This window comes from Triturus cristatus, chromosome 3_1 (assembly GCF_964204655.1).
Source record: "Triturus cristatus chromosome 3_1, aTriCri1.1, whole genome shotgun sequence".
Lineage (NCBI taxonomy): Eukaryota > Metazoa > Chordata > Amphibia > Caudata > Salamandridae > Triturus > Triturus cristatus.
The window spans coordinates 193,454,605-193,598,783 of NC_140583.1; the positions used below are offsets into that span (position 1 = coordinate 193,454,605).

Here is a 144,179-nt window from a genome sequence, read left to right on the forward strand (position 1 = left end):
TTGGGTTCGTTTGCGCAGGACAAGGGAGCTCCTGGATTACGCTGCTGCCCTAGATGAATTAATCCAGCTAAACACCAATAATAGGATTAAGTGGCTGAGCAACTTGAAGCGGTTGGTGGTGCTCCTGGGTTTGAGCGACTCATGGGCAAACCAATCACCTCCGCCCAAGATGGTGATTAAAAAGCTCTACTGGAATCTAGTACAGCAGGAGACACTTTCTAGTAGTTCTGTGGGCTCACTTACTGAGCGCTTCTTGTCCTTTAAGTGGTTATGGTGCTTTGAACCCTTCTTGGATTACATTGAGCAGCCCTTAGATCGATCTCTTTACCTGAAGGTTAGATTTGGGATCCTCCCAGTAAATGATTATACCTCGGGGTGGAAAAATAATATCGGCAAAATGAGCTCATGTCCTGGCTGTGCAGCCCCTACTGAGTCAGTGGCACATTTCTTTTTTGCTTGCCCAGCACATAGGGTTGCTAGGAGGATCTGGCTAAAGCCACTATGTAAGAATATGGGTGTTAGATGCCACGCATCGGCCTTGCGGATACTTACCACCGATACCTCTTCGATTGCCATAGTCTGTGGAGTCGCAAAATTTTTGGGCAACGCTTGGCGCTCCCGCATGAGGTGCTGTAAAACCCATTCTGAACTACTTAGTAGTTCTGAACCACTTGTTAGTTAAGAGTATTTTGTTAGGATGCTCATCATGTTGGCTTGCAACTGTGCTTACCCTTAATGGTCTAATGCCAATTGTGTTTTATCAATCTTTTGTTCTGAATTTTATACTGTATTGTGTTATTAACTGCTCTTTTATGATGAACCTCATCGAATAAAGAATATTTGATATTTGATATTGCATGAGCAAGGTTGCATTGTCCAATCACTTCTGTACTATTGAAGCATTCAAATTATTTGATTCAACTATTGTTACATATGCTTATGGAAAATATCTCACTGCTGTATTCTTTTTTTTAACTTTGCAATAAAGTTTATGTTAAAAAAAGAACCTCCTCTTCTCTTGTAATAGGCGAGAAGCTGAAGCACTGTTTTTCAATTAACCAACCTACTGTGGGGAAACCTTCTCAGCGCCGGGATACCCTCACGGCCGATCGTGCCCTTTATAAATTACACATAACATAACATCTGCCTGTTTCTTCACACTGAGCCTTAGCATGTTTTAATCTGCCTTACATTAAACTGATTCTAATATCTTTTGAAACAAATCACTAACTGCTTTTGTGTGTTTCATTTCACATTAGATTCCATTTTTGTTTTTTATGTTTATTACCTCTTTCATATAAGGAAAGATGATTCCATGAATGTAGGTGGTTTAGAGGAAGTTGATGTTCTGAGTATGTATTATAAGGCACAAAATGCCGCCTGACGTACATATAACACACACACTGTACTATAACACACCTGTAATGACTTCATAAAGGAACTCCGCCTTTGACCTAGGTATTCCACATTGTCACAGAACTCCTTGGTAACTTCGGTCATTTAAATTTTTGGCAGGGAGTATGCTTCTGCCTGTGCTATGTCAGCCATTAAAGGCCCGCCTACTTGTTAGAGACGACCCTTACCTGCTACCTCGGGCTATAACTTGGATAGAGGGCCTTTAACGGTCAATATAGCCATCAACAGTGGGACAGAATGCTAAATTATTTCATATCAAAATATTAGAATGTTGAGACCTTCACTGAAGACAGTTGAGTGGAAGAGAGTCAATATCGGCCGGTGTAGACTTTTTGATCCCACATTCTGTTTGGGTTTCTTCATGTTTAATTTTCAACATTCCCTTTGTGGGTACAGAATTCCCTACAAGCACCCTAGATCTTCTGCCTTGGGCATATAGGTTAAAGTTCATCTTCCTCCGGTATAGACCTATAAAGCAGACTGTAATCCGGTAGTATATAATAGCTTAATTTGATTTTACACAGCAATTAATAAAATAAAAAAATAATATAGAATGCACTTTTTAAAATGTATACATTTCTTTGATCCTTTGAAAAATACCATATTTAGATAATGCTAGTGCATATCCCTGTTTTAGCCACAGGTGAGAAAACTCTAAAAAAAAAAATCGAGATGTTTGAAGGCACAAGAAAATGAAATGGAGAGAAGCGATACAGCAGTTTTTTTTTATTTTTCTGTGATGAACAGGACAGGAGGAAGATCATTACTTTTTCGAAGTGGATCCGTTCGCTCAGTGCTGAACCTTTGTGACAAATGGTGTAACAAATGACGTGATGCGAAGGGGAAGAGTTGCCAAATGACGTGTAGCGAAGGGAAAGAGTTGCAGCATGATTACGGAACAGCCAATGACATTCAGCAGGGCGGCTGGGCTTTACATCCTGCCTGTGGAAACAGAATGGACAAACGTTTGAGCTTAGCCAATCACAGAACATCTCACTACTGAATTTCAAGATGCGACTAGTACTAGAACATCCCCGTTCGCTAACCTTTCCAATGTGAAGTTTGCACATCACTGGTTTGCGAACGAAGACTGTACGTGAGGCCTGCTGTTAATGATTTGCCATTTTTAACAAATGCAATTCGAAATCATTATTTAACAATTATTTAAATATTTTCAGCTACTGATTACTTTAAATATTCCATATTTTTAATTTATTTCCGACAAGTGCAACCCTGCCTTCTTACCGGCTGAATTTTTATTCCATCCATCATCAGACAACTTATGTTTCATACAACATGTTTCCAAGTACCATAAATAACTGGTGATACTATGACTCAATGTACTGATGATCTATGTACTGAGTTTGTAAGGAGGGAAGGCTGATTTTGCCAAACTGAAGACCTGTCAATCTCATCAGAAGTCAGTGGTGAGCATAGAGTGGAGCAGCAGGGGCTCGTAGAAGGGGTGAAACAACAGCGAGGCCTCATTAACATGCAAATGGTCTTTTAAAAACCTGTGAAGCGCTCGGGTGCGGCTGTGTGTCTGCCCGGGAAGCTGTCTCATCCCGGGCTGCCACACACGAGGGGGGGGGGGGGGGGGGGGAGGGGCTGGAGCCCTTCGAGTCCAATGGGTGTTGTGCGCCTGGTGAGCATTAACTCATTGGGCGCTCCTGCCAATCACTAATGAACATGTTAATGTTTGTAAATCCTTCCAGCCCCTTCCCCTATTATTCAGACAAATCGTCTATAATTTTAACATAAAGTCTGCATGTAAATGTGTCTTGCCTCCCAGGAGCCCAATCGGTGTTTTATGGCCCTTAACCCAATGATAAACTTTCTATTGTAGGTAAATGTGAGCCTTTGTATTTTACAGTAAGACGTAAACAATATGGAATCTCCTGAAGAGTAGTTCTTGCTGAAACTGAACAGAATAGAGCATCGTGTTAAACAGTAAGGGGCTGATAGAAAGTTTAAATAGTTATTTAATTACTCTAGAATCACACTCTAAGGCAAAATTAAACATCTTGCATAATGTGTTTTGTATGCCAAATTTCCGTCTGTTTCCAGCCCTTCCCTGGATTCCTATGCCGTCCACAGCTACAGGCCAGTTTGCTGTTTTTTTAAAATTCTTTTCTATCGGCCTATTGAATCCAGTATGCAATTAAATCTATGACCCACATCCTATATTTCTTACCAGAACTTCTTCTTTTACTCCTATAATTCCCGAGCTGCCGAACGCTACATGTCCCGCCTCTTCGAGAGCGCTTCCTGCTCCTGCGCCTGGGCTTCCTACTGGCCTTCCTACTGCCCCCCCTACGGGCCCTTCTGCCGGTCTTTAGGGTGCACATGGCTGTACCGTTTCTGCTTTCAATGATGTTTCTTGGCCCGGGGTAGGGATTGATGCTGCTTGCAGGGTCCACACAGTGCTTATGTGAACTAGTTGCCCTGCTGTGCCTGGTCCAGCTCACGCAGCCGTGACTCAGCTGCTACGCAGATAATCTGCCATTGTGATGTCTCCAGCTGACGAGGGGCTTGGTGACGTATCCTACCCATAAATGGAAATGAAACCTGGCCTGTAATCAGTCACGTGATTTACGACACTAAGACAAGGGCTGCAACGACGGGGCTTTGAGTAGACTTTAAACCGATTCGTCATTTCACAGGTAGAATGTCCATTTCAACAGTAATACATGAAATTTCATTCAAATATTTGTGGCATATCGCTTTGGATATCGATTTAAACATTTCCAGTGAAAACATAAATGTTGCTTTGAACCGAAAAGTGTCAAATTAAATCCAAAAAAAGACACTGCTGAACATCAATACCCAGTTCCCAGATACAACTGGAATCAAGTGAAATTCCATGTGGCGGTTCATCACATGTCCACAAAGGTTCATTCCAAACACCGGGACAAGTCAAACCAATTGAAGCTGAATGCGTTGAAATTATATCAAAGTTAACATTGATTCTAATTTTGTTAATCAGATGGCAGTTCAAGGGAAGGGTTCTGTAGTTATTACTTATTTTGAAGTATTTCCTCTAACCTTGTCAAAGTTCAGTATATTTATTTCATTCAAGGCCAAAAATTAGCACACTTTGTTTTCTGATGTGCATTTTCTGTATTGAAGTTAGCTAAAACATTAAATGAATCAGAGGAAATTAACTGATTCCATTAATTTCTTTATTCATTCCAATCAATATATGGACTCTACTGTTCAATGGCGCAGGAGGAACTTAGACCCTGGAGACCCAAAACAGTAGGAGGCGGCAGATCTGAAAGCGAAGTAATGCAAGGGCAGTGACAGCAGCAGGCCTTTCACGTGGAGCAGGGAAGCCAGTGATAATTGTTGAAAGGATACTTTATTATGGGAAGGTTTTCGTTTACTGTATGTGGGCTTTGGGGGTTGTGTTTGACAATGTAGGGAAAGCCCGGGCTGTAGTCAGAATAGATACAAGATCAAATATCAACTGGTCATTATAGAGATGAGGGTTTCAGGTAAACCCAGAGGTGTGACTCCTCATCAGCACCAGTACTGGATGGAAGGAGTGCTAGTTTCTGGGGATCTCCATCTCCATGGAAGAGGATCACCCACACAGCTGCTGAACGGAATGACAGTCAGTGTGGCAGCATCCAGTGTGGGGTGTGTCCTATTCCTTTCACATTAAACACAATTAAGGGCAAGTTCAATGTAGAAGACTCAAGGCCAGTGGTGGATACTGCACAGAGGCATGAGAGCCAGGGCCACACAAGCCGAGGAGGGAGGACAAGGAGAAAGTTAGCAGAATAGTTTGCTTATGCCCTGCTGCTGAGCCGTTTAGCAGGAATGCAGCAGAGTAGCGAAAGCACACCCATCATGCAAAAAAAGAGCACTTTCAATTTTGAAAGGCACATGCACTATGGGTATGGAGGGGAGAAAGCCACTACATTACTAACACTTTTACCAGACCCCACGAATAACTGTCTCTTTGGCCCAGAGAGATACCTTAAGGAGGTGCCGGGTTTCATGCCCAATGAACTGCTTTGCTTAAAGGCCATGTTTGAAGCGCTAAGGAATGGCTATGTGCAGCGCTATGCTTAAGTGCCATGTTTGAAGCGCTAATGAATTGCCCTGTGCAGCGCTTTGCGTAAATGCTGTGATTGACGATCTCAGGAATTGCCAGGTGCAGCGCTTGGAGCTAATGCCATGTTTGACGTTTTAAGGAACTGCCAAATCTATTTCTAATGAAATGCCTTGATCCTAATGTTGATCTAGATAAAGCTGATTGGTTCTATTCAACCTACTGGTGTGGTGTCAATTATTGCTTGTGTTCCCTGTCTCAGTGGATGTGTGTGCTGTATGGTCACTTTACACGTAAGCCTTTGGGTGCCTACCTGCTCGCGCCACGCTACCCCCATGGGGCCTGGTGACCCCCGGTCCTATATTGTTGGCCAGCAGTGGGATAAGGACCTGTGACTATACAGCACCCTCCAGTGAGACGGTGGGTGCCGCAATTAGATGCCTATTGTGTATTGTATTGCCGCATTAATTGACCCCCACTGTCTAGACTGAGTGTGTGGAGTCCTGGTTAGCCCAACACTGTTACTCACATCCTAGTATTTTTTTTGCCTTGATGTCTGGGTCCCCACCTGTCACAATGGAGTTCCAGTTAGCCGACCTTGAGGGGTATACAGTAAGGCAGCTGAGAGAATTCGGGCCGGGGATGGGGGTGCCTGGGGTGCGGAGAGCCAAAGGACCGGAACTCCGTGCAGCCTTGAGGGCATGGGTAGAGACCCACCCAGAGGGTAGAGGGGATGGGGGACAGGAGGGGCAGGGTGCACCTCAGGAGGAGAGCCCGCAGGAGGAGCTAGACCTGCTCAATGTTGATGTTTCTGAAAACTTGCCACCAGGGAGACGTTGCGGGGCAAGCAGTAGTGCAGGGTCTAGGAGGAGTGCGTCGCCAGAGGAGTATGTGGACAGGAGGGAGGAAAGGCAGTTGAAGTGGGAGCTGGCTAAGCTAGAACACAAAAGGGAAAATAGACGATTAGCGATGGAGGAGAAGAAGCTGGCGCACGAGCTTCAGCTTAAAGAGTTGGAGCTGCGAGCTCTACAGTTGAATGCGTCAGGTAATGATAATGGTGGCAGCGTACCAAATAAATCAATCAATCAATCAATCACGATATTTGTAAAGCGCGCTACTCACCCAGAAGGGTCTCAAGGCGCTGGGGGGGAGGGGTACATTACTGCTCGAACAGCCAGGTCTTGAGCTGCTTCCTGAAGGAGAGATGGTCTTGGGTTAGCCGAAGGTGGATGGGGAGGGAATTCCAAGTCTTGGCTGCCAGGTAGGAGAAGGATCTTCCTCCGGCGGTGGCTCTGCGGATGCGTGGTACGGTGGCGAGGGCGTGGCTGGTCGATCGTAGCTGGCGAGTGGGCGTGTAGAAGGTCATGCGGTCGTTGAGGTACTTGGGGCCCAGGTTGTGGAGGGCCTTGTGTGCATGGGTGAGGAGTCTGAACGCTATTCTCTTGCTGACAGGGAGCCAGTGCAGGTCTCTCAGGTGTCCGGTGATGTGGTTTTGTCGGGGGATGTCCAGAATGAGTCAGGCGGAGGCGTTCTGGATGCGTTGGAGTCTTTTTTGAAGTTTGGCAGTGGTTCCGGCGTAGAGGGTGTTCCCGTAGTCCAGACGGCTGGCAACAAGTGCCTGGGTAACGGTCTTCCTGGTTTCTTTGGGGATCCATCTGAAGATCTTACGGAGCATGCGCAGGGTGTTGAAGCATGATGAGGAGACGGCGTTGACTTGTCTGGTCATCGAGAGGGAGGAGTCCAGGATGAAGCCCAGGTTGCGCGCGTGGTCCGTTGGTTTGGGAGTGGTGCCCAGGGCAGGGGGCCACCAGGAATCGTCCCAGGCGGAGGGGGATGAACCCAGGATGAGGACTTCCGTCTTGTCTGAGTTCAGTTTCAGGCAGCTGTTCTTCATCCACTCGGCGACGTCTTTCATCCCTTCGTGTAGGCTGGCTCTGGCGGTGGCGGGGTCGTTGGTGAGGGAGAGGATCAGTTGGGTGTCGTCGGCGTAGGAGATGATGTTGAGGTTGTGTTGGCGTACGATGGCTGTGAGGGGGCTCATGTAGATGTTGAAGAGGGTTGGGCTGAGTGATGATCCTTGTGGTACGCCGCAGATGACTTCGGTGGCCTCGGATCTGAACGGGGGGAGGCGGGCTCTCTGGGTTCTTCCGGCGAGGAACGAGATGATCCACTCCAGTGCCTTCTCTCGGATTCCGATGTTGCTGAGGCGCTGCACTAGGGTGCGGTGGCAGACCGTGTCGAACGCAGCAGAGAGGTCCAGGAGGATGAGGGCCGCTGTTTCCCCGTTGTCGATCAGGGATCTGATGTCGTCGGTTGCTGCGATCAGGGCGGTCTCGGTGCTGTGGTTGGCCCAGAACCCGGATTGCGAGGGGTCGAGGGATCCGTTCGTCTCGAGGAAGGCGGCGAGCTGTCTGTTGACGGTCTTCTCGATGACTTTGGCAGGAAATGGAAGGAGCGAAATGGGACGGTAGTTCTTGAGGTCAGTGGGGTCCGCCGTTGGTTTCTTCAGGAGGGTGCTAAGCTCGGCGTGCTTCCAGCTCTCCGGGAAGGTGGCGGTGTGGAAGGAGGTGTTGATGATGTCCCGGAGGTGAGGTGCGATGATGGCGTCGGCCTTGTTGAAGACGTGGTGGGGGCAGGGGTCGGTGGGGGATCCGGAGTGGATGGTGTTCATCGTGTGGGTGGTGTCTTCGGTGCTGATCGGGGTCCAGTTGCCGAGGGTGGTGGTGGCGGGCGTTGGTTTGGTGGTAGGGTGCGTGGTCTGTGCGTTGAAGCTGTTGTGTATGTCGGCGATCTTGCGGTAGAAGAACGAGGCGAGTGAGTTGCAGAGGTCTTGCGAGGGAGTGATGTCGTTGTTTCCGGCACTGGGGTTGGAGAACTCTTTAATGATGCTGAAGAGTTCCTTGCTGTCGTGGGTGTTGTTGTCCAGTCGTTCTTTGAGTGCTGTTTTCTTGGTGGCGCGGATCAGCTGATGGTGTTTGCGGGTGGTGTGCTTGAGGGTGGTCCTGTTGTCTGTGGTCTGGTCGAGCCGCCAGGCTTTCTCGAGGGTGCGGCAGTTCTTCTTGGAGTCCTTGAGTTTGTCAGTGAACCAGGGGGTTTTCTTGCTGCCGGGTCTGCTGGGAGGGTTCTTTAGTGGTGCGAGGTCATCGGCGCAGGCGGTCAGCCACTTGGTGAGGTTGCTGGCGGCTTCGTTGGGGTCCGTTGTGCTGGTGGGAGGGTTCTGGCTGAGGGAGGCGGTGAGCTGCTCGGCGGTGATCTTGCTCCAGCTCCGGTGAGGAACCTGTTGCGGGTGGTGGTGGTTCGGGGTTCTTCTGTAGCTGAAGTGGACGCAGCTGTGGTCAGTCCAGTGGAGTCCGGTGGAGTGGCTGAAGGATATGTGCTTGCTGGATGAGAAGACGGGGTCAAGCGCGTGGCCGGCGTAGTGGGTGGGGGTGTTCACCAGTTGCTTTAGTCCGAGGTTGGCGAGGTTGTCCAGAAGGGTGGTGGTGTTTCTGTCATTGTTGTTTTCCAGGTGGAAGTTGAGGTCCCCTAGGAGGATGTAGTCAACGGAGGGAAGGGCGTGCGGGCTGATGGAAGTCTGCGAAGTCTTCGCTGAATTGTGTGCGTGGTCCAGGGGGTCTGTAGATGAGGGTGCCTCCGAGGGTGGTTTTGGGGTCGGTGTGTATCTGGAAGTGGAGGTGTTTGGTGGCGGTGAAGGTTTCGTCGGAGTTGGTCGAGATGCGGATGGTGTTCTTGTGTACGATGGCGATGCCTCCTCCCGTCTGGTTGACGCGGTCCCTCCGGGTGATCTTGTAACCGTCCGGGATGGCTATGGCGATGTCGGGCGCTGAGGAGGCGTTCATCCAGGTTTCAGTGAGGAAGGCGACGTCTGGTACTGTTGCGTCGAGCAGGTTCCAGAGTTCGATGGCGTTCCTGTGGACGGAGCGGGTGTTGAGCAGGATGCACTTGAGGTGGTTGTTGCTGGTGCTCGGCTTGGCGGGTGCGGTGCAGGTCCGGAGGCAGGTGAATTTGCAGGCTTGGCAGGTGAAGGGTCCGTGGGTGCGTCTCGGGGTGGCTCGGTAGCAGGTAGGGTTCCGGCCGGTGTTGAGTGCGATGAGGGTGGCGGCGTCGTAGGTCTGTCGTATTGGCTGGCTTTCTCGGGGGCCAGGGGGTCTGGCGCTGGGCGGCGCGGATGGGCGCAGATGAGCTTGCCTTAGGCGTGCCTTCGGCGCGCCAGCGGCGTGCCCGCTGCGCGCAGCCGCTGCGCGGCCACTGCGCGGCCTCCATATGAGGGGGAGAGGGAGGGAGGAGCAGCTGGGAGGTGGGAGCGGGGCGGCCAATGGGAAACAAGGGGGCGGGGACGCAGCAGCGGGAAAAGAGCAGCGGGGGACACGGAGGCAACGGGACAGAGGAGAGGGGGTCCTAAGGAAAAATAACGGGCTCAGTGGGTACAGAAGGAAAAAGGTGGCAGGGGCAGTGGGCACAAACACAATCAAGGGTACAGCACGGAACAAAGGGCACAGTGGTCACAGAAGGCAAAAGGTGGCAGGGGCACAAACAAAATCAAGGGTACAGCACGGAACAAAGGGCGCAGTGGTCACAGAAGGCAAAAGGTGGCAGGGGCAGTGGGCACAAACAAAATCAAGGGTACAGCACGGAACAAAGGGCAAAGTGGTCACAGAAGGCAAAAGGTGGCAGGGGCACAAACGAAATCAAGGGTACAGCACGGAACAAAGGGCGCAGTGGTCACAGAAGGCAAAAGGTGGCAGGGGCAGTGGGCACAAACAAAATCAAGGGTGCAGCGCGGAAAAACGGGCACAGTGGTCACAGAAGGCAAGGGGGCCCAGGTAGAGAAGCAGCAGTCAGGACACAGTGCTTACGAGCGGCAGCGAGCAGGAGCACACAGGGGACTGCGTGGCGGTGAGGGGTGCGACCTACCTGGTGGCAGGGTCAAAGGTCGCTCTCTCTACCGCTGCGCGGCCTCCATATGAGGGGGAGAGGGAGGGAGGAGCAGCTGGGAGGTGGGAGCGGGGCAGCCATTGGGAAACAAGGGGGCGGGGCCGCAGGGACGCAGCGGCGGGAAAAGAGCAGCGGGGGACACGGAGGCAACGGGACAGAGGAGAGGGGGTCCTAAGGAAAAATAACGGGCTCAGTGGGTACAGAAGGAAAAAGGTGGCAGGGGCAGTGGGTACAAACACAATCAAGGGTACAGCACGGAACAAAGGGCACAGGCTCAACAGGAGCCAAAATTTTATCTACCTAAGGATGTGATTGCCAGTTACACGGTGGGGGATGACATCGCCAAGTGGCTGGAGGCGTATGAGGTGGCCTTGACAGCCCATGGGGTACCTGAAAGCAACTGGGGGTGTGTGGCCTGTATCACTACATACCTCCTTTTGTCAGGGACACACTTTTGTACCTAGCAAAGGCGGATCAGGTCAGGTATGCCCCCATGAAAGAGGCGCTACTTAAAAAGTTTGGCCTCAACCCTGAAAGGTATCGGCAGAAGTTCCGTGGCAGCCATAAGCTGTCCACGCAGAATTGGGTGGATTTTTTTGATTATGCCTGTAAGGCTCTAGATGGTTGGGTGCGTGGCAGCGAGGTGCATGATTACGAGGGCTTGTACGATCTGGTTTTGAGAGCGCACCTCTTGGATAAGTGTTTTCAGGAGCTGCGCCAACATCTGGTCGACCGCAAGTTGACTGATCCCCGTGAGCTTGCGGAGGAGGCGGACATTTGGGTTAGCACCCGGGTGTCTCACAAGGGCCCCGGGGGAGATGGCCCGAAAGGCGGACAGGGTTTCCCCCAGAAGAAAGAGGGGGGAAATAAAAAGGTGGAGTTCTCACGAGGCCCACAAACTAGACAGTTTGGGAAAGGAGTAGGGACCCCACCTCAGTCCAATTCCCCAAAGCCCACTTACCCTGACAAGAGTCAGCAGCCAAGGATTGTGCGGTGCTATGAATGTAGGGAGATTGGACACTACAAGGGCGATCCTAAGTGTCGCAAGAGACCCCCAGCCCCAACGGGCGGAAAGAGCCTCGGGGTGGCTAGTGTAGCACTTGAGGTGGAGCTGCCCCTATATAGGAAAGGGGAGTGGACAGGCCTGACCCTGGTTTCATTCGGGGATAGAGAGATGGTCCCAGTGGTGTCCCTACCCCAGAACACTGCTAAGTACCAGCAGAGGGTGAGAGTTAACGGGGAGGAGGTGGAGGCTCTGAGGGACACAGGTGCCAGCATGACCACCGTAGTGAGGCAGCTGGTGTCCCCTGAGCAGGTGATCCCTGAGGAGTTCCATCCGGTCGTGTTGGCTGACGGCAGTGTGAGTCACTATCCAGTGGCTCAAGTTCCCTTTGAGTGGGGAGGAGTGAAAGGCCTATTGAGAGTTGCGGTGAGCCCTGCCTTGCCTGTGGGGTGCTTACTAGGGAACGATCTAGAGCACACCGACTGGAAAGACGTGGAATTTCGAGCCCACACTAAGATGCTGGGGTTACCAGGATGGACTTGCGTAGTCACAAGGTCCATGGCTGCCCGGCATGGAACTCAACCCGGCCAGGTACCAGAAACAGGTGCCTTACTTTGCAAAACCAGATTGTTTTGAGACAGATAACTTTCTTTCTCCACAATATCTTTTGGGCCATTCCCTGTGGCAGGCACTTGGCCCACCCACACATGCGAGGCACTGTTTTACTTGAGACTTGGGGAAACTCTGGGCCACAGAAAATTTGTGGCTGCCTCCAGATTCCAAGACCATTCCTCACAGAAATGCAAGGAAAATGTGTTTTTATAAGCAAATGTTTGAGCTTGCAGGGGATTCAGAATAAACAAACCTGGCGAGAGCCACGCATGTCCCCCAACCCTGGACTCCCCAGGGTGTCTGGTTTTAAAAAATGTGCTGGTTTGGCAAGTTTCCCTAGTTGCTGCATGAGCTTGGGCCCAAAAACCACAGCTACCCACTTTGCAAAAATAGCATAATTTTTCAGTGAAAAAATGTGATGTGTCTATGTTGTGTTTGGCACCCTTTCGTGTTACAGGCACTTGAGCTACCAACAAAAGTGAGGGACCTTTTTTCTTAAGCGACTTTGGGGAATGCTGGTTATTAGTAAATGTGTGGCTGCGTGAAGGCAGCAGGACATTTTCTCACAGAAATCAAGGACATATTTTCTTTTACGCAAAGTTTGAGTTTTGCAGGAGACTCTGGATAAAAAAAGCCGGATGAGAGCCATGAGTCACCTCACCCTGGACTCCCCTGGCTGTCTACTTTTCAAAAATGAGCTGGTTTGACAGGTTTCCCTGGGTGCCGTCTGAGCTAGAGTTCCAAATCCTGTGCTACCCACATTGGAAAAAAGGATCAGTTTTCAGTGAACATGGGATGAGTCGATGTTGTGTTTTGGGCTGTTCCTGTTGCGGGCATTAGGCCTTCCCACACAAGTGAGGCACCATTAATATAAAGACTTGAGGGAATGCCGGGTGATTGGAGGTCTGTGGCTCCTGCAGATTCCAGAACTTTCTATCCCAGAAATGTGAGGAAAATGTGTATTTTTTAGTCAACGTTTAAGGTTTTCAAGGGATTTTGGGTAAAAAAATGTGAAACCCACACAAGTAAGCCCACCCTGGATACCCCTAGGTGTCTAGTTTTCAAAATATACAAGTTGGCTACACAAGTGAGGTACCATTTTTATTGGAAGACTTGTGGGTACATATAATACTAGAACAATTGTTATTTACTAATGGATTTCAATGTATTTATGCTTCCAAAGTAAGCCAGTGTATAAACAAAATTACATTTAGAAAATTACCCTCTACATCACGGGTACTCATAGTACGGCCCGCGGGCCGCCTGAGGCCCGGCAAGCCTCCCTTGGCGGCCCGCGGACCTTGCAGACATCGTACCCGTGGTTAAAAAAAAATTAAAATAATGAGTGCACCAGCGCAACTCTGTCTCTGCTCTGTGGGGGCCGGGCGGTTCCAGGGATAGTCAGAGTGGAGCTGCGGGGCCTCAGAAGAGGTGAAAAACAACAATTGACAAGCAAATGGTCTTTTAAAGACCTGTGAAGTGCTCGGGTGCGGCTGTTGGTGTGCCCTGGAAGCTGCGTCAGCATGACAGAGGATGACAAAGGGAGGTAGAGGGAGGGAGACAGAGGGAGAGGGAGGGAAGGAAAAGGAGGGAGGGACAAGGAGGGAGGTAGAGGGAGGGAGACGGAGGGAAAGGGAGGGAGGGAAAAGGAGGGAGGAACAGGGAGACAGAGGGAGGGAGCCAAAAGGGGTTGAGACAGAGGGAGAGGGAGACAGAGGGAGGGAGCCAAAGGGAGGGAGACAGAGGGAGGGAGACAGAGGGAGAGAGTGTGACAGAGGGAGGGAAAGGGAGGGGGAGGGAGAGAGAGAGAGGGTGACAGGGAGGGAAAGGGAGGGGGAGGGAGAGAGGGTGACAGAGGGAGGGAAAGGGAGGGGGAGGGAGAGAGAGAGAGGGTGACAGGGAGGGAAAGGGAGGGGGAGGGAGAGAGGGTGACAGAGGGAGGGAAAGGGAGGGGGAGAGAGAGAGAGGGTGACAGAGGGAGGGCAAGGGAGGGGGAGGGGAGAGAGAGAGAGAGAGGGAAAGGGAGGGGGAGGGAAAGGGAGGGAGAGAGAGAGAGAGGGTGACAGAGGGAGGAAAAGGGAGGGGGAGGGGAGAGAGAGAGAGAGAGGGAAAGGGAGCGGGAGGGAAAGGGAGGGAGAGAGAGAGGGTGACAGAGGGAGGGAAAGGGAGGGGGAGGGAGAGGGTGACAGAGGGAGGGAGGGCGGGGGAGGGAGAGAGTGAGAGAGAGAGGGTGACAGGGAGGGAAAGGGAGAGGGAGGGAGAGAGGCTGTCAGAGGGAGGGAAAGGGAGGGGGAGGGAGAGAGAGAGGGTGACAGAGGGAGGGAAAGGGAGGGGGAGGGAGAGAGAGAGAGAGGGTGACAGAGGGAGGGAAAGGGAGGGGGAGGGAGAGAGAGAGGGTGACAGAGGGAGGGAGAGGAGAGGGAGGGAAAGTGAGAGAGAGAGAGGGAGGGAAAGAGAGAGAGAGAGTGTGTATATGTGTGTATATATATATATATATATTCACTGAAAAAACCATACCGCAATCCTCTGCTGATGCTAATACTGTATTTAGACACTTATTTGCCCATGTCTTCTTCCATACATTTTTAGCTATACATATATTACAAATATTTTTTTTTCATAAAGACACATATGTCATCAGCAGAAGATTGCGGTCGCGTGAGTTATAGTTGCCTGCACTAACTATAACGGGGGAATTTCATTGGTTTTTTATCAGTAAAATTTCCGCTAACTATAACATGTGTGAAACCTATGGTTTTTTCAGTGAATTTGCAAGGTTTTTTAAATGCTAATTCCTAACTATAACGTGTGTGAAACCTATGGTTTTTTCAGTGAATTTGTACGGTTTTTTAAATGCTAAGTTACTTTACGCCATTCGTGGCGTGCGCGCCCACTTAACGCAGTTCGTTCGTATATATATCGGGTCTGGAGGCTCAGTGGACGTAGGCGTCCGCTGCAGGGACCTGTGTTCAACCTCGTGGTCAGTTTTTTTGTGGCTCTAGCCCCGCCCCCTCCCCCACTGACCCCGCCCCCACCAGTGCGGCCCTCGGCCACAAACCACACTGTAAATTTGACCCCCGAGAGAAAGTTTGTGAGTACCCATGCTCTACATCATACACTGGTATGGGTACGCACATATTCAGATATGTACAAATATCCACTGCTCCTAAACTCCATATCTGGTCTCTGGTTCAGAAATACATTGATCACTTTGCTATATCACTATATGAATTGATCTATACTTGGTACTCCATGAAAAACCATTGTATGGTGCAGCTCAGTTGTTGGCTCTGCGAACATTTGGTTCTTGGAGACCTTATAAACCCTATGGGCTTGATTCACAAAGGTAAACTGAGACAAAAGTCTACCTTTATGACTTTCAGTATTTACAAAGGGCATTTATAAGAAGTAAAGTTAGATGTCTGGCCCAGTTTAGCTAAAGTTTTGGTCTTAAACTTAAGAGCAAATGTTAAACTGAGATAAAGTCTAACTTTACTACTCATAAAGTTAGACATTGGTCTCAGTATACATTTGTGAATCAGGCCCTATATGTACTCGCAACAAGTTGCGTCTAGTAAATATAATGGCATATTGTAGGATAGTGTCCCTTTTTGCCTGGTGGCTCCCCACTTTTTGCCTAAATGTTGCTGTGCTATGACTGAGTTGCCCTGGGTTCCTGCAAACTAGGTACCCAGGACCTATGCTCTTTTCCTAAACTGTACTATTGCAAAACCCAATCGGCACATGTAAGTCCCATGTAAAAGGTACCACAGGTACCAAGGTCACTGTGACCAGGGAAGACCTCTAAGGCCTGCAGCACTAATTGTGCCACCCATAGCAGCCTATACCTTTACACACAGAAACTGCCATTGCAGGCTGCGTGTTTTGGTGCAGATCAAAATGAAGAGTCAACAAGACACACATCCCTGTGTGCCATGTCTACAGCCACTGCCCTGGCATAGGTAGGCCACCCCTATCGCTTGGTGCACTATACCAGTGGTATGAGCCCTGTAGCCCTACAGTGACTAAGTCCATTCTCAGACATAAGTGCAGTAATGTCATAAAGACTATTTGGGATGGGAGTTTGTCATTACAAACTCCACAGCACCATAATGGCTTTACTGAAACCTGGGAAGGTTGATATCAAACTTCTCAGCACATTAAAACCACACAGATGCCAGTGTGGGATTTAATGTAAAATGCACTCAGAGGGCATCTTAGAGATGTCCCCTGAAAAATGACCTAACTCTAGTGTCTTGGATGAGTAGCTGCTCGTCAGCTGCCACCACCAGACATGTTTCTGGACCACTGGGTCGAGAGTCTGCTGCTCTCGCGGTCCTGAAACAAAGCACAGCCTGGGACGAGGTGCCAAGCCTCCTCACCCAGGATGGGCAGGGGCAGGGTCTACGAAGGTGAAGCTTCAAAGGCATGCCACCTTTGTGAGCTACCCCAGACATTTGCTGCTCCCACTCCTGGCCTCCATTGGTTCTGACCCCCACTTTGGATGGGAGAATTGGCAGGAACACCAAGTTAGGCGGAGAGGTGTGCCCACCTTGCTAACTCAACCCATCAGGTGGGGAGAGGCGAGGTGAAGCACAACTCTCAGTCCCCACCATCTTGCAGATGTGGGGACCCAGCCAACCAGAGTGAGGCTTTTGCCCCCGTCTATTGGAGGGTGGCATAATAGGGGGTGTACCAACCCCAAGGAAGGGACCAATTGGTCCCGACTTATAGCTACCTGTAACACCCCTAAATTTAGTATTTAGGGTCAATCCTCAACCCTGCCTCCTCAGACCAGAGCCGAGAAGAAACCAGAAGAAGTACCAAACCGCCGTGCGGAGAAAGGAAGAGGACACCTACTGACTTGGCCCCGGCCCTTCCCGCCTGTCCCGACCTCAGACTCCTCCAGTAGAACCTCGGTGTGTCCTGCAGCTAGCAGTCCTTAAAACCTCAGAGAACCTGAACTGCCTTCGTGAACCAAAAGACTATGGGCCACATGCATCAAGCAAAATACTGCTTGCAAACTGGCCTATTTACAGAGTCTGCCACTTTGGGAATGGTATTTTGCCATTTGGGATGCATTAACCCAAAAGCAATTCGTGAAATAGGCAATCGCAAATTTAGCAATTACCGATTTTGCGAATGCAGTTAAGGAATCGCAAATTGCGAATCCCTAAATGCGATGCATTATGCATTCACAAATTGCGTATTTGCAATTCGGAATTGCAAATTACCATCAACTTCAAGTTCTTGTATTGGCCATTGGGCCCTACAGTGCTGACCTCAACCCCAGAAGCTTTTGTTTTCCCAAATCCCCACAGTCCCCAAGCCCACGACTGTGCTTAGCCCATTGGGTAACGTGTGGTCCCTGCACTCTGCACCCGGCCGTCTATATGCTGCTGGTGGTATGACTCAAGTGCCCATTTGACTGAATCCTACCCACGGACCCGTGAACCCAGTTCGGTTTACCCAGGACTAAGTGTGTATTGTGAGTAATACTGCAAACCTGCACTGATATTGTAAAACTCATTACTACCTTTTCTCTCTCCTAGGAAATGTAGCAGCCTAGTATCCAGAGATACCTGGCTGTGTAAGAAAAGTAATTCCAACTATTTGCAAGAACAAAGTAATTGCTCTGTAAACAAACCATTGCATTCTACTGCATTTCAACTGTATTCATTGCCATTATTCATGCAAAGTACTACAACTTACCTGCATCAGGCCTGGCTTGGTTCTAGAAAATAAAAGATAACTAAATAAAAAATGCTTTTATACAAACCAATTGTTCGAAGTTCAATCTTTGAGTGTGTGGCATCATTTCTTGCCTGAGTGTGTACAGCAAATGCTTAGCACCACCCGCTGATAAAGCCTTACTGCTCGCCCACACTATGAAAAATAGAGAGTAAGGTATTGTCTACCTTTACCTCTGCCTACACTTTGGGGTTCCACTGGACTCTGTGCACACTATACCTTACTTTGGCACAGTATATACAGAGCCAGCTTCCTACATATATTGATTTTGTATATCGCCTATCGTGATAAAAAGTTACATATGAAAATGTTGTCATAAATGCCAGCTTTTTCCTACTCATTTTCAATATTTCTTTATTTCAACAGTTATTTTCTTTAGGAAAACCTTCAGGGAAGTGGGTGTGTGAGTAGCTGTATTGGTGAGTGAGTGGCTGAGTGAGTGAATGTATGTGGGACTGAGTGGCTGTCTGAGTAGGTGTACAGATAAGTGAGTGTTTGTGTAAGTGGCTGTATCGGTGAATGAGTGGATGTGAGAGTTGCTCTATAGATGAGTGGATGTGTGAGTGGTTGTATGGGCTTTGTTAGTGGATGTATGAGTGGTTGTGTTGGTGTGTGAGTGGATCTGAGGATTATGTCATCAGTGATGTTATTTGAGATGTAATTTGTGATGTTATCAGTGATGTCACTGACCATGTCATGAGTGATATAATATGTGAGCTCAAATGAAGTACATTACAGGGGTAAAATATTGTTAGCTCCAGTGACCATAACAGCCACAAACTATTGATAAGTTACTGGCACATGACCTTGGGTGGTACCTGATTTGAAAATACAGAGCAGTCCATGTGGTACAACTTATTTTTCAGGAATCATGGTCTGATGATTTCAGAGGCAGCAAGCAGCGCGCTTTTCTCAAAATAAATTTTTTGATTTTTTTTCAAATGTGTACGTCTCTTTAAAAAACCAGGGCTGTTTTAAAAAAATGATTTCCATTGTAAAAACATATTCAGAGATGGTGATTGAGCCTCTTGCAGGCGATCACTGCCATTAACAGGAGGCAGTTGCAAAATACAACCTCCCTAATTAATTGTAATTAGGCAGGTAGTTTTATAACCTCTTGTAATTTAAGATGAGACGACTTAGTACATAGGTCGTATCTCAAATAGCATCCCAGTTCACAAACCTGTCAGTGTGAAATTTGCACATCCCTGGTGTGCGAACAAAGATTGCACAATAGGCCTGTAGTTACTAATTTGGCAAATGAAATTCGAAAACATCCTTATTTAAAAAAAACAATTATATAATTTCAATTTCTGTTTACTCAAAATATTCCATATTTTTATTTGCTATTTCTGACAAGTGCAACCCTGCCTTCTTACCGGCTGAAATGTTATTTCATCCATCATCAGATCATACCTTGTGTTTCATATCACATTTTTGCTGTTTCCAAGTACCGTAAATAACTGGTGTTACTATGACTCAGTTTACTGGTGCTCTATGTACTGATTTTGTAAGGAGGGAAGGTCGATTTTTCCAAACTGAAGACCTGTCAATCTCATCAGAAGTCAGTGGTGAACAGTAACTCATTGAGCTCTCCTGCCAATTACTAGTGAACATGTTAATGTTTGTAAATCTTCACAGTCCATTCCCCTATTTCTTAGACAAATCAGCTAGAAATTAACAAAGTCCGTATGTAAATGTATCTTGCCTTCCACGAGCCCAATCGATGTTTTATGACTCTTAACTCAATGATAAACTTTTTCTATTTTGGAGAAATGTGAGCCTTTGTATTTTAGAGTAAGACAATAGGCAATGCCATACTCCAGAAGAGCAGTAGTTCTTGCTGAAACTGAACAGAACGGAGCATCATGGTAAACAGCAAGGGGCTGATTGAAAGAGTTTAAATAGTAATTTAATGACTCTAGATTCACACTCCAGGAGCAAAATAAAGCATTTTAAATAATGTGTTTTGTATGCCAAATCTCGTCTCTTGCCAGTTCTTCACTGGATTCCCAAGCCATCCAGCATCTACAGGGCAGTTTAATGTTTATGCTTTTTGTTGGACAATTTTGAGTCTAGTATGTAATCAATTTTATGACCCACATCTTATATTTCTTACCAAATTTTCTTCTATTCCTCCTATCATACCAGCGCAAATGAAGGCCACATGATCCAGTTCTTCGAGAGCGCTTCCTGTTCCTGGTCCTGGATCTCCTACTGGCCCTTCCGCCGCGCCTTGAGTTGCACATGGTTCTACCTTTTCTCATTTTAATGATGTTTCTTGGCCCGGGGTAAGGATGATGCTTCGAGGATCCACACAGTGCTTATGTGAACTAGTGGCCCTGCTGTGCCTGGTCCAGCTCACACAGCCGTGACTCAGCTGCTATGCAGATAATCTGCCATTGTGATGTCTCCAGCCGATGAGGGGCTTGGTGACGTTTCCTACCCATAAATGGAAATGAATCCTGCCCAGCAACGAGTCAGGTGACCAAGACAAGGACTGCAACAATGGGGCTTTGAGTAGCCTTTAAACAGATTTGTCATTTGAACAGGTAATACATGAAATCTCATTCAAATATCTGTGGCATATTGGTTTGGATGTTGAATTAAACACTCCCAGTGAAAAAATAAGAAATGCTGCTTAGTACCGAAGAGTGTTAAATCAAAAGAAACCGCTGAACATGAATACCCAGTCCCCAGATGCAACTGAAATCTATTGAAATTCTATCTGGCAGTTTCATCACATGTACAACATTTTCATTCTAAACACCGGGACAAGTCAAACCAATTGAAGCTGAATGTTTTGAAATGTATATTAAAGTTACAGTTTATTCTATTATTTAAAAAAGATGGCAGTTCAAGGAAAGGGTTCTGTGGTTAGAATTACTTATTTTAAAGTCTTTCCTCTTACCTTGTCCAAGTTCTTTATCTATATTTCATTCAAGGCCAAAAATGAGCACACTTTGGGGAATATGTACTAGGAAGTGGCGGAGCGTGTCGTTAGCCTTCTTGGCTTAATGACACGCTCCACCACTTCTGAAAAGCAAGGCTGCACCATATTTACAAGAATGTGGTGCAGCCTCACGTTTCCCCCTGCGATGGCGCTAACGCAGGCACCCTTGCACCAGAATGCGCAGGGGACGATTGTTTATGTGTGGGAAGGTGTCCCTTCCTGCACATAAACAATCCTAAAATGCAATTCTGTCACTTTCATGTGTGCTGTTCCATGCAGCACACATGAAAGTGACAAAATGGAATTTTTTCAAAAGGTTTGTTTATGTACAGGAAGGGACACCTTCCTGCATAAACAAACCATGGCATTTTGCTTTTTCCATGTGTGCTGCATAAGGCAGCACACATGGAAAAAACAATAACGAGGACAAATAATGCATTTTTCCTCATTTCGCCAACTTAAGACCAGGGTTTTCCTGGTCTTCCTTTTGGCGCTGCCTCCAATGTACACCACCCTTGTATAAAGGGGACAGCGTCAAATACAATGGGTGTTGTGGTAGAACGCCCACCACAACACCCACTGCACGCCCTTTTCACGCTAACCATAGCATGAAAGGGTCCCTTAAGTACAAGGCAGCGTTAAGCCACGTTAAGTGTCTTGTACATAAGTCACAGCCCCTATCGCCACCACAAAGTCCGTAAAAATTATGTTGTGGTGGCGATAGGATGTTGGACATATGCCCCTTTGTTTATTGATAGATCTCTGATGTGCATTTTCTGTATTGAAGTTGGCCAAAACATTAAATGAATCAGAGGAAATGAAGTGATTCCATTCATTTCTTTATTCATTCAAATCAATATATGGACTGTACTATTCAATGGCGCATGAGGAACTCTGACTCCTTACTTGATCTAGACCCTGGTGACTTCAAACATACACTAGCCAATGACGGTAGATATGAAAGCGAAGTAATGCAAGGGCATTTAAAGCAGGACTTTTACGTTGGTCAGAGAAGCCAGTAAGAATTATTGAAAGGATAATTTATTATAGGAAGGTTTTAGTTTACCGTATGTGTGCTTTGGGGGTTTTGTTTGACAATTTGTGGAAAGCCTGGGCTGTAGTCAGAATAGATACAAGATCAAATATCAGCTGGTCATTTTTCTTTCTAACAAATATATGAGAATTGCAGGTAAACCCAGAGGTGTGACTCTTCATCAGCACTAGTACTGTATGGAAGGAGTGCTATTTTCTGGGGATCTACATCTCCATGGAAGAGGAGTATCTACACAGCTGCTGAACTGAATGACAGTCAGTGTGGCAGCATCCAGTGTGGGGTGTGTCCTATTCCTTTCACATTTAACACAATTAAGGGCAAGTTCAATTTAGAAGACTCAAGGCCAGTGGTGGATACTGCACAGAGGCATGAGAGCCGGGCCACACAAGCCGAAGAGGGAGGAAAAGGAGGAAGTTAGCAGAATGATTTGCTGATGCCCTGCTGCTGAGCAGTCTAGCAGGAATGCAGCAGAGTAGCGGATGGAGGGGAGAAATCCACTGCAATACTAACTCTTTTACCAGAGCTCAGGGTGAAAAACAGCGTGCCCCTATCTCTAGCCGAAACTCAGATTAGCCCCACTCATGCATCTATTATCATTCACTGTGCCTTGCATTGCTTCATAAAATTAGTGGCGAAGATGAGGGAATGGGCAGGACAGTGAGTATGCTGTGGCCATTACTGCCTGTGCCAGGCCCTTTTCATAACAACCTCTTACACAGAGTAGCCTAAGGCTTATCCACTATGATTTGATTGCATATCAGTGTGCTTGTTCTCAGACCTCAGACTGGTTTCTCTTTTGGTCCCTTCCCAGTCGCAGACACTTGGCCCACCCACACAAGTGAGGAACCAGTTTTCTCTGGAGACTTGGAGGAGCGCTGGATCATAGGAATTTTGTTGCTGTCTGCAGATTCCAGGACTTTTCCTCACAGAAACGCAAGGAAAATGTGTTTTTTATAGGCAAAGTTTGAGTTTGCAGGGGATTCTGGATTAACAAACCTAGTGAGAACCACATAAGTCACTCCACCCTAGACTCCCTAGGGTGTCTAGTTTCCAAAATTGAGGTGGTTTGGTAGTTTTTCCCAGGTGCCGGCTGAGCAGGGGAACAAAATCCATAGCTATCCACATTGCAAAATTCACTTATTTTTATACTACAACCTGTGTGATGTCCATCTGTAGTGTTGTCACTGTGTTACTGTATGTGTTCACAAATGCTTAACCCACTGCCTCTGAGATATGCCTGCCTGCTTGTGCCAAGCTACCAAGGAGGTGAGCAGAGGTTATTTTAGGAGAGTACCCCCTTACCCTGACTAGAGGCAAGGGTCCCTATTTGGTCAAGGGTACCTACCTCTGCAAATTAGAGACCCTCGAATATAACACAGCCATAAGAATCACCCCACACTGAACCCCACTGGGTGTCTAGTTTTAAAAAATCTGCTGGTTTTGTAGGTTTCCCTATGTGCCAGCTGGTCTAGGGCCAAAATCTTCTGCTGCCATCATTCAAAAAAGGTGTTTTCAGGGGCAAAATGTGATGTGTCGATGTTGCGTTTTGGGCCGTTTCCTGTCGCAGGCACTAGGCCTACCCACACAAGTAAGACACCCAATATTATAGGAAGACTTGAGGGTGTGCCTGGTGGATAGAAGTCTGTGGCTCAGAGTCCAGAACTTTGTCGCAGTTGAGTTGAAAAATGTGGTGAAATCCACACAACTCAGCCCACTCTGGACACCCCGAGATGTCTAGTTTAAAAAAATGTACAAGTTGGCTAGCATTTCCCTAGGTGCCAGCTTAAAGCTACTCACATTGGAAAGAAACGGTAGTTTTAAGTAGGGGTGGGCGGAATTTGTGTAGTCGCGCTACGCAAAGCACCGCAAAACGGCAAACAATCTCGGCGAGCACGCAGAAATTCCACAAACACGTCGAATTGCTTGTTCGCGATGCTTTTTTCCTGTTCGCGAACGCTGTTTGCGTGCTCAAGGGAAATATCTCGCAAACACGCATTTTGAGAACGTGAACAAGCAAAAAATTCCGTAAAGCCACGGAATGCAGAATTTTGGGCAATGCCGCGTTCTCTGCGGAACGCAAAATTACCAAAATTCTGCGAGCGGAACGGAATTTTCCGCCCAAGCCTAGTTTTAAGTGGAAAAAAATGCTCCATCTATGTTGCATTTTGGATTGTTTCCTTTCACAGGCCCTCGGTCTAATCACACAAGTGATGTACCATCTTTATTAGGAGACTGGGGGAATGCCAGGTAGGTGGAAGTTTGTGGATCCCCTCAGATTCCAGACCTTTCCATCACAGAAATGTGATCAAATGTGTTTTTTTAGTCAAAGTTTGAGATGTACCCTCCCATAGGAATGCATTGGGTTTCCCTGATCAGTTTTCACAGCTGCACGGCAATTAGTGTCAGCTGCAACGCTTAGACCATCAGTTCTTTGGGGGCATTTTTAATGAGATAGGAGTGAGATACACTTCTCTGCCCCAGAGCAATTATGCACTTGCGAGTTCTGCTGCATTGGCAGCCGCCCTGACATTTGGGACATAGGGCATTTGAGCCCTCTTAGAAGGCCAGTTTGCCAGGGGGACGGGGTGAGATTGATAGGGCGCCAGGCCCTGTTGCGATTTATGTGGTGCTAGGAAATGTAATTTTCGCACTATGAATTATGCCTCTAGTATTTAGGTCTAGGAGGTTATTCCCTAATCTAAGAGTTCTGCTATTGAGGTTACTGCATAATGTATTTATGCTTGTGAAGTTATTGTCGAATGCGTTTAGACTTATGAGATGATTGCATAATGTATTTATGCTTGTGAGGTTATTGTCTAATGCGTTTAGACTTATGAGATAATTGCATAATGTGTTTATGCTGGTGAGCATGGGTTATCTTTGGCGTGTAACTCCCTTGCCCTGACTAGAGTGGTGGTTTCTGCCTGGCTTTGGCGCCAGTCTTAGCCAACCAGAAATCCCATTTCTAAAAAGTTTCAAAATCGAGAGCTCCCCACATTGGAAAAAAGTATCTGTTTTCAGAGGAAAATTGCATTGCACCAATGTTGCTATTTTGGCTGTTTCCTGTCACAGCCACCAGGCCTACCTATACAAGTGAAGTAGCATTTTCATTGGAAGACTTGTGGGTTCCTTGAATAGTAGAATATATGTTATATCCAATTGGTTTTTATTGTATTTGTGCTTTTCTAAACTAAAATAGCGTTTAAAAAGTTTACATTTAAACAAATACCCTCTAAATCATACACTAGTAAGGGTACCCACAAATTCAGAGATGTACAAATAATCACTGCTCCTAAATTACATAACTGGTGTCTGCTTCAGAAGTACATAGGTATCCTAGATACCCATTGTAGGAAAGTAGGATCTGCTTTTACTGTTACCCCCACGTTTTGCCTGGTGCTATGCTATTAGTGACTAATCTGACTGGGATCCTGCTAATCAGGACCCTAGTCTCTCTGCTTTCTCCCCTAAATTGTTATGTTCAGTACTTAGGTACATCCCAGAGTGGAGAGTGAGGTACTCTTATCAGCCCCTAGTTTATTGTACTAAGGTACCCATGGCATAGGTACCCCAGAGTTCCCCATGGGCTGAAGCATGTATTAGGCCACACATGGGAAACCATTCAAACTGCAACTACAGGCATGCCATTGCAACCTGTGTAAGCTGGTGCTAGCACCACTTATGAAAGATATAGTTCTCCTATATCAAGGGTCACTGCACGTAAAACCTATAAGTCACCCCTATAGCAGGCCTTTACAATCGTAAGGGCAGGGTGCTTGTTTCTAATTGTGAGGGTGCCCCTGCATGAGCAGGACACCCCTACAGTCTACGGAGTACATTTTCCCGGGTTGTAAGTTAAGCAGTCATATACCATATAGAGGGACACTGCGAAAGTACGCTATGACCATCTCGAAATTTGCAGCAACAAATCCTATCATTTTTGGTATCAAACATGTTGGAATCATACCCCTACACCGGAAACGGTTTGGGAGATATGATTCCAAGCACTGGAATGGGCCTCCATTAGGCTCTCAGTGCTTCTGGCCAGTATTCTAGACCCGGACAGCACAACATGTCTGCTGCCGACAAGAGACACGATTCTGCCCTCCTGCTGCTGAGGCCAAGCTCGTCTGCATGAGGGGCACATTTGGTGCCTCCTGCATAGTCCAGTTCAAACCAGCTCTGGGAGCCGTTGGCCCCCGCTCTGGTGCGAAACAATACAAAGGACATGAGAGTATCCTCCCCCTGCCCAAACCTCCACTAAATCGTCCCAACCCTTTCCTTAAGGTACTTAAGTGCTTACCTGGGTGAAGGTCCCTAGAGTCGTCATGGGACATGATACAATTCAGACACCACTTCAACTTCCACCGTCTGGGCACTCGTGGTTTCGCTGGACTTCATTTGGGCTCGACTTCATCTCCCTTCAAGTCTGCTGCATTGTCTGTGCCTGTGCACCATAGAGGAATCTTCCAAGGCCTGTGGGCATCTGAGACACCTAAAGGATTCTCCCTTGGAGTGAAGGAGTCACTTCCCTGCATCTGCAGGCACCGCAACTAGGCTAACCGGTCTGCTAATCCTGAGCTCCCACGGACTCCAAAAGGCTCCGCAACCCAGGTGGTGGTCCTCAATAGCTCTTGAAGCAAGCCCTGCCCTCTCTCCAAGTTTGAGTCCAATATCCTTCCTGGAGCCGCAGGAATTGAAGCCCTGTGCACCATGTCGACTTGCCATTGTAAAGGCTTGTTGGCTTATTTCCAGCAAGATCTTTAGGCTCCAATTAGCCCCTACGTCAGGTATCTCCAGTGACTAGAATATATTTATCCACACCACACTGTCTGCACTGTGGCCTGCAAATTTGGGTGGCTGTTCAAGGTCCTTTTGCGACTCCAGTGCCTCCTGCCTGTGGGTCCCGTTGAGGGCCATCTTTGTTTCTTTTGGGCTCCCCTGATTGCTCAGGGTCTGCCCTGACTTCCCTCCATGTGGTGAGTCCCCTGGACCTTGCTGGTCCCTACATTGCACCTTCTTTGACATCCACATTGTTTGCAGTTGCCAAGGCTTGTTGGTGCTCCTGACAAGACCGACCCCTCAACTCTCGACATCCGATGTCGTACATCTCGTGCATGGCTCCTGGTCTTCCATGGCATCGCCTGGTGCTCACAGCTGCAGAGTCAAGGTCACCATCAACTGTCCTGCAACTCCCTACATCAGTGGGCATTCCTCTTCCAGGTCTCCGGGTCACTCCTGAGTGACATAGACTCTCTCTGTCCCCTCTGCTTGCAGGGACTCTTCAACTTGAATCCACCTTTTCATTCTCCAGCTGCAGTATTTTCCTGAAGTCCTCTATTGGGTTCAACGGCAGTTTTCGACACTAGTTCACACCTATGCATCGGGTTCCCTGGTGTAGGTAACATGGGTACTAGGATATCCAAGGGTGGGGTGGCTCTCCAACCTTCCGTCTTCCACAGGGTTTCTTCAGGGTCCACTGGGAAGGGTCCTTAATCTTTAAAATTGCAACCGCGACTTACACATTGATTTGTACGGAGAACATGGTTGTGTTCTCACACTGCACACAATATCCGTGGGGGTTCCTAGTCACTCAACTTGGGTGGTCTCTTGGATCCAAAACACTTCTACGTCCTCTGGATATTGTCTTTACACGAGTCATCGTTCTTATACCACTTTCTTAGTGTATGGTTTGGTACCAACCTGGGGTCCACTGTGTATTCTGTGCTATTTACGTGATTTCTACGAAAAGTATTGTGTGCACTGTGCGTATCTCTGGGTTGGAGATATCTGTATGTATTAGTGAGTATTATAAAATAAATACATATTTTTATAAATACATTGTGTGCTTCTTTTTCACTGGTAAAAGAAACTGCTTTACCCTCCTTCTGGACTAAGCCTGAAGTCTGACCTCCACAGCTACCACTTAAAGAACTTTCGAAGGTTGTCCAAGACCTACTAAATCACCATAAGGATTGTCTGGACTGGTGCAGGGTGTCCACTTACATAAGTGTACGTCATATACTAGGTGAGTCTCTCACATCCATTTATTACTTTATTTGGCTATCTCAACTGGTCTATACTCGGTACTCACTGAAAAACCCATTGCATGTCGTAGCTCAGTTGTTGGCTCCGGGTAACTTGGATTTTTGGAGACCCTATAAACCCTACAGACCTAATTCACAAAGGTAAACTGAGACAAAAGTCTATCTTTACGACTTTCTGTATTCACAAAGGGCATTTATAAGTAGTAATGTTAGACATTTGTCTCCGTTCAACTGATGTTTTGGTCACAACTTTAACTGATACCAAAAGTCTAGCCTCAGTTAAACTTAAGACCAAACTAAATGACAAGTTTAACTTTACTGCTCGTTAATGCCCTTTATAAATCGTGAAAGTCGTTAACTTATACTTTCATCTCAGTTGACCTTTGTGCATCAGGCCATATACGTCCCTGCAACCAGATGGGTCTAGTAAGCAAAATGGTATATTGGTTTTGTAAATTGCCCATTGGTACAAAAAGTTACAGGGGAGGAAAGGGAGGAAGTTAGCAGAATGATTTGCTGATGCCCTGCTGCTGAGCAGTCTAGCAGGAATGCAGCAGAGTAGCGGATGGAGGGGAGAAATCCACTGCAATACTAACTCTTTTACCAGAGCTCAGGGTGAAAAACAGCGTGCCCCTATCTCTAGCCGAAACTCAGATTAGCCCCACTCATGCATCTATTATCATTCACTGTGCCTTGCATTGCTTCATAAAATTAGTGGCGAAGATGAGGGCATGGGCAGGACAGTGAGTGTGCTGTGGCCATTACTGCCTGTGCCAGGCCCTTTTCATAACAACCTCTTACACAGAGTAGCCTAAGGCTTATCCACTATGATTTGATTGCATATCAGTGTGCGTGTTCTCAGACCTCAGACTAGTTTCTCTTTTGGTCCCTTCCCAGTCGCAGACACTTGGCCCACCCACACAAGTGAGGAACCAGTTTTCTCTGGAGACCTGGAGGAGCGCTGGATCATAGGAATTTTGTTGCTGTCTGCAGATTCCAGGACTTTTCCTCACAGAAACACAAGGAAAATGTGTTTTTTAGGCAAAGTTTGAGTTTGCAGGGGATTCTGGATTAACAAACCTGGTGAGAACCACATAAGTCACTCCACCCTAGACTCCCTAGGGTGTCTAGTTTCCAAAATTGAGGGGGTTTGGTAGTTTTTCCCAGGTGCCGGCTGAGCAGGGGAACAAAATCCATAGCTATCCACATTGCAAAATTCACTTATTTTTATACTACAACCTGTGTGATGTCCATCTGTAGTGTTGTCACAGTGTTACTGTATGTGTTCACAAATGCTTAACCCACTGCCTCTGAGATATGCCTGCCTGCTTGTGCCAAGCTACCAAGGAGGTGAGCAGAGGTTATTTTAGGAGTGTACCCCCTTACCCTGACTAGAGGCAAGGGTCCCTATTTGGTCAAGGGTACCTACCTCTGCCAATTAGAGACCCTCGAATATAACACAGCCATAAGAATCACCCCACACTGAACCCCACTGGGTGTCTAGTTTTAAAAAATCTGCTGGTTTTGTAGGTTTCCCTATGTGCCAGCTGGTCTAGGGCCAAAATCTTCTGCTGCCATCATTTAAAAAAAGGTGTTTTCAGGGGCAAAATGTGATGTGTCGATGTTGCGTTTTGGGCCGTTTCCTGTCGCAGGCACTAGGCCTACCCACACAAGTAAGACACCCATTATTATAGGAAGACTTGAGGGTGTGCCTGGTGGATAGAAGTCTGTGGCTCAGAGTCCAGAACTTTCTGTCGCAGTTGAGTTGAAAAATTTGGTGAAATCCACACAACTCAGCCCACTCTGGACACCCCGAGATGTCTAGTTTAAAAAAATGTACAAGTTGGCTAGCATTTCCCTAGGTGCCAGCTTAAAGCTACTCACATTGCAAAGAAACGGTAGTTTTAAGTAGGGTTGGGCGGAATTTGTGTAGTCGCGCTACGCAAAACACCGCAAAACGGCAAACAATCTCGGCGAGCACGCAGAAATTCCACAAACACGTCGAATTGCTTGTTCGCGATGCTTTTTTCCTGTTCGCGAACGCTGTTTGCGTGCTCAAGGGAAATATCTCGCAAACACGCATTTTGAGAACGTGAACAAGCAAAACATTCCGTAAAGCCACGGAATGCAGAATTTTGGGCAATGCCGCGTTCTCTGCGGAACGCAAAATTACCAAAATTCTGCGAGCGGAACGGAATTTTCCGCCCAAGCCTAGTTTTAAGTGGAAAAAAATGCTCCATCTATGTTGCATTTTGGATTGTTTCCTTTCACAGGCCCTCGGTCTAATCACACAAGTGATGTACCATCTTTATTAGGAGACTGGGGGAATGCCAGGTAGATGGAAGTTTGTGGATCCCCTCAGATTCCAGACCTTTCCATCACAGAAATGTGATCAAATGTGTTTTTTTAGTCAAAGTTTGAGGTGTACCCTCCCATAGGAATGCATTGGGTTTCCCTGATCAGTTTTCACAGCTGCACAGCAATTAGTGTCAGCTGCAACGCTTAGACCATCAGTTCTTTGGGGGCATTTTTAATGAGATAGGAGTGAGATACACTTCTCTGCCCCAGAGCAATTATGCACTTGCGAGTTCTGCTGCATTGGCAGCCGCCCTGACATTTGGGACATAGGGCATTTGAGCCCTCTTAGAAGGCCAGTTTGCCAGGGGGACGGGGTGAGATTGATAGGGCGCCAGGCCCTGTTGCGATTTATGTGGTGCTAGGAAATGTAATTTTCGCACTATGAATTATGCCTCTAGTATTTAGGTCTAGGAGGTTATTCCCTAATCTAAGAGTTCTGCTATTGAGGTTACTGCATAATGTATTTATGCTTGTGAAGTTATTGTCGAATGCGTTTAGACTTATGAGATGATTGCATAATGTATTTATGCTTGTGAGGTTATTGTCTAATGCGTCTAGGGTCTAGTAAGCAAAATGGTATATTGGTTTTGTAAATTGCCCATTGGTACAAAAAGTTACACAGGAAAATCTTATCACAAATGCCAGCTTTACTATACTCATTTTCAATATTTCTTAATATCATGTTATTTTCCTTAAGAAAACCTTGAGGGATCTACAGATATGACCCCTTGCTGGTTTTGGAATTATGACTGCTTGCCAGAATTCTATAGTTTTTCCGGATCACCAGGGGGTTTCACACTGGTTTCCACCACAAACCGGTAGTAGGTTGAGAGCAAAACATTCAAGGAATAAAAGGCTACCTCTTGAAAAAAGTTCAAAACTGTGCTACTGTTAGATTTGGGGGTCTCTAGATGGCAGAGGTAGGTACCATTGACAAATAGGGACCCTTGCGTCTAGTCAGGGTAAGAGACCGGTCATTGCAACTCTCCTGCAAAAGTGCTTCAGCTGCTTGACATTGTAGCATTCCAGTTTCTACTCTTCCCAATCACAATCAACAGATACTATGGATGCTGCTTTACTCATGGTGGTTAACCTTGGCAGTTCTTGGCAAAAATAGAAAGTCCCAGAAAAAACAATCTACCAAAAGTATGTGGTCGCGTTTTGGTCTGCACTCACTACTAGTGTTCACCAATCACTACATGAGTCACAAAGTCCAAATCCTCACCGCTGACCACCAATGTTAGATTTGGGGTTCTCAAGTTGGCAGAGGTAGCTACCTTTGAGAAATAGGGACCCTTGCGTCTAGACAGGGTAAGGGGGTACACTCCTAATAACCCCAGTTAACCCCCTTGATAGCTTTGCACGAGCAAACAGGCTTATCTCGGAGGCAGTCTGTAAAGCATTTGTGAACACATACAGTAATCAAGTGACAACACTACGGATGGACACCACACAAGTTTTATATACAAAATAAGTATTCTTTATATAGACTTATCACAAGACCACAAACTACAAAAATCCACAAAACTTTACTTAAAATGGTAGAATTAGCTTAGTTCTCTTTAGATGTTAAAATGCGACACATTGAGTTCAATGTACCTTAAATGCGTAACACAATACAACAAAAGTGTTGCAGGGAAGGTGATGCATCGGTTCCTTACACGCAAGAACGGTGATGTGTCGGGTCCCTACTGCTGCGTAGGGGATGCTTCGATTCTTCTCTGCAAGGGGAGTTGATGTGTTGGTTTCTTGCTGCGCTTCCGTGGCGATGCGGCACGCAACGCCGTGATGCGATTAAGATCCGGTGCAAAGAAACAAAGATGGTGTCTTTTCTTGATGCGACACGATGTGGACTGCGACTAGCCCTGCGACACACTTCTCGGTGATGCGGCGGCATCTGCTGCGACGTCGATCCTCTTCTCCGGTGCTGCGAGACGCTTTGGCAACGATGCTAGCCGCGACAGGTCCTGCAACACGCTTACTGGTGATGCGGCGGCATCTGATACACCGTTGATCCTTCTTCCTGGCGATGCGAGTTGCTTCGAAAATGATGCGAGCCGCTACAGGCTCTGCGACACGCTTCTCGGTGATGCGGCGGCGTCTGATGCGACGTCGATCCTCTTCTCCAGCAATGCGAGGCGCTTCGGGGACCCTGCGATGACTCAATGGTTCTTCTTGGCCGCAACAGGCCCTGCGACACGCTTCCTGGAGATGCGGCAGCGTCTGCTGCGACATCGATCCTCTTCTCTGGCGATGTGAGGCACTTTCTCGTTGTGAAGCGACAGCGGCAGTTCGGCGACGCACTTCCAGCTCCTTGCGACACGCAGTCCCTCAGAAAGCCTCACAAAACAGCAGGCACTTCCAAAGAACTCTTGGGGAGCTGGTGGGTGAAGTCTGTTGTCCCTGAGACTTCAGCAGGAGGCAAGCTCTTTTCTCAAGCCCATGGAGATCCTTCACAATTTGCATAACGTACACAAAGTTCCTTTCTCCTCTTTTTGACAATCAGGCAACCACTGCAGGCCAATCCCTCAAGCTTAGGGATAGTCTCTCCTCAGTCTCTCTGGTTCCTCTCCTCAGCAAAGGTTTCTTCTTGTTTCCCAAAGTGATCTAAAGTTCTTGGGTTTGGGTCCCAATATTTATACCCAGTTTCTCTTTGTTTCCTTTGCCTAGTCCAAACCAGTTCTGGTCATTCCTGGAGCACTCTTTTTACATGACTCCTTCTTTCCTTTCACAGTGCAGGGCAGAGACATCAGATGCACCACAGGAGGTGGAGCCAGCATTGTGGAGGAAAGGCACATCCCTATTCAGGTCCCAGGTGCAACTCCTCCCACCCATCTAGATGCAGATCTCTCTATTCAGCCCTGTGCTGACTCACCCTGTCTCTTGGAATACCCCAGCCCCTGTCACTCAAACTCTAGACGAGGAATACACAACCTAGCAGAGGCAGGTTTGGATGGCTAGACAAGAAAATACCTACTTTCTAAAAGTGGTATTTTCAAACACAGAATGTTAAAACCAACTTCACTTAAAGATGTATTTTATCATTCTGAGTTCAGGCATACTAAACTCGAATTTCTATCATGTTTCCTGAGTCAGTTAGGATTATAAGATGTAATAATTAAACTGGCCATTCTGGCCAATGGGGAACAGGTAGCCTTGCAATAGTAAAACATTAAAATGTCTGTAATTCACTATTAGGACATGCCACACACACCAGGGCATGTCCTACCTTATACGTACAATGCACCCTGCCCTTGGGCCTACCATAGGGGTGACTAATATGCAGAAAAGGGAAGATTTAGGGACTGGCAAGTGAGTGCATTTGCCCAGTCAGCATGGCAGTACCAGACTGCACACAGGCTCTGCAATGGCAAGCCTTAAGACACACTTTAACAGGCTGCTTCTGTGGGTGGCAAAACCAGTGCTGCAAGCCCACTAGCAGCATTTGGGTTACCAGCCTTGGGCACTCCTGTTGCACTGTACTAGGGTCTGACAGGTAAACCAAACCAGCCAATCATGGAATCACTAATCCATACATCATTTTACCATAGGGAGCACTTGTACTGTGGCACTGGATAGCAGTGGCACAGTGCCCCAAGCATCTAACACCAGCAAAAACACGAGGCAAAAGCAAAAAATGGAAGGGAGACCCACGCCAAGGTGCCAGGTCTAACACGTGTCCCCTCCAGCTGAAATGTGGGGAGAAATACCCTACCTCCTGGGAGTTCTCATCACTAAGGCGGAAAAATCTGGACCGCCTTCTGATACTCATCCTTCTTGGAGAGACTGGTCATTGCAACTTTGAATCTCCTGCAAAAGTGCTTCAGCTGCTTGACATTGTATCATTCCAGTTTCTCCTCTTCCCAATCACAATCAGATGCTATGGATGCTGCTTTACTCATGGTGGTTAAACTTGGCAGTTTTTGCCAAAAATAGAAAGTCCCAGAAAAAACAATCTACCAAAAGTATGTGGTCGCGTTTTGGTCTGCACTCACTAGTAGTGTTCTCCAATCACTGTACATGAGTCACAAATGCAAGTCCAAATCGTCACCACTAGACTGCAAGGGCCGATTAAGCTGGAAAATATGGAGGTGAACTTTTACCTTGATTTTACCCAAGCGGTCCAAAAGCAGAGACTGAGCTTCCTGGGCGTCAAGCGCCGACTTCGGGACATGAACCTAAAATATGCCATGCTCTTCCCGGCCAAGCTGCGAGTGGAGGTGGATGGTCGCACGCACTTTTTTGATCATCCCGAAGCGGCCGGGGATTGGCTGGACACTCTGTCTGGGGATCGTGGTCGAGCTGGCGGGGGGGGGGGGCGGCGGGAGGAGGCGGCCCACTGGATCGGGACTGAGGGGTTGATATTGGTCCTCACTCTGGACGACTATGATGCCACTTTCGACCAAGCTTCTGTCTTTGTTCTTTCCTCTCCCATGGAGGTTGTGTGGGGTCTAGAAGGGGTACTCTTTCCTCCTCTAGGGGGTCTAGCTAGTTTCATTATATAGGGGCGACAGGCACACTGCAAGTTGGGGGGGCTGTCCGGGCTCATGCAGGGGTGCAGGGAGGGGGGAGTTTTGTTGGGGCGGGTGGGTTGGTGTGGGGTGTTGTTCGTTTACACCACAAGGCAAATGTATCATTGTGTTATCTCTAAAGTGCTCTCTGGGGGACGAGTGATGGCTTCTGTTTATGATGAGGGGTAGGGGACTGAGTTTGTTGTCCTGGAATGTTAATGGACTGGGGGACAGGATAAAACGAGGTGTGGTCCTGCAGTTCTTGAAGCGAATTTCGCCCGATATAGTTTTTCTGCAGGAGACACACCTCATTGGCAACTCCTTTCGTGCTATGAATCGACGGGGCTACCGCCTTGTGGCCCATTCGGGCTTCACGTCTGGTTCAAGGGGTGTGGGCATTATGGTTAAGAACTCGCTCCCGTTGGAGATTGATGAGGTGCTCCATGACGACAGGGGACGTTACACGGTTTTGGTGGGCAGAATGGAGGGCAGAGTGGTCGTTTTTGTGTCAGTATATGTCCCGCCGGGGCTGCAGACGACCACCTTTGCGGACCTGGGGCGCCCCCTCCTTGGCCTTCCGGAGGGGATTCTAGTGGTGGGGGGGGATTTTAATGCTGTGGTTTCCGGAACTGTGGATCGTCACCCCCCTAGGGATCTCCCCCAGGCGTGGTTGTCTGGCCTCTTGGATACCTTGGGGCTGGTGGATTGTTGGCGTTTGAAACATCCCACGCAGCTACAGTACACCTTCCATTCCGGGGCTCATGGTAGTCTCTCACGGCTAGATTATGTCCTGGTTCCGGTGGCTCATGTGGGGAGGGTGAGGGAGGTGCACCATTTGGCACGGGGTATCTCGGACCACTCCCCGCTCTTGTTGCGCTTTGATATTCTTCCGAGGGGAGAGGGTAGGGTGGTGCCGATTAATCCCTGGTACCTGCGTGACCCCACCATTCGCGCGGAGCTGGTTAAATCCCTTAAGCGCTACTTTGACGAGAATGTGGGGTCTGTGTCATCGGCGGTCTCACTGTGGGAGGCGTTCAAGACGGTACTCCGGGGAGAGGCCCTGTCCCTTATTTCCCACTCCCGGAGGCGCGAGCAGGAGGAGGTGACCCGTGTTGAAGCTGAGATAACCGAGTTGGAGGGTGATTTAGAATGTGGGGTGACGGATGATAAATTACATGTTCTCCGACTCAAGCAAGCGGCCTATAAGGCCCTCGTCACGGAGGCGGCCAGGGGCCTCAGTAGAGAGCAACAGGAGAGACTGTATGATGTGGGTGATAAGGCTGGTAAATTGATTGCGTGGCTGGACAAAAAGGAGAGAGCGAGTCCAGTTGTCCCTTTGATTGAGAAACAGAATGGTGTGTGTGTCACTGAACCGGAAGAAATTGTTTCCTGCTTTGCAGACTATTTCCGTGGGGTGTATTCCCCGGTGTCCTCCCGCTCTGAAGAGGATTCCCATGCCCTGCTCAGAGATATCGCGCTGCCTTCCCTTTCGGAGGAGGACAGAGTGTCGTTGGACGCCGCTCCAACTTCTGAAGAAATTGCCCTCGCCATACGCTCGGTCGCTTCCGGCAAGGCCATGGGTCCTAATGGTCTTCCCATCGAGTTGTATAAACTGCGACCGGATACACTGGCGCCACATCTCCGTGCTATGTTCCTTGCGGCCCACTCGACGGGTTCCCTCCCGCTAGACCAGCGTCTGGCTACAATTGTGGTTATCCACAAGGAGGGGAGGCCGCGGGACCGGGTCGCATCCTATCGGCCCATTTCGCTATTGAATGCGGAGCCCAAAATTCTTGCCAAAGTGTTGGCCAATCGGCTGGTCGGCGTAGTGTGTGACTTGATTCACCAGGATCAGTCCGGCTTCATCCCCCATCGCAACACAGCGCTTAACCTGCGGCGTTTGCATGGGGTGCTCGCACGTGTCCCGTTCATACGGGAGCCGGCCATCTTGGCGTCCTTGGACGCCACTATGGCGTTTGACACACTTGAATGGCCATATATTTGGGCGACGCTCGCGAAATTTGGGTTTGGCCCAGGGTTTATCAGTTGGGTTAAATTGTTGTACTCTGGCCCGCTGGCACAGGTGGTTGTGAACGGTAGAGTGTCGGCTCCGTTCGAGCTGGGCAGAGGCACGCGGCAGGGCTGCCCGTTATCGCCGCTCCTTTTCGCGCTCGCCTTGGAGCCCCTGGCGGAGTGGCTGCGGTGGCATCCTTCTATCCGTGGTCTCCGCTGGACCCCCGAGTATGAGGACCGCGTATCCCTATACGCTGATGACATTCTCCTGTACCTGGCTTCCCCACGTAAATCACTGATAGTACTGGTTGATGTACTGCATTCATTTGGCCATAACTCCGGCCTTGTCATCAACTGGGCTAAATCGTGCGTGTATGTTCTCTCCGGGGAGGCTCCTATCCTTCCGCGGGGCTGTCCTATCCAGATCGCCCCGCGGGGATTTAGGTACCTGGGTGTCTTCATTACCCTGGACGCGGAGGCCCGATATAGTCAGAACTTGCTTCCCCCCCTCCAGCGCCTGAAGGAGGATGTCGCGCGTTGGAGGCGCTTGCCGCTCTCGCCGCTCGGCCGGGCGGCATTGTTTAAGATGATGTCGCTGCCGCGTTTCCTGTACGCTCTGCAGAACACAATGGACGTCGTCCCGGCGCGCTACTTCCGCGAAGTGGAGAGTTTGCAACGCCGCCTGTTCTGGGAAGGGAGACCGCGTATCGCCCTGGCGAAACTGACACTCCCGTGGTATGACGGGGGGATTGCCCTCCCGGATATCAAACGGTATTATTGGGCCTCCCAGCTGGCTGCGATTAATCACGGCCTGTACGGGCCCGCTCTAAACCCGGCCTTTGAAATGGATAAGATGTTACTGCCGGGTGGTGATTATAACCGAGCACTTTACTCCAGCTCGCTAGACGCACGTCTGACGGGCCCCACGCGTGTCATGGTACGTGTGTGGCACGCGGCTAATGTAGCGATGGGGTGGAAAGATCGTTTAACCCGGGCGTCGCCACTATACGCATCTGAGCAGTTGGGCACCCTGTGGACCTCGAAGGGCTTCGAGAAGTGGGACATGATAGCCATCAGCAGGGTGGGTGATCTCTGGACTAGGGGGTGATTCAAAACATTCGAGATGCTGCAGACGGAATTCCAGTTGCAGGACAGGGAGTACTTTCGGTATATGCAGATCCGTCATGCGCTATGCTCCGTCTTCCCGGACGTTGCCTCCATCCCGGAGTATTCCCCTCTGGAGGACAGAGTGCTAGATGGACATGTACCGGAAAGCACGATTTCACTAATCTATAAAAAACTTATCAATGACCGCGCGGGATTGCTAACTAGCCTTCATGAGGCATGGGTTGCCGATGGATTGGAGCTGGACGACGAGGACTGGGTCTCTGCGGTGGCCTCCCCGAAAGAGGTGGCCATACCGGCCCGCCTTCGCTTCGTCCAGCTCAAGATACTCCATAGGATCTACGTCACGGGGCCAAGGCTATTGCGTATGGGCTATGCTGTGGACGGGCTGTGTAAGCGTGGGTGTGGTTCTTTGGGGACCTTTCTTCATATTTTGTGGGAATGCCCGGAGGTGGAGCGATTCTGGCGTGGTGTGCATGAGGTCCTGCGGGTGGTTACGCGTGTGTCGCTGCTGCCCGAAGCGAGGAGATGCCTTCTGAATGTGTGGGAACCAACCGACTACTCGGCGCCACAGACGTGGTGGGTGACTCTGGGATATATGGTGGCCAAACGCGACATTGCCCAACTGTGGGGTTCCCAGAGGTCGCCGACTGTCTCGGCCTGGAAGGACAACATGGACTGGTGCATGTTTCGGGAAAAGGTGGTGTATGTTGCGAGAGGTAAGCCTGGGACATGGGTGAAAGTATGGGGCCCCTGGAACGCCTACCGCGGGGGAATCTGTACCCCGCCGTTATTGCCCGATCCGTCTCCGGCCCCGTCCCCTTAGCCGGTTTATCGCCCCGGTACCGGGCACTGAGTCCACCTAGTCCCTGTCCTGACCTTTTCCCCCCCTTGATACTCCTATGGATTGGTAGGGTCCCCCTTCTAGGGGAGCACATGCTGCTGTTTCCGATTGTGGGTTGCCTTGTGGATTTGTTTCCTGTTGTTATTTATATTAAAAAGAAACCGTTATGTGGGGTCCGGATGGTGTGGCTATCAACGCTGCTAACTCCTGTGCATTTCCCTTTGCCGCAGCATGCGCGCTATTGTTTGTATCATATGCTCCTTTTGTTTGCTAGCGGCCGGCCTGAAGGTTGTAGGCCCATCTTTGTATATTTTTTGAATTTTGTAATAAACGGTTTAAAAAATAAATAAATAAATAAATCGTCACCACCAATGTTAGATTTGGGGTCTCTAGTTGGCAGAGGTAGGTACCTTTGACAAATAGGGACCCTTGTGTCTAGTTAGGGTAAGGGGCTACACTCCTAAAATAACCCCTGCTCACCTCCTTGGTAGCTTGGCATGAGCAGACAGGCTTATCGCAGAGGCAGTGTGTAAAGTATTTGTGAACACATACAGTAATCAAGTGACAACACTACAGATGGACACCACACAAGTTTTATATCAAAAATAAGTATTCTTTATATAGACTTATCACAAGACCACAAATGACAAAAATACACAATACTGTACTTAAAATGGTAGAATTAGCTTAGTTCTCTTTAGATGTTAAAATGTGACACTTTGAGTTCAATGTACCTTAAATGCGTAACGCAATACAACGAAAGTGTTGCAGGGAAGGTGATGCATCGATTCCTTACACGCAAGAACGGTGATGTGTCGGGTCCCTACTGCTGCGTAGGGGATGCTTTGATTCTTCTCTGCAAGGGGAGTTGATGTGTTGGTTTCTTGCTGCGCTTCCGTGGCGATGCGGCACGCAACGCCGTGATGCGATGAAGATCCGGTGCAAAGAAACACAGATGGCGTCTTTTCTTGATGCGACACGATGTGGCCCGCGACAGGCCCTGCGACATGCTTCTCAGTGATGTGGCAGCGTCTGCTGCAACGTCAATCCTCTTCTCCGATGGTGCGAGACGCTTCAGCAATGATGTGAGCTGCGACAGGCCCTGCGACATGCTTCCCGGTGATGCAGCAGCGTCTGATGCGACATTGATCCTTCTCCCCGACGATGCAAGTTACTTCGACAACGATACGAGCCGCGACAGGCCCTGCGACACGCTTCCCGGTGATGCGGCGGCATCTGATGCAACATCGATCCTCTTCTCCAGCGATGCGAGGTACTTCAGGGACCCTGCGATGACTCAATGGTTCCTTTTGGCCGTGACAGGCCCTGTGACATGCTTCCCATTGATGGGGCGGCATCTGCTGCGACGTCGATCTTCTTCTCCATCGATGCGAGGCGCTTTCTCGTTGTGAGGCGACAGCGGCAATTCGGGGACACGCTTCTTGCTCATGAGTCGTGCTTCCAGCTCCTTGCGACACGCAGTCCCTCCGAAAGCCTCGCAAAACAGCAGGCACTTCCAAATAACTCTTGGGGAGCTGGTGGGTGAAGTTTGTTGTCTCTGAAACTTTAGCAGGAGGCAAGCTCTTTTCTCAAGCCCTTGGAGATTTCACAAGTTGAATAAAGTACACAAAGTTCCTTTCTCCTCTCTTTGGTAGTCAGGCAACCCCTGCAGGCCAATCCCTCTAGCTTAGTGATAGTCTCTCCTCAGTCTCTCTGGTTCCTCTCCTCAGCAAAGGTTCCTTCTTGTTTCCCAAAGTGATGTAAAGTTCTTGGGTTTGGGCCCCAATATTTATACCCAGTTTCTCTTTGTTCTCTGAAGGCAGAGAGGCTTTTGCCTAGTCCAACCCAGTTCTGGTCAATCCTGGAGCACTCTGTTTATATGACTACTTCTTTCCTTTCACAGTGCAGGGCAGAGACATCACGTATTGTATTTTTAGTGCTATGACGACCGAAGGCCCTGATTTTATATTAAAAACAGAGCTTTGGACTATACAATTTCCCGCTGAAAGGCAATATTTTTCTCCATGTGTTCCCATACCTGGTGTGTCACACAGTTTGGTGCTTACTTTCCCTCCATGTTAAAGAACAGTAGATGTTTCAGCACCCAGCTAATGTGCTGCATAGCTAAATACATATAAGGTTCCAAAGCGAGACCGACTGCATTGCAAATGCTTGTTTGTTGATTCCTTCACTCTTCACCTCAGTGTGATTGGTGGAATTTCAATCCCCTTATTGGTAGTTCATTGTGCAATTCTCAATTTTCTTCGACGAAATAAAGCCAGCATGTATTCCAGCCGGATTAGAAACAATCCTTATTCAACTAAGCATTATTGCTGGTTAAATATGGCATTATTTTATTTGGAGATGTATTAAAGGAAATAAGTGACAGTTGAACTTTATTGTTCTGTAAGATTCAAGCTCCTCAAGTGAAACCTTCTGTTTGGTGCATGAACTAGTATAAAACTAGAGTTTTTAGGTTCACTGGAATTGATACCAATAGTTGCATTTAACATAAGAGAAGTGATTTGACCGCGAATATTGCACCAATCATACTGTACTGTTATGCAACTGGCAATTTAGGACTATGAGCATGTAATGAAATTTCAACTCTGACAACATCTGTGTCATCATCTTCTCTGGAAAGAATCAGAACACAGATAGTGGCCTTTTGCCTGTTCAAGAACAAACATCTGAGTTAGGCAATATTGATGGCTTGCAATTCCATATGAGGAAGAGAAAATTAAACAGTTATTATCAGCAAACATTAAGAACTTTTAGCAATTGTTTGACAACATTTTGTGGGAATAGAACGACTTGAAATACGAGAAGTGAAATCCCTTAGGATGAAGTACATTTGCGAGAGATCTATTTAATGTAAAATTGGACGGGCAATAGCGTGTGTTATCTTCGCATCACCCACATAAAGTAAACCGATTGAAAATTAAAATAAAGATTTATGAATAAAGATTGAAAAAGAGTGAAAAATGATTATTGGCTCCTTACAAATATATGAGGTTTAAATTATACTTTATCAGTCAGACAATTTATTGTCTAAATGGACAGAAGCCTGCGCAGGGCCACTAGCATCTATTAATGCTACATTAGAAGTGAGTAGCTGCATCTTTGTATTGTCTTGCTGCTGCACTTCAATATGTATGCATCCAAGCTTCAATGTCAGCCAATCAACCAATGCTGCTCTACATGCTGTTGCAGCCTCATTCTTGTCATCAACTCCTCCCATACCATCCCGTAGTTTAACATCTTAAATTGCTGTGAAAGATCCATGTCGGCACCCATCGCTAAGAGAAAATTATGAGTAATAGGATGTAAAAAGGCAAAAAAAACCGTTTCCTTCTTTCTCGGAAGCTGCATGAAAAAAAGTCAATAAAAGGAGTTTGTACAATTTACTATTTGCTGTCAATTAATCTGCGATGCACTGCAACTCAAAATTCTGAATTATGCAGTATATGATAAAATCCCACACTGACAACAACTGCTCCATAATCTTCTCTGGCAAGAATCGGAACACAGTGTTTGCATATTTCGATTTCTTTGATGCTGGACTTCAATATGTATGCACCAAACTTTCAATGTCAGCCAGCCAACCAGCAATGTTGAGCTCAGATGGTGCTGCTCTACAAGCTGTTGCAGTCAAATCATGATTCGATGCTTTCTATACCACCTGGAAGTACAAATTCTAAATTTGTGAAAGATCCATGTCAGCAACTAAAAGCACCCAACTTTGGACTTCAATGTATCTCATCATCAGTAGCATATCCAATCATACATGGTCCTGTGTAAGAGACTACTTCGATTGCAGAGATTTACATTTCATTTAATTTGCTGCCCCCTTAGAGTTTGAAGGTTTCCTCTACTACAACAGCCTTCACCATGCCTGGGTCTAGCAGGTGGTGCCATAATACCCAATCATCAGACAGTCTTAACATATATTCTGCCATTAGTTTAAACTGTATTCGCTGAAACCACTAAAAGGAAAAATTAGGTTCTAAAAGATATCAAACTTCACACTATGTGCCCGCTCTCTTCAACAATAAAACATAAAAGGATACACCTCAATAGCTTACACAAATGTTCCGTTTCTTTGAGCAGCACTACCTTGATTTTATTGAAAAAGCATTGGAATGTTACATTTATGTAAAGAAGACGTACATCCTGTTGGATATGAACAGCAGATTGAATTAAATATTCCATTCAAGATGTACGTGTTTGTCTTTCATTTTGAAGCCAGGCGTCAAGGTAACTTAACAATAGAGGACCTTGGCCAGTCTAATAAAGGCCACGAAGGAGCCTGAAATACTTGGAAGATTCATGGGTTAGAGGTCAACTGTTGTTAGTAAGTTGTGTCATCTTTATATAAAACCTAATTTGCTTTCTAAAATGTTGAACACATTATTTTTTTGAATGAATTGCCAACATGTGCTATCAATATTTTAATTCAAGTTTACATTGATGTTATATTTAGGCTCAGATTATACACACCCAAACCATAGAAATTCAGCAGTTATTGTTACCTGAGCTATCTTAAATTTATACCCCTACAATGCACTGTTTTTGACCTAACATACTACATCACTCATGACATGCTCAGTGACATCACTCATGGCATTTCAAATGGCATCACTGATGACATCTCAAATGACATCACTGATGACATCCTGTGCAGAACCACTCACACACCCACTCACAGAACCAACAACTACTCATAGACCCACTCACAGACACCCATACAACCACTCACACATCCACTCACTCCTCCATTGAGCCACTCACATACACTCGATCACCCATGCAGCCACTCTCACAGCCACTCACTTTCCTATACATTTACTGACAAAGCCACTCACTCATCCTCATACATTCACTCACACAGACACTCACCCATACAGCTACTCACACACCCACGTATTCACCCATATTGGTTATTTAGTGTAGGAGTGGCCATGTGAGTGCTTGTATGGTTGTGTGAATGGGTATGCAAGGGCTTCTGTGGGTATGTGAATGGGTGTGTGAGAGGTGGTATAGGTGAATGTGAGGTTCTGTTGCAAGGCTCTATGGCTGAATGAGTGGCTGTGTTTAGTGGCTGTATGGGTGAGTATGGGGGTGAGTAGCTTTATGAGTGAGTAGCTCTGTAAGTGAATGTATGGGTGATTGAGTGGCTGTTTAAGTAGGTGTGTAGGTAAGTGTCTGTGTGAGTGGCAGTATGGGCGAGTGGATGTGTGAGTGGCTCTATGGATGAGTGTGTGTGGTTGTATGGGTTTTGTTAGTGGATGTGTGGGTGGGTCTGTGGATGATGTCATCAGTGATGCCACTGAATATGTCATGAGCGATGTAATATATGAGCTCATAAGTGCACTGCAGAGACATAACTTATAGTTAGCTCTTATAGCTATAACAGCTGCAAACCCGTCAATCAGTTATTGACACCTGGCCTGGGGTGGTATCTGATTTACAAAGGGGAAGCAGTCCATGTGTACAGCTTATCCTTCAGGGATCATGTCTGATGGCTTCAGGGGCAGCAAGCAGTAGCTGTACGCCCACTGCCTGCTTACCCTATATATTCACGAAATCAAATATTTTTGTTACAAATGTGGACGTCTCTTTAAAAAACAGGGGCGGTTTAAAAAAAATGATTTCCATTTGAAAAAAATATTCGGAGATGCTGATCTGCAGCCTCTTGCAGGCGATGACTGCCATTCCCAGTTCACAAACCCGTCAGTGTGAAATTTGCACATCCCTCGTTTGTAAACAAAGATTGTACATTAGGCCTGTTGTTACTAATTTGTCATTTTTTAAAAATGAAATTCGAAAACATCCTTATTTTTAATAAAAATTCTACATATAATTTCAGTTTTTGATTACTTTAAATATTCCATATTTTGTATTTGCTATTTATGGCACTGGCAACCCTGCCTGCTTACCGGCTGAACTTTTACTGAATCCATCAGAAAATAACATGTTTCATATCACGTTTGCTGTTTCCATGTACCGTAAATACCTGGTGTTACTATGACTCAATTTGCTAGTGCTCTATGTACTGATTATTTAAGGAGTAAAGGCTGATTTTGCCAAACTGAAGACCCGTCAATCACATCAAAAGTGAGCAGTAACTCATTGAGCGCTCCTGCCAATTACCAGGGAACATGTCAATGTCAGTAAATCTTTCCAGTCCCTTCTATTAGACAAATCGTCTAGAAGTTACCATAAAGTGTGCATGTAAACGTATCTTGCCTTCCTCGAGACCACTCGGTGTTTTATGGCTTTTATCCCAATGATAAACTTTTCTATTTTAGGTAAATGTGAGCCTTTGTATTTTAGAGTAAGACATAAACAATATGGAATGCCATACTCCTGAAGAGTAGTTCTTGCTGAAACTGGACAGAACAGAGCCTCGTGTTAAATAGCAGCAAGGGATTGAAAGACAGTTTGAATAGTTGTTTAATGACTCTAGAATCACACTCGAAGGCAAAATAAAACATCTTACATGATGTGTTTTGTAAGCCAAATCTCGTCTCTTCCCGGCCCTTCCCTGGATTCCTAAGCCGTCCACAACTACAGGCCAGTTTGCTGTTTTTATGCTAAATTGGACGATTTTGAGTCTTGTATGTAAACAAATTCATGCCCCACATCCTATATTTCTTACCACAAGTTGTTCTTCTCCTACGAATCCGGCGCGTCGGAAGTTTACATGTTCCACCTCTTCGAGAGCGCTTCCTGGTTCTGCGCCTGGGCATCCTACAGGCCCTCCGACTGCACCCCCCACTGGCCCCCCCACTGGCCCTTCCGCCGCACATTAGGTTGCACATGGCTGCACTAATCCTCATTTTGATGATGTTTCTTGGCCCGGAGTAGGGATTGCTGCTGCTTGCAGGGTCCACACAGTGCTTATGTGAACTAGTTGCCCTGCTGTGCCTGGTCCAGCTCACACAGCCGTGACTCAGCTGCTATGCAGATAATCTGCCATTGTGATGTCTCCGCTGATGAGGGGCTTGGTGACGTTTCCTACCCATAAATGGCCTGTAATCAGTCACGTGACTAAGACAAGGACTGCAACGTCGAGGCCAGTCGAACCAATTGAATGTGAATTAGTTAAATTTAAAGTTACATATTATTCTATTATGTAAAAAAATCGCAGTTCAAGGGAAGGGTTCTGTAGTTATTACTTATTTTGAAGTATTTCCTCTAACCTTGTCAAAGTTCATTATATTTATTTCATTCAAGGCCAAAAATTAGCACACTTTGTTTTCTGATGTGCATTTTCTGTATTGAAGTTAGCTAAAACATTAAATGAATCAGAGGAAATGAACTGATTCCATTAATTTCTTTATTCATCCCAATCAACATATGGACTCTACTGTTCAATGGCGCAGGAGGAACTTAGACCCTGGAGACCTAAAACATACACTTGCCAATGACAGTTGGACAGTAGGAGGCAGCAGATCTGAAAGCGAAGTAATGCAAGGGCAGTGACAGCAGCAGGCCTTTTACGCGGGGCAGGGAAGCCAGTGATAATTGTTGAAAGGATACTTCATTATGGGAAGGTTTTCGTTTACTGTATGTGGGCTTTGGGTTGTGTTTGACAATGTAGGGAAAGCCCGGGCTGTAGTCAGAATAGATACAAGATCAAATATCAACTGGTCATTAAAGAGATGAGGGTTTCAGGTAAACCCAGAGGTGTGACTCCTCATCAGCACCAGTACTGGATGGAAGGAGTGCTAGTTTCTGGGGATCTCCATCTCCATGGAAGAGGATCACCCACACAGCTGCTGAACGGAATGACAGTCAGTGTGGCAGCATCCAGTGTGGGGTGTGTCCTATTCCTTCCACATTAAACACATTTAAGGGCAAGTTCAATGTAGAAGACTCAAGGTCAGTGGTGGATACTGCGCAGAGGCACGAGAGCCAGGGCCACACAAGCAGAGGAGGGAGGACAAGGAGAAAGTTAGCAGAACAGTTTGCTTATGCCCTGCTGCTGAGCCGTTTAGCAGGAATGCAGCAGAGTAGCGAAAGCACACCCATCATGCAAAAAAAGAGCACTTTCAATTTTGAAAGGCACATGCACTATGGGTATGGAGGGGAGAACGCCACTACATTACTAACATTTTTACCAGAGCTCAGGGTAAAAGACAGCGTGGCCGCTATCTCTAGCCGAAACTCAGATTTGCCTCAAGCACCCACCTCTTATCATTCACTGTGGCCTGCAATGCTTCAGGCAATGAGAGGAGAAGATGATGAGGGCATGGGCAGGGCAGTGAGTATGCTGTGGTCATTACTGCCTGTGCCAGGCCCTTTCCATAACAACCTCTTACACCCAGCAATCCAGGCTTGTCCACTATGCATTGATTGCGTATGTGCGCGCTTGTTCCCAGACCTCTCTAAAGGTCCACATGCTCGGCCCAAGGGATGCCTAGGACCATGTGGCTTAAGCTCATACTCCTCAGTAGACTGTTTATCAGCTGTCAAAACCAGATGATGCACAGCATCTGCTGCAGCCACCAGTTTGGAGATAAGTGCGGTAGGGAATGGGGTAAATGTATTTTGTGAAAGTGCGTATGTCTACTCATGTGTGTCCACATGTCTCTGCATAAGTAAGTGAGTATTTGTGTGCGTGTGCATGCATGTGTGTTTTTGTGTGTCTGTGGATGCTTATTTGCATGTGTCTGTGTTTGTCTGTGGATCACACATCCTATTACATAGGATATAGCCCTAGCAAATGTTAACACTTTGGCGATATGGTGGCACCTTCAGGCATAAGTGATTATGGCGGGTAACGGCACTCCTTACTATTACAGAGTCGATCCTTGACATAATCCTGACCTTGTCATGTTGGATACTGGCTTGGCTTCATGGGGACCTTTCCATAAAGATGGCCGTTGCATACCATGGGTCTTATTGGCATTATGGTTATAATCTGTGACTGTGGTGAGGCTGCTACCGCCTTGCTAATCTTGTGACGATTTCTTGGGCAAATAGGAGCTTGCTATTTGTTTGTTGCACTGTTTGGATGCCCACCCCTTTCTGCCGCGGCTGAGTGCCATTTGTGTGGAGGGCGTGGTGCTACTCTTTCTCGGCCATTTCCGGCCGTTTCCTCTACTTCTGGGTGAGGCGGGGTGCAGTCTAGCTTCCTCTGCATTACCCTATTTTATTTTTTATTTTTTTTCAACAATTTCTATTGGCATTTCATTATTTCACAATAAGTAGGCATACAGGTACGATATTTGATCAAGACTTAACAGTCGTATGTCATAGTACGCTAGTCAGGGTGAGACCCTGGGGCCACAAGTAAAATCGGGCAGTAAATGTAATTGAACCGTACACATCTTGCGGCAGTGTGTGGGTCTTGATAAATTACAGTCCTTGCCTAACAGTACGTTATATCTTGAGAAATAAAGCCAATTTGTTTGTCGGGCGACCAGGCTTGTCTTCTTTATTCGCTAGGGACAAAGGAAACTACGTCATCGTGTTTCTCCATCAGCTAGGGGATGGGGGGAGGGGTCTGTCACTGGCGTGCTAGCCATTGGAGATACTGTTTAGTCGCGGGGGTGTGTGCTGTCTCAGTGCTCCATTCTGGGGGGTACTTTTTGTACGTGACTCTTAGGGGCGTTGGAGATCGCCTTCTCTTATGCCTGGAGGGGACCTGGGTTTTGTGGCCCAGGTGGGGCTCTCGGGTGCACTCTGGGGCAGTACCGGTTGCTGCACGCCTGCCCAATGCTGGCAGAACTGGTGCAGTAGCATGGACCATTCCATAGAGATGTGTTTCTTGCGTGTTCCTTGTGCCCCTCCCTCCTAATTGTGTCCTCCTCCGCTGAGCTCCATTTCTTAACTGCCATCAGGGGGGGACCGCTTGGGGTTCTCCAGTGCACAGCGATCCCCCTTTTGCCAATAGAAGAGTTAGGGAGACGATGCACGCCTGGACCCAAGAGTACTTTACTCCTACGAAATAGCCCTAACCCGCTGGCTTCCCCAGTGTCGATGTCTTTGAGTCCTGTTACTTCCTGCAGTGTCTCATGTACAGTCTGCCAATATGGCCGTAGTGTGGGGCATGACCAGAACATATGTACAAATGTCACGTCTGCAGATTGGCACCTCAGGCATACTAATTGTACATCTGGGTAAAAGCGCTGGAGCCTTGCAGGGGTGAGGTAAGCGCAGTGCAATACAAAAAATTGGATGTTTTTGAAACAGCATTTCTAGATACCTTCTTCAGGTACTCTAATACCCGCTCCCAGTCTTTATCATGGAATGAGCGACCTGTTTTCTCTTCCCACTTCAACCGTAGCGGGTCTAGTGTAGTGGCAGTGAGACCCCGAATTGCTTTATAGAGCCATGTGATTAAGTGCCTCCCAAGCCCCATATGAAGAATTGCACACAGTACCGGGTGCGTCACTGGCTCCCCTTCGGTGAGATCCCCTATAAGGCAACTGCTTAGTATTAATTACCTGTGCATCAAAAATTGTCCTGGGGAAGACCTGTCTCGTCTGAAAGGTGGTTGAACAGTAACAGTTGTCCTTCCTTGAACATAGATCCAACTTCTAGCATGTTGTGATCTGTCCAGATTTGCATTGTGCGGGCAGTGTAGTATCCTCCCTTTTTGGGTAGCCCAGCTAACGGGTATAATGGGGTATGTATTGGCGTGTTGCCAGAGATGCGGTGTATTCACATCATGCATGCCCATGCCACCTTCACTTGGATCAAGTGCGATGCTCTGGGCTGCGTTCCTGGGAGCAGCATGTGACAAATGGCCGGTATGGACATGGGCCCCTCATCTGTTGCCGTCTCTACTAAGTGCTGCCCCGCCGTCCATCTAGAAAGCCATTGCATTTGCTCTGCATAGAAGTATGCCTCGAAGGATGGTGCTCCTAATCCACTTTGGTTCAATGGGAGATGCAGTTTTGAGAATGCGACTCTGCGACGTTTGTTGCTAAATATGAGAGAGCACAGCAGAGTGTCTAGTTTGCGAAAAAAGGAGCACGGGGGAACGACAGGAGTGTTAGCAAAAAAGTTGAGAAATTGCGGTACTAGGATCATCTTGCCCAAAGCAACCTTGCCGATGGGTACCAAGGGCAATGCCTTCCAGAAATTTACCTGAGTCCTGGCTCCTAGCAGAGCTCGACAGTGATTGCCCGTCAGAGAGTCAGCTGGCAAGTGATAGAGTCTGATACCGAGGTATCTCGGAGTGCCAGAGCTCCATGTTATGCGTGAGACCCCAAGTCTTAACTCCCATGGGGAAGGTGGGGGTTTAGGGGTATATGATGGATTTCACTCAGTTGACTTTAAGCCCTGTTGCGGCTGCAAAGTCTGAGAGAATGTCTCCTATGGGGCTAAGATCAGATTCTATAGCGCTCACGTAAAGTAGTAGGTCGTCCGTGTACATTGACACAATATGAGTGGTTCCTGCAGTTGGGATGCTCCATGCATCCCCCTCTTGCCATAATCTAATCGCTATGGGTTCCATAGCCATGGTGAATTGGGGGGGATGAGGGGACACCCCTGCCTGGTTTCCCGCTCTACTAGGAAAGGTGAGGAGACATATTTACCCAGCTGTATTCTGGAGGTGAGCTTTGTGTATAATAGTTTTATATACGCCCTGAAAGTGGGGCCTATTCCCATTCGCCCTAGTGTTTCAAAGAGGTATGACAACCCCAGGGTATCAAACGCCTTCTCGAGCTCCAGGATCAGGCAGGCCTCTCTGGGATAGCGGTACCCGACCTGACCCTGAACCTGAAAGAGCCAGCGAATATTCTGAGACATGTTTCTGCCCGGCACAAACCCTTTCTGATCTTGGTGTATGAATGGTGGTAGTAGAGGGCCCAATCGGTCCGCCAGGATCTTACCCAAGATCTTGCAGTCAGTGGAAGGTAGCATAATTGGTCTATACAAGGCTAGGCACGTCGGGTCTCGATCGGGTTTCGGGATGGAGACTATAAGAGATTCCCTCAGGGAGCTCGGCAATCCTCCCCCCCTCCAGGGCTGCCGCGTACATTGTGGTCATCCATGACGCCAACTTAGTAATAAAGGTGTGGTAATATTCTAGGGGGAAACCATCCATCCCCGGGGTTTTATTTCGGACCAGTGCGCAAATCGCCTGTTTCACGTCCGATTGCGTGATTACCTCATCCAGGAGGTCCCCGTCCTCACTTAGAATCTGGGGCAGTGTAGGGGGATCTATTAATCGGGCAGGCTCATCTCGACTGTCTTGCACAGGGCACTGATATAGTGTTGCGTAATAATTGCGGAAAAGTCGCAAAATGTCAGACTGGGCTGACACAGTACCGCCTAAGGGGTCCCTAATTTCAGCAATTGGGCGGGTTTCTTGGTGTTAACGGGCCAACCAGGCCAGATGTGTGCCTGATTTGTCCCCCTCCATGTGTCTTTTGGTTGCGTATAATTCAAAATGTTAACGTAGGTCCGCTAAGCCTTCCTCGCATTCTATTTTAGCCTCTGCGACTTGTGTGTGGGTTGCCGTACCTGCGTTATCCGCTTTAGTCAGCAATGCCAATCTGAGTTCTGCCTTCGAGACTTTGATCAAGTGTCCTGCGCACTCCAGTTATTTGCCTGATACAGGCTCCTCGCATTACGACTTTAAAAGCGTCCAATTCTAACATTCTGTTGGATGCTGTGTTCGTATTCTGTTATGCTATTCTCGTGATCGTTTTGGAATACCGGGTCTTCTAAACATTCGCGCTGCAGTTTCCAAGTTGGGACTGGTGGGTGAGGTGGTCTTCATCTTAGGGTTAACAGATGTGCGTCATGATCTGAAATTACTCTCCCCAGATAGTCTGTATGTTGAGTCATGGGTAATATTTCTGGCGAGCATAAAAATCGATCAAGTCACACCCGTAGGTTATTGGGCACTGAGTGATGGGAGTATAGTTTAGTGGCCGGGTTTTGAGTTCACCATGCGTCAGCTACGGCCCAATGTTGCACCCATAGGCGTAATCGTTCTGCGTGTGCCTGTGCAGGGGATCCCGAGATCAGGGGTGTGATCGATCCAATGCCGTATCTAATACACAATTGTAGTCGCCCAATAACATCCATGGTGCATGTGTGAATTGTGGCAGAACTGTCGATAATGATCAAAGAATTGCCCTTGGTCTGAGTTTGGGGCGTAGATGCTGCCTATTAACAGAGGTCGCCCGTCTAATAAGCCCTCTAGAAATGTATATATCCCTGTGCTGTCCTCTACTCTGCATTCCCCTACTTAACCCGATATGCAAGTGGACGGGCGTTGAGGCTCTTGTTGACACTTTAAGTGTACTCCTAACTTTCAGCTGGCGGTCGTGCATGACATCCTGGCTGGGAGTGGTGCTCCCTGTTCTTCTCCTAATACTTTAACTGCTTCTCCGTCGAACAGCGAATTTCGTTGTTTCAGTTTAAATTGTCGTTCCTTACCTAAACATCAGCTCCATCTTTTTAATTTTCTCTTTGACATAGATCCTTATGTGGCCTTTCTAACTGAAACTTGGCTTCATTATGGGTCCCTACCTGATATTATATCAGCACTTCTGAATAACTTTTTGCTGCTAGGAATCAATAGACCACTTAAAGTTGGGGGTGGTTTTGCCATCATCTTTATAACTGTCAAATGATGGACCTTCAGGCCCCGAACTGTGAAGGCTTGGACTTTTCTGTCCCTTTTACTCATAATTTTACCTTTTCGAGTGCCCTTATGTATTGCCCTCCTGGGCCTTCTAATAACTGGCGCTCAGCCTTTTCTGACCTACTTGCTCCCTACATTCTTCGGGTGGCAAACTACTCAGTGCTTGGTGATCTCAACCTCCACCTGGATAACCCGAAGATAAATAAGCATCCACATTTATAGAGAAAATGAACAGTCTCAATCTTTCACTGAAAAAATTCACTACCTACTCACAACGCTGGTCACCTTTTAGATCCTATTTATTTTAAATCGTGCTACTTTATCTGTTGCACCACCTGTCCAGCTTTGCTGGACTGATCATTTTGCAGTTCCTTTTACCATTAAACTTCTTTCTTTCTTTTCTCCTAGGCTGAGTCCATTTCTTAAAACTAGGCACTGGTCTAAACTTAATTTATCATTACCAACAAAGTGCTTCTTGACAATACCCCCTTTTCTTGTTTCCTCCCCTGATCAAGACTAGCTTTCCGTGCACCAATGGCTTACAGCGGGTATCGATTCCGTACTACCTCTCTCAGTAAAGCAACAGCTGAGAACGTATCCTCCTGCCCCTTGGTTTACAGACTCTTAAACAAGAGAAAAAACATTGTAAAGCCTTTGGAGAGACAATGGAGGAAATATTATTTGTCTACTGCTAAGTTTGAGTACTTGGGAGCATTAAAGAAATATCATGCTCTTTGCAGATCGGCTAGTGCAGCCTTCCTTATTGAGAACATTTCTAGCTCCCAAAACTGTAAAAAAAACTTTGTTTAAAGTTGTGACTAAACTCTCAGCTGCTAGTGCTTTTTTGATCCCTCCCTCGCTTTCCCAACCTCAAAGCGATACTAGCACTGTTCTTTCACAGTGAAGTTAAGTCTATCCATGACCAACTTGCTGTGGATGCCTCCCAACACGGGAATCTAATGTTACCTGTCAATCCAGCAGTAAGACCACTTGGAATTTTCCCCCAGGTTCCTGTGTCTGGGGATTCTCCTCAGATTAGTTCCTGGCCTCCTTTAGATCTGTCTTCTTTGAAACTGGTGCTAAGATCTATTAAGTCCGGTTCACCTTTTGATCCTCTATCCCCATTCGCCACTTTTGCGTCACTTTTCCCATGTTAAAAGTGACGCAAAAGTGGCGCAAGGGGCTTGTAAATCTGCCCCTTAGTCTTTTGGACAAGACCGCCCTCTCTGTGATTCAGAACCGTCTTAATACTTCTTTGAGTATGGGTTCGGTATCCTCAGAGGTGGAAACATGCACTCGTCCTTCCTTTACTAAAGGAAGGTCTTGATCCTCTCAGTTGGTCTAATTTTTGCCCTATTTCTCTCCTGTCTGTGTTCTCCAAAACCCTGGAACGGCATATTAATACTCAACTTTCTTCTTATGTTACTACTCATAATTTGCTGCACCCCTCTCAGTCGGGTTTTAGACCTGGCCATAGTACAGAGTTGGCTCTTCTCGGGGTCACTGAGCATCTCAGGCAACAACCTGACGCCGGAGGTACTTCCGCTCTAATTTTGCTGGGTTTAAGCACAGCTTTTGACATGGTGTCACATTCCATTTAGATAGACCATCCCGAAACCTCTGGCATTGTGGGTCGGGCTCTGAGGTGGTTGATCTCTTTCTTAAATGACCGTACCTTCCAGGTCTTTTTTGAACGAGTACGATCTAACACTCTAGCTCCAACCTCTGGTTGTGCCTCAGGGCTCTATTTGGAGCCCTTTACTATTTAACATTTACGTTTGCCCTTTGGCTGACATTGCTGAGAAGTCTGGACTGACTATTCATATGTCAATGATACCCAGATTATTTTCTCTCCACTGCCTAGCACCGAGATCCCTCTCTGCTTCAGATTGGTCTGAGGAGTGTGTCATTGTGGCTGACCAGTAATGCTCTGAAGCTAAACAGCAGTAAAACAGAGGTGCTTGCTCTGGGTAACAACACTGAGCTTTGGCGAATCAAACATTGGCCTGATACTCTGGGCCCTGTGCCTGCTTCTGTCCCCAAAACTAAAAACCTGGGCTTCATTATTGATAACAATCTTTCCCTGAAATCTCAGGTATCCAGGGTTATGGCGTCCTGCTTTGCTGTCCTTAGATGGATCAAGAAAATCCTCTGGCTTATTCCACTGGCAGCTCAGAGAACGGTTCTGCAGGCTCTGGCGATTTCCAGGCCAGACTATGGCAATGTGCTGTATCTGGGTGCAGACAAAGCATCAGTGCATCGGTTGCAGATCATTCAAAATGCAGCTGCTCGTCTTCTTTCCCATCTGCTTAGACGTGCCTCTGCATCTCCTGTGCTTCACCAACTCTATTGGCTGAAAGTCAATAAGCGCATTGAGTTCAAGGCCCTTTGCTACATGCTTCGTGTTGAATAGGGCCTTGCTCCTTCCCATATTCAAAGCTTATGTGCCGGCCCGACAGTTGAGATCCTCCAGCCTCTCACTGTTTTCAGTCCCCAGGTTTCGGCTCATCCGTATGAGGGGTCGCTCCTTTTCCTATCTGGGCCCCAAGATCTGGAATGCTCTCCAAATTGACCTTAGGAACTGTCAGTCTCTTTTAGCTTTTCAGCGACCTGGCTTGATTCCTATTCTTGCCTGTTGCCTAAGTTATCCTGCCTCCACTTTGTCCAGCATCGGGAGACCCTGTGGGATAGCTGCACGCTTTATAAATTTATATATATAAATAAATCTCTGGCATAGATATGACAATCCCATGTTTAGTGGTGGTTATCCTTGGCTTACTCTGGCATGTTTGCTTTGTTGGGCATGCTGGGAACAATAATATGTCTGGTAAACTGTGAGCAACCATGGCATATTCTGTGCAAACATGGCATGTTATAAGGACCCTCAACTATATAGAGGCTTTCTCTTGCACAAAGATAGGCAGGAGAAGCAAAGTAGCGATCCATAATGGGGGCCATGTTATGTATCTTATTTTAGGTGCATTTGTAGGAATATTGGTATGAATACGTGTGTGTACCTAACCTTGCCTAGCGTAGGTTGGTTAACAGAATAGCTAGTGTGTCAGCTTCTTCAGGGATTCATGAAGAGAGGGGGAGGTTTTGAGGTGCACTGAGAGGTTGTTTCACACTTTATGAGCAATGTAAGAGAACAACTATCCTAATCTGCTTCTGTGTATTTCTGATGTGTGTGTGAGTAGGAGTTCTGTTGAGCAGAGGTGGCTGGGTGGTTGGTGGAAGGAAATGTTAAGGTAGGTGGGGATCTAAGTTGTGTAGTGCCTTGAATGGAAAGCTTGGAAGTGAGCCCATATATTTAATAGCCAGTGTAGTTAGCTCCCTGAGATGTACAAAATGATCCTGTGCACACATATACATTAAAACATGTAGATACTGTGGTGGCGAAAACAAGATAAACTAAAATCTTCAGTGGTGACAGATGTTCTTTATTCCTTTTGGAAACGCAACCAGCAGACACGTGTTTCGTCGGGGAAAGAAATCCCACAACTCTTCAGGGCTGAAGCTAGTAGCGTGGACGTAATAAGCGACCCAAAGCCGGTGATAATTCCAACCCGGCTTGGATCGTGACGAACACGGTAGAAGCAATGGATTGGGAGTAAAAAGGAAATCTCATGAAAGTAAGGCAATTGGAGAACCGGTGAAGTAATTTAAAGCAGCAATCAGTATATAGCATCGAACAATAGCTTGGATATCAGTAGATAGGCTTAATTATACAAGCGTACCCAATGGTGCCGCAACGCGAGGAGGAATATCAATTCATATGGCAGTGTATCTCTTAAACCCAACAAGGTTACCGGAACCGAAGTGCGGTTGGAAATATCAATACAGCAGTTGCTGAAGGAGGGACAAGGTAAGTGTGTGTACCTCTGGTTCAATGCAAGAGAGAAGGGATCTCGCGTCCTGATGGTACCGATGTCAGCGTATGTGTGTCTCCCTGAGATGTGGTGTGATGTGATTTCTGTGTCAGAGGTTGCAGTTGGATCTGAATGCTGAGTAATGGATGGTTTGCAGTCTTCTGGTTAGTTGCTTGGTGATCTTAGGTGTAAGACTTGTCATCTTTTGGTGTAGTTTACCCTGTGTTTTGCTTCTGACCTCCTGTTTGGACTGTATGCTGGTTTTGTTTTTGCTGGCATTAGCACTCTGGGCACTTTACCATTGATGACCAGTGCTAAAGTGTGAGGGCTCAATGTCTAAAGTGTAATGATATTTGGTTTCTCTATAGTTGGCACATTTGATATTATCCAGGAATTTCCTAGTACAGTGCCCTCAGTGTCCCCAGGGGCTGTAGGTCGATTGCTACTGGTAGACCTGCTGCATCAATCACCCACATGAGCAACCCTGCAAACCTGTCTCAGGCCTGTCACTGCGGAGCCTGTGAGTGCAATTTTAAACTGTCATGTCATCCTGGCAAGTACCCCTACTTGCCAGGCCCAAACCTTCCCTTTTATTACAGCTAGGGCACCCATAAGTTGAGCCCTAGTTAGCCCCATGGGCAGGGTGCAGTGAGTTTACAAGGTATAAGTGGTTTTAAGTTTACATTTCCTGGTAGTGAAAAACTGCTTAATTTGTTTTCAACTACAGCATGGCCTATCTCTGCTGCCTTGTAACATTTTACAAGTGTATATTCCAATTGGGAGCTGATAGAAAATGGGTGTTTAGTGTCTCTAGACTCACAATTTAAAAACACAACGGTACATCACTTCCACTGTGCCTTGCAATGTCCCGGGCACCAACAGCTCAATGACTCTGCAGCACCTCCAAGAAACTACGCCTTGCTCCAGTGACTTCTCCCATCCACTGTGCAATGCATCATCCTCAGCACCGATGTGCCAACGACCTGCACCAACAGTAAAGAACCGATGGCTCAGCAATGGCCTCAGCGTCAATTTACACAGCGCTTTGCAATGCCTTTGTTTTGTCATCGTTTTAAAGGTACTGTAACCTGGGGTCAGTGCGAATCCATTGTCAGCCTAGGGTCCATCGCAGTTGGCTCCGAACCTTTGAGATTCAACTTCATCAAGTATATCGTTTTAGCCCCAGTGGGAGACATTGTGTTTCTTAGTATGATAACTTAATTTAATCTTTGGGAATTTGTGTTTTAATTTGTGTATGTTGGATATTTGTCATTTTGGCCGTGTTTCATTCAGATAAATATTGTTTTTTTTTTCTAAACTGATGTGGAGTACTTTTGTGGTGTTTTCACTGTGTTACTGTATGTGTGTACAAATATTTTACACATTTTCCTTGAGGATAAGCCTGATTTGCCAAGCTACCAAGGGATTAACACAGATTATTCTGAGGGTGTAATTTACTTACTCTGAGTAGAGTGAGGGTCCGTGCCCACCCCTGCCAACTATAGATCCCATTTCTAAAACCGAGTAGAGCATTTTCCCATAGTACAACTTGTTGGTGCCTTATGCGTGAATTCGTTTTTCCTGGGAGCCATTTAAAAACCTTCATCATCTGCAGAGTATGGAAGCAGGATGTAGCAACAGCATTGACTTGAGTGGCCATGTCCGGTTTGCTATCGATGATTTTGAGTTTCCTGGCATGTGGGCTGGAGGAGGGTGTGAGTCCGAATTTGGCTGGCACGAAGTTGGAGTCCGATGGTGAAATGTTCTTGCTGAAGATCACTACTTCTGTTTTGTCACTATTGGGCATGGGACAGTTTACTTTAATCCAGGTAGTGACATTGGTCTTTCAGGCTTGCCTTGGAGGGAGTATGAGTTAGGTTTTGTTGGAGTAGAAGACGATGTTGCTGTTGTGTGCGCATAGGACATTGGCCAGAGGGGTCATGTTTACATTGAAACGGGTCGGGCTGAGCGATGAACCTTGAGGCACAATGCAAATGAATCTGTGGGCTTCCAAGGAGTAAGGTGCTAGTCCGACAGCGTGTGTTCTACATGTTAATAAAGGAGCAGATCCAGCAGAGAGCAGGTCCTTTGAGGCCAATCTCATGTAGGCTGCTAATGAGGATAGGGTGTGAGACCAAATCAAATGCGGTAGGGAGGTCCAGGAGAATGAGGGCTGCCGTGTCTGTCAAGGATCATGTAGATGTCATCTGTCATCTGGATGGCATAGTATCGAGGAGCTGGTGGGTGCTGACGTGGTTGGTGAGGTGTTGGTTGATTAGGTTCTCTAAGACCTTACCCGGATAAGAAAACAGTATGCAGGGACAGCATGGACTACTGGTAGGTTGGGAGCCAGACGGGTCTGTTGTTAGAGGGCTTTGTCTGGGAAAGCAGATGGTTTATTGACCACGGGCCAGACTGTGACATGTTTCCAGGTGTCCAAGAATGTGGCTGAGCCAATGAAGGCTTTGATGATATGAATATGTGTATTAGAGCTTTACTGATTGGACGGAGTGATGGCAAGGGTCAGATGGGACCTCTGAGTATGCATTGACAGGTTGGTTGCAATGGTTTCAACGGTGGTGACAGTGGGTGACAAGGTCAAGGTTCATTATTCGGCCATGATGGAAAGATGAGTTGTGATAGTGACAGAGTCCAGTAGAGGGTTGAAGATGGCATACGTGGAAGTTATTTTGTTAAAAAGAATTCTCAGAGCTTGTTGCAAAGCTCTTGTTAGGGGCTGATTGCTGGTCTTGACCCTCTCTGCAGGGTCATCCCCAAACCTTTGGTCTACCTCATCCTGTTTTCTCAAAGCATTTCTGTTGGCTTTTAGGACTCGGTGTGCAGTGAGTAGGTGTGTGAGTGGAAGTATGGGTTTTGTTAGTGGGGTTATGAGTGGTTGTGTTTATGTTTGAGTGGGTGTGTGAGTGGTTGGATGTCATCAGTGATGTCATTTGGGATGCCATTAGTGATATCATCAGTGACGTCACTGACCATGTCATGAGTGCCAGAGGAGAAAGCTTCCATGCTGACATGAGACACTGAAGTCCCTGCACGCAGACACCCCAGCATGCAGTGGTCTGACATCCTTTGCGAGGTGTCCAAGTCGAGACCAAGATGGGGGTCCTGTGTTCCCTCCCATCAGGTAATGGGGTTAGCTCTTTCCTAGGGGGATTCTAGGCTTTCCACCTACATATATGCTAGGTACACTTAAGTACACTTAGCTAGGGATAGCATCTTAGGAGTACGAATGATTACTACCATGTATTTATATGCCTGCATATATTCACTGTTTTAGCACCATGGTAGAACTATACCTGTTATTTATTCTGTTGGTGCTTGTAATTATATGTATCTGTTTCTGTCTAATAGTTGTTGCTGCACACGTATTTTATACTAGAATGATGCTGGTTCAATAAATACTTATTGAAAACGTCCCGATTGTTTAGTCTGTGTATCTCTCTGAGACAAAGTGAGCATGAGTGACTGAGCGAAAACTAAGTACTGTACTGTTTCCATGATCCCTGAGGGGTCAGAGTTATGTTCAATATTTGCCAGAAACTGTTCGCTCCTTGTTAAGCTTATAGTGGCACTGTGAGTTAGCTGGTCTATAGACTAACATATCCTTTGAGGGTATCTGGAATCAGTCTGAACACCAATTCCTTAGTTTATGCTGTCTATAGGAGCAGATCCGTTATAGATTTGTAGGAACTACATGACATGGCGCCGACAATGTTGGCTTGGTTCTTATTTTACAGTCAAATCTGAGTAGTTCAGTCGTGCTTTCTTAGAGACCCCTACTCACATTTACCTAGAGCCGTCCGGAGTGGGGTGGGGAAATCCGCCACAGATGAGTAGGTATAAGCTATGTATTGGCCGTAGGAATATTCAAGCTTGAAGGATTATAGTTCCTCACATTATGCAAAACCTTCTCTTTTTCTATAGAACTTCCACCCACAATGTCTCAAAGGGCAGACTCAGGTGAGAGTGGTACTAGTGGTACTATTGGTACTAGTAGGAAGAAAGCTGAGCAAGTGGGTGCTATAATCATTCCAGAAAATTGCATAAATTCACTTGCTACAAAATCTGAAAATTTCGGTCTCTCAGAGTTAGGCGGGACTGTTACCTTCATGATTAAGGTATTCTATTCTTGGGTCAAATTCCCACCTGCATATGTACGCACTAATACATTTCATTCTTACACTCCTGATGAAATACCAGATGAATACTCTCCATTCGAGGACATAGAAGTCCTGTTAACTTACCAGGCGCACATAACCTGGTTTAAAAGCGCCCTCCCACACACCACGGAAAAAGTGAGGCTCAGCAGAGACTGAGTGACTTGGTCAATTCAAGCTGCTTACACACCATATACAGAGATAGATACATTAGCAGCAGCAGACCTACGTCCACAATAATAAAACTTTACAGATATCTTACACAGTTCATTATGCGAACACTTACACTTCATCCTTCAAGGGTCACTCAAGAAGGTTAAATACTAAGGACTGCAACTAAAATCACCCCACAAACGCTGATCACGATAATGGGAAGAATGCCCAATAAACATAAGCAACGTCATTCTGGATAGCACAGAAAATAGCGCAACTTGAGGCAATGTTTCCACACACTGGCCCGCAAGAAAAAAACTGAATACTGAGAATCTGCTTGCCAATGGGACTAACTCCCCCGATAGAGGATTGTACCACTGGGGGTACAGTTTTGGTGGACGTTTAGACCAGAACACATGGTACCCCCTCATTAGCAGTCATATCAGAAGTATTAAAACAAATACAGAATGAGTACGAGGCAGAACTTGCCCTGGACTTAGGGATGAAATTGATAGCAATTATGTTAGCAAACATAAAAGGAGAGGCAGCAGCGGTACCTATATGCCAACGCCTGAAGGTAATGCACTCGTGCACAACAGAAGCGATAATTACCTAAAATTATCGAATCACTGGGTAGAGATCATTTGGGAGCTAAACCTGTGAAACCACAAATTGGTAATCCTGAAAATGATAACTCTAAACAAGCACCTGATTTTTCTAAAAAGAAATTGGATAATAAACAATCAAAAGATAAGCAGAATGCATCATCAACAGGAGCCCTTGGACAGGAAAAATAACCTTAGAAACTGACAATATTAAAAAACCTGACAGGTTTCAGGATACGGATAGAAGTTCCTCTCATTCCTTTCAGGGTTTATCAAAAAACTCAGAGAGAAGGACGTTCAGAACACAGATCAGAAGAGCGAGTCAACCTAAGAGAAACACATCGCACTTCAGACTACATTATCAAACAAGAAAACCCCAAATTAAAACCTTAATTTAAAAAGAAGAAGGTAGTTGGTCTTAAAATAGGAAAGGCCCAGGATATTGAGGACTCAACTTCTGAACTGGGAATGGGCTCTGATGATGCTAGACAGCGCAGCAGAAGTAACCATAGCTCACCAGAACCTGTTGGAATTTCTGGTGATAGCAGCGTTGAATGAACATATCATGGCGAAACACCTAATACGAGGGTAAGCGTCCCACATCAGTTACATGAAGTAACACTCCAGATGGAGGTGGACAAACCAATTAGGTCTCTTTTGGGCGAACCTGACATATGGAAATAAGATCCTTTTGGCAGAAAAAGATTGGCCACCTGAGTTCGTTAATGGACTGCCCAAAAGGAGAAACAATAATATTACAAGACTTCTCCGACCTCGTTCCAGAGTCACTAAAACATTCAAACGTGCAGTAGTGAGTGGTAGCACTAGCTCCTGCATTGTACCACAATCATGTAGGGTGGGATGCTGAGTCACCTCACCATGAATTTTCAGTCAAATCTACTCCAAAATCCTAGCAGCTAATTTTTTAGACAAATGAGTGCTGCTCCCACCACCGAAAATTCTGAAAAATTTACAGCCCATTTTGGATCCCTACATTTTGGCAGGACATACATTTTGGATATGCAGAAAAACTAAAACTAAGATTTAATAAGACTTAAAAACTGATTTTTCAGTTGGACACAGAAATTCTTTGTTACATACAAGCTGACATGATAGCTTCCAAACAGTTACACACACCTGGAAACACCACAAACTTGGTGATCCATGTAATAGCGGTCAATCAGGTTAATACACATACTTAACCATCAATGAAGGCAAAACTGTACCCATTGCATACAAATCACATCTTTACACAAACGCTGAGATGCATTTTGCATCGACAGAAAAAATCCTTAGAGTAGTACAGACTGCTGTACTGAGAGAAAGAGCACTAGCTCTGGGGAAATGCATAATTGTCATGACTCTAGTACCAACCTAAGAGGCCGTTACAATGGCATGCGTTCCAAATGTAAAAGCACTGCATCAAAGATGGATACAATGGGCTAATTCTCTCACTGCAACAGATGTAGACTACAAATTTTATTCTACATTAAAAAGCATTTCTGCAGTACAAACAAGAATATCCTCTCCCAAATTAAATATTGCCTCTAGATCAGTATGAATACATAATTTACACTGACGGATCTGCTCAGCCTGCCGTAGGAATTAAACAACAATGCAGAGCCGCACAAGCTCGGACGGCAAGTTCTGTTTTAGCAATACGCAGACGCAGTCTCTATGAGATTGCACGGCACAGCTGGAAGAATTAATAGCCCTGATACTGCCACAAGAAATACAATCAACCAATCAGGCGGTTGTTAAGCTTGACTACTCACCCATAAGGGTCTCAAGACGCTAGGGGTGGAGGGGGTGCAGGTTCCGGTCCATCAAGGAGGGGGTCCGAAGAGCCAGGCTTTGAGGTTTCTTGCGAAGATGGGTAGCAATGTTGTCTGTCTGAGGTAGAGCGGAAGGGCGTTCCAGGCTCTGGCCTCGAGAAAGGAGTAGGAGCGGCCTCCCGATCTGGTCTTTCTGGTGAGGGGGACCACAGCGTAGGAGAGCTGGGCTGATCGTAGGGTCCTCTGGGGTGCATGGAATTTAAGTCGGCTGTTCAGGTATGCTGGTCCGGTGTCGTGGAGGGCCTTGTGTGCGTGGGTATGCATCTTGAAGGTGAATCTAGCCTTGATGGGGAGTCAGTGGAGTGTGCGCAGGTGCTGGGAGATGTGACAGTGTTTTGGCAGGTTGAGGACCGGTCTTGTGGCGGCGTTCTGGATGTTCAGTAGCTTGTGGGTGAGGTTTTTGTTTATTCCGGCGTAGAGTGCATTGCCGTAGTTGAGTCTGCTGGCGACCAGGGCGTGAGTGACAGTCTTTCTGTGTTTGAGGGGGATCCATTTGAAGGTCTTACATAGGAGGTGAGGGTGGGAAGCAGGAGGACGAGGCAGAATTGATTTGGCAGTCCATTTTGAGCTCGGAGTCCAGGATGATTCCTAGGTTGCGTGCATGGTCCGTGGGGGTTGGCGGGCTTCTGAGGGCGGGGGGCCACCAGGTGTTGTTCCAGGCAACAGGGTTTGGGCCCATATAAGTACTTCTGTTTAGTTGTAGGCAGCTGTTTTTCATCTATTGGCGATGGCTTCCAGGCCTTCTCAAAAGTTGTGTCTGGCGGTGTTGGGTTCGTTGGATAGGGAGAGGATGAGTTGGGTGTCACCTGCGTATGACACAAAGTTGAGTACGTAGGTTCTGACGATGGGGGCAAGTGGGGCCATGTAGACGTTGAAGAGCATCGGGCTGAGGGAGGCACCCTGGGGTACCCCGCAGGTGGTAGGTGTTTGGGCTGAGAGAAAAGGGGGGAGTCTGACCCTCTGCGTTCTGCCGGAGAGGAAGGAGCGGATCCAGTCGAGGGCCTTGTCCTGGATTTCTGCGTTTTGAAGTCTGCGTATTAGGGTGCGGTGAGAGACTGTATGGCACGCTGCTGAGAGGTCGAGGATGATGAGGGCTACTGTTTCTCCTTTGTCCAGTAGGGTGCGGATGTCGTCTGTTGCGACGAGGAGGGCGGTTTCCATACTTTGTTTTTATCTGACGCCAGATTGGTAGGAGTCAAGGATGTTGTGCTCTTCGATGAATGTGGCGAGATGGCTGTTGATAGCTTTCTCTATGACTTTTGCTGGTAATGGGAGCAGGGAAATGGGTCTGTAGTTTATGAGGTTGATGGGGTCTGTTGAGGGTTTCTTCAGGAGGGGGTTGACCTCAGCTTGTTTCCAGTCATCGGGGAACGAGGTGGTCGCCAGGGAGCAGTTGATGGTGTGGCAGAGCATGGGTGCGATGGTGTCGGCGGCTCTGTTGAAGATGTGGTGAGGCCAGGGGTCCTTGGGGTCCACAGAGTGGATTGACTTCATTGTCTTCAGTGTGTCTTCGGTGGTGAGGGATGTCCAGTTGTCAGTCGCTGACTTTGGGTGTTGAGGGTGGTCGGTGAGGGTTCAGTGTGTTGGTTGTCTTCGTCGAAGTTGTTGTAGATGCTCTTGATTTTGTGGTGGAAAAAGGTGCTGAGGTTGTCGCAGAGGTGAGGGAGGGATGTCAGTAAACTCGCTGGTAGGTTGGGCGAACTCCTTGATGATGTTGAAGAGTTCTTTGCTGTTGTGTGCGTGTGGAGATTCTGTCTTCAATCGCTTTTTTCCTTTCTTCCTCGATGAGTAGGTGGTAGGCGTTGGTGGCGGCTCTGAAGTTGTTGTGCGCTTCTGTGGATTTGGTGTTCCTCCAGGCCTTTTCAAGGTGGCAGCAAGTGTGTCTGGACTCTTGAAGTTTGGTGGAAAACCATCTGGCTTTCTTGGCGTGGGTGTTGTTGTTTTTCTTGAGGGGAGCTATGGTGTTGGTGCTGTCCGAGATCCATCTATGCAGGGTTCGGTCTGCGGTGTTGGGGTTGTCGTTTTCCGCGATGGTTGGGGTGGAATTGTTGAGTGAGAAGGTGAGCTGGCCGTCTGTGATTTTTGTCCAGTTTCTTCGTGGGAGCAGGTGCTGGTGTCTGTGGATGGTGGGGGTTCTGAAGGTGAAGTGGACGCAACGATGGTAAATCCATGGGAGTTCGGGATGTGGCTGAAGGTGATGGAGTTTCCTGTAGTAAAGAGGGGGTCGAGGGTGTGTCCTGCTGAGTGCGTGGGATCGGTCATGATCTGGCAGAGTCCAATGTTGTGGAAGTTGTCCAGGAGGGATGTGGTGTTGGGGTACAGTTGGGTTGTCGAGATGAAAGTTGAGGTCTCTCAGCAGGGTGTAGTTGGTTGATGCGATGGCCTGTGGGGAGATGTCCGTGATGGAGTTGGCGAAGGGTCCACGGGGTCCAGGGAGTCAGTAGATGAGGGTTCCTCTGAGGGTGGTTGTAGGGTTGGCCAATATCTTGAAGTGAAGGTGTTCCATCAAGTCTGTGGGCTCGTCAGGCAGTGTGCTCAGGCGGAGGGTGAATTTGTGGATAATGGCGATTCCTCCTCTTGGGTGGGTGGGGCGGTCCTTCCTGGAGATCTTGTATCCTTTGAGGAATGGCGATGGCGATGTCTGGTCCCAATGCGGAATTGGTCCAGGTTTTGGTGAGGAAAGCTATGTCCGGGGTGGTGCTGTCGAGGAGATCCCAGATTTCGGTGGCATGTTTGTGGAGGGATCGAACATTGAGGAGGATACATTGCAGGGTCTTCAGTTTGGTTGTGTTCTGGTGGGCGGGTTGTGCTGGGTCCGTGTTCTCGCGGTGCTGCAGGTGTGCCGGCAGCGGTGACAGCAGCAGGGTCCGTGGGTGTCGGCTGGTGATGCTGGCTTGCAGTTGTGGCCTGGGTTAAGTGCATGGAGTGCTGCTGGGTTGTAGCGTTGGTGTGGCGAAGGTCCAGGGTTCGTGGGGCTGGTCGTTGTCGGGTCACGGACAGGCACAGATGGGCGCAGATGGGCTTGCCTTTGGCACGCCTTTGGCGGGCCAGCGGCGCGCCCGCTGCACACCTGCTGCACACGTCCGCTGCGTGGCCGAGCAGCAGCCGCCATTAAGTAGGGGTCGGGGAAGGCTGGACAGCTGGGAGGCGTGAGTGGGGAGGGGAACTGGATTGGGCCGATCGCGCTGGTTGTGCTAGGGGGAAGGGGCTGCGGGGGCAGCAGTGGTAGGGGAAAATGGGCGGGAAAGGAGGAAAAGGAGGAATAAAGGGCAAAACAGATAAACAAGCAGAAACGAGGAAAGTGCAGAAAACAGTAAAAGTGCAGAAAAATAGATTTAGGAAAGACGGTGACAAGTGAAAAAAGGAGAGCGAGAAAAGGGTGACAGAGGTCCACTGGACCATTAGGGATGAGGCGCAGGTGAACCTGTGGGTAGGGGAGGGCCTTGAACACCCACACAAGTGAGTGCAGGGGATCGGGGGAGGTCTCACTCAATGGTTGAGCTGTGAGGGTGGGAGAGCAATTTCACTGACAAGGAAAAAAGGTTGGCCATGGACTCATTTGATTCATAATTGAGTCATCAGAGTGTTGGCGTGCACGTTGAATGGAATTCACTGGCGGATGAAGCTGCCAAGGCAACAGTGAGAACTGCTATTGCTGCAATCACTCATTCTAGCACGAGAACAGACGGACAGATAATGGTAGCTGTCAACACTACGCGTAATAAAAGCTCAGCCTTACAAAAAGGCTTTCCGCTCAAGTACTCGTACAAGTTAAATGCGCAAAACATACTGTATGCTCAAATTCCAGGCGTGGAGGATAGTCATACCAAACATGAGTCGCAGATTAATTCTAGCTGAACATGAGGGTCTGGGTTCAGCACACGCAGATATTACTGCTACAGTTTCGCTACTGAAACACCAATATTGGTGGCCAGGTCTCACTAAACAGACCAAAGGCTATGTCCTTAACTGTGACACCACAACCACCATTACTGATATCAGACAGACCACTTGCATGTGTCTATTTGGCCCACTGTTGACCCTTATAATCTTGCGGGTCTTACAAAAACATCTTGGTGGCAGTGGATTCATGCTCTAGATCCCTAAGGGTTTGGTCCTAGCGCTCAGCTGATGCTCAAACTGTTATGAAGGATTTGCGAGTCTTTATAGGGAGATAAGCAATTGGCACATTAAATTCTGACCGTGGCCCTGCGTTTAGCTCTCGGGCTTACCAAGAAGCCATGGGAAATTTGCGGTACTCTCTGTATCATCCAGCTGAAAATTTGATTGTGGAGAGGAAAAATCAGAACTTAAAGCAATCCTTAACAGCAAAGGTATTAGGTTTGGGTGGCAGTTGGGTCAATCATCGCCTATATGGGGTCCAGAGGGCACTTAATACCATGCCAAGAAGTTCCCTAGGAGTCCACACTCCTTACAAGGTGCTGCTTGGGACTAGAATGTGGGTACCCTACCTCGATTGTGGTAGCACGGTGACGGATGAAAAACAATTTGACATCAATGATTGTTTTACTCAATGAATTCCGGGCATTACAGAACAACATCCAAGTAAAACGCACTGCCACTGGGGAAGTGAAAGCTTTTCTGGCAAGACCTGCCTGGGTCCAGGAGGTTGGGAACCTGGTCAGAGAAATGATTGTAGACAAGAATGGATTTGGGCCATCTTACAGAACGCCTGTCCTGGCTGTGGAAGGAACAAGAACAGTACTTCTACCGCCTCTTGTCCGCATGAAAAAAAAGAGATGTCTCAATTGGTCTGATCAAACCGCACTATGTGGCCGATACTGAATAGTGGGCCGCATGGGCTCCTGGGTAGCAGTCTATCTCCTCTTGCTACCATATAGGAAGTTCAGACAGAATGATTAATCACATTTAAAGATTCCACTCTAAGAAGTAATGAAGTTACCAATAATGAAATGGAACTGGTGCCTGTTGAAACTGAACAGCAATAAAACAGAATTGAAACACAGATCTCAATTCGGACAAATACAGACGTCTATATAAATATGCCTCTACAGGAGACATCTGCCAGTTCTATAACACCTGCTGAGCTACCAAAGATAGATCAAACTGCATCTAGCTACTTTATCAACTTTGACACCTTTTCTCTGGATCCAAGCGAGCCTGAGTCACAGCCAGCTCCAGTTTCCCACAAAAACATTAATGATTTCTACCTTTGGCTGAAAAAGACTGACCTTGCTTCTCCCTGGCTGCAACTTTAGATTGCAGTTGGTCTACTGTTCCTAGCCCTCTGGATAGGGGTAGTGACTGTCTTTTTCCTGCTCCTTAATGGGCATTATCTCCCAGAACGCTCTGCAGCAAAACATGTGAACTTGGTCCTGAAACTGCATACATCATGAACAAAGGGACCTGTCTTTAGTGAACATTACAGCAGTCCCAGTTACAGAAGGAATAGTTTGGGACAGGGTTTCATATTATGTATATGCTGCATTCGCCAGTAACAAATTGTATGATGATACATCTGATTTTGACACCATGTATTGTTACCAACACTATGGTCATCATTTATTGCACAAAGCAATTATCCCACATGTTTTCACTTACCATCAATAGGAACATTGACCAAAACCACTGAAAGGTAGTTGGGACCATTGCCCAACGCCACCAAAAGGTAGTTTGCAAACCTTTGCACAAATGTTTTGCTTATTTTTCTGGGTTCAATATATCAGACCCTACCTCTTATTACTATAAGGTTGCACCTACACCTCCAAAGAAAAATATGCTCACCAACACGAAACAGATATATTCTGCTTCCTTTATTTTCCAGGGTTTTGGCTTTTGGAGGGACACCATAGACACAAAATCTGTCTGGGGGACTGGTAGGCTCAGGGAACTGAGGCATTATTTAAAGCATGCCTCATACCACAGCAAATTATTTAAATTATTTTCCTGAACAATATAGTGCAACAGACTTCCTGTCTTGAACTAGCCAAGGTAAAGGATTTGAACACACTACATATCACCCTGCTCTCACACTTGGAGGGTTGTCTACATTTTACATCACGCAGTGAGGATACATTAGATACCATCTTACATACTTATAATTCATCAGACCCCAATTGGAAGGTATGGTTGGTTTGGCCTATCAACATTAATAGGTGTCCGACAAGATTCAGGGGTACAACCAAAGGGTTTAGTATCAATAAGACTGGCCAACGATATGCATAATGAGAACACTTATGGTGGTGACATCTTCTAGTGTTGGGAATTTATGCCTAGAGTGGCTAAAAACCTCAACACTACCCCAGGTGAAACACGTGTCCCTGCTCTCAGATGACATAGATCCTAGAGATTTTTTGTTAGGTCCCCTGAAGCCATATCCAAAACGCTTCTTATACTCTATTTACAATGAGGTATGGAAAATCTTTCAGCAGGAGGCTGCTGAAAGATTGTGTGAGATTGACAGGGTTAACCTAGAAAAGGCTTTGGTAGTAGTCGACAATGGCATGACCACACTGTCATCTAGAATTGATTCACTGGGCAACATTTAGTCTTCTGCAATAGATGTAATGGAACAAGATTTGCCTATATTGCAACATGGACAATCGCAGTTGCGGTCCATTCTATTATTAGGCTGGATGCTACACTTGTTGCGCTCTGGTCACGTTCCCAGGTGGTATATCAACAGTATGGCTCTGTTTTTTGCATTAATCTAAAAGAAAGACAAAGATGGCACTCAGAGATGCAAAATACACAATGCTGCACATTGAAATATTGGACCAACTACCTTTTACTGTGGCTGAGTCACCTTCCACAGAATGGTTAATCCATGGCCATATTACACTGCCAGTCACAACATTGCAATTTTAATACTGTCTACAGTATCACCAAGTAGGCAGATATGAAGCAATGGGACAGGAATCTTGGATCTTACTGTACAGATTCAGATGCAGGAATGAGGACACTGAAGTTTTTCTTAGCGGTTCAGACTGTGAGAATTCTTTAAGTGGGTCTCTAATTGTCAGGATATTATGCTCCACGGAGCATATAATGTTTTGGTTGCAAACTTATCATGCCACTTGAAAGTAGACCCAGCTGCCATGATTCATCCACTGTTCAAACTACTCTCGAATGGAAGTTACTTGATGTTGAATGATTAAGGTTGTTGTGGGATAGTGCCAGGCAATGTGTATCTAGTCACAGTAAGCTTGTTGTATGCAAGTATTGTTTCCACTGACCCACACAGTCAGGGAGGCACCGCTATGGCCTTAATTGAATGTTTCCTTTATACAGTTTGATTCTCTAGGCAGGCTGAAAGTCATGATTTTACAGAAGGATGTGGCCTTAACCGCAGCCCGAGAGACTCCAGGTTGCGAGGTCCTCAGTTGAGATACAGGCACTAGTCTGAACAAACTTCCCGATACATTTCGGGGAAATGGTGCATTGTATCTTTTAACTTGTCTGATACGAGGGGAATTGTACACCTATTTAAGAGCATATGTTCTGAACTGTTAAGCACCTATCAGCCTTCAGAGTGATTCCAGCATTCATACACTTGCAATCAGGAGACGTTTTTGTAGGGCTTCCGCTGGTCCTACTACTTGTAGTTGGTATCCTGGTTGTAATATTCCTGCTACACAATGGACGTCCCAGATTCCAAAGAGATGGAGAAAGCACTCCTGGTGCGACTTTGCCGTGAACGCATGGTACTCCATCTGGGCACACATCAGCTTCGGGATCTAAGCAAGCATTGGTTCCTATCATCATATCAGTCTGAGTTGACTGCATCTTGTCTGTGCTCCGCTGCCTATAGTGAGGATACAAATGCGTGTTGGACATGTGTCTGACATGTGTCTAACTCTTCCATCGGCTGTGCAACCGGACATAGACATACTACTGGACCCCTTAAAGGCCCATGTATTGCAGTGTCTTCAGCGTATTCCTATGACGATGTCAGCATTCTTAGAACCACCGTGGGAAGCTCCAGCTTCTGTCAGAATGGACACCAGCACTACTACAAGCACACAGGCTTTGAATGTTTCAGATGTTTCCTCAGCAGCGACTGTGGGAACCGGAGTAGATCACCTTTGCTCCATTTATCTGATCTAAGAGGTGTTACAGCGACCATCGTCTGCGAAGGCAAGCAGCAGGATGTTGCATTACCCACACAGGACACAAACATTTGACTATTTGTGTGGTGGGAACAATTTGGCCTTTTTCCAAAACAACACAAATTGTAATATGAAAACATCATTTTTGTTTATGTTTTTCTGCTCTCAATCAGTCAATTTGTATAGCGGACTACTCACCCGTGAGGGTCTCAAGGCGCTGACGGGGGATAGCAGCTACTGCTCGAACACCCAGGTTTTGAGATGTCTCCTGAAGGTCCTGGGTCTGACGCAGATGGGTAGGGAGAGTGTTCCACGTTTTGGCGGCGAGGTAGGAGAAGGATATGCCGCAAGTGGTGGTTCTTGGTATGCATGGGACGGTGGCGATGGCAAGGTCGGCGGAGCAAAGCTGGTGATTCAGGGTGTAGAAGGTAAGACACTTGTTGAGGTATGCTGGTCCAGCGTTGGGGAGTGCTTTGTGAGCATAGGTGAGGAGCTTGAAGGTGATTCTCTTGTTGACTGGGAGCCAGTGCAGGTCTCTCAGGTGGGCAGTGATGTGGGAGTGGTGGGGGATGCCGAGGATGAGGCATGTGGAAGCTTTCTGTATACGTTGAAGTCTTTTCTGGAGTTTGGCCGTGGTTCCAGCGTTGCCGTAGTCCAGTCTGATGCTGAGGAGGGCATGGTTGACAGTCTTTCTGGTTCCGGTGGGGATCCATCTGTAGATCTTGCGGAGCATGCGGAGGGTGTTGAAGCAGGAGGTGGAGACGGCATTGACTTGTTGGGTCATTGAGAGTCCAGGATGAACCCCAGGTTGCGTGCATGGTCAGTGGGTGTTGGTGCAGTTCCCAGCGTGGCCGGCCACCAGGAGTCGTCTCAGGTGGAGGGGGAGGAGCTGAGGAGGACCTCCGTCTTGTCCGAGTTGTTTCAGATGACTGTTCTCAATCCAGTCGGCTACATCCTTCAGTCCTTTGTGGAGGTTCGTTTTGGCGGTGGCGGGGTCCTTGGTGAGTGAGAGGATCAGCTGGGTGTCGTCGGAGTAGGAGACGATGTTGAGGTTGTGCGATCGGAAGATGTTGGCGAGTGGAGCCATGTAGACGTTGAAGAGGGTAGGGCTGAGGGAAGGTCCTTGGGGAACGTCGCAGATGATCTTGGTGGCTTCAGAGCAGAATGGGGGGAGGCGGACCCTCTGGGTTCTGTTGGTGAGGAAGGAGGTGATCCAGTCCAGGGCCTTGTTGCTGATTCCTGCGTCGTGGAGGTGTGTGCAAAGGGTGTGGTGGCAGACAGTGTTGAAGGCGGCCGAGAGGTCCAGGAGGATGAGGGCCGCGTTTTTGCCATTGTCCAGCATGGTCCTGATGTCATCGTGGCAGTGATGAGGGCAGTTTCGGTGCTATGATTGCTGTGGAATCCTGATTGGGACGGGTCCAGGATGTTGTTCTCCTCGAGGAAGTGGCTCAGTTGCTTGTTGATGATCTTTTCAATGACTTTCGCTGGGAACGGGAGCAGGGAGATGGGCCAAAAATTCTTGAGGTCCTTTGAGTCTGCTGTGGGTTACTTGAGTAGTGCGTTGATCTTGTCGTGCTTCCAGCGTTCCGAATAAGTGGCGGTCTCGAAGGAGCTGTTGATGAGCTGTCACTGAGTGCCATGACTTTCGATGTACTCAGTTGATCTAAACAGTATACTGACTATGTATAGGACTTATAGAATGTTATTTTAGCTTTTTACATCACTTTTACCAATTCCAGGTTTTTAGATGGTTTTACGTCCATTTTTTAACAATGTTTTTACATGCTTCTTAAATAATGCATATTTTTATCATATATCTTATTATCATACATCTTATCGTCCTTCTGATGAGGAGTGGGTTTTATGAGCCCCAAGATACCCCAACATAGGCATAGGTGCTTGTACGACCTTTTACCTACATTTGTCCTACCCTTATTCTACATAACTGCTCTGGTTCTGATCTTTTACCTAGTTGGATGCCAAATAAATGTTATGTGGTTCTTATGCATAAGGATTATCAGTATCACAGCAGAACTACCATCTTCTGCATAATAACTCTGTACAAGGTTCACCGATATCATCATCCTTAGACAACAGGCCCGTAGTACCATAACACAGCTAAGTAGAAACCCTGAGGGTACCTAACGGGTAATAAGTTTCAGATCTTCGCTGGACAAGCCAGAGGAGAAAGCTTCCAGGCTGACATGAGACGCACACAGACACTCATTCACGCAGTGATCTAACACCCTTCGGTGGTGTCCAACTCTAGACCAAGACAGGGTCCTTCATTCTCTCCCATCAGGTAATAGGGTTGGCTCTTTCCTAGGGGGATTCTAGGCTTTCCACCTCCATACATGCTAGGTACACTTAGCTAGGGTTAGCATATCAGGAGTACACATGATAACTATCATGTATCTATATGCCTGCATTTATTCACTGATTTAGCACCATGGTAGAATTCTACCTTTTATTTACTCTGTGGTGCTTGCAACCCTATATATCAGTTTCTGTCTAATGGTTGCAGCACACTATTTCAAACTTGAATGACACTGGTTCAATAAATACTAATTAAAAACGTCCCCAACGCTAATTTTGTGTATCTCACAAAGTGAGCATGAGTGATTGAGCGAAAAGTACTGTACTGATTCCAGAATTCCTGAGGGGTCAGATTTGTCATGTTGAATAGTTGCCAGAAACTATTTGCTTCTTGGTAAGTTTGGGGGGCTTAAATAGTGGCACTGTGAGCGAGCTGGTCAATAGACTAACATATCCTGTGGGGGTCTCTGGAATCAGTCTGCACACCTGTCCATTAGATAATGTTATCTAAATGCGCAGATCCTATATAGATTTGTAGCAACTACATGACAGTATCTACAACAGCTGCAAACCATTGATCAGTTCTTGACACCCGACCTGGGTTGTTATCTGATTTGAAAAGGGGAAGCAGTGGTACAGCTTATCCTTCAGGAATCATGTCTAACGACTCCAGGGGCAGCGAGCAGTGGGCTGTACCGCAACTGCCTGCTTACCTAATGTATTACCGAAATAGATACTTTTACAAATGTGGACGTCTCTTTAAAAACCTGGGCTGTTTTAAACAAATGATTTTCATCTGAAAAACATATTCAGAGATGTTGATCTGCAGCCTCTTACAGGCGATGGCTGCCATTCACAGGAGGCAGTTGCAAAATGCAAGCTGCGTAATTCATAGTAATTGGGCAGGATGTTTTACCTCTTGTAATTTAAGATGCAACATATTGGTACATAGGTATCTCAAATAACATCCCAGTGCGCAAACCAGCCAGTGTGATAGTTGCACATGCCTGGTTTGCGAACAAAGACTGCACATTAGGCCTGTTGTTACTAATTTGCCTTTTTTTTTACGAATGCAGTTCGAAAACATCCTTATTTTTAATAACTATTTATATAATTTCAATTTCTGGTTACTTTAAATATTCCACATTTTGTATTTGCTATTTCTGGGAAAGGCCGGCTGAATTTGTATTGAATCCATCAGAAAATAACACGTTTCATAATACATTTTTGCTGTTTCCAAGTAGCGCGAATAACTGGTGTTACTATCACTCAATTTACTGGTGATCTATGTACTGGGTTTGTAATGAGGGAAGGCTGATTTTGCATTAACTGATGGAGCGCTCCTGACAACTACCATTGAACATGTTAATGTCAGAAAATCTTCCCAGTCCCTTCTCCTATCAGTTGGACAAGTCATCTAGAATTTGACATAAAGTCTGTATGTAAATGTATCTTGCCTTCCACGAGACCAATCGGTATTTTATGGCTCTTAAGCCAATGATAAACAACTTTGGGGCATATTATCAAGACGGGCGATACAATGATCGTCGCTTTAGCGGCAGACAACTGCCGTTAAAACGGCGATAATTGTATCGCCAGTCTTGATAATATGCCCCTTTCTATTTTGGGAAAATGTGAGCCTTTGTATTGTAGAGTGAGACATAAAAAACAGCCAATGCCATACTCCAGAAGAGCAGTAGTTCTTGCTGAGCCAGGGCATCGTCTCAAAGTTTGAATAGCTGTCTACTCTAGCATCCCACTCCAATGCAGAAAAAAACACCTGAAATGATGTGTTTTGTTTGCTGTTTTTATGCTTTTCTATTGGCCGATTGAGTCTAGTATGCAATCAAATCTGTGTCACACATCCTATATTTCTTACCAGAACTAACAACGTCTTCTTCTCCTACGAATCGGGCGCTCCTGATGTTTAAAAGCTCCACTTCTTCGAGCGCTCCTCCTGGTTCTGCGCCTGGGCCTCCTACTGGCCCTCCGACTGGCCCTCCGACTGGACCTCCGACTGGACCTCCTACTGCCCCCCCCACTGGCCCCTCCGCCGCAGGTTAGGGTGCACCTGGTTGGACTAATCCTCATTTTGATGATGTTTCTTGGCTCAGGGTAGGGATGCTGCTTGCAGGGTCCACACAGTGCTTATGTGAACTAGTGGCCCTGCTGTGCCTGGTAAAGCTCACGCTGCAGTGACTCAGCTGCTACGCAGATAATCTGCCATTGTGATGTCTCCAGCTGACGAGAGGCTTGGTGACGTATCCTACCCATAAATGGAAATGAAACCTGGCCTGTAGTCAGTCACGTGACTAAGACAAGGACTTCAACGACGGGGCCAGTCAAATAATTGGAAGCTGAATAAGTTACATTTATATTAAAGTTAGTTTATTCTACCTCTTACCTTGTCTAAGTTCTTTATATATATTTCATCCAAGGCTATAAATTAGCACACTTTGTTTTTTGATAGATGTCTGATGTGTATTTTCTGTATTGTAGTTAGCAAAACATTAAATGAGGAATATAGCTGATTTCATTCATTTCTTTATTCATTCAAATCAACCTCGCGATGTTACACTGTAGTGCCCAACTAAGACTCCTTACTTGATCTAGACCCTGGTGACCCGAAACAAACACTTGTCAATGACAGGAAGGGAGAAATGCACTACAGTACTAACACCTTTACCAGAGCTCAGGGTGAAAGACAGCGTGGCACCTATCTCTAGCCGGAACTCAGATTTGCCTCAAGCACCCACCTCTTATCATTCACTGTGGCCTGCAATGCTTCAGACAATGAGTGGAGAAGAGGATGAGGGCCTGGGCAGGACAGTGAGTATGCTGTGGTCATTACTGCCTGTGCCAGGCCCTTTCCATATAAACCTCTTACACCCAGTAGCCCAAGCCTTATCCACTATGCATTGATTGCGTATGTGCAGGCTTGTTCCCTGACCTCCCGTCTACATGCTCGGCCCAGGGGATGCCTAGGACCTTGTGGCTTAGGGCTCATACTCGATAGACTGTTTATTACCTGTCAGAACTAGATGATGTACAGCATCTGCTGTAGTTACCACTTTGGAGATAAGTGCGGTAGGGAATGGGGAAAAGTATTTTGAGCAAGTGTGTATGTCTACTCATGTATGTGTCTCTACATGTGCCTGCATGAGTAAGTGAGCATGTGTGTGTGTGAGTGTGTGAGTGTGTGCATGCCTGTATTTTTGTGTGATTCGGTGCCTATTTATTTGCATGTGCCTTGTGTTTGTGTGTGGATCACACATCCGATTGAATAAGTTATAGCCCTAGCAAACATCACCCTCTTTGGCAATATGGTGGCACTTTCAGGTATAACAGCAATTTTGGCATATATGGTCACTCCCTACTATCCCTGAAATAATAATGACCTTTTTATATTGAATACTGCCTTGGCCTCATGGAGCCCCTTACCATAAAATGGGTGTTGCATCCCATGGTTATTATTGGCATTATGGTTGTAATCTCTGGCATAGATATGGCAAACACATGTTTAGAAGTGGTTGTTCTTAGCATATTAGTACTCATTCCGGTATGTTTTCTATAATGGGCTTGCTGGGAAGAATGATATGTCTGGTAAACTTTGAGCACCAAATGCATATTCTGTGCAATCTTGGTGTGTTATATGGACCCCAACTATATGGAGGCTTTCTCTGGCACAAAGATGGGCAAGAGAAGCAAACTAGGGATTACTCATTCCATAATGAGGGTCATGTTATGTATGTTATATTATGTACATTTGTAAACTGTACTATTGCGCAAGGGTATCTTGGTATGCACAGGTGTATGTGTGCCTAACCTTGCCTAGGGTAGGTTGGTTAATTGGTCAGCTTCTTGAGGAACTTAAGAAGAGAGGGGGTGGTTTTGAGGTGCAGTGAGGTTGTTCCACACTTTATCAGCAATGTAAAAGATTGACTATCCTCCTCATCTGGTTCTGTGTATTTGTGGTATGTGTGCGAGTAGGAGTACTGTGGAGCAGAGTTGTCTGGGTGGTTGGTGGAAGGAAATGTAGCTGTTAAGGGGAGTTTGAGTATAGTGCCTTGTGCGTGATACATGCCATTTTGAGTTGGATTCTGAGCTGAAGAGGAAGCCAGTTCAGAGCTTTTAGATGTGGAGAAATGTGATCAAACTTCCTTGAGCCTGTTAATAACCTAGTGACCGTGTTAAGGCAGACTTTTAAAGGTGACAGGGAGATCTTGCTTGCACTGTCATTTTTAGGTCGGGAGTATCCAAGACGGGTTTCAGTTTCCTTAGATAGCTCAGGTGGAATCTGGCTGATTTCACCATCAAATTGATGTGGTCCTGCATGTTCAAGTTGCAGTCTAGGGTAATTCCAAGGGATTTGGCCGAGTCCACGATGGTCGGAGGGCAGTTTAAGGCTGTGATGGCCTTAATCCATACCTGAGTCTCAGGGTTGGTTTTGGGCGGGAAAATTAGAAAAAATTCTGTCTTCTTTGCGTTAAGTTTGAGTTGATGTTATGTGAACACATTACATTGGTCAGAGGGGTCATGTATATGGTGAAGCGGGTGGGGCACTATGCAGATGAATTTGTAGATTTCCAAGGAGTTACTTGCTAGGCTGACAGCTTGTGTTCTATATGTTAATAAAGGAGAAGATCCAGCAGACAGCAGTTCCTTTGATGCCAACCTCATGCAGGCTGGTAAGGAGGCTAGGGTGTGAGACCATGTGAGAACATGTCAAATGCTGCAGGGAGGTCCAGGAGAATGAGGGCGTACATGTCTATCAAGGATCATGTGGATGTCATCTGTGATCTGAATGGCATAGCATTGAGGAGCTGGTGGCTGCTGACGTGGTTGGTGAGGTGTTGATTGAATAGGTTCTCTAAAACCTTGCAGCGACGACATTTACTACTGTACCTGGGCACATTGGGAGACAGATAGATCTGTAGTTGGAGGGCTTGTCTGGGACAGCAGATGGTTTATTGACCATGGGCCAGACTGTGGCATGTTTCCAGGTGTCCAAGAATGTGGCTGAGTTAATGGAGGCATTGAGGATATGCATAGGTGTATTAGAGATTTGCTGATCAGTAGGATATCTTTGGCTAAGGCATACTGGGGGCAATGAACCTCCGAGTGGATGGTATGTATTGACAAGTTGGTTACGATGGTTTCAACAATGGTGACTGTGGGTCACGAAGTCAAGTTTCATTCTTCGGCCATGATAGAAAGATGAGTTGTGACAGTTACAGGGTCCAGTAGAGGGTTGAAGAAGGCATATGTGGGGGCTATTTAGTTAAAAAAGATTTCTGAGAGCTTGTTGCAAAAGTCTCGCAAGGGAGTGATTGTTGGACTTGGCCCTCTCTGCAAGGTCATCCCTAGAACATTTGTCTACCTCATCCTGTTTTCTCAACCCATTTTGTTGGATTTTAGAACTCTGTGTGCTTTATCTCTGCTAATCAGAGATAAAGTTTGCATGTGCTCACTGCCTAAAATATGGCAAAATTGGCTTACACCGGATTGACACATTTAATTTACTTGTAAGTCCCTAGTAAACGCAGACCCTGTAAATTACATGCTGCTTAAGGCCTGCATTACTCCTTGTGCCACCCACTTAAGTAGCCCATTAAAACATGTCTCGGGTATGCCATTGTGGGCTGAATGCAGTTTTAAACAGCAAATTCGACTTGGCAATATAACCCCCTTGCCAAGCCTTGAACACCCCATTTATTTCATGCAAGTCAACCCTATGATAGGCCCTAGGTAGCCAATACACAGGGTGCATTTTAGGTAAAATGTTAGACATGGACCTTGCCTGCACTGGTAATGAAAAACTCCTAAATTAGTTCATGAGTTATATGAGGCAGGTTTCTTTACATGGCCGCTGAGCTTGAGGTCAAAACTCGGTTGCCCCCCCTTCAAAAGTCAGGTTAATTTTGATGTATCCACAATACGTTTTGGGTAATTTACTGTTGCGGCCCATCCACACAAATTAGGCACAGTTTCTTTTCAGGAGATGTAGGCAAACATTGGGTGGCAGGAAATTTGTGCTGGCCCAGTGATTCCCCAAGTTTCCCACACAGAAATGTGCAGAACATTTGATTTTTAGCTAAATTTGAGGTTTGCAGGTGAATATGCTTAAGAAAACATTGGGGGATCCACGCAAGACATTCCTCACTGCCTGGTTTTCATAAATAACTGGGTTTGGTTGGTTTATGTTTTGGGTCTTTACATGTCAATGTCACTTGGCCCACCAACACAAGTGAGGCACCAGTTTTCTCTGGAGACTTGTGGGAATGCTGGGTCATAGGAAATGTGTGGCTGCCTGCAGATTCAAAAGCTGAGTTTGCAGGGGATTCCGGACAGACAAACCTGGTGAGAGCAACACTAGTTTTTAAGAATGTGATGGCTTGGTAGTTTTCCCTAGGTGTCGGCTGAGCTGAGGTCCAAAATCCATAGCTGCCCACATTGCAAAAATCACATTATTTTTCAGTGGAAAAATGTGATGTGTCTACCTTGCAGTTGGTGCCCCTTCGTGTCACAGGCACTTGGCCTATCTACACAAGTGAAGCACTGTTTTTCTTGGGAGAATTGGGGAACGCTGTGTGACAGGAAATGTGTGGCCCCCTGGAGGTTCCAGGACTTTTTCTGATAGAAAGGCAAGCAAAATGTGTGTTTTTAGGTAAAGTATCAGTTTTACAGGGGATTCCGGATAAAAAAGCCTGGAGACAGCCATAATAGTCACCCCACCCTGGACTCCCTTGGGTGTGTAGTTTTAAAAAAATGTGCTAGTTCGGTAAGTTTCCCTAGGTGCCGGCTGAGCTAGGGTCCAAAATCTTGTCCTACTGATTTGGAAAAAAGGTCAGTTTTCGGTGGAGAAATGCAATGCGTCGATGTTGCGTTTTCAGCCATTTAACAGTCACAGGAGCTAGGCCTACCCACACAAGTGAGGCACCCATAATTATAGGGAGACTTGAGGGAGTGCCGGATGGATAGAAGTCTGCGGCTCCCCACAGATTCCAGAACTTTCTTACATTTTTTCATTCAACGTTTGAGGATTTCAAGGGAATCTGGGTATAAGAAACGTGGTGAAACCCACACAACTGGTGTCTAGGAGTTTAGTTTTCAAAAATGTACAAGTTGGCTAGGTTTCCCTAGGTGCTAGCTGAGCTAGGGTCCAAAATCTGGAGCTACCCACATTGGAAAGGGTCGTTTTCAGTGGAAAAATATGCTGCATCTATGTTGCATTTTGGACCGTTTCCTTTCAGAGGCACTAGGTCTAAGTACACACGTGAGGTGTCATTTTTATTGGGAGACTTTGGGAAATGCCAGGTGAATGGAAGTTTGTGGATCCCCACAGATTCCAGAACTTTCCATCACAGAAATGTGTTGATAATTTTTTTTAATCAAAGTTTGAGGTGTTCAAGGGATTCTGGTCACAAATCCTGGTGAGATCTACTCAAGTCAGTCCACCCTGGATACCCATATGTATCTCGTTTTCAAAACTATACAGGTTGGACAGGTTTCCCTATGTACTGGCTGAGTTATGATCCAAAACCTAGAGCTACCCACATTGAAAAAAATTGTCTGTTTTCAGTGGTAAAATGCAATGCATCGATGTTGCATTTTTGTCAGTTCCACCAGACCTACCTACATGAGTGAAGTATCATTTTTATTGGAAGACTTGTGGGTTCATAGAATAGTATAACATTTGTAAGTAAGTATTTAAAAAAATTACATTTAGGAAAATACCTTCTAAATCATATACTAGTTGTCAGAGCCCTCGCTTCCTGCATAGTCAAATGGCCCCAAACACGGTCTGCTAAATAGGAGAGAGAAGCTTATTCTGCAGAAGTGAACAGCTTTTAACAGAGATTCCCTTAACACGCTGTGAGAAGGAGGGGAGGGAGTTTATACACTCTCCCTTAGTTGTTAAAACCCAAGTCAGCTGACTGAGTCAACGCTTGGCTTTCGAATCCGGAACCTGGGTTTACGCCCACCTGGTGATTCCCTGTGAAGTTCCTGTTCCATCATCCAACTAGCCGGTATTGGATTTCGAGTGGTCTAAGCTGTGCACAATTTATTTTTGGTATTGTATACTCCAGAGTCAGCTGACGCGCGACCGCGGTTATTCTTTAAACTCGTGGTCCCGTCCTTTCACTGTAAACTCGGCCGCGTCTTTTCCCGCTAAACCACGGCCGAGTTCCCTTGTTTCTTTAACTCGCTGCCGCGTCTTTTTCCACGAACTCGCGGCCAAGTTCCCTTGTTTATTTTACTCACTGCCGCGTCTTTTCTCGCTACTCGCGGCCACGTCTTTAATATCTGCAATGCGGTTGTTGTCTGGGCGGTAGAACATGCATTAGCTCCCAGATTTGTTTATGTTTTGGTTTTTTTGCCACCGCGTTCAGAGGTATATTCCCGCATCAGTTGCTGACACGCGGACGCGTCTAATTAATCCCAAAGTCTTCTCCTTCAGTTTTGTACGACTATGCCAACTAAAAAAGAGTAACTTTCCCAACTGTTCATTCATTATAAGCTCCTGCATTTTTTTGTGATCTCTGGATTCAGTAAAGGACCCTTGCGGAGTGTGTCGTTTCTTCAAGTTTGAGAGTGTCTTCGGTTGGACTTCATTGAAGACTATCAGCGGATATTCTTGTGGATACTCATGAACATTTCGTCTACATACAAAGCAATGTGTAAAGGAAGCTCAGGAGCTGTACTGTAATTATATTCCCTCCTTCTGGAGACAAGTAGCTGGTAAGTGGAATCTTTTCATTTTCTGCAGAATAAGTCTACTATATTCTTATAAGCTCAGAATAGCACATTTAAGCAGAACATTCGTAAGAGTTCTCTTCTCTTCCTTTTCTTAGGTTATAGTTACGGCCTCCTTTCCAACACGAGGATCCTGAAGTGCTGGGGATTTCAAGAGGTCTCAGTTTATCCAGAATCAATCCCCAACACCTCCCTTAGTTATCCTAGCGTATGCAGTAATACGAAGCTCCATAACTAGAGCTGTCTTTGGGAGTGTGGGGAGCTTCCCTTCGTTCCTGTGGCTTGGGCTCATTCTCAGGTTAGTGACACACCGACAGAAAGCCAAGCCCACGAATTACATTCCACCTGAACGAAGATGAACCTGGAAGGGGCGTGTTCCCCTTTAATACCCGCACCCCAAAGGCCTTCTTTGGAAGACCTTGCAGCAGCTATAGTTGATTTGCAGAATTAAGTTCCGAAACATGCTGACAATACGCAGCCTTATTATGTGGAAGCTGATGCCTCCCAAGTTGCGGTTGGAGGGGTGTTATCTCAACGAGACAAAATATCTGGTCGTCTTCATCCAGTAGCTTATTTCTCCAAGAAACTCCTTCCGGCTGAACAAAATTATACTATCGGAGAGCGAGAGTTATTGGCGATAAAAGTGGCCTTCCAGGAATGGAGACATTTATTAGGCTCCCCTCACACCATTACCATCTATACAGATCACAGAAACTTACCGCCAAAGCCTTGACTCCCCGACAAATGAGATGGGTTCTGTTTGTTAGCGAGTACGACTTTGTTATCACTTATAGAGCAGGTACTCAACATGGTAAAGCAGATGCCCTGTCTAGAATAGGTCACGAAAAAGGGATACACACGAACGTGTGTTGTCCTATAATTCCTTTTCACAAAATCATCGGAGCAGGATACCAAAGCAAACACCCTACCCCACCATTTCTCGATTAGTTGTTACATGCGTATTCCACCATATCTATCAGACTGGATACATAAACCTGGAAATTCGGTACAGGAAGGGTTATACTATCATAACAACAGACTGTACATATCTATAGTTGAATTACAACAACACATTATCAAATGGTGTCATAAAACTTCTCTGGCCGGACATCCTGGTGGAGAAAAAAACGTGCAAACGTGCCCACGTTGGTTTTGGTGCGAAGGAATGACTAAGGACATAATGACTTACGTGAAATCCTGTTCCGTATGCGGTAGGCAAAAAGCCTTGCATACAGCCCCTGCAGGACTATTAAGACCTGTGGCAATTCCTGAAGTACCTTGGCACTCCATCAGCATGGATTTTATTACAGATCTCCCACAGATAAGAGGTTATAACACCATCTTGGTAGTTGTTGATATGCTCACCAAGATGGCACACTTTATACCTTTAAAAAAGTTACCCTCCTCTAAAGAACTTGTGCAAGTATTCCTTGAGCACATAGTCAAGTTACATGGTCTTCCCTCTGTTATAATTATGGATGGGGAGCTCAGTTTGTGTCCCGCTTCTGGCAAGGAATATGTACCACACTTGGAATAGATCATAAACTCTCCACTGCCTATCACCCGCAAACAGATGGCCAAACTGAAAGGACCAATCAAACCCTTGAAAAATATTTATGGTGTTTGCTTGCGACGATCACCTCTGATTGGGTTAACGCTCTTCCGTTAGCTGAGTTTGCATACAATAATGCCACACACTCTTCCATTGGTTTTTCCCCTTTTTTCCTTTTGTAAGCCCATCACCCTCGCTTCCTGCCCTTTCCGTTGCCTACCCCTTTAGTAGACATTCTAGCTGTTCACGCACATCATTCAGTTCTTCTAGATAATTGGAAAAAGGCCAAACACGAATTAGCACTCACAAAGGAAGCCATGAAACTACAAGCAGATAAACACCGTAGTCCTGCTTCAGATTACCATGTAGGGGATCAAGTATGGTTATCCACCAGACATCTAAGATTAGAAGGTCCTCGAAAGCTACAGCCTAGATACATAAGTCCTTACACTATCACCAAGGTCATTTCCCCTGTCACTTTACGACTACAACTGCCAGAAGAAATGCGTATCCACCCTGTGTTTCACACATCTTTACTCAAACGATATGTCCCTTCTTCTGAACCAGAAGTACCTCCTCCCCCGTCCTTATAGAAGGAGAAAAAGAAAATGAAGTTAAACGTATTCTTGATTCTCGCAGATATCGAGGCAAACTACAGTATCTAGTTGACTGGGTAGGCTATGCACCTGAAGACAGACCATGGGAACCAGCAGAAAATGTGCATGTTCCTTTCCAAGTACGTCGCTTTCATGCCCTCCACCCTTCAAAACCCTGGCCAGTGAGTAGGCCTTTAAGCGGGAGAACTGTCATAGCCCTCACTTCCTGCATAGTCAAATGGCCCCAAACACGGTCTGCTAAATAGGAGACCAAAAGTCTAGTCTCAGTTGAACTGGAGACCAAAACTTAAGTTAAACTGAAACAGAAGTATAACGTTACTACTTGTAAACGCTGAAAGTCATAAAATTAGACTTTCATCTCAGTTTACCCTTCTGAATCAGGCCCCATATGACCCTGAAACCAGATGGCTTTAGCAAACATAATGGTTTGATTATGTGAATTGCCCATTGTCACAAAAATTTTATCACAAAAGCCAGCTTTTCCCCACTCATTTTCAATATTTTTTATTTCAACAGTTATTTTCCTTAGGAAAACCTGAGGGATCTAAAGATATGAACCCTTGCTGGTTTTGGCATTTTGTCTGCTTGTCAGAAATCTAGTTTTTCTGGTTCACCCATGGGTTTCACGCTAATTTCCACCACAAACTGGTAGTAGGTTGAGAGCACAAAAAATAGGCAACCTCTTGGAAAAATGCCAAAACTGTTGTACCAAATTAAGCTTTTTGATTCAGTTTTGTGTGTTCCTAAAATCTGGGAAGATGGTGACTATAGTACCGGAAACTGTTCGTGTATACCATTTTTAGGAAAAAGAAACACACTTTTATCTGGAGCAGTTTCCCTATTCTTACAAAAAAATCCTCAAAATATTTATATATTTGTCTTATTTTCTTAGTCTCCCCCAGGTGAATTTACAAACCCTGGGTTCCCATAATGTTGGATAAAATGACCCAAATTTGCTGTTGATACCTTATGCGGAAAAACAGCGTATGTAACTCTAAGTTGCAAACTACCCCAAATAACAAAAAAAGGGCTCAGCACTGGGGGAGGGGTGGAGGTCCAGCAGTTATGGAGTTTATGGAGAAAGAGGTGCATTTAACTTCTGCTGCAGAAACCTTTGCCTTGCAAACAGCCTGAACTGCTTCTAAAAATGAAACACTGAAAATGTAGTTTCCTACCCATTTTGCTAATATTTTACACACTATTTTTTATTCTTGAAACACAATGGTCATAACCGCCATTTTTGCAAAATATTGGATCTGGCTTATTGGCGGTTTGTAATGCAATTTTTTGATTGATTCCTTCACTCTTCACCACACCGTGTGGTGGGTGGATTTTCAATCACCTTATTGATAGTTGATTGAGCAATTCTCAGGTTTGTATTGTTGTATTGTAGTTGAATTTATAACGGCGCACAGCTACCCACCATGGGGTCTCCCGGCGCCAAGGATGGTAATGGCCAAAAACTGAGATAGCTATTTATTGAGGGAAGAGCCAGGTTTTCAGGTCCCTACGGAACTTTATAAAAGTAAGTTCCAATTTCAAAGAGACAGGAAGAGAGTTCCAGAGCTTAGGAGCGAGATGGGAGAAGGAGCGACCGCCCATTCTAACCAATCTAAATCTAGGGATCACATAGTTACCCTGAGATGCTGATCTAAGGGACCGAGAAGGGACATAAGGATAAACAAGTGAACGCAGATACAGAGGTGCCAGGCCCTGTTTCTTCTGGTTTCTTCTACAGAAGAAATAAAACCAGCATGTATTCCAGCGCGATTTTGGGCACCTCTTCTATTAAATGTTTTTAACAACTTAACTAATTCCCAGATTCCAAGCACAATGTCAACAAGCATTAATGTACCAATTGTTAAAAAGGGCGATCGATCCAATCCAAGCTGTTATACATCGATCTCCCTGATAGATAATGCATTGAAAATCTTAGGGAAGTTCCTGTATAATAAGATCAAGACATGGGCTGAGGAAGATCGTACTTTACAACCTTGCCAGTTAGGTTTTAGAAGTAAAATAGGCACAATCGAACAGTGTCTAAATATTAATTTAATTATAGGAAAATATACTAGAGCCCCAAAATCCCCTATTTATCTAGCTTTTAAAGACCTTACCGCAGCCTTTGATTTTGTTAACATGTCACGTTTATGGTCTATTCTTTTAAAATATGGCTTGGATGAAGTTTTATTTCATTTTTTAGCTTATCTGCATAAGGACCTGAAAGCCAGGGTGAGGATCAATACGGGCGGGGAGGCTTCAAACAATATTGGAGTTGGCCGAGGGGTCAGGCAGGGTTGTGTGCTGGCCCCTCTCCTTTTTATCTTATATATCAACGACCTACACAAATAATTGATAACACTCTCCAACGACGTCCCTAAATTCAATGGTCATATACTTCCCGCCCTATTGTACGCCGATGACGCGGTCTTAATGGGCCGTACACCCAACGCTTTACGCGTTTTAGTGAGGGATTTTGTAGATTTTTTGGCCAGCTTAGATTTATGCACGAATTTTCAAAAATTGTTTAAAATGGCTTGTGGACCTAAAAAGTAGCTTGCAAATTCTATTATAGACAACCGAAGTTTACAACGGTCCTGCACTTTTCCTTACCTGCGGCTGGTATTTGCAGCCAATGGTTCATGGGTTGATCATGTGGTGCATAGCAGGAAAAAGTTTGCTAAAGCTATTAATTCAATCGTTGGTCTCCCGCAGCCCAAAAGGACAGAGGTAGTTCTAGCCATCACGAAAAATGTTAAATAGCAATGTATCCCAACTGCAACATATGGTACGGAGGTCTGGGGTTTCACATAGCATTCAGGGTGAAGAAAACAGATTTTGCTGAAAAATCCTGGGAGCTCCGATCTCTGCATTGCAGTACGTCTGCCATAGCGAACTGAAATTTCTTTACGTTGAAGACTGTATAAAGGCTCGCCCCACCATATTCTGGCTAGCAATTTGGAACAACCCGGCAGCAGCCCTCACAAGAGATATAATAACAGACTGTCTCAAGTGCAAGAAGGGTAGGGAAATACCATGGCTCGCCGCAGTGAGAGAGAGCTTGAGCAGTGTAAATCTCACACATATCTTTTTAAATCCCACTGATTTAGATGGCACAAAAAAAAAGTCCTACAGGAGACCCTATATGCATATTACCATAAAACAAGACATGAAAAGGAGGCTCAGAAAACCACTATTTCTAGGTACATGTCTATCGAGGATGTCTCCCACATGCCATCCAGCTACCTTTTAAAACCATTAGGTTGCTTGGAGGGAGAACTCCTTTATCGTCTAAGGGCTGGTACAGTGAAATTTCTACTTTGTTTTACCCTGGGTTATAATGCCAATTTAGATCAATTGCCATTCCCTTGTGATGGCCGAGTGGCAAACAATGCTACATTTTTTATTTTTTTGTAATTTTTACTTAAAATATGCAAAATGGTTACTGATACCAAAAATACTTCTTACTAGCAGCACCTAACCTCACGGTATCAGGGCAAGATGGCGCCCGCACGACTGGTCGTGTAGGCAGGGTGAGCTGGTCTCTGCTGAAAACCACGGCTTAATGGTAGACGGCCTCGTTACCTGTCTGGATACTCGGAGAAGGCTGGCCCCGGTCTCGCTCACTCTTTGATGAATGCAGCGAAGGTTACTTTCCCGGAGTTTATTTTTTTTCTGAGGCGACGGTCCCAGGGGAGAGGATGTCCACGGTCGTGCTGGCAGAGATGAACGGCTGACCGGTTGTTGTTCCTCTACTGTATCGCGGAGAACTCCAGAGCACTGAGTACTGAGCCGAGCGGTTACACCCACACAGGTGCTGCGAATTGACGGCGTGGTGCGCGGCCAGGGAGCACAGAGCAGACAGCCGGTGGAGAGCTGACGGCGTGCTCCTCAGCGTTTGGTTGGGGAACAGAGAACAGACGGCCGGAGGAGAGTTGTAATGGCCCCGAAACATACTCGGAAAGCTCGCATGCAAGAACTTAAATCGGGACCCTCTATGGAGGTACAGTCTTCTAAGACAGGTGAGAAGGACCCTATAGTAAGCTTAAAATCCGGGGCTGTGGTAAAACGCAAGCAGGCTATAGCTACTTTATTTTTAGCTGCTGAACAAAAAAAACGTAAAGATATGGAATCAAACGAGCTTCAAGCAGGACTGACAACGCCTCAGAGTGAAGTTCTGACTGCCGCTAATGAGATAACCGAAGGTTTAATAGAGATTAACAACCCAATAACTCCATCTCGTGCTAGACTAGCGCGGGTAGATAACACTCAGCTCATATCTTCAGAGGGTGAAAAAATTACTGAAATGATGATCCCAGCTGGTTCGTCTGAACTTGCATCTGGGGATTTTTATTCGGTTTCAGAGAATTCGATCTCCTCTTCTGAGGAGCTGGCCATGCAGTGCGCAAAACAAATGACTTTTGAACATGAGTTTGAGTCCGATGAGGACGAAGTGAATGCTAGCGCCGAGTATGAGGAGGAGGATACTCCAATTACAGTTAGGGATGCCACTGAGGCATCAATGATAGAGGGGCCTATTGATACTCAAAATGCTCAGGATGTACAAGCCGGGGACATTACACTTGCTACAATTTATCAGACGATTCTGAGCCATATGGACAAAACGGCATTAGAGAGCCAAAAAATTCAAAATTCATGTCGTAAACTACAAGGCTCAATAAGAAGGCTGGTGAAAGTACAGTCAGATTTTGGAGAACGCTTCACGGAGGTTGAAACTAGGATCTCTAATATTGAAGATGAACTGATTAAACAAAAATCGGTCACGGAGACTTTGAATAGCAATAAAGAGGATGTATTGTGGAAAATGGCCGAAATGGAAAATCGTTCTCGTCGGAATAATTTGAGATTAATGCAAATTCCGGAGGGTAATGAAGGGCAGGATCCACGGAAATTTGTAATAGATCTTTTTCAGAAGGCGTTTCCAAAACTGAATAAATGGGACTGGGAGCGTGAAATCGAAAGGGCTCATAGATTTCCGTTTAAGATTCAATCACGCCCTGGGCAGAACCCATCCAGACCCAGGCCACTTCTTGTTGCTTTCAACAGCTTTCGAGCTAGAGAAGATATTTTTCAGCAAACTCGGCCTAATACTCAAGCGATGACTGATGGATTCACTTTTTTCTTTACACCGGACTTTTTCAAAGTACACAATGGACGTTCGATGGCAGCTGCGACAGTTAGTGGACTTATTTAAAAAAAAGGGCGCCCAGGCGTATGTTATGAATCCTGCCAAACTTAAAGTGATACATAAGGACAAATCAAGATTCTTTACTAATGTAAATTCAGCCAAGGAGTATTTACAAGCATTGAAGGATCCTTAATTTATTTATAATCATTGTAAATTTTTGTAACTCTCTGGTAATTCCAGTTGAACTGAATGCCTAATATTAGGGTAACTGTACTAATTATTATTATTATTATTCATTCATGAATTGTTTAGGATCATAGATAAGTGATCAGATTAGAAAACTATAGGGTACAGGGCAGGAAGGCCTTTGTAGCTCTTTCTTTTTCTTTTGGTTTGCCGTGGTGTTTAGCAGCGATGGGATCACGCTCACATCCATCCATAGGACTGTGTCCTAAAGCCCGATTTCAGGGAAGGGAGGGTTGGCTCTTGCAGAGGTTGGGGGGTGGTCAGGGGTTTGGGAGGGGCAAGGGTCATTGGGTAAGGTGTAAGGTTTGGGAAGGGTTGGGGAGCAATGGTAAAAAAAATTTCATGACAGTAACATGGGAGAGTGTTGGCGATGAAAAGGTTATGTTTGTTTCACTTGCTGATAGTCAAGGTGTAAAACTGTTCAATTACTGGCTAAGCAGTGTCAATGACTATCCTCTGATTTTGGGGAAAAAAAAAAAAAGTCTGTATGAAACGTAGTATTAAGATCTGCTCATTTAATGTTTCAGGGCTTAACTGTAGCAATAAAAGACGCAGAATAGCTGCAGAAATACGATATATTCGTCCCGATATTGTATGTCTACAAGAGACACATTTATCTTGGGACAGAAGGACATTGGTAACAGATTTGGGCTATACGCTGATTGTTGCTTCTCAGCAAACTAATAATACCAGAGGGGTCATGATTCTTTCTAGAATTGGATATTGCACGGTGAGTCGTAAATTAGCGGATAAATGGGGTAGGTGGGCTTTATCAGAAATTATAGTATCTGGAATGGCTTTTACCATTTGTACAATTTACGGCTCCAATTTAGATGAGGCTGAAGTTTTGCAACAATTAAATATTGAACTTGCCGATTGGAAAACTCCGTTAATTTTATGTGGAGATCTCAATATTAATCTGAACACTTGCGAGCTAATGGCTGGTCTAGAACATTATAATGGACGTAAACCACGAGTATTTAAGGCCCTATATGATTTAGTAATTGATCATGGGTTGATTGATATATGGAGTAAATGGCACTCTACCCTCCCGGGATATACTTTCTACTCTGCACCTCATAAGAAATTTGTTCGGTTAGATTACTTTTTTACGTCCTCAACTATACAACATCAAACTAAGATACAAACCTTCCCCAGAGTTACCTCGGATCACTCCCCCATATTACTTGAATGCTCTATTTTAGGGGACTATAGAGATACAAGGAGTTTTTCATTTGATAGGAAGCTGTGCTTAGACGAACAATATAGAATTCATATGATGGGATGGATGACAGAATTTTTTTAAATTAATTTAGGTACCGCTCACATTTCAATACTTTGGGACACTTTCAAGGCTTGTTTTAGAGGAGAAGCTATAAGTTTTAGTCTATATAACCAAAATAAATTACGGTCTCAAATGGGAGAGCTTTATGAATCATTAAAGACTGCAGAAGTAGAGCTTGCTAAAGCAATAAAAATACCGGACAACGCATCACAGATCACTATAGCCGAAGCAAAAATTGCACAATGTAAGGCGATGATAACTGGGGTTTGGGCGGAAGAGATTGCTCGGAAATACTTAATAAATAAAAGACATATTCATGAATATGGTGAATCTATAGGTCGCTCATTAGCGTTAAGATTAAAAATGAAAACAACTTCTCGATTGATCCCCAAACTACAAGATCAATTCGGGATAGTACAAGAATCACCAACGGCTATAATAGATATTTTTCATCAATTCTACTCTGACCTTTATACTCAGCAATCAAAGTCTAATGTAGTTCAAATTCCGGATGTTTGTATAATAAATCAATTAACCGAAATAGAGGCAGAAGCCCTGGATAGCCCTTTTACTATGGCAGAACTAGAGATTGCAGTTAAGAACATTCCGAATGGCAAAGCTGCCGGTCCAGATTGCATCCCGGGGGAAGTTTATAAATGCTTTTTTGAGTCAATGAAGCCTGTGATGTTAGAAACATTTAGGATGGCACAAAATGGAACTGCCCCAAATACATGGAATGAAGCATCAATAGTAGTGTTTAGTAAAAAGGGGAAACCACCAGAGCTACCTGGCTCGTATCGACCAATATCCCTACTTAATTGCGACAGTAAGCTTTACTCAAAGATGATTTCGAACCGTTTATCCAAAGTTATCTCGTCATTAGTTACAACTACCCAACACGGTTTTATACCTAAAAGAGGTTTCTCTCACAACTTCTGTCATTCACGAAGCTACCTCTGATCTTGTTACATACTGCCCTGAAGAAGTCCGCTCTCAGGACGAAACGCGTCGGCTGTGTCGTATTGCAATGTTCAATGTTATATGAACACGGAATAGAGATAAAATCAAGGAACTTCTATCCGTCTATTAATTGGAGTTGGACTGTATAATTGCCCCAATTGATTGGCTTTGTTATTGTGTGGTGCACCTGTGCTTTTGGTTTATTTGGTTACTGATACTATTTTGAAAAAAAGCCTTCCCCTGTCCACTACGAAGCAGCTTACATAAAAATCCTCAACTTGGTAGAGGAAGAATTAATTTCTCGTGTAAGCTCCTTTTTGAAAGTTGCAGTCCATGCTCGTAACACAATGTGCACTTTATGAAGGTTCTTCCCATTGATTTTATATTTACATTGCATTTACGATCATTGTCGAAAATATATGGATACTTTCTTTTTAATCATTTGATTAAATGACGCCCCTTTATTGGGGCAGCTGTTGCGCTATATAAATTGTTATAACATAACATAACATGATATAGGACAGGCATAAACTAAGTGAGTTTCTTTTGATGTTTGATTATGAATTGATTTTATTTTTGATTTGTACTATTATGCTGCTATGTGACCTGTGCTTTTATGGGTATATCAATATCCGAATAAAGATTTTGAATTGAATAGAATTGAAATATGGCATTCTCCTATTTGGATGAGATTTATTGAATAACATAAGTGAAAATTGAGCTTTATTGTTCTGTAAGATTCAAGCTCGAACTAGTGTAAAACCATTTTTTAGAGGTTTGCTGGAATTGCTGCCAATAGTTGCATTTAACATAAGAGAAATGATTTGACCACTAAGATTGCACCAATCATACTAAAATGCTATGCAACTGGCGATTTAGGACTTGTTTTAGATGACAGATGACATCCACATGATCCTTGACAGACACGTAAGCCCTCATTCTCCTGGACCCTCCCTGCAGCATTTGACATGGTCTTAGTAGCAATCCACTCATACATGGTCCTGTGCAAGAGCCCATGTTTGGTTGCAGAGTTTGACATTTAATTTGCTCTGTTCCCCTCTACTATGACAGTACTCACAATGCCTGGGTCCAGCAGGTGGTGCCATAATATCCCCATCATCAGACATGAGCCACCTCCGGATCTTAACCTCTGTTCTGCCGTTAGATTAAACTAATTAGCAAAACCATCAAATGGAAAAACGAAGTTCTAAAAGCTATCAAACCTCAAAGTATGTGCTAGCTCTTCAATAATAAAACTTAAAAGCACACACCTCAATATCTTACACAAATGCTTAATGTCTGAGCAGCTCAACCTTGATTTTATTTTTAAAAAGCATTGGAATTTATGTAAAGGAGACATACATCCAGGTTTAATTGAATATTCCATTCAATATTTATGTGTTTGCCTTTCATCCTCAAGTCAGCCATCAAGGTAACAAGAGAGGACCCTGGACAGTCTAATGAAGACCATGATGAAACCTGAATCACTTGGAAGATTCATGAGCTAGAGGTCAACAGTTGTTCATAATTTAAGCTATCATTATTTAAAAAATATTTTGCTTTCTAAAATGTTGAACACATTCTTTTTGACCTAATTGGCAATACATGCTATTAATGAAAGAAAGCTTACAGGGACATTATATTTAGGCTCAAATATACACACACAAACAATAGAAATTCAACAGTTATAGTTACCTGAGCGATCTGTAATGTATGCCCCCGCAATGCACTGCTTGTAACCTCACAAATTACATCACTCGTGACATGCTGAGTGAAATCAATGATGACATCACTCACAGAACCACTCACATACCCACTTGCACACCCATACACAACCACTCATACAACCACTCACACATCCACTCATCCATAGAGCCACTCACATATCCACTCAGGATCACTGACAAAATATCTAGTGACAAAATATGTTGCCAAAATATCGGGACATAAAAATCTATGTCAAAAATATCGACATCCTATCTTCATAATGGTAAGTACTAAAATATCAGAAAAGAATATTGTTGAAAATATCGTAGTACAAAATATCGTTTTTTAAAAATGTTTCAAAAAATAATGTAAAATAAATTAAATAATACATATAACGTAAAAAAGTATTTAGAACTATTAGAAAATGTTTACAATTATAAGTAATAAATGTAAAAATAAATTAAACATACATATATAAAATGTAATATATATACTTAATAATTAAGAAATAACTATTTTAATAAATTATTAAATGTTACAAATATATAAAAAATATAATATATATATACATACACCTGTAACATAAAAAAATAATATATGTATATATATATATTATAATTTAGAATACCAAAATATTTCTTATTTTTTAAAACTACATTTTACACTACATTGAGTACAACAGTAGGGAAAGTGTTTGATAGCGGAGGGGAATAATTTACGATTCCCACTCCAGCGAGTGCAACAGTAGGGAAAGTGTTGGATAGCGGAAGGGGAATCATTTACTATTCCCACTCCAACTAATGCAACATTAGGGAAAGTGTTGGATAGCGAAGGGGAAAAAATTACTATTCCCACTTCAGTGAGTGCAACAGTAGGTAAAATGTTGGATAGCTTACGGGATAAAATGACTATTCCCACTCCAGGGAGTGCACCAGTAGGGAAAGTGTTGGATAGCGGAGGGGTAAAAATTACTATTCCCACTCCAGCGAGTGCACCAGTAGGGAAAGTGTTGGATAGTGTAGGGGTAAAAATTACTATTCCCACTCTAGCGAGTGCAACAGTAGGGAAAGTGTTAAATAGCGGAGGGTAATAATTTACTATTCCCACTCAAATAAGTGCAACAGTAGGGAAAGTGTTGGGTAGCAAAGGAGAAAAAAATACTATTTCCACTCCAGCAAGTGCAACAGTAGGGAAAGTATTGGATAGCGGAGGGGAATAATTTACTATTCCCACTCCAATGAGTGCAACAGTAGGGAAAGTGTTGGATAGAGAAGGGGAAAACATTACTATTCCCACTACAGTAAGTGCAACTGTAGGGAAAGTGTTGGATAGCGGAGTCATAAAAATTACTATTCCAACTCCAGCGAGTGCAATAGTAGGGAAAGTGTTGGATAGCGGAGGGGAATACATTTCTATTCCCACTCCAATGAGTGCAACAGTAGGGAAAGTGTTGGATAGCGGAGGGGATAAAACGAAACATTACATATATTACATATATTGCAACTAAATCCCCATACAAAATAAAAACAAAAAAATGACTAACAATATTTATCAGTTAATAAATAAATATTAATAATCAACTAATGATTGATTTATTTAAAGTAAATTACTTTCAACCCTCTACCCCAATAAACAGAAAACCACACACCTAAAAATATTTACACAATTTCCATAACTAATTTTACATTAATAAATTAATAACAATTAACAACAAATCATGGAAAAATTAAAAAAGTTATTCCCAACATTTACAACTATAAACGCCACAACTCACACATCAAAATTATTCCACAATTTGCATATTTAATATTTAATTAAATATTTAACATTAATTTACAAATAATTCATTATTCATAAATAATGTACCTCCCACCATATTCCCCTATAAATGACATCACCAGTGTAGTAAAACATGACACAATTAACATAACTAATTAACAATTACTTTTTTAATAACAATTAGGAAGCAAAATGGAAACAATTACTAAATTAATTCACACAATTAACATTATATTATATTGTGTTATAAATATAAAAAAATGAATTCAAAATAAATTACTTCCCACGCTACTCCCCTATCAACCCACAAAGCACTCCTAAAAAAATGACACAATTAACGAAATTACCTATTAATTAATAATAAACAACCAATTAATAAATAATTAAATACATTAATTAACAATATTAAATATTAAATATATATATATATAGATTAATAACAAATATTAATTAATTATAATTAAATTACTTCGCACCCTATTCCCCTATAAACTCACAACCCGCTACGGAACTAAAACGTAAAATATAATTAAAATTAATCTAATAACGCTCCATACATACAGGGGTGGGGGTACGCTCCGTACATGCGGGGGTGGGGGTACGCTCCGTACATGCGGGGGTGGGGGTACGCTCCGTACATACGGGGGTGGGGGCACACTCCGTACATGCAGGGGTACGCTCCGTACATACGGGGATGGGGTACAGCGTGTACACGTATGGGTGCTGGGTTACGGTGCATACATGGGGGGGGCTGGGGGTACGGTGCGGACATGTAGGGATGGGGGTACGGTGCGTACCGGGCCCCCTTTTCGTCATGCATCGTAGCATACTTAGCTTTTTCGGCACTTTTTGGGTCCCGTAAAAAATTTGCCGTCCGGAGTGTTTTCGGTATGAATCGTACTTGCGGGTACGTAAAAAGCAACCTGACTCCTACGAATGTCGCGTATGCGCTGTCCCGGATCAGATTTGTATGTATTTTTTCCGATTCGTACGGAAATGGTGTTTCCGTACGAATCGTACTTGCATGTTTGTACGGTGTTTTTCCCGGGTACGAGTCGTACGGAGAAAACGCTCCGTCCGACGATTCATACCCGGGTTTTACAGGATCGGAATCGGCACCTATATTTTTATAAAGGATATATCTTCGATATTTTTTAAAATGATATTAATGACTTCGATATTGTTAAAAACTGTATTACTTACCTTAGACTCGATATTCTTGACCACAAAATTCTGACAGTCGATATTTTTGTATCACAATATATTGCATTCAATATTAGTGCAAGTCGACATAAAAACTATTTACAGCCACCTCTATAGCCTCTCGCTTACCCATACACCTACTCACACAGCCACTCACTCACCCATACATTCACTCACACATACACCTACTCCCACACCTACTTAGTGATTTAGTGCATGACTGGACATGTGAGTGCTTGTATGGATGTGTGAATAGGTATATAAGTGGTTCTGTGAGTATGAGAGTGGCACTGTTGTGAGGCAGTATGGGTGAGTGAGTGGACAAATGTCTTCATTGGTTATCAAATAATAATGTCAAACAGACACGGGAAGGAAGCAATTAGCCAACGAAATCATCATGGCCAGGAGAGTAGAATGGGTGGGCGGTCTAAGAAAAGTCTTCGCCGGTGACTGTGTGGTTATTAATTTGTAATAATGTTGACACGGTCCCTAATCTCCTAGCCAACTTGCATAGCCTTTCCCTAAGGAATACACAGCTAATACCCTTATCACTAGAGTATTTCTACATCGGCCACAGACCAATAGCGGAAAGGTATCATAGGGGTAGAAAAACGTCATCATTCTCCAGTGAGAGAGGGAAAGAGGACCCCTCCTCAAATCGCGGGGTCAGACTACACAAGATTGGAAGCGCTGTCACACCTGGAAGACTGCGATTGATTAACTCCTTCACCCTCTCTTTTAACATCCAAGGCAAGTATCCCGGCCCTAGCAGAGAATAGTCTAGTGGAGTCTCAACATATTAAACCACCCCGAGAAGAAACTCCTATATCTATTAATCTGGAGCATGTGCAGATCCCCCTACCCCCTATGATTGATAGCGAGGGACTCAAGACTAACATGATAACTAACATGATAACATGGAATTTGGCAGGCATAGCCTCCAAGTTAAGAAACCATCAGTGGTTAAACAAGTGGCAAACCATGGAATTGGTATTCTTTCAGGAGACTTGGGGGAAAGACCCAGTCTTTTTCCATGGGTTTCATACCTTCCACTCTCCGGCAATTCCATCACCCTCGGGGAGGGCAAAGGGTGGTCTACTAACTTTAATTTCAAACACTATACCTCTTCAAGTTAGGCAAATTGGTCCCATACATAGCCACTTCCAGATCTTCCAGTTGGGTCACAGGAATCAGGACATCTGGACAACTGTCAATTTTTATAACAACGAAACTGGGAGAAACATGAAGGTTGTGGTGGACGCCTTAGAAAAGGAGGTTGAGAAATTGAACATAGCAAAAAATGGGGGTAGCGCAATCCTCATTTGGGCAGGGGACTTCAATATTCATCTTTGCAAGTTTAATGGGACTAGAGTATGCGAAGTAGAAGACTTTCATGGTAACCCACTGTCAAATTTTATCCACAATGAGTACAGTGAAACCCTAAATACTTTATTACATAAGTGGAATCTGGGTATAATTAATGAAGTGAAAGAGGGAGAGCAAGTGTCAACATTTAGACGGGGCATCCAAGAGTCTATTATTGACTTCTTTTTAGCTCCAGCACATCTATATGGGAAAGTGGTGCATATGAGTACTCAATTTACTTCCCACAGTGACCACGGCATTCTATTCATACATTTAAGTATCCTGTCTAAAGCTAAAGTTCATAATGAGGTAGCTGAAGATGTGAATTTGATCAGGAAAAATGGCTGAATGGTCACAGGTCCATAAGCTAAACCTAATTCCTGAAATTTTAGCCCGAGTTACGGAGGATAGATTATCATGTCTGGGAGAGAACGCATCCCCTTCATTCCTGGTTACCCAGTTGTGCCCTTTTGGCAAAAATAAAAGCTGCACTCACCCGGTTTAAGTCGCCAAATGCTACTCCCAATATTGGGTGGTTCGGCACAGCCAGTTCTTAAGCTAAAAAAGCCCTTGTAAATGCCCTAAAAACTAATCTTAGAGATCCCAACAAGATTTGTGCATTACGGAACAATTTAAAAATAAAATTAGCTAGGAGGGTTAGAGTAAAGGATCTTAGGCTCAGACTTGGGAAGACCTTGAGCAAGCTGCCATTTCGGGCAGGAGCAGAGACATTTGGAAAATAGTGAACGCCCCACATTTCAAAGAGCCTAGTGATTGTACGTTAGATGTACACATAGATGAAGAGGCATGGGTGAGTTATTTTGAAACTATATTTGGTGTATCAACTCCCTCTAACCCAGCGCTGCCTTGTTCAGCGCCTCTACTCCAGGGAGGGCTAACCTTCTCTCCTTTTGAGATTAGAAAGGCACTAGAAGCCTGCACTCCCAGCAAGGCGCAAGGCCCCGATGGGATCCTTATTGACCTCTTCCAGGACAATTATGACTTGTGGGTCCCTCTTTTAACAAATATTTTTAATAGTATTCAGATAGTAGGTCCCCCTTCATCCTGGAATCAGAGCATAATTGTACCTATTTTCAAAAAGGGGAGAGGGGGTCACCAAAGAACTATCGTCCTATATCCCTTCTCGACACTACTGCCAAACTTACGGGACGGGTCCTCTTGGCCAGACTGGAGGCGTGGGCTGAAAGCCATAATATTTTTATGAAGGCACAATATGGATTCCGAAGGGGAATGAGCACGGTGGAGCAATGCCTAAACCTCTCCTTATCTGTAGAGAAATATACAAAGGCAAAAGCAAAAGGCAGGAAGATCTATATGGCCTTCATGGACCTGACCGCAGCCTTTGATTGTGTTTCCCATTCGAGGCTGTGGTCCATGATGGAGGGGATGGGTATTGATCCGCTGATAATCACCTTAATACGTCAGCTGTACATCAATGCCACTGCTTGTGTTCGGTATGGCAGGAGGGGGGAGTGTACACGCCACTTTAAAATCGGTAAGGGGGTAAGAAAGGGGACTGTTTTTGCCCCATTTCTTTTCTCCATCCAGACAAACGGGGTAGAGTCCTCCCTGTGTGCTTAACCCGTGGACGTGCCTAAATACGATCATGACCCTCTCTCAATCTTAGCGTACATGGACAATGCAGTATTGATAGACAGATCAGGGTTAGCCCTGCAATCGTTAATCTCAGCTTACTGCACTTTTATGGCCTCCCTTGACCTAAATGAATCCAAATCTTTCAGAATTGTGGCAGGAGCTGCCAGAGGAGAGAAATACCCCCACTTCCAGCTGGCAGGAAAGAAAATTGAGGTTGTCGATTCCTTCTCATATCTGGGAGTCCTTTTTTATAAGGATCACACACAGTCCAAACTTAGTGGCTGCAAGAGCCCAGGGCATGCAAAGGAGCCTCAATGCTGTCAAAAGATTCTCAAAGAAGCTGGGAGTTAGCCCCATGGACACAATAAAAAATAATTACCTCGCAAAAACAAAGTCTGCTGCAATTTATGGGGCAGGAGTCTGGCAGATGGCTAATGTCGATCAGTTACAGCAAGTAGAAGACAGCTTCTTTAAAAACAGATTTTCCTTGCCGCAATCAGCCCCAAACTATATTTTACATCTCAAACTTCCTTACCTTAGTGATTGCATAAGATTGGCACCAGTTCTGCTGTGGCTTCCAATATGGCAGAGGTCTACGGTGGACCTGAAACAAACTATTATCAGGGATTGCTGCAAGTTGAATTACTATAAAAGGATTGGGTGGTAAAATTCTGTGGAGGTCCAACTGAATGCCCTAGGGCTGTGTGAACTATTTAAAGAGCCTGATTCCTGCAAAAGGATCACAAAGAAAAGGATAACAGACTTATTCAATAAGAGAGCAAATTATGATTGAAGGGGAAAGAAATGTTTTCATTACTCTTCCATTGCCTACGATCTGGTTCCTCCAGACCTGAGGAGCATTTCTATTATCTATCTTGGATTAATAATGCGCCACATAGATTTATTCTATTGCGCTTCCGATTGAATATGATCCCGTTACTCCTGGGATATCCGGCCAAGAGATACAAACTGGTAGACTTGTCACCTTGTCCCTGCAATAACTTTGCTGTGCAGTCAGACCCACACATATTACTGTTTTGCAAAAACTATTCCGACGAAAGAAAAACATTCATTCTCCCAATCCTGATGTTTCATAATTTTAAACAGTATCGGGTGGCTATGTATTTTTTAAAGGCCCTTTCGGATCTATTTGTATGCTTTGCGGTAGCCTCATTACTGTGGGCATGTTTCAGAAAACGGTGGGACGATTCCTTAATAATGATAGATCTTAACTTTAACTGATTTTTTAATGGATTTTAAAAGTTTTATCTGAATGGATTATTTTGATCAAGGAAAAACTGTTTAAATCTTTTTTAATACTGTACATTAGGTTTATATATTTGACATGTAGATTTTATGAAATGATGTGCTTTCATGGTCTGTTTTTTTAAAGATCGAATAAAGCTGTGTGACTTGATTTGAGTGAGTGGATGTGTTAGTGGCTGTATGGGTGAACATAGAGGTGTGTCAGTGCCTTTATGAGTGGATATGTGAGTGAATGTATGGGTGAGTGGCTGTGTATCTTGGTGTATAGGTAAGTGAATGTCCGTGTGAGTGGCTGTAGTGGTGAGGGGATGTGTGAGCGGTTCTATGGATGAGTGAGTAGTTTTGTGAGTGGTTGCATGGGGTTTTCTATTGGGTGTATGAGTGGTTGTGTGGATGTGTGAGTGGGGGTGTGAGTGGTTCTTTAGATGAAGTCATTAGTGATCTCATCAGTGATGTCACTGACTATCTCATGAGCTGTGTAATATGTGAGCTCATAAGAAGTGCATTGTGGAGACCTAGCTCTCGTATCTATAACAGCCGCAAACCATTGATCAGTTATTGACACGCGACCTGGGGCTTCATCTGATCTGAAAAGGGGAAGCAGTCCACATGGTACAGCATATTCTTCAGGAATCATGTCTGATGACTTCAGGGGCAGCGAGCAATGGGCTGTACTGCAACTGCTTGCTTACTTTATGTATTACCAAAATAGTTTTGTTTTACAAATGTGCACATCTTCTTTCAAAACCTGTGCAGTTTTAAAAAAAATATTTCCCATCTAAAAAACATTCAGAGATGCTGATCTGAAGCCTCTTGCAGGTGATGAATACCATTTACAGGAGGCAGTTGCAAAATGCAACCTGCCTAATTAAGTCATTGTAATTGGGCAGGTAGTTTTACAACCTCTTGTAATTTAAGATGCGACGTATTAATAGATAGGTTGTATCTCAAATAACATCCCAGTTCGCAAACCAGCCAGTGTGAAATTTGTACATCCCGGATTTGCGGACAAAGATTATACATTACGCCTGTTGTTACTAATTTGCCATTTTTTACAAATGCAATTCGAAAACAACCTTATTTTTTAATAACAATTAATTCATTTCAAAACTGGTTACATTAAATATTACACATTTTATATCTGCTATTTCCGCCACGGGCAACCCTGCCTTCTTACCTGCGAATTTTTATTGAATCCATCAGAAAATAACTTATGTTTCAAACCACATCTTTGCCGTTTCCATGTACCATAAATAACTGGTGTTACTATGACTCAATTTACTGGTGATCTACGTACTGAGTTTGTAATGAGGGAAGGCTGATTTTGCCAAACTGAAGACCTGTCAATCACATCAGAGGTCGGTGGTGAGCATTAACTGATGGAGCGCTCCTGACAATTACTAGTGAACATGTTAATGTCAGTAAATCTTCCCAGTCCCTTCCCCTATCAGTTTGACAATCTTCTAAAAGTTACCATAAAGTCTGCATGTAAACGTATCTTGCCTTCCACGAGACCAATCGGTGTTTTATGGCCCTTAACCCAATGATAAACTTTCTATTTTAGGTAAATGTGAGCCTTTGTATTTTAGAGTAAGACATAAACAATATGGAATGCCATACTCCTGAAGAGTAGTTCTTGCTGAAACTGAACAGAATAGAGCATCGTGTTAAATAGCAGCAAGGGATTGAAAGACAGTTTGAATAGTTGTTTAATGACTCTAGAATCACACTCGAAGGCAAAATAAAACATCTTACATGATGTGTTTTGTATTCCAAATCTCGTCTCGTCCCGGCCCTTCCATGGATTCCTAAACCGTCCACATCTACAGGGCAGTTTGCTGTTTTTATGCTTTTCTATTGGACGATTTTGAATCTAATATGTAATCAAATTCATGCCCCACATCCCATATTTCTTACCAGAACTAACAACGTCTTCTTCTCCTACGAATCGGGCGCGCCCGAGGTTTACATGCTCCACTTCTTCCGGCGCTCCTCCTGGTTCTGCGCCTGGGCCTCCTACTGGCCCTTTGACTGGCCCTTTGACTGGACCTCCGACTGGACCTCCGACGGGACCTCCTACTGCCCCCCCCACTGGCCCCTCCGCCGCAGGTTAGGGTGCACATGGTTGAACTCATTTTCCTTTAATTTAATGATGTTTCTTGGCCCGGGGTAGGGATTGATGCTGCTTGCAGGGTCCACACAGTGCTTATGTGAACTAGTGGCCCTGCTGTGCCTGGTCCAGCTCACGCAGCCGTGACTCAGCTGCTATGCAGATAATCTGCCATTGTGATGTCTCCAGCTGACGAGGGGCTTGGTGACGTTTCCTACCCATAACTGGAAATTAATCCTGGCCTGTAATCAGTCACGTGACTAAGACAAGGACTGCAACGATAGGGCAGTCAAACCAATTGAATCTGAATTAGTTAAAATTTGTATTAAAGTTTGGTTTATTCTATTATGTAAAAAAATCGCAGTTCAAGGAAAGGGTTCTGTAGTTACAATTACTTATTTTGAAGTCTTACCTGTTACCATTTCCAAGGGCCAGATGTACGACGGAGTTTTGCACGCTGAAATGGGTTTTAGACCCGTTTGTGAATGCAAAATACCTGTGGCCCATGAACTAACCCTATTTTGCGAATTGCTAATTAAATAGGGACTCGCAAAATAGGGTTAGCGACTCGCTATTAGCAAGGGGCATTCTGAGGGCGTCCCTTCCTAATAGCAAGTCTGAACCCTATGAAAGAATGTCGCAATTGCCAATGGTCATACATCCGGCCCTAAGTTCTTTATATATATTCCATTCAAGGCCAAAAATTAGCACACTTTGGCCCAGATGTACAAAGGTTTTTGGCGGCGTAAATGGGCTTTAGACCCATTTGCGCCAGCAAAAAACCAGTGGCCCATGCACTAATCATAATTTGCGAGTTGCAAATCAATTTGCGACTCGCAAAATAGGATTAGCAACTTGCTTAGGAAGGGGCGTTCCAAGGGCGTCCTTTCCTAATAGCGACTCCTTAAGCTATGTAAGAATGTTTTGTGACTGTAAAAAACTCGAGGTTTATCACCTTTCTCAGAAGGGTGACCCCTTCCCCTTTGTGAATACATAAGCAAATATCATTTAAGGGCAGGCAGTGGTCCCCGGGACCACTGCCTGCCTTTAAAAAATGAAACTGAAAAGTTTCATTTTTATTTTTGAAATGCAGCCCATTTACTATTAAGGAAAAGGGGCTGCATTTAAATGCTATATCTAAAAGCAGTTCCATTTATGAAGGTCTACTGACCCCAGCAGGCCACCATCCCTGGGAGTGCCAGCCATTCCCAATAAGGTCGAAAATTGTGACAGCCTCATTAATATGCATGAGGCATGCAATTTGCGATTCCATTGGGAATCGCAACTAGTGTCTCAGACACTGTTGTGCATCCCAATAAGCGAGTCGCAAATGCGAGGCAATTTGCGACTCGCTAATTGGCGGGTCATACATCTAGCCCTTTGTTTTTTGATAGATTTCTGATGCGCATTTTCTGTATTGAAGTTAGCAAAACATTACATGAATCAGAGGAAATTAACTGATTCCATTCATTTATGTATTCATCTAAATCAAATTAATATGTGCACTGTAGTGTTCAATGGCGCAGGAGGAACATAGACTCCTCACTTGATCTAGACCCTGATGACTCAAAAAATACACATGCCAATGACAGTTCGACAGTAGGAACCAGTAGATCTGAAAGCAAAGTAATGCAAGGGCATTTGAAGCAGGTCTTTTTCGTCGGTCAGAGAAGCCAGTGATAATTGTTGAAAGGATAATTTGTTATAGGAAGGTTTTAGTTTACTGTAAGTGTGTTTTGGGGGTTGTGTTTGACAATGTATGGAAAGCCCGGGCTGTAGTCAGAATAGATACGAGATCAAATATCAACAGGTCATTTTTATTTCTAACACAGATATGAGGATTTCAGGTAAACCCAGAGGTGTAACTCTTCATCAGCACTAGTACTGGATGGAAGGAGTGCTAGTTTCTGGGGATCTCCATCTCCATGGAAGAGGATCACCCACACAGCTGCTGAATGAAATTACATTCAGTGTGGCAGCATCCAGTGTGGGGTGTGTCCTATTCCTTCCACATTAAACACATTTAAGGGCACGTTCAATGTAGAAGACTCAAGGTCAGTGGTGGCTACTACACAGAGGCATGAGAGCCAGGGCCACACAAGCTGAGGTGATAGAAAAAGGAGGAAGTTAGCAGAATGATTTGCTTATACCCCACTACCAAGTCGGCTAGCAGGAATGCAGCAGTGTAGGGCATGCACAGCCAGCATGCAAAAAATTAGCACCTTCAATTTTGAAATTTACATGCACTATGAGTATGGAGGCGAGAAATCCATTGCGATACTAACACTTTTATCAGAGCTCAGGGTGAAAGATAGCATGACCCCTATCTCGGACCGCAACTCAGAATTGCCCCAAGTAACCAACTCTTATCATTCACTGTGCCTTGCAGTGCTTCAGAAAATGAGTGGAGAAGATGAGAGCATAGGCAGGACAGTGAGTATACTGTAGCCATTACTGCCTGTGACAGGCCCTTTCCATACATCCTCTCACACCTAGTAGCCAAGGAAAGTTGAAAGGAGCAACCTGCCTATAACATGCCACAGGCACCAGATGAAGCCTTTGTGTCTCGTGACATTATGGCGGCCATACAGGGAGTTCGTACCGTCCTGGAAATCCATATAGACACTGTTACAACCAAAATCTCCCTAATGCGTACAGATCTGCGTAACTTATGGCCTTGTGTTAAGGAAGAGGAAGAATCAATGACCAGTCTATTACAAGATACAAATTGTCTCAAAATGCAAGTGAAAGAACTAGAGGCCTCAAACAGATTCCTAGAAGAGCGACTGGCGCACTATGAGAGTAGGTAAAGCCACAATAATGTCCGAATTTTGGGGGTCCCAGAACATGCCGAGGAGCAAGCTGCTGACCTATTTGTAGAGAAATTCATCCTCATACACGTCCACCCTTGAGGACTCTCCAAGTTTTTCACAGTGAAGAGAGTACATAGAGGGTCGGAGGGTCGCCCTTGTCCTGGAGCTCCTCTTCACCCTTTACTTGCTCAGCTATTTGACTTCAGACTGCCTGAACTGCACCACCAGTCCTATTTGACAACACACAATTAACTTTTTTTCCGGACTTTACGCTGAAGGTCCAGAGAAAAAGGCGCCATTTCGTAGAAGTCAAAAAAGGCCCTGCGGGAGAAGGAAGTGAAGTAATCAATGCTCTTCCAAGCGAGATAGTGCATTGAGTCAGAGGGAAAGTCTTTACTACCCTGGATGATGCCTGAGAATGGTTGGAGGGTTGATGACCTGTTGGGGTCACCAGGAAAGGAGAGCACTGTGGAGACCATACAATGACTATGGAAACAACTGGACCACAGATGGAGAAAAGTGCCCAACGCGAGATGGTGCGGCAAAGCAGAGACACAGGGACTGATGATCCTGAAGAGTAAAGCTCTGGAGAGCCACAATGCCTGAAGGATTGACCGCAATTAATTGTTCGGTGAGAGACACGTAGGACTTTCAAGACTTGCTGGTATGATGGGGAGGTGCAGATGAGCCCGGGGGCCTTATTGTAGAACATTGTCGGACTTGAAGGTCAGACTTTATGTTATTTACGACTACGAGTTTGCAACCCCAGATATGGTTGGAGGGGTAGACAACAGAGAACCCAATGACAGGCGTGAGGGAAGGGGAGGAAAAGACCCCATATAGATATATGAGAGTAGGAAGAGATACAATGATCCCAGAGCTGCGTCTTTTATCCTGGAATCTAAACAGATTAGGTGACAGAAGTAAAAGGGGAATAGTGCTACAATACATCAAACGGCACTCGCCAGACGTCATTCTATTACAGGAGACATATCTTCTAGGTAATGCATGTAGGGCACTTCACTGATTGGGTAACAAAATGGAGGTGCACACAGGCTATACCTCCAACTCCTGCAGAAAGGGAATCCTTTAAAGAAACGTCCCAATTTCAATTACAAAGACATGGACAGACAAGCAGGGAAGATATGCTGCGCTGATAGGCATGTGGGAGGGGGAGAAGATTAACATCATATCTGCTTACATACCTCCAGCTTTGCACAATGCCACCTTCCCAGATATAGGAGCGATTATACCCTAAGCGACGGATTGTGAGTTCTTAATAGGAGGGATTTCAATATGACACTTAACAAGACTATGGACCGATATCCCTGAGGCAGAACCTACCTCCTAAAACCCAACTGACAGACTTTCTAAAGGCACTGGGGATGGGGGATGTCTGTAGGATTCTTAATCCCTCTTTACAACACTTCACTTTTCACTCCGGGGCCCATGGTAACATGACCCGCATTGATCTCATTTCATCAGCCTCTTCCCTAGCGAATTTCTGTGATGCATGTGAGGCACCTAGCGAGAGGTATAGCAGATCACTTCTCCGTATGGGCGAGATACTGTCGGGGTACCCCGAGAGTGATGGACACAATCTCTATAAATCCCTGGCTCCTTAAACTTTCAATAGTGCGGAAGGGACTCCTAAAACAAACAATTCACTATTTTAATGAAAATGAACATCCAGTCACCTCTTCAGTAATGCTTTGGGAGGCCTATAAAGCAGTAAACGGAGATCAGGCCCTCTCCGTGATTGTAGGACACAAACAGGCTAGATATGCCACGGTGAAGGCGCCTGAACAGGAGATCCTGAAGCTGGAGACACAGGTATTGCAGGATGTGCATGTGGAGACAGAACAACACTTACGATTGAAACTGTCATGTCATTAAGGACAGTCCTGTCATGTATAGCCCATTTTACATACATTGTCCCATCCACACGATAATAACGATTCCAAACAGGTGACCTTATACCTAGTAGCTTGCGCCTGTCGCTTCAACACCAGGCTCTCGGTATTCTATCACAATCCCTGTATTGACATACATAAACACGTCCTCAGGCATGGTATAATTATTCTATATAAGGGTCACCACGTTTTTCATCTTTGGCCAACAGCCAGCTGTGCATGATCGCATTTGTTTAAGAAAGCATTGGTGATTGTTTTCAAAACATGTATGATTGTTTTCAAAACATCCATGATTGTTTTAAAAACGTATCGATTCAAGAAAAAACCCTGGAGTGACCACTTTATTATAAAAGACCCTCAGTCCCCCCTACTAATAAGAGAAGAATTCCTTACAAGCTGACACGGGGTCCTGCATGCTGAATCTTCGACATGCAGCGATCAGATATCCCTTGCAGGGTGTCATCCTCTATACGCAGAGATGGGGTCCTTCATTCCTGACCATCAGGTGAGGGGGCTGGATCTTCCCTAGGGGTTTCTTGGCTGCCCGTACATACATATATGCATATACATACAAATACAGGTTGCACCCACCCATCTAGGCTAGGTACATTTAGGCAAATTACTTAGGGCGTGCATTTTAGGTATATGCAAGTGCTACTGTTTTTATCAGAACTGCTTCTGTTTATCTTATTAGCAGTATGGTAGAACTGTATCTACTATTTACTATATTGGTACTAAGAAGCTCTTTTGTATGCTTCTGTCTCCAGATTGTCGCAGCAAACATGTTTTAAATAAAAATTGTCGCTGGACCAATAAATACTTATTGAAATGTCCTAATCGCCATCCTGTATATTTTCTGAGAGTGAGCAAGCACGAGTGTCTGAGTAAAACATACTTTACTGTTTTCCACGTTCCCTGAGAAATCAGGATTGTCATGTTCAGCGGTTACCAGAGACTACCTACACCACTATAAGATACAGGGGGGTGGTAGTGGCACTGTAGAGATAGCTGGTCCAACAGCTGACATATCCTGTGGGGTTGTCCGGAAGCGGTTGGGACACCAAGCCCTCAGTTTAGGTCCCCCAAAACGTGTAGGGCCTGTGGGATTTCTATGAACTACATGACAAAACAACAAGAGTATAGAGGTACAAAGCTGCACAACTACACAGCACTGGGTATATGAACTGGAAGATTGTATGGGAAAGTTACTTGCCAGGCTACATTGTATAAGAGCCAGCAAACAGGTGGGTGGCAGCAATAGAGTCATCAGACGGAGAGATCCTGAGAGACTCACAGGCTATTGCAGGCACTTTCGCAGAATATTATTCTAAACTATAGTCATCTGACATAATGGCCTCAGAACAAGACTCCCTAACCTTTCTAGTGGTCAGACCCCTCCTGTCCCTTTCTCTTGAGGAGGTATCACTTTTAGACAGACACTTCACTGAGAAGGAATAAAGCGGGCCTTACGAGCACTGCAACCGGGCAAAGGTGTGTGGCCCAATGGCATGCATATAGAACTATTCAAACTGACGGCACTCATCATAGGGCCCTACCTCTTGCAAAATGTTTGAAGAAAGTAGAAAAATGGGCACACTCCCAGAGGAGCAGAGCCTCGCCTCAGTGGTTGTAATTTATAAGGAGGGCAGGTCACCGGAACAGTGCTCCTCTTACAGGCCCCTTTCCTTACTGAATGCAGAACTGAAGATTCTAGCCAAGCTTCTGGCCCTCTACTTGACTCCTCTAATGAAGAAATTGGTCCATCCCAACCAATCAGGGTTTATCCCCAGTAGCAATACGGAGCTAAATCTAAGTTGACTTCATGAAGTCTTGGGTCAGGCACACAAGATCAGAGAGGACGAGGCGATCCTGTCACTCATCGCTTTGGATACTGTGGAAGGGACATATATTTTTGCTGTGCTCTACGATATTGTCTTTGGCCCAATGTTTTTATCTTGGCTGCGACTACTATATTCACAGCCCCTAGCACATGTGGTGGTGAAAGGTTGAGTGTCAGGGGTTTTTCCCCTCCGTCAAGGAACACATCAGTGCTGCCCTCTTTCTGCCCTAATTTTTAAATTGACCCTCAAACCCATGGCAGTGTGGATCAGAGTGGACTCCTTGGTCTAGGGCCTGCATTGGATGGAGAACTGGGAGTACAGAATTTTGCTGTATGCCAACGATATTCTTCACTATATCGCCTCCCCTGTCGATCTTTGGGTAATACTACGGATACCTAATTAACTGGTCCAAGCCAGAGACATTTGTCCTCCATGGCCCAGTGCCCCACCTCCCACCAGGATACGAAGCCCGTGTCGCAACAGAGAGTTTTTGATACTTAGGCATCCATGTTACCACTGATCGTAAGATATTTCTAACTAAAAATGTCCTTGACCTCTTGACCCGTCTAAAAGTGATCTACGACATTGGAGATCTCTCCCACTCTCTTTATTGGGAAGAACAGCGCTCTTTAAGATGATGGCATTGCTCCATGTCCTTTACGAATTGCAGAACACCCCTTTCCCAGTGCCTGACACTTCAAGGCAATAAACATTGAAATTAGGTCCCTGCTGTGGATGGAGGACCCCCACGCAGTGCCTTGTTGAAATTAACACGGGGTGGTATGATGAAGGGATAGCCCTACCCAACCTTCAATTATACTGCACAGCAGCCCAACTAACGACTTTCAATTATTGAGCCCACCAGCCCAGGGAGTAACCTGCCTACAGTATGGACCACCTTGTTCTCCAACTGGGAGGATACCGCTGAGCACTTTACACCAATCCACATCATCTTTCTCCAGAGGGACCGACAACTCTATTGGTCACTCTCTGGCACACAACACTGTGAAAACTGGGGTGGGAAAAGAAGATTAAACGGGCCATGCCTTTGTGGGATGCTGAACATCTAGGCACCATGGCAAAAAGGCAGGGATTTTATAAGTGGGACTTGATAGGAATCTCTACCATGGAGGACTTGTGCACAGCTGCAGGGTGAATCCATTTGCTGACATATGAATTAGCCCCCTCAGAGGCCTTTCGCTATCTACAAATCCTACCTCATCTTCAGGCAGTGCTTCCCCCTGATGAAACCCTACCAGAATCATCTCCACTGGTGAACAGACTGCTCGAGGAACACCTCTCCACCAAGGAAATTTCACTGACATATCGAAAACACATAAATAACTCCCCAGACACTCTACCAGAATAGTCTCGACTGGAGGACAGAATACTGTAGGAGCACCTCTCCACCAAGGTGATTTCACTCGCATATCAAAACTCATAAATAACTCCCCAGACACACTCTCTCAACCCTGAAAATGCTGGGAAACAGATCTGGAAGATTTGCAGGGTGAAGACTGGGCAGAAGCCCTGGCTTCACCACCATAGGTTGCTGTGTGGCTATGCTTCTGATTAGTGCAACTAGAAATTCTCTACAGAGTCTACATCTCCTGCACTACAAGTGCAAAAATGGACCGACAGATGGGCACAAACTTTCTCAGGAAATGTGGTCAAGTAGGAACATTTTTCCATATATTGTGGGAATTCCCAAATATCTAAATCTACTGGAGAGCTGTCTTAAAATGCATGAATGAGATCACGGGTATAACCACAACATTATCGGCCAAACTGTGCCTCCTTAACATTTGGGATGCCACAGATTTGTAGTTGGCTTACCAAACTTGGCTTGCATTGGGCACGATGGTAGCCAAAAGTAATATTGCACAGATGTGGGGGTGGCGACAACTCCATCCCTTAATGATTGGAAGAAAGACTTGGATTGGTGTATGGTAGCAGAGAGATCTGTGTATAAAAGTAGGGGTTGTCCCGAAAAATTGGAGAAGATCTGGGGTAGATGGAATGCATACTGAGGGAACCTGTGCACCGCCCTGAGATCAGGGGCTTCAGATACTATATTACACGAACATGTGACATGACTAGGTTGTGGATGCTGAATATGTTACCCTGTTCACTTTACTATTATCAGCTATATATGAAAAAGATTGTTGCCATGCTAATGTTCATATACCAACTGAAGAGCAATGAACTAGGTCAGAAATGTGTTTCTGACTGTTAACCTGCATGCTTTGTTCATTAATTGTATTGCAACACACATGTTATGTGGTAGATAACATTCTGTTAATAAAAAGAAACTTTGAAAAAAAGAAGAGACAGGGAGGTTTTGAGTTGGAGTGAGAGGTTGTTCAACACTTTAGGAGCAATGTAAGCAAACAACTTTCCTCCTGATCCGGTTCTGTGCATTTGTGGCACGTGTTTGAGTAGGAGTTCTGTGGAGCAGAGGTGTCTGGTGAAAGGAAATGTTACTGTTCAGGGAGATGGGAATCTATTTTGTGTAGTGCCTTGAATGGAAAGACTTTGAAGTGAGGGCATTTGTTTCTTGGTAGCCAGTGGAGCTCCCTGAGACTTGGTGTGATGTGATTTCTGTGTCAGAGGTTGCAGATGCATCTGACTGGCGAGTTCTGGATGGTTCGTAGTCTTCTGGTTATTTGCTTGGTGACCCCAGGTGTTAGACCTGGCATCTTTCGGCCTGGTGGCCCCTGTCTTTTGGCTTCTGGGTTTGACTGTGTGCTCCTGTTTTTGACTGTGCTGAATTTAGTTTTTGCTGGCGTTAGGACTCTGGGCACTTTACCACTCCTGACCAGTGCTAAAGTGCAAGTGCTCAATGTCTAAAATGTAATGGTTTTTAGATTCTCCATAATTGGCGTATTTGATTTTCCAGTACATTCCTAATACAGTGCACTAGGAGTTCCCAGTGTCGACCTGGCAAGTACCCTATTTGCCAGACCCAAACCTTCTCTTTTATTACATATATGGCACCCATAAGGTACACCCTGTGTGCAGTGTATTAATAAAATACACCATGTGGTTTTAAGTTTACATTTCCTGGGAGTGAGAAACTGTTTAATTTGTTTTTCACTATATCAAGGCCTATCTCTGCCATATGTTAGCCTTGGAGCTGCTGTGTAACATTTTACAAGTGTATCTTCCAATTGGGAGCTGATAGAAAATGGGAGTTTGGTGTCTCCTGACTCACAATTCAAAAAGAAATCTGTTAGAAAAGTTGGTCTGTAAATTGCAGGTCTGAGAACACCACTTTCCAAAAGTTGGCATTTTCTTGCTTAATCATACTCTGCCTCCTATACACGTCTGGGTTGGGTGACAGTTGGGCTTTGTGAAATTTTTCTAGACAGTCACACACAGAGGGAGCTGAGGTGTGCCCTGCATATCCCGGTGGCCCATCACCATGCTGATGGGTCTCACTTAGTTAGAGTCATAGGAGGAGTTGTCTGTGCCTGCCTTCTCACAAAGCTGTCTCTACCCCCATGTTGTGCATCTGGAGCCAGGGCCAGGAAGGGCAGGGTCTTGTTCACTACTGTTATGTGCCCGGGTTTGGCCCCTATAGCAAAGCTGCTAATTTCTTACATTGTCCTCTTTTTCACAATAACATTTCTGCTGTGACATTTTGCACATATTGCGGGCAGGACAATGTTGGATTAGTTTCCCTGAAACTACTTCTGTTTACACATCTGGATTTGCAAAACAAGTCCTTTTACGCACAGATGTACAAATGCCATTCTATCTACATTGATGGGGCGACAGGGCTAGCTACATATCCATAACATAGCTAATCTATATGTACATCGCACGGATGCATTGTATTATAAATAATCAGCATCTCATAGGATTAGCAGAGGAGGAACTTCAGCTGACACCGAGGGTCCCTGCATGCTGAGAATTCACCATACAGTCTGACATCTCCATGAGGCGGTGTCTAGTTTGTGACCAGGACGGGCTCCTACATTCTCTCTCACCAGGTAATGGGGTGGGATCATCCCTTGGGGGAATCTTGGCTTCACACCTACACACTCTCTAGGTACACGCAGAGTAGGGTTTGCATCGTAGGAGTATGCCTGATTACTGCCTTGCTTTTTTATGCCTACAAATATTCACTGTTTTAGCACCATTGTAGAACTGTATTTACTATATACTCTTTTGTTGCTTTTAATCACTTTCATCTGCGTCTGTCTACTGATTATCACAGCACATGTATTTTATACAAGAATAACGTTAGTTCAATAAATAGATTGGTAACGGTCCATTGTGTATTCTCTGAATACTTCTCTGAGAACAAGTAAGCACGAGTGACTGAGCGAGAGGTTCTGATCCATTACCACGATCCCCAAGTTGTCAGGGTTGTCATGGTCAGTAGTCGCCAGAAACCATTCATTCCCTGTTAAGGTTAGGGAAGCTTATGGTAGCACTGTGAGCTAGCTGGCCTATAGGCCAACATATCCTGCGGTGGTGCATGGAATCAGTCTAAGCAACTCACCCAAAGTTTATGTTGTCCAACAAACGTGCAGATCCTACAGATTAGTGGAAACTCCACGACAGATCTGTTGTGCTTTCTCAGAGACCCTTATTCCCCTACACACCAGAGATATCCCTGGTGGTAGGGAAATCAGCCTCAGCTGAGTAGGTATAACCTATGTACTGGCTGATGGTTATTCCAGCTTGTAGGATAAGAAACGTCTCACATTGAGCTAACCCTATCTCCATAAATTAATTTTCAAATTTCCTTCTTTCTTCAAACAATGTACATAAATGGAGAATTCATTGAAGATGAAGTAGAAATAAGAAGCATTAGAGAAAATTGCAGACATGCAATTACCCTGAAATTATTACAATATGGTATCCCGGCAAAGAGTGCAGATGTTACCTTTGTGGTTGAGGCACATGAAGCATTTAGTACAAAGGTATTCTTTTCTTGAGTTAAATTTCCTAGTGTGGATGGTTGCACATAATTGTTTAACACTTACATTGAAGATGAAACACCAGATGAATGCCTTCTATAAGTGGACATAGAAATTCCTCTCTGTGGAATGTTGAACACATCTGAGGTTGGCTATGATGCTGTAGAATGCCATCTGTAGGGAAGTTCCACAAATGTGTCATACTTTTTTTATCTGCTGGAGGCTACTGTTGTTGGACTTTATTTTCCAAGAAACGTCATGTAAACCTAACTAAATTTGAGTCAGTTAACTAAATAATATAGGGACGAGTTGGTCCTGCACAGAGGGCAGCAAGAATGCATAGCCTTCACCTCTTGAATGCTGCTATATTTTGAAATAGCGCTAGTAAGAGACTCTGTCACCTGAGCGAACTGTGAGTTTATATTTTGTTTTTGGTCTATCACATATTGGGCTTCTAAAATTTATATTGTTTTGATTTACATATTATCTTTGAGGGAGTAAATTGGACCCTACGTTGTGGACGAAAGAAAAAGGAGAGAGGATTGCTGCTGAGTACCACGCGCTGCCTATTTTGGTTTGTGTTTGTGCGCGGTACTGTGTTGCCAGGCAACAGTTGCTGACTCTGTTGTGTCCGTGCTCCACACAAATGAAATTAAAGCCATGGCATGAGACCAGGGCACACTATATTTTGTGTCCTGTTTCGCGTGTTACGAACTTACATCCTGCTTCTTCCACATGCAAGTCAATGAACCGCGTTAAGCCCATATGTGTTTTTTTAGCCCAAGAAATATAAACCTGCGCAATTCCATCATAGCATTCAAACTCTATTTACCTGAGTCTTGCTACTCATGCCCAGTTATTCCTGAGAGTTGTCTGGTTGTGAGAGATTGAAGAAGGACTACTGGTGTGTGCATAGAAATAGTAGATAGACTCTTGTCCCAATTGAATGAAAGGAAGTAAAGAAAAGACAAGGAGGAAACGTGCAAGAGCTGGAACACCAGAAACCACCTTTATATTTTGGTTAATTATTTTAAATACTTATTTTAGATAATTATGTTAATTAATTATTTTAAGTAATTATTGTAATTAATTTTTTTACCTTGTTGTTTCAACTTGTTACAGGCATGTCTGAACAAAGTATGACAGCACCTCTGAGGTCTTGGCGGTTTCTGGGGAGCATTGTATTCCGTGGAAGCGATGGAAAAATATGTTCTTCACTTATTTGTTGGCGATTGGGGGGGCAAATATGGTCCTATACGCAAACAAGCTATTCTTTTGCAACATTTATGTGTAGACAGTAGAAGGATTTACGATGATTTGCCTGAAATATCGCTGGGCATGGGAAATGGTCAACCAATGAATCTATACAACATGTCTCTGCAAACGCTTGAAAAACACTTTACACCTAAGTAGAATGTAGTCTTCAAGACGCATACATTTTTTTGCTGAGTACAGGGACAGGATGAGGATATTATAACTTATGTTGCTTCTTTGCGTGTTTTAGCAGCGACATGTGATTTTCAAAATCTGGTTGATTCTTTGATCAGGGACCAAATAGTGAGGTGCACAAACAATAAAAAAGTAAAAGAGAAGTTACTGTCAAAAGATCCTAGTTTGGAAGAAGTCAAACAAATTGCTAGAAGTATGGAATACACAGCTGTGTGGATGAAGGAGATTGACAAAGGGAAAAGTAATGCACTGACTATAGAAAAGGAACTGACAGTTGAAGTAAAGGAATTCAAGAGAGAAAACTATAGGAAGCCTGGTAAACGTGGTGAGTCTGTACAACCAAGATTTGAAGAGCGGCCAACTGTAACTTGTTATAAGTGTGGTGCTCCTGGACACATAAGTTCTAGTTTTGCTTGTGGGGCAAGAAATGCTACATGGAGATCGTGTGGGAAAAGAGGGCATTTAGCAAACGCTTGTAGGTCGAAGGGAAAAACACAGACCACGAGTGTCAAGGAATTCGAAGACAAGGATGTAGAACGTGAGGAGATCATTTTAACTGTAAATGTAATGATGGAGACCTCAACTCAAGCGAGCAATTGTATAGGAAAAGTTAAAGAAAACATGAGAATTCTGACCATAAATGATGGAGAGAGTATCGCTTTTTAAGAAGGCTATTGTGCAAGTGAAGTAAGTATAAGAAGTGAAAGCACGAGGAAATTAGAAAAACCTCATTGTGAAATCACCTTAGGAGCAGCAAAGGTCAAATTGTTAGCTGATTCAGGTAGTTTATTTACTCTGATATCGAAAGCAATGTACCACAAATAATTGGATTCACTGTTTGAGGACTTGCAACAGTCTGATGTGAGGGCTGTTGGGTATGGTGGCACAAAAATCAGCATCGTTGGAATGAAATGGATGGAAATAATCTTTAAACAAAATGGGGTACATGGGAGAATCTATGTGACTAATGAAGGTTCAGACCTTTTGGGGTGGCGACACCAGAGGGACTTAAACATTGTGCTTGACCCCAATGCTAAAGAACCGGTCATGGTTGTGGAACCGGTAGTAGAGAATGTACCAGCTGAATAGAGAGCAATGTAGATAATGAGTGGGGTAAAAGGCTCATGGAGAAATTTCCTCAAGTTATTTCGGAGGAATTGGGTGTGTTAAAGAGGTTTTCTCATCGAATTATTCCAAACAAACATGTAAAACCGGTTGTGTACAAGGTAAGAACCATATCCTATATGATGAGGGAGCCACTCCAGCAAGAGTTAAACAAACTATTGAAGGCAAACATCATTGAACCGATTGAGTCATCAGAATAGTTGTCTCCCATTGTGGTCGCTCCTTAGGAAGGAAATAAGATCCGTCTATGTATTGATTTGAGGATCTCAATAAAAATATATGGGTGGACAGGCATCCCCTATTGAACATTGGTAAAATGATGTTGAGCATGCTGGGGGGTGGAAGTGTGTTTAGTGTTCTGAACATGTTCACAGCATATCATCAAATAAACGTACATACTGACCCGCAGCCGTTAACCTCTTTTTTTACTCCGCTGGGAGCATTTCGATATTGCAGAAAGTCATTTGGACTGGCGTCGGCTTCTGCTGTTTTTCAAAGAATAATGCAAAACATTTTTGAGGGGATGGCAAGAGTGTTGTGCTTTCAGGATGACATTATGGTGGTGGAAAAGTTGTTTGAAGATCATGGCGAGTTGATGGAGAACGTTTTAAAAAGAATAGAGAGACATGGGTTAACCATTAAGAAGGAAAAGTGCCAGTTGAGGTTGCGGCAAGTTAAGTATTTGGGACATCAAATATCAGTTGAGGGTATTAGACCTAAGATAAGAATTGTAAAAGCAATAGAGGATGCTCCCCGCCCTATTAACAAAGAACAGATTAAATTATTTTTAGGACTTGCTGAGTGTTGTTCGAAATTTGTACCAAAGTTTGCAGATGTGGTGGAGCCTATGAGAGTACTTCTAAACAAAGGAAGTGTGTTTGAATGGAGACCTGTGTGTGAAAGTGCTTTTATAAGTGTGAAACACTCCCTCACCCATGCCCCATCTCTAGGTCATTTTGAATCTAACAGAAATAGTGATCACAGATGCTAGTAATGTTGGACTTGGGGCGGTTTTAATGCAGGTAACAGAAGAAGATGAAAGAATTATTAGGTTTGCATCACAACGGCTACAAGGTGCAGAACTATCTTACTCTGCCGTAGAGAAAGAGGCCTTAGCTTCTTGCTGGGAAATGAAGTGAAGTGAAGTGAAGGGGTTTTATAAAGCGCGGCTGCTGCCCAAAGGCGTCCAAGCGCTAAGTAGAGGGAATAAAACTCTGAGGGACAGGGGGAGAGATCCAGGAGGGGACCTAATTTCTGAAGAGGAATGTTTTTAACTCCTTACGGAAGGACGAGAGAATAGGGTTGGACCTTAGTGAGAAGGGAAGGGAGTTCCATAGATTAGCAGCATTAAGCGTGAAGGACCTGCCTCCTGCTCTGGATCTTTTAACTCTGGGAACTGCAGCAAGAAATGCGTTCGTAGATCGAAGTGGTTTACCGGGGCAATAGGGGGCGAGAAGTGTGTGATTAATCTCAGGACTGGCTCTGTGGAAGGCTTGATGCGATATGCACAGGGTTTTGAATTTTATTCTTTCCCTGACAGGGAGCCAGTGGAATGACCTGATCCCTGACTTAGCCGATTCTCTGCGAGGGATCTGAAGCAGCGTGCGAGCTGCACAGTTCTGCGTACGCTGAAGTTTCTGCAACACGTACTCAGGGGCTCCCAAGTAGAGAGCGCTGCCAAAGTCGAGTCGGGACTGGATGAGGCCCTGAACAACAACCTGCCTAGCTTCCAAGGGCAGAATCGGCAGGATCTTTCTCAGCATTCGGATGATCCCGAAGCAGGTTGCTGCTGTTTTAGTTGCCTGAGTATTAAAGGTGAGGGTTTTGTCCAGCCATACTCCCAGACTTTTAATGTCCTCCTTCGGGGATGGAGGTGGGCCCAGACTGGAGGGCCATAGCTGGTCAATGGGAGTGGGAGTCGGGGGGCCGAGGAGCATAATCTCGGTCTTGTCGGCGTTGAGTTTTAATGAGGATGCTGTCATCCATCTTCTAACATCTTCCATGCAGGCTGCCAGATTTGATTGGCGGAGCCCGCTGTTCTTCTGTGCCAGAGAGACCACCAGCTGAATGTCGTCCGCATACGAGATGATCTTGATACCGTATTGTCGGACGACCTCAGCCAGTGGCCTAATGTACACGTTGAACAGCGAGGGGCTCAAGGAGGAACCTTGTGGTACCCCGCAATTTAGACGTCTGCTAGTAGAGCAGGATTCGCCGTCGAAGACTTGAAAGGTCCTTCCGCTCAAAAAGGAACCCAACCAGTCAAGAGTGTCTCCTGAGATTCCCAGATTGACTAGTCGAGACAGCAGGGTTTTCTGGCACACCGTATCGAACGCGGCGCTTAGATCGAGGAGGACCACTGCCACTGACCCCCCTCGGTCCAAGATCCTCCTGGATTCTTCCGTCACGGCTAGAAGAGCCGTTTCTGTGCCATGTTTAGGACGGAATCCTGTTTGGGTGGAGTCCAGTAGAAGATTCTCCTTGAGGAATTTAGTGAGGTGGAGATTAATATGCTTCTCCAGAATTTTGCTTGCCCAAGGCAACAGGGAGATTGGACGGTAGTTGTTAGAGTCCATCGGATTGAGATTGGGCTTCTTAAGTAATGCTCTCACCATTGCCTGTTTCCAAGACGGGGGAACCACTCCTGTTTGCATGGAGCTGTTGAATAGGTCCAAGAGGGTGGGGAGAATGACTTGGTTGACCATATTCATCATCTGAGGGGGCGCTGGGTCGAGAGGAGAGCCTGATTTTACCTGAAGTGCAAGGGATTTGAGTGATTCCAAGTCTAGTGGTGGGAATTCATTCAATAAAACTCGCGGAGGGTGTTCTGTAGCGCTTGGAGGTGGTGATTTGGCAGTGATAGTCTCTGGGCTGGGGGCTGTGAAGGATAAGTATATTTTGTTGATCTTTTGAAAGAAGAATTCCGCCAGCTCGTTACATCGAGCTATAGGATTGTCGGTTGGGGCTGAGGGAGGGGAGATCTTAGAAAGGCTTTTAACTACTTGGTATATTTCTCTTGGCTTGGATCGAGCTGCCATAATTTTCTCTTTGTAGTAATTGGTTTGAGCTACGTTTATTTCGATTTTGTATGCCCTAATAGCTTCCCTATACCTGTTTTTTTCGGTGATGGCGTATCCTAGGCGCCACTTCCTTTCCAGCTTTCTACACTGACGTTTTAACTCCCTAAGCTTCTCCGAATACCAGGGGGCAGTTTCTCGTGCTCTTTTTAACGTGGTTTTTCTGGAGGGGAGGATGGAGTCCTTGATCCATTTATTGAATGTCCTACTATCGGGTATAGGGCTCTGGGAAAGAGTGGGTTTGGATGTGGGAAGGAGGCTCGACCACTGCTCTAGCAAGAGTCTCGACCAGTTTCTCATCTTTCGTGAACTGGGGGAGGAGGGAGTGAATCTGTGGGTAGACCAGTTAAGGGGAATGAGGAAGTGATCAGTCCATGGGAGGTGAGTGATAGTGCCAACCGTAAGGTTGGGGCAATTGCTAAAGACTGGGTCGAGCAGGTGACCTTTGTTATGAGTGGGGGACCTTATTAATTGTTCTAGTTGAATAGCGGCTAAGCTGGAGACTAGCTCATTAGCGGTGCTGTCAGTGCTGTTATCGAAGTGAATATTAAAGTCGCCCAGCACTGGTAAGTTGGAAGAAGACATGGCAGATTCGGCCGCTAACGAGGGTAGTGCAGAGTGGAAGTGGTTCAATGGGCCTGGGGGGCGATATACAAGTGCCCTGTTAGACTGTCGTTGGGGGTGAGTTTGAGGCAGAAAGACATGCTTTCGCAGTCTGGGATTGGATCCGGGATACAATGGCATTGGTATTTTTATTTATAAATAATGGCAAGGCCTCCTCCTTTTCCACATATGCGGTCTCTGCGAGAAATTTGGTAGCTCGATGGAAGGGCTTGAATCACATCTGGGTCACAGTCTGGGGATAACCAGGTTTCGGTTAGGAAGACGGCGTCAGGGGTCCGCTCATCTAAAAGCAGGAAAATTTCTGCGCTGTGTTTTGGCAGAGACCTGCAAATTAGGAGCAGTAGGGTGTAGTTTTGCTGGGCCGGTTTGAGCCAGGCAGTTTGGAGTTTAGTATTGCAGTGTTGACAGTAGGTAGGAAAGTTCAGGGGGTGATGTTGGTGAAGGCAGCTGTCTTCCGTGGGGGTTTAAGTGTGAGGAGGGCAGCAGCGCTGTATTGAGTCCTGGGAGGGGGGCCAGGGGAAGTGGCGCCTGTCCCCGGCAGGCCGCGGACGGGCGCAGACGGGCTTGCCTTTAGCGCGCCTTTGGCACGCTGGCGGCGCGCCCACTGCGCGTGTCCGCTGCGCGTCCAGGGAATGCACATTGTTTTGAATGAGAGAGAGGGGGCGTGGCCTCACGACCGTGGGCGTGGCCTGTGGGCTCGGCGAGAATGGCGGCAAAAGGAACTCCGACCCGCGGCAGCGTTCACATCGGCTGCGCGGGGAATTCAAGTACAGGTGGGGAGAGTGCTCAGGGGGGAAGTGCCAACACAAATTTAGTTAAAACAGTATTTTAAAAAAAACACACAAGCGTGCTCCCGGCTATTCGCCTCAGGAGCGTTATTACCTCATTTAAGGTATTATTTGTGGGGTTTGCCGTTTGTCTTGAAAGCCGACCATAAACCTCTTGTTCATGTTTTCAAATGTGGTCGAGGTTTAGAAGGGAGTGTAAAACCTTGCATGTCAAGGTGGCTATTGTTTGTAAAGGAATACAATTTTGTTGTGGAATATGTCAGCGGAAAAAAAACATGTGATTGCAGATTGCTTGTCAAGAATGCCTTTGGAAGATAATTCCACTATGCTAATTATGGAAGATCGGGTAGTTTGTGTTGATGGGGAGTATGCAATTGGACAAGAAGAGTGGAAGGAAGCTACTAAGGATGACACAGAGCATGAAGGGCTGGTGAGATTTATTCTAAGTGGCTAGAAGGATCTTGGTTAGATAGATGAGGAGGTAAAACCTTATTTAACGGTGAAGTATGAGCTAAGCATTCAAGGTGATAAAATGTTGAGAAGAGATCGCATTGTTCCACCTAGTCTTTTCAGAGCAAGGTTGATAAAGATAGTTCATGAAGGGCATTTGAGAAGGAATTTGATGAAGAGGAGGTTGAGACAATTGTTTTGGTGGCCAGCCATGAATAGGGCTGTGGAGGATGGAGTTTGGGATTGCTATGTGTGTAGCAACAGCGATAAGGTCAAAGTGGTTAGGCAGCCTCCTTTGAGATACATGGAACTACCAGCTCAGCTATGGGAAAAACTGGCTATTGATGTTTTTGGACCTATAGATAAGCTGGGATGCGATCATCTTTTTGTGGTCGTATTGGTGGACTATCACAGCAAATGGTTTATATGTAAATCCATGGGACAGGTCACTACTGGGAATTTGGTGAAGTTCCTGAAGAGAGTGTTTTTTGAAGAAGGGGTACCTAAAGTACTGGTTACTGATAATAGGGTCCAATTAACTTCGTCAAAATGGCAGATTTTCTTGCAAGACTTGAAATCAGACACAACAGGGTGACTTTGTTTTGGCTACAAGCCAATGGACTTGTAGAGAATCATTCGTATTGTTATAGAAAACACACATCTGTCCTTGGCGAATGGTTTGGCATGGAAGGACGAATTGCAGAAGATGGTGTGGGCCCATAGGGTGACTCCCCATTCGGTCAAGGTTTTTTCTCTATTTATAGCACTGAAAGGTAGGGTGCCTGCAACTAAGGAATCTCTGATGTGGCTTAAAGGGAAGAATCAAATGTGGGTAAATTGTGAGAAATTGAGATAGAAGGTTTCTGATTGTCAATGGCGTAACAAACTTAATTTTGACCATCGGAAGGGAGTGAAGAATTTGGATGTGAAATGTGGTGATTGGGGGATAGTGAAGAAGGCAGGTTTTGTGAGGAAGGGTGAAAGCAAGTTTTCTCAACAACAAAAAGTAATACAAGTGAAGGGGTCTGTAACTAAATTGGATGATGGGAGGGACTGTAGTTTTGGAGATTTATGTAAGGTCATTAACACAGGAAGAGAACAGTGTGACGCTGTATGATTTCCATCCTCCTTGTCTATCATGTCCATTTTTCATCACTTTGAAATATTGTTGTATTGTAGCTTAGATTTTAAGCTTGATGTTTTTTTTCTCATTCTGACTATTAAAGGGGCAGGTGTGTGAAATGTAGAGCACATCTGAGATAGGCTAGGATGCTGTAGAATGCCATCTGTTGGGAAGTTCTAGGAACGTGGCATACTTTTTTTTATCTGCTGAAGGCTACTGTTTTTGGACATGATTTTCCAATAAACTTCACGTTAACCTTTCTAAAATTTAGTCTGTTTTTTACACTCTCTCTTAATACCCTCCCCCACAGTACAGAAAATATGAGACTCAGTCCGCTCAGTAAAGAAGGATCAACATGGCTAGCTTCTTATACACCACATCCTCATTTTGATAATTTAGACGCAGCAGAAAAAGGCACACTGCACGAAGATCTGGTAAAGAGCGAAAGAAATCTTGCACAGTTCATAATGCGATGACTCACATTTAACCCTGTGCCGACTGTTCTGCTACACAATCACAATTGTCTACCACGGGTATCAGCTCATAGACAATGAATGCGGTTATGGGAAAGATTCTCACCAATCATGAGCAAATTCCATTATGGATAGCACAAAAAACAAGCCAGCTTGAAGCGGTTTTTCCCCATACAGGCTCACAGAAAAAAATACAATATTAACAATTTGCTTGCCAATGGGGATAGCTCCCCTGGTGGAAGATTGTGTCACTTGGGGTACAGGCTTCGCTGCCGTTTACACCAGAACTTATGGTACCCCTTCTCTAGCTGTTTTGCCTGAGGTACTAAAACAGATACAGAATGAGTATGATGCAGCATCTGCCCTGGACTTGGGGATGACACTGATGGGCAATTTTGCTGAACTATGTTACGTAACATAAATGGGGAGGCAGCAGCATTAGCTATACATCAATGGCTGAGGGAATTCACTCCTGCGCAGGCAGAGCGGGAATTGCTTAAAATTATGGAAGAAACCTATGCTACGCTAGGTAGAGATAATTTGGGAGCCAGGCTTGGGAAACCACAAGTAAAGAGTAATTCTGAAAAGGATAACTCCAAGCAAGCACCCGATTCTTTTAGGAAGTGAGATAATAAACAAAAAAATTCAAATGAAACACAATCATGGGGTGGGTCTCCTCAGCAGTAAACCACTGAGAAGAAGTATTATCTGAGAAACCGTGATGACATTAGAAAGCCTGACAGGTATCAGGATACTGATACACGCTCCTCTCGTTCCTGTCAGGATTGATCTGATACACGTTTGGAAAGGGGTGGACTGTCAGAGTGCAGATAAAAAGAGAGCATGAAACCAAAGAAGCAATCACAATGCTCATCGGGCTACATCATTCAAGAAGAAATCAAACAAAAGACTCCTAAACCTCAATTCAAAATGAAGAAGGTAGCTGGGATTAAAATATGGAATGCCTAGACTATTGAGGACTCTGCTTCTGAGCGGTGAATGGGCAGTGACACAGCTGGACAGCGTGACAGAAGTCACAATAGCTCGCCAGAACCTGATGGATTATCTGGCGGTAGTAGCGCTGAGTGAGCATATCACGGTTGAAACACCTGATACCAGGGTAATTGTCCCCCATCATTTATACGAAATAACACTCCAATTAAAGCGGGACATACCCAGGAACATCAAGACTCTCTTTCGAGAGAACTTGACGTATGGTTGCAATATTTTTTGGGATGAAAAGACTGGCCACCTGAGTTCTTAATGGAATACCCAATTGGGAAAACAGTAATTTTACCTGCTTTCTCTGACCTTGTTCCTGAATCATTGAAACATTCTTTCACCAAGAAGTGGGTGTTAGCGCTAGCTCCTGCACTATACGGCAATCATGTTGAGTGGGATGATTAGTCACCTCATCCTGAGAGCCCATTGAAATTAATTCATGAACATGAAGCTGAAAACCAAGTTCGGGTAATCCTAGAACAACTTGAATACCAAGGTGTAATAGAAAATTGCACCTCGTCAATGAATAATCCTTTGTTTCCTGTAATGAAACCTGACAATTCATACCATCTAGTTTTAACCTACAGACATTTAAACACATCCACACACACATTTGCAGTACAGAGTGCTCACAGTGCTGCACTAATGAGTAACATTGTGCGGAAAAAATACAACAAACACTAGATATCTCAAATGGATTCTTCTGCCAAATATAGCACCTGAAGCTGAAAGCAGATATTTGATAGCATTTTAAGAGCTAGGTTCACAGAGGCAATATTGCCATTCACCTCAGGGTTATAACAGTGGCTCTGAGCTGTTTTCAGCCAGAGTGACAGATTTACTTCACAATTTTGATGAGGAAGCATTGTTCTACATAGAGGATAATTATCTGACAGACGATGAATTAATGGAACACTTGGACAGAGTAGACCATATTCATTTTTGGGTTTGCTTACCTGGGATACAAATTTAAATTCTGAAAATCAAAAATTGTCCATTTCAATGTCCTGTTTCTCGGATACGAGTTGTCAAGTGGAAGGCAAAAGCCTGGCAGCACATTTTTTAGAAAAATGCGCATTGCTCCAACCTTCAATGACTCTGAATAGATTATACTCCATTTAGGTTATTTAGCTTTTGGCAGAAAATAAATTTTGGATTACGCAGAACAAGTAAAACCATTCTACAGTTTAATTAGACCTGTTTTTTCAATCAACCATAGGACACAAGAACATACAAACATTTTAGGTTCCGCACAAGCTGACATGATAGCTTCCAAACATTTACACACACGTTTAAACACAACTAACCTGATGATCCACATAGTCACTGGACCAACTGGGTACACCTATATCACTTACAACAAAGGCGATACAGTACCTATCGCGTACATATCACATTTGCACATAAACGCTGAAATGTGTTTTGCACCCACTAAAAAACGTCTCACAGCAGTACAGACTCCAATGATATACACCTGCCGAAAGGCTTCCCATTCAAGTGCTCCTACAAGTTAGATGTACAACACATTCCATATGCTCAGATTCCTGGATTTGGGGATAGAGTTATACCAAACACTGACCAAAGATTGGGTTTAATACTAGCTGCACATGAAGGTCTGGGTTCAGCACACATAGGGGTTACTGATACAATTTTTTTTTGAATTTTGAAGCACCGCTATTGGTGGCCTGGTCTAACCAAACAGCCCAAGGACTTTGTCCTCAAATGTGACATATACCAGCAGATGAAAGGTTCCACCGTAGCACATCCACCTCAGATGGCTTTCTTGATATCAGACAAGTCTCTAGCAGTTGTTTATTTGGATCATAGCAGCCCCTTACACTCAGACGGGGCTTACAAATACATCTTGGTGGCAGCAGATTCATGGTCCTGATTCTAATGGGTTTGTCCACAGCGTTCGGCTGATGCCTGAACTGTTATAAAGGGTTTGCGAAATTGGCAGACTACATTCCGACCAAAGTCTGGAGGAAAAATGAGACTTAAAGCAGTCCTTAAAAGAAATAGTATTAGGCTTGGGTCGCAGTTCGGTTATTGGCCTATATATGGGGTACTGAGGGCACTCAATAACATGCCAAGAAAATCCCTGGGTTGTCGTACTCCAAATGAAATCCTGTTTGGTGTGAGAATTTGAGTACCAGACCTCAATATTGACAGCACAGTGGTGGCAGAAACACCATTTCACATCAATGAACTTTTGGCTGTTTAACAGGAGCACAAGGAATTCTGGTGTGCACAAAGCAACGTCCAAGTAAAACGCACCGCTACTGGGAAAGTGAAGGTTGAATTGGCAAGACCCGGCTGGATACCCTAAGATTGGGGCTCTCGTCAGGGACAAAATTGTGAACAAGAAAGAATTTGGCCCATCATACAGAGTGGCTGTACCTGTCATGGCTGTTGAAGGTACCAGAACTGTAATTCATCCACCTCTTGCTGAGACAAAAGGTTTGTCTTCATTGATCTTACCAAACCACTCTATGTGGCCGATTTTCTACAGTAGGCCGCGTGGGCTCCTGGGTAGCCACCACAATCCTCTTGCTACCATTCAGGAAGTACAGATGGAAGCTTTAATAACTAAGAAAATTCCCCTGTACAAAGAGAAACTGTAAACAACAGTAAAGTATTTCTTCTTCCTGTTAAAACAACTACAACTTTACTGCCAACAAGTACAGAACCTCTAATTTCAATTTGGAAAATTGATGACGTCTATGTGAATATACCACAGATTGAGTCCTCTCCCAGTTCTACAAAACCTGCCGAGCTGCCAAAAATAGATCGAACGGCGTCTGGCTACTTCGTGGACTATGATGACTTCTCATTGAATTCAACTGAACCTGAGATGCCATCGCCACCTCCTCTTCCTTTCAAGCTTAAAATGCGTGCTGTCTATCTGTGGTTGAAAAAGATATAGGGCCCGATTCACAGAACTAACTTAAGACAAAATCCTAAACTTACTACCATTTTCGTATTCATAGAAGGCACTTACTCATTTTGGTATTCACAGAAGACACTTACTCACTTCGGTATTCACAGAAGTTAGGAGTCCTAACTTTGGGACTCCTAAATACCTTCTGTGAATACCGAAAGTCTTAAAATTAGGATTTTTCTCAGTTTAGGAGTCCTAAAGTTAGGACTCCTAACTTTACTACTACTAAACTGAGAAACATCCTAATTTTAAGGCTTTCGGTATTCAGAGAAGGCATTTAGGAGTCCTAATGTTAGGAGTCCTAACTATACTACTACTAAACTGAGAAAAATCCTAATTTTAAGGCTTTCGGTATTCACAGAAGGCATTTAGGAGTACTAAAGTTAGGAGTCCTAACTTTACTACTACTAAATTGAGAAAAGTCCTAATTTTAAGACTTTTGGTATTCACAGAAGGCATTTAGGAGTCATAAAGTTAGGAGTCCTAACTATACTACTACTAAACTGAGAAAAATCCTAATTTTAAGACTTTCGGTATTCACAGAAGGCATTTAGGAGTCCTAAAGTTAGGACTCCTAACTTCTGTGAATACCGAAATGAGTAAGTGCCTTCTGTGAATACCAAAATGAGTAAGTGCCTTCTGTGAATACCAAAATGGTAGTAAGTTTAGGATTTTGTCTTAAGTTAGTTCTGTGAATCGGGCCCATACTTTGTTACTCCTTGGTTACATCTCTGAATTACAAATGGACTTCTTTTCCTGGTCCTTTGTATTGGTTTGGTAACTGTCTTTTTCTTGCTTCTGAGTGGATACTATGACACAGAATGCTCTGCAGTATAATTTGTAAACTTGGTACTGAAACCACATGTATCATCGCACCATGAACTAAGCAACCTGTCCCTGGTGAACATTGCAGCAGTTTCAGTTCCAGAAGGAGTAGTGTGGGACTGGGTATTGTATGATGTCTATGGTGCTACTGAACTTTTACAAATACCATATTTGTTTAAAATGTCCTTAAATAATATCATCACACCTAGTACTTTCTCTGATGATTGGGACATTACAACATGCACAGTTTGCTTGCAGATTTAGAACAATTGGCTGCATTTTCTTCTGATGAGTTGTATGATGGTAAATCTAATTTTGGTAAAATGTTTTGCTATCAACATTATGGGCACCATTTAAAAAAAAAAGCTAGGATCCCACATGCTGTTTATAATGACACTCAATGGGAGCACTGCCCAACACCACCAAAAGGTAGTTCAAAACATTTGCACAAATGTTTGCCTATTTTTCTGGTTTTGACACATCAGATCCAGCCTCTTACTACTATAGGCTTGCACCTAGAGCTGCAATGAAAAAAAATGTTAACAAACACCAAACTGATATATTCTGCTTCCTTTCTTTCTGAACTGTCAGTAAAGGGTTTCGACTTTTGGAAAGACACCATAGACACAAAATCTGTCTGGAGGACAAAGGACTGGCATGTTCAGGGAACTAAGGCCTTATTTAGAACATGCTTCATACCACATCAAATAGATTTCCAGAATAAAGCAGTGCAACAAACGTCTTGTCTTGGAATAGCCAAGATGAAGGATTTGAACACACCTTGTATTCCCGCATTCTCACGCTTTGAGAACTGCTAGCAGTTCACACAATACAGTGAGGATACACTAGATGCCATGATACAAAATGGTTCCTACAATTCATCAGACCCCAATTGGAAGGGATGGTTGGTTTGGCCTGTGGACACTAATTAGTGTCAGTCTAGATTCTTGGGCAATGAAGAAGGGTTTACAACGAATAGGCCTGACCAGCGATATGTGCAATCAGAACACTTGGGAATGGTGGTAACATCATATAGTGTTAAGAAGTTCATCCTTGATTGGCTAAAAACCTCAACACTTTCTCAGGTGAAACAACACTTATCCCTTCTTTCTGGTGACATGGATCTCAGGGATTTATTGTTAGGTCCCTGGAACCCATGTCAAAAGTGTTTCTTTTATGCAATACGCAACGAGCTGTGGAAAGTTTCTCAACAGGAAGCTGCTGATAGACTGCGCGAGATTGATAGGGCTCATTTGGAAAAGGCTTTGACTCTGGTTGATAATCGTATGACCACATTAACATCCAGGATATATTCACTGTGTAACATAGTATATTCTGCAATAGACATAATACAACACGATATGTCTATCTTACAACATGGACAACCACAACTATGGTTCATTGTATTATTAAGCTTGACATTGCAAACATTTCATTCAGGCCATGCGCTGTGGTGTTATGCCAACAGCATGAGTCTGTCTTCTGTATACAAGCTGACTGAAAGACAGGTATTAATGGCATGAAGGGATACAAAATATACCATGTTGCACATTAAAGAGTTAGACCAATTACCTTTAACTGTGGCTGAGACACCATCCACAGACTGGATAATCAATGGTTACACCACTCTTCTGGTCATAAACTTTCCAAATCCAATATTGTCTACAATACCACCAGGTAGGCAGATAAGAAGCACTAGGGGAAGTTTATGTGCATGAATAATGGGAACTGAAAGCTATGCTTTTATAAAAGATGTGTCCTTAACAGCAGCCAGAGAGACGTTTGCATTTTGGGGTGCTGGTCCACTGTATCTTCAATATGTTTGATACAAAGGGAACAGCACACTTATTAAAATGTATTGGCTCTAGACTGGTTAGCACTTCCAGCCGATGAGTTATACTATCTTTCATACACTTCATGTTGGGAAGTGTTTTTGCAGGTCTCCTGCTTGTACTGCTACTTGTGGCAGAAATTCTGATTTTAATTTTTCTGCTCAGCAATGAATGTCCCAGTTCATCCCGGAATGGAGACAGCATTGGCTGTGCTACATTGCAGTGAGCGCATGGTACACTGCTTCGGCACACCTCGGCTTCGTGAACTGAATGAGTACTGGTTCCTGTAGTTCAGGCCTGTTTGGTTTCAAGGCGTACAGCATGTATTCAGATGCCTGCTTTGCAGCTAAGAATGCATATTGGATTTATGTCTCCGATCACAATCCGTTGCATCATTGGAAATTGGAGTGATAGTCGACCCCAAAAAGATCAATCGGTATTGTTCTCCCCAGTGTATTCCATTGCCGATTAATGCATTCTTCGAGGCACCCTGGTATGCTTTGGCTCCTAGTGAACTGGATAACACCTCTGTGATACGCTTACAGAATGCAGTCCCTCCTCAGTGGCTGCTGTGGGAACTGGATGAACCACCTATGCTCCATAAACCTGCCTCGAGGTGGCCCTCTGGGAATGTCATCTGCAGTTGCGAGCAGCAGCAATGTTGCATATACCACTCGGAACACATGAACAATTGGCTTTACCGTATGGTGGGAACGATTTGGCCTGTTTTTGGAACAAAACTAATCAAAACTGTTTTTCCTTTGTTTTTCTTGGCACCATGGCTTTCTGAGTGCTTAGGATTTCAAATAGTATAATGACTTTTAAAGGTGTTTATGAATATTTTAAAGGGAAGCTTGCTTTTACATGATTTTAAAAGTAGTTTTAATTTAATTCTGGCCTGCTTGTTTTCTATATATTTTTTATATCGACCCTTAGAATGAGGACTGGGTGTTATGTGCCTGGGTTAGGCCCATGTAGAGAAGCTGCTAATTTCATACATTGTCCTCTTGGCTTTACACCTACACACACCCTAGGTACACACAGAGTATGGTTTGCATAGTAGGAGTATGCCAGATTACTGCCTTGCTTTATGTGCCTGCATATATACACTGTTTTAGCATAATGGTACTATTGTACTGTATACTACACTTTTGGTGCTTGTAATCACTTTCACCTGCTTCTGTTTATTGATTATCGCAGCACAAGTGTTTTACACAAGAATAAAATGGTTTCAATAAATATATAGAAATCATCCCATTGTGTATTCTCTGTATACTTCTCCGAGAACAGGTAAGCACGAGAGACTGAGCGAGAGGTTCTGATCCTGAAGGGTAAGGGTTGTCATGTTCAGTGGTTGCCAGAAACCATTCGCTCATTGGTAGGGCTATCTGGTCTTTAGGCCTACCTATCCTGAAGGGGTGCTCGGAATCAGTCAAGGCACCTCACCCAAAGTTTATGTTCTCTAAGAAATAAACAAATCCTATGGACTAGTGGGAACTACACAACACTACAAAGACTTGTCTTTGAAGTTTGCCTACTTCAAAGGCTGAAATGGGTATAACTACTAAACCACTGGCACAATATACTCAGATCATGTCCTAATTGAGGACATTCTGACAGGAAGAAGAGCTGTGTTGCGGTCAGGAGAGACTGCCACTTTGCTGTTTGCTTTACTGCGCTTGCCTGCTGCTTGCTGCTTCGGTCCTTGGAGTCAAAAGGACTGGACTTGGTTTTCTACATCCTGCTTTCTAAGTCTCTGAAAGGGCTTGAGTTAAGCATACCTCCTGTTGGAATTCTCAGAGTCATCAAAGACTTTATCTGCCAGCAACTGGTTTCCTCTGCTTAAATCCCTGCTCTGCCAAGTGGTGCCAGTTCCAGTTTTGGGCCCTTAGAAGTGAGTTTCTGTGTGGAAAAAAAGATCAACACATTGACTTCAAGTGTGACTTTGGAGCCAGCGATGCTCTTTGACACCGCTCTGCTGCCTGCACTGGAGCCATGGTCCCCTCTCAACGCAATGACAGCGACAGTCAAGGGTCAGATGGGGCCTTCAGGTGGATGGTATGCATTGACAGGTTGGTTTACGATGGTTCCAATGCTAACGACAGTGGGTTATGAGGTCATGGTTCATTCTTCGGCCGTGATGGAAAGATGAGTTGTCACAGTGAAAGGGTCCAGTAGAGGGTTGAAGATGGCATATGAAGAGGTTCTTTTGTTAAAAAAGACTTCTGAGAGGTTCTGGCAACGGTCTTGCAAGGGGGTGATTGTTGGCCCTCTCTGCAGAGTAATCCCCACACCTTTTGTCTACATCCCCCTGTTTTCCCAACACATTTTTGTTGGCTTTTAGGAATATGTGTGCTTTATCACTGCTAATTAGCGCTAATGTGGTTGTGCTCACTCCTTAAAACATGGTACAATCGGCTTACACCTTATTGACATATGTAATTTGCTTATAAATCCCTAGCAAAGTGATATACCATATACCCAGGACCTGTAAATTAAATGCGGCTCGTAAGCTTGCAGCACTAATTATATACTCACTTAAGTAGCCCCTTAAAACATGTCCAAAGTATGCCATTGGGGCCTGAATGCAGTTTTAAACTGCCAATTCAACTTGGCAATATAACCCCCTTGCCAAGCCTTTTATTACATATAAGTCACCCCTGAGGTAGGTCCTAGGTAGCCCATAGTGCAGAGTCTATTATAAGTAAAAGGTAGGACATCAACCTTGCCCTTGCAGTGAAAAACTCCTAAATTCATTTTTGACTGACATAAAACAGGTTTTTCTAGATGGCCGCTGAGCAAGAGGCCAAAAGCGCAGGTGCCCTCCTTGCAAAACTAGGTTGTTTTCTGATTGTTCATTTTGATGTCTCCACTATACCTTTTGGGCCCTTCCCTGTGCGGGCACGTGGCCACCTACATAAGTGAAGCACCGCTTTTCTCTGGAGAAACTATGGGGGGTTGGAAATTTGTGCTGGCCTGTTGATCCCACAAGCCCCCCACACAGAAATGTGCAGGAAATGTGGCCTATTGGCTAAATTTGTGGTTTGCAGGGAATTCTTAATTAGAATACATTGGGGGATCCACACAAGGCACTCCTCTCTGTCTAGTTTTCAGAAATGATTGGATTTAATAGGTTTCCGTAGATGGCAGCCGAGCCGTGGACAAAAAACACATTTGTCCTCTTTGCAAAACCAGATCTTTTTGTGACAGATAATTCTGATGTCTCCACAATATGTTTTGGGCCCTTCCCTGTCGCGGGCCGCTGGGCCCACTCACAAAAGTGAGGCACTGTTTTTCTCGGGAGACTTGGTGAAACACTGGATCATAAGAATTTTGTGACTGCCTGCAGATTTCAGGACCTTTCCTCACAGAATGCTAGGAAACTGTGTTTTTTGAGACAAAGTTTAAGTTTGCATAGGGTTCTGGATAAACAAACATGTGAGAGCCACACAACTCATGCCACCCTGGACTCCCCAGGGTGTCAACTTTTGAAAGATGTGCTGGTTTGGTAGGTTTCCCTAGGTGCGTGTTGAAACCTAAAACAGCGATCTGGTTAAGCATTCACTAAAGACATGAATTCCCCTTACTTAGAACAAGTTTCTCTTCTTAAGTTGACTAATGTCTGGACTCCATTTTGTATTGTCGTGTTTCCACGTGCTCTGCACGAGAAGAGTCCTATCTTCGTGTTAGTTGCTCTTGTAATCTGCCTGGTAACAGTCTATAAATAGCTCCTTTATCCATCTGGCGCATGCCCAGACTTGACCACATCTGTTATCAGTTAGTCCTTGCTTGACCATGTTTTCGCGGGCTCAGGAAATTAGTTACTCCGCCCACATATTGATTCTGTATCGAAAATGTCCATAAAAGGTAATGTTCTTTGCCTCATGTTGTATCCACCCACTTATGAGCCCCTCTGTTGTGTATAAAAGGGGACTGTGTACGCAAGTTCTTTGTGCTACTCTATGCAATACTGAAGAGTGTTGTATAGGTTGTAGGACCACCCTTAAGGGTTAATAAACTTTGTCTTTGTATTTGCAGTTTCCGTGCCAACTTCCTTCTAGTTTTCGTTACAGGAGGGCGAACCCTTGTATTCTGCGGGCCTAGCTGGGGCCTGTATTCCTCAATTGGCGCCCGTCACGTGGGGCTCATCGGCGACTCGGATGCTCGAAGGATTGGTCGTGACGAAGGTGAGGAATTTGGCCGGGGATGTGATCACTGCCAGTGGCGGTTTTTAGCCCTGGCATCCCGAGGTTTTCTTCCTTCCCTTCCGAACTGACCTTCTGGGTGGCGCCGGTCCTCGACTGAGACCTCTTCTGTCGGTTTGCCGCGACAGCCGTTTGGGCGAATTGTGGAACTTGGCAGTTGGAATCTGGACTCTTGATTGGTAAGAACCGTTGTACGGTACTTGCTCCGAGTTTTGAAGCCTGGGTTGGCTATTTGAGTTTGATTTGTGATGACCGGTCATATTTTGTATTGATTATTGTAAGAATATATGCGTTGCAACACATATAGGCAAGTAATGTGGAGATATTTCTCCGGAGTTGTGTAAATCTGAACGGCGCAAAGTTTAAGTGCCATTTTTCTTTGATAATACTGCATTTTGTATTATTTTTGAGCATGCCTGCTTTTAGCGCACTCCGTAAGTGGTGCTGCTGCTTTGGAAACCGGTTAAATCTCGAGGAATCTGCTCCAGCCCCCCCAGAGGGGACTCCTAATGGGGATATGTATGTGAAGCATGGTCTTTCCTCTATAATGTACAGCACAGTGTGGAGGAAATACACCAAAAAGGATCCTGAGTTACGATGGCCTTTGTATGGATTGTTTGATATGCGAAAGATTGAGTATGTGGAACAGTGTATGTGTAAACGGCGTGCTCGGCAAGACATGTTTGAATGTGTACGGTTATGGGTGAAGGAAGTGCGTGAGCGAGAGAAACGTGAGAAAGCGTTGTTTGATAAAGAGCAACGGAAGAATGATCATGTGAGAGCGCAGGAAGCGAAGTGTCGGGAAGAAAGAGAACTGGCGGAGAGACAAGAGAAAGAGCGTAGGTTGCAAGTCTCGGGTCAATATGCTGTCCGTCAGCCACTTTATCCTGTCCTTACTAATCTTGAAGATGATTTTTATTTATTAGATCGTTCTCCGCCTCCTTATGTTGGCGCGTCCGCACCGAGATCGCAGGATTCTGGATCGGTTTCGGGCAAGGTAGACACGCGGTCCATGTTATCAATTGAGCGTATGGGTGAGCTTCGGAAAATTTCTCTTCGTGCGCTTAAGAATAAGCTATCTCTTTCTGAATTATTGGAATCTTTGGAACATTGGCGGGATAAAGAGCGGCTGTATTTTCTTGAAACCTTTTCTCATGACGTGATTGCTGCCTTTCGGAAATATTCAGATGCCTTTGAGCCTGATGATGTAGTATCAGATTCTAAAGCATTACGTAACGGTGTTTTTTCTCCCTCTAAGGTACCCGATGCGGTCCGACGGCTGTTTGCATTACGGGACGCGGCGTTTGAACTTAAAGAGCGAGCGCGCCTGCAGGCAGTGGAGAAGGAGCAATTGGATTCACATATCGGCGGCGACCAATCATCTACCTCCCATTCAGATAAGAGTGAACTAGTGCATGCTAAACCGATGCGAGAGGCGGCACCTTTGTATGTTCCTCCTAAAGGAGCGGGTACTAGCTCAGAGATGTCTTCCCCCGATGCTAGGGGATATTTTGTGTATAATTGGGTTTATACTCCCTGGCATAGGGCTGATGTTATGGCATTAAAGAATGCATTGCCTGACCCCCGCAAGAATCCAGCGGCCTTTTATGAAGAGGTCGAAGGGGCCTTGAATTCTTGCACTATGACTTTAGCGGATATAGATTTGTTCTTTGGGCTCATTTTACCACTGGAAATGTGGAGATCTGTGCGGAAGGTGGATGATGTTCCCGTTTTTAAAGCTAAGTGGTCCGAGATTGAGGATGAGGATAGGGAGAGAAAACCCGCGCAAAATCCACCGCAGATTATTTTAGACCTTCCTGCTGCTATCTTGACTAAATTGAAAACAACCATTCCCCCTAAAAAAATTGATTGGAATATGCTAGCCTCATGTAAACAGAAGGTCGATGAATCAGTTTCAGATTTCTTTACACGCTTTGAGGAGACATTCCATGATTTCAGCGGTCAGTCACTTACGGATGATACGGGTCGACATCTTTTTGTTGATAAATATGTGGCGAATTTATTACCGGGAATAGCAGCTCGTTTAAAAGCGAGTGAAAGTTCTTGGTCCACCTTGTCTCCGGCATCCCTCCTGACTATGGCTCAGTATTATGAGCGTCAGGAACAAGAAGCGAAGGGGAATGAGGAGAAGAAATCGAAAGATTTGAAAACTAAGGTGATGCTAGCACAAGTGTATGGTCCGTCTCGCCGGGGTGTAGAAAGAGGTAGAGGAGGATTCTATGGTCCCCCTTTGGGTCGGTCAGATGTTAATTGGAATCAATGTGCGTATTGTAAACAGTCGGGTCATTGGGCTAGAGAGTGTCCGGTGTTATATGCATCTCGGCAGGGACGTGGTCAGGGACCACCGAGAGGTAGAGGGGGTTTTTCGAATTTTAGAGGGAACTCCAATGATCGTGCTCGATTTGAACCTAACGTACAGCAACGGGATAGGCCTAATGTATTTGATCGGCAAAATCAGTATCAGATGTCTGGGAATGACCGTTCTGGGTACCATGACTCACAGCATGCGTAGGATTGCGATGGATGGGGGTTGGAATCAGTTGAAGTGCCGGTTGATCAGAAGGGTCCTTATGTTTCAGCAAATGTTTTGGGTTCCACTGATCGGTTCCTAGTTGATACAGGAGCTACTCGTAGTGCACTGTCCAAACAATTGGTTCCGAGGGCTCCCCCATCTGGCTTAATGGTTACATCGGTAGGGTTTGATGGTACACTCTCTCGAAGCCCTCTTTCCCGACCCCTTGCATTCCAGGTTGACCATTTTTCTGCACCCTGTCCGTTTTTGCTTGCTCCGAACACGCCTGACAACATTATGGGTCTTGATATGCTCAAGCACTTCAGAGCCACGATCCGTTGCTCCCCTACTGGAGTGCGTGTGATCTTGAATGATAATCACCCTATGACAGAACGGATGTGTGTGGTTGCGGAGGAGGCTGCATTAGCGTCCCTCCCTCATTCTTTGTGGGCTACTTCGGATACTGATGTGGGACAGATGGTGATTCCGCCGGTCCACATCAGTGTCCAGGAGGGTGCGGTGTTGCCACGCCTCCCTCAGTATCGTATTTCCCAGGAGGGGGAGGAGGCACTCATACAGATCGTGCAGGATTTGATTCAGGTGGGAGTAGTGGAGGAAGTTCCCTATAATGTCTGCAACAGTCCTATTTTACCCATTTTGAAGAAAGATACCGATACTAGGGTTTATCGGTTTATCGTTTTATCATTGACCTAAGGGAAGTGAATAAGATAGTGATACCTCAGTACCCAGTGGTTTCTGATATCACGACATTACTCACTTTGGTCCCGCCAACGGCGACCACGTTTTCAGTTATTGATTTGAAAAATGCCTTCTTTTCGATTCCTATTCACCCTGATAGCCGATACCTTTTTGGCTTCACTTTGAATAATAGGTCTTATCGATTTTGTAGAGTCCCTCAGGGTTATACTGAAAGTCCTAGTATTTACAGTCAAGCATTAAAAAGGCAATTGGATTCCTTTGTTCTGCCTGAGGGTGTCGCCCTTATACAATATGTCGATGACATCTTGTTGGCGGCTGACACCCCTGAGCTGTGTGAGAAGAGTACGTTATCTTTGCTTTCCTTTTTGGCATCGCACAATCACAAAGTGTCAAGGAAGAAATTGCAATTTTGTAGACCAAAGGTGACTTATTTGGGTCACCTTTTGTCTAAGGAGGGGCGTGCACTCACACCAGATCGTATTCAAGCAATTTTGGACACGCCAGTGCCTTCCACACAGAAGGATGTGCGTGCATTTTTGGGCCTTGCTTCTTTCTGTAGGCAATGGATATTGGGGTTTTCACACATAGCTAAACCATTGTTAGCGCTTTTGACAAAAGACACACCGATTCCTCTTCCCTGGTCAAATGAGTGTGAAATTGCCTTCCAGCAATTACGACAAGCCCTTTGTTCAGCACCAGTGTTAGGTACCCCTGATTATACGAAGTCCTTTTCACTGTATGTGCATGAGAAAGATGGATGTGCATTATCAGTTTTTGTGCAGATGCACGGCGACAAGCAGCGCCCTTGTGCATATTTTTCGGCTGTACTTGATCCTGTTGCCCGAGCATTACCAGGGTGTTTTCGCTCGGTTGCGGCGACAGCTGTGTCAATACGCCAAAGTGAGGGAATTGTGTTATCTCACAAACTGTTGGTATTAGTCCCCCATGCTGTTGATGCCCTGCTTAATCAGACAAAGACGCAGCATTTGACCAGTGCTCGTTTAACGGGATATGAGTTGACGCTTTTGGCTCCTCATATTACGTTAAAGAGATGTGCAACGTTAAATCCGGCCACATTGTTGCCGTTCCCGGAAACTCAGTCTGAAGCCCGGAAAGCACATGATTGTATTCTTGTGACTGAGGAACAGACAAAGGGTCGTATTGATCTCCAGGATACGCCCTTTACAGATGTAGATGGAGAACTGTGGGTGGACGGATCATGCCTGAAGCTACCAGATGGTACGACTTCAGCAGCGTATGCAATTACCACATTACAAACAATAGTGGAGACAGCACGCATACCGCAGAAATCAGCTCAAGCAGCGGAACTGATAGCATTAACGCGAGCATGTGAGCTCAGTACAGGATTGTGTGTGAATGTTTATACAGATAGCCACTATGCCTTCGGAGTAGCGCACGATTTCGGCCTACTCTGGAAGGAGAGAGGGTTTCTAACGTCACATGGAACACAGATAATGTATGGAGAGTTAGTTCACAATCTTTTGACTGCGTTAACATATCCAAAGAAGATTGCTATAGTTAAATGTAGTGCCCATAAGAAAGTGGTTGATAAAGTTGGAGAAGGGAATGCTTTGGCAGACCGGGTGGCACGAGAGACTGCGATACAGCCTTGACTCTACTGCAATGTATGTTGTGAAGTCACAGGCAGAGAGATGGCACGATGCTAGGAGAGAAGTGCTGGAAATACAGAGGACCGCTTCCGATAAGGAACAGGAGCAATGGTCCAATGATGGAGAGTTAGATGATGAAGGGTGTTGGAGAAGTAAGCAGATGGATAAATGGAAGTTTCCCACAGCCTTCGTACAACCTATGGTTCAGATGGCACATGGACTAGCGCATGTCGGAGCTTCCGCAATTGTCAAATTACTCACACGTGTTTGGGAGCATCCGGAGATCGCTAGTACGGCAAAGAGGGTAGTGCAGACCTGCATGATTTGCCTGAGGTACAACCCAGGAAAGGGTACACGGACTCCAGCAGGAGGATTTGCAACACCCACTGCACCCTTTGAGGTTTTGCAGATGGATTACATTCAGCTTGAGCGCTGTGACAATCTGAAGTATGTTCTAGTAGTGGTTTGTGCCTTCAGTAAATGGGTTGAGGCATACCCTACGAAAGACAATACTGCAATGATTACAGCCAAGATGCTATTGAAGGAGTTCTTCCCTCGATACGGCGTTTGTAGATTGTTGTGGAGTGATAACGGACCTCATTTCATAGCAGACGTTATCAAGTATGTTCTGAAAGGCCTAGGCATTACTCAGAAGTTCCATGCAGTCTTTCACCCCCAGTCTGCGGGATTGGTTGAGAAATATAACGGTACGTTGAAGCTTAAGATCACGAAGATCCAAGCTTCGACTTCTTTGACTTGGCCAGATGCTTTACCGCTGGCATTATTGTCAATTAGATCGATACCGCATTCTCGGACCGGTCTCACACCCTACGAGATTGTGTTTGGACGCCCAATGAATATTTGGGGTCCACCAAAACCAAAGTCCGTGTATGATGTACCTTGTGTAATGATGAATGATTATCTGGCACAGTTAACGGATAATTTGGTTTCTATTCATCAACAGGTTCGAGAGGCGCTCCCTGATCGGTCCGCATGTGAAGGCCATAATCTCCGACCTGGCGATCAGGTAATGATAAAGGTGTTCGAAAGGACGAACAGTCTGGAGCCGAGATGGGTTGGTCCTGAGCAAGTCTTGCTCGCAACGAGGACAGCTGTGCGGGTTTCCAATCGGAAGAACTGGATCCACTCCTTGCACTGTCGTAAAGTGCCGCCTGGATTGGTGGAGCCTGCTGTGTTGACCGACCATCGAGAAATCCTGACTGCGGAGAAAGGCCATGCTGTGGAACCGAACGACACTGAGGAGCTCTTCCCGGACCAAGCGATTTCTGGAGGAAGAAAATATCACCTCAGACCAAGGAAGTGATTGTTGTATCCAAAGTTGTCAGAACGGCCCTTAGGTTAGTGAAACGGAGAGCCAATGAGGCAAGGGGGGGGGAATCAGCCCTGCATTAGTGTAGTGACACCCGTCTTGGACCGCTGGTGAAGAAATCAACGGCTGCCTAAGGGGAAGAGTTCTGACAACCTTTTAGTTTCAGGAAGATATTGACTATTTACAGGATGGAGAAGAAGAAGATTCTCTATGCGACAAGCTTTATTATCATTGTGGCTATTATGGGTATAACCACATGGTTTGTTGAGGACGTGACTCCTGCCCGTGAGTTGCTTGTTTTGATCACTCCAGTGCCTGAGGAGCACTACTTTTATACCCTTCCGTATCAAGAATTGAAGCATCGTCAGTCTTATTTGATTTTTTTTTTAAATATATTTTTTATTTTGTACTTTCAGCGATGCACATTTAATACATTTAATACATTCATTTATTCATTTTCGCAACATGAACCTTTAGATAATTTCAAAAACGAGAAACCAACTAAAAGAGAGAAAACCAAATGTCATATAAACAAAACAGTATAGCTCTCACCAATCCCTAGATCAGATATTCCCAAATTACCAAATTACCAATTTACCAGTTTACCCTATCCCGACCCTCCACCGCGCTAAGGGCCCCCAGATTCTTATGCCTAGAGCTCTCCCCGCTCTACCTTTTCTTGCATAGATTGGTTTTTCCAAATTAAATATAGAAATTAAGTTTGCTAACCATACTTGCATAGACGGAGGGGATTTGTCTAGCCAAGCCCTGGCTAGAATTAGTCTATACACCGCCATTGCCACAAAAATAAATTCCCTCTCTACGTTTCTGCTTCCATCACGGTCTATACCTAGCAAAATACATAAGGGTGACATGGAGATCTGTAGCCCTAGAGTCTTATCAAAAAAAACCTTGATGTCACTGATTAAAGTATATAATTGTGGGCAAATGGCCAACATATGAAGTAAATCTGCGTCTAATGCGCTGCATAGAGGGCAGTTTATCCCAGTTGTACCCCCCCATTTAGCAATTCTAGCAGGCGTATGATATAAGGAAAAAAGGGTTTTATAATGTTGTGATTGTAGAGGGCCTGAGCATAAAATATTACACCCCAGGTCCAGCGACTCCTGGAAATCCTCCATTTCTCCTCCCAACTTCTCTGCCCACTTACGCTTATGTTTTTCTAGATCGTCCACTTTCGTTTGAACTAGTATCGCGTAAGCTGACCTAATGTTGTGATAGCCGCCCGTGGTTAAAATCTCCAGGAAATCATTTGTATTATATCCTGCTGAGCCGCCACGTTTCTGTCCCAAGAAGCTTCTTAGTTGTAAGTACTTAAAAAAATCTCTCCTACTTAAACTTGTTTACCAATATCTCAAACTGTACCACTCCCGCATCCTCTCTTAGATCCCCTACTTGGTTAACACCTTTTCTATTCCATTCGGCCATTACTATATCCGAGAAAATTTCTGAGGGGAGTGACTTGTTCTTATATAGTTTAAGATATCTGTTATACTGTCCAAGGCCCATCTTCCTCATAAAAGTCTTCCATACATTTAAGGCCGCATTTAGTGTCTTAAATTGCTTCCTTCTGAGATACCCAAAATCAGTAAAACATAACAAACAATTTTCTGCATCTTGTCCTAACAAAATTGCATATACATCTGTAGATTCGGAAGTTATTCTTTGAAGCATCCCCCCTCCTCCGATTAAACCTTGCATATATTGAAGGGCAGTTGCCAGATAATATAGTCTAAAATCCGGGGCTCCCCACCCCCCTCTGTCTCTCGGCAAGGTCATAAATTTATATGCCCTACGAGTTTTTCCATGTGCCCTCCAGTATATTAAACCATTTGGTTTCAAAAATTAACGGAATTGTTCTAAATAAATACAGGAACTTCGGCAATATACTCATTTTTAACACGTTGGTACAGCCTACTAGAGAAAGATATAAATTGTTAATCCTGTTTAAATCTGTTTTTACTTTCTCAAGGAGAGGGGCTATATTATTCTCTACAAGGGTATCTAATTTTGCAGATATTACTATCCCTAAGTATGCCGCCGAGGTAGTCACCCTGGAGTCAGTGTAAGAAATGGCTTCATTCAGAACTATCTGTGTCTTAGATCTATTTAGCTTGTAGCCTGATATTTTACCAAACTTATTAGCTTCCCTTTCAATCTCTGTAATAGCTAAGTCTGGATTCGGAGTGAGTATCGCAACGTCGTCTGCGTACGCCAAGATTTTAATTGACCGACCGTTTAAAACAATTGGTGAAATCTCTCTATTTCTGTCCAGTTTCCGCAAAAAAGGCTCCAAAAATAACGCAAATAGTAATGGGGATGAGGGACAGCCTTGTCTCGTCCCCCTAGAAATTGCAATTGGTTCTGAATATCCTCTATTTACCCTAATTTTAGCTATTGGGCATTGGTATAAGGCTCGGACAGCTGTTATGAAGCCTTCCCCAATACCGCTCCATCTCAAAACTGCCCACAGGAAGCCCCAGGCAACCCTGTCGAAAGCCTTCTCGGCATCCAACAACAACGCTGCCGCAGGGTCGCCCAGGGATTCCGCGGCGTCAAACACCGTTATGAGTGTCCTAACGTGCTGAGTAGTTCCCTTGCCTGGTATGAAGCCATGCTGGGATGTACTTACCTACTGCTCTATATCGCCTGCTAACCTTGTTGCCAGCATTTTGGAGTAGAGTTTAATATCGGCATTCATAAGAGTTATGGGTCTATATGAGCCCGGGAGTATCGGAGGTTTACCTTTTTTTGGGATGACTATGATATCCGCCGCTCCCCAAGACTCGGGAGGTGAGCCCCCTTGTTGTGTTAATAGCATGATATTAAACATATCCTCACCTAAGCTGTCTTGGAAAACTTTATAAAATTCTACCGGAATTTGGTCTGGCCCTGCCGCTTTCCCTGAAGGGAGGCACTTGATCGCGTTCTTAAACTCATCTAAATGGAAAGGAGCATCAAGCCCAGCTTTATGTTGTACAGACAAAGAGGGAGCTAGGATATCTCTTAGATAACTATCCACCTCTTCCTCTGTTAGAGTACTCCCTTCCTCACAAGTATATAATTTAGCATAAAACTCCCGAAATACCTCCCGGATAAGGTCGGGATCTGAAACTAAATTCCCCTGGCTATCCTGAATTTCCTTAATATCTGCCATAGCAGTACGCTGCCTAGTTCTGACAGCCAAAAAGTGCCCGATCCTCTCACTTAATTCGTAAGAGTCTTGTTTATGCCCCAGATATTTTTCAGCTGCTTTCGCGCTAATCCCCTCGGTAGCATCCCCTTTGAGGGCAGTTAAATTGATCAAGAAGGGCTCGAGTGGTAGGCCTTGCGTTATAGCTCTAGCAAGATTTTCCTCTGCAACAAGCAGTCCTTGTCTTATATCCTCTAAATGTCTTCGGTCTTTTTTTTGTTTAGCCAATACGTAGCTCAGGGTTTCTCCCCTTACTCCCGCCTTAAAACAATCCCATACCACCCCCGGGGGCGTAGTACCTCTGTTAATATCCCAAAAGAACAATATCCAAGATTTCATATGCTTCTGATATGCCCTATCACTTAATAATGTACGCTCAAACG

The 144,179-nt window shown here is 45.0% G+C and overlaps 1 long non-coding RNA gene across 3 annotated transcripts; it reads right to left on the minus strand.

Moving 5' to 3' along the window:
* Positions 1–2,127: 2,127 nt before the first annotated feature.
* LOC146859907 (uncharacterized) lies at positions 2,128–103,104 on the minus strand. Of its 3 annotated transcripts, none has more exons than XR_014978734.1 (2): positions 102,764–103,104; positions 2,128–2,358 (listed from the first exon to the last, which is right to left on the minus strand). It is a non-coding gene; the product is annotated as an uncharacterized LOC146859907 (long non-coding RNA). The 3 variants fall into 3 exon arrangements; XR_014978733.1 differs by lacking the exon at positions 102,764–103,104 and adding an exon at positions 75,223–75,538; XR_014978735.1 differs by lacking the exon at positions 102,764–103,104 and adding an exon at positions 3,611–3,988.
* Positions 103,105–144,179: the final 41,075 nt, after the last annotated feature.